Source organism: Stegastes partitus, unplaced genomic scaffold (genome assembly GCF_000690725.1).
Source record: "Stegastes partitus isolate 25-593 unplaced genomic scaffold, Stegastes_partitus-1.0.2 Scaffold36, whole genome shotgun sequence".
In the NCBI taxonomy this organism is placed as follows: Eukaryota; Metazoa; Chordata; class Actinopteri; family Pomacentridae; genus Stegastes; species Stegastes partitus.
This window is the reverse complement of record NW_007577767.1, coordinates 350039-481316: the sequence shown is the minus strand read 5'-3', so window position 1 is coordinate 481316 and position 131278 is coordinate 350039. Positions and strand designations below refer to the sequence as shown.

At 40.6% G+C, this 131278-nt stretch overlaps 10 protein-coding genes across 15 annotated transcripts in view; 4 read left to right on the top strand and 6 right to left on the bottom strand.

Moving 5' to 3' along the window:
• ralgapa1 (Ral GTPase activating protein catalytic subunit alpha 1) overlaps nt 1–7716 on the top strand; it is a 74625-nt gene extending 66909 nt beyond the window's left edge. For 4 of the 5 annotated variants that reach the window (XM_008302062.1, XM_008302039.1, XM_008302057.1 and 1 more), the window contains exon 45: nt 3873–7716. In XM_008302062.1, the coding sequence (XP_008300284.1) occupies nt 3873–4018 (146 nt within the window). In that variant the 3' untranslated portion in view covers nt 4019–7716. Of the gene's footprint in view, nt 1–394; nt 427–3872 lie in introns of all 5 variants that reach the window. The other variant, XM_008302048.1, reaches the window with a different exon arrangement.
• Nucleotides 7717–7782: 66 nt separating this feature from the next.
• On the bottom strand, nt 7783–10970 carry insm2 (insulinoma-associated 2). Its single transcript, XM_008302017.1, has one exon. The coding sequence runs from the start codon at nt 10968–10970 to the stop codon at nt 9045–9047; it is 1926 nt and encodes a 641-aa protein (XP_008300239.1). The 3' UTR covers nt 7783–9044.
• Nucleotides 10971–25255: 14285 nt separating this feature from the next.
• nfkbiab (nuclear factor of kappa light polypeptide gene enhancer in B-cells inhibitor, alpha b) lies at nt 25256–29076 on the top strand. The gene is made up of 6 exons (XM_008302005.1): nt 25256–25571; nt 26875–26980; nt 27107–27317; nt 27968–28056; nt 28181–28441; nt 28552–29076. Exons 1-6 carry the CDS (start codon nt 25318–25320, stop codon nt 28585–28587), a joined length of 957 nt encoding a protein of 318 aa, XP_008300227.1. The 5' UTR covers nt 25256–25317; the 3' UTR covers nt 28588–29076.
• A 1650-nt stretch (nt 29077–30726) lies between these two features.
• Nucleotides 30727–35842, bottom strand: psma6a (proteasome 20S subunit alpha 6a). The gene is made up of 7 exons (XM_008301995.1): nt 35685–35842; nt 34433–34527; nt 33909–33990; nt 33503–33658; nt 32972–33150; nt 32076–32170; nt 30727–31674 (listed from the first exon to the last, which is right to left on the bottom strand). Exons 1-7 carry the CDS (start codon nt 35758–35760, stop codon nt 31617–31619), a joined length of 741 nt encoding a protein of 246 aa, XP_008300217.1. The 5' UTR covers nt 35761–35842; the 3' UTR covers nt 30727–31616.
• A 2686-nt stretch (nt 35843–38528) lies between these two features.
• Nucleotides 38529–61160, bottom strand: prorp (protein only RNase P catalytic subunit). Its single transcript, XM_008301986.1, has 10 exons — nt 60350–61160; nt 58852–58990; nt 56983–57217; nt 56587–56882; nt 56293–56340; nt 56023–56155; nt 41217–41327; nt 39443–39591; nt 38830–39028; nt 38529–38743 (listed from the first exon to the last, which is right to left on the bottom strand). Exons 1-10 carry the CDS (start codon nt 60780–60782, stop codon nt 38615–38617), a joined length of 1872 nt encoding a protein of 623 aa, XP_008300208.1. The 5' UTR covers nt 60783–61160; the 3' UTR covers nt 38529–38614.
• Nucleotides 61161–62491: 1331 nt separating this feature from the next.
• Nucleotides 62492–70293, top strand: ppp2r3c (protein phosphatase 2, regulatory subunit B'', gamma). Its single transcript, XM_008301952.1, has 13 exons — nt 62492–62657; nt 62827–62951; nt 63987–64091; nt 64209–64321; nt 64882–64979; nt 65253–65323; nt 65456–65588; nt 65976–66031; nt 66381–66456; nt 67729–67865; nt 68276–68413; nt 68664–68723; nt 68886–70293. The coding sequence occupies exons 1-13, from the start codon at nt 62591–62593 to the stop codon at nt 69078–69080; spliced, it is 1374 nt and encodes a 457-aa protein (XP_008300174.1). The 5' UTR covers nt 62492–62590; the 3' UTR covers nt 69081–70293.
• On the top strand, nt 63585–104169 carry ttc7b (tetratricopeptide repeat domain 7B). 2 transcript variants are annotated; one of them, XM_008301977.1, is made up of 22 exons: nt 63585–63590; nt 75755–75893; nt 79787–79941; nt 80083–80158; nt 80316–80408; nt 80951–81114; nt 82406–82527; nt 83512–83590; nt 84737–84912; nt 85065–85128; nt 85246–85383; nt 85617–85805; nt 86045–86162; nt 87056–87113; nt 87661–87733; nt 87920–88080; nt 88234–88350; nt 89567–89664; nt 97047–97187; nt 99813–100015; nt 101774–101847; nt 102378–104169. In XM_008301977.1, the coding sequence occupies exons 2-22, from the start codon at nt 75773–75775 to the stop codon at nt 102523–102525; spliced, it is 2568 nt and encodes an 855-aa protein (XP_008300199.1). In that variant the 5' UTR covers nt 63585–63590; nt 75755–75772; the 3' UTR covers nt 102526–104169. The 2 variants fall into 2 exon arrangements, with proteins under 2 accessions (XP_008300199.1, XP_008300193.1); XM_008301971.1 differs by lacking the exon at nt 63585–63590 and having other exon boundaries at nt 75726–75893.
• On the bottom strand, nt 70401–75263 carry fam177a1 (family with sequence similarity 177 member A1). Its single transcript, XM_008301962.1, has 5 exons — nt 75168–75263; nt 74516–74701; nt 73846–73912; nt 72610–72707; nt 70401–72458 (listed from the first exon to the last, which is right to left on the bottom strand). Exons 1-5 carry the CDS (start codon nt 75234–75236, stop codon nt 72234–72236), a joined length of 645 nt encoding a protein of 214 aa, XP_008300184.1. The 5' UTR covers nt 75237–75263; the 3' UTR covers nt 70401–72233.
• Nucleotides 104170–108564: 4395 nt separating the features above from the next.
• calm1a (calmodulin 1a) lies at nt 108565–116766 on the bottom strand. The gene is made up of 6 exons (XM_008301939.1): nt 116657–116766; nt 110891–110921; nt 110594–110737; nt 110369–110475; nt 109973–110108; nt 108565–109790 (listed from the first exon to the last, which is right to left on the bottom strand). Exons 1-6 carry the CDS (start codon nt 116657–116659, stop codon nt 109762–109764), a joined length of 450 nt encoding a protein of 149 aa, XP_008300161.1. The 5' UTR covers nt 116660–116766; the 3' UTR covers nt 108565–109761.
• A 2231-nt stretch (nt 116767–118997) lies between these two features.
• nrde2 (NRDE-2, necessary for RNA interference, domain containing) lies at nt 118998–130205 on the bottom strand. Its single transcript, XM_008301929.1, has 19 exons — nt 130125–130205; nt 128690–128795; nt 128159–128368; nt 127910–128050; nt 127467–127732; nt 126786–127003; nt 125775–125999; nt 125382–125571; nt 125042–125175; nt 123946–124066; nt 123639–123811; nt 123347–123518; nt 122700–122920; nt 122128–122596; nt 121231–121652; nt 120510–120649; nt 120165–120306; nt 119806–119877; nt 118998–119654 (listed from the first exon to the last, which is right to left on the bottom strand). Exons 1-19 carry the CDS (start codon nt 130198–130200, stop codon nt 119529–119531), a joined length of 3624 nt encoding a protein of 1207 aa, XP_008300151.1. The 5' UTR covers nt 130201–130205; the 3' UTR covers nt 118998–119528.
• Between the last annotated feature and the right edge of the window lie 1073 nt (nt 130206–131278).

Sequence of the window (131278 nt, the reverse complement as noted above, 5' to 3'; positions counted from 1 at the left end):
TCTCTCTCTCTCTTTATCTCTCTCTCTTTATCTCTCTATCTCTCTCTTTATCTCTCTCTCTCTCTCTTTATCTCTCTCTCTTTATCTCTCTCTCTATCTCCATCTCCCCCTCTCTCTGTGTCCTCTCTCTCTCTCTCTCTCTCTCTCTCTCTCTCTCTCTCTCTCACTCCCCCAATCCCTGACTGTTATTAACTCACAGGTTCCCCATCCCTTAACAACACAATGATCAAACATTCTTCTCTGTTTCTGTTTTTGTCTAATTTTTACCAATTTTATTTCTTTGTGTTTTTTTTTTTACTCTTTTTTTCCCCTTTTTTATTTTTTCATTTTTTTGTGTGTGTGTTTTTTTTCTACTGTCGTCCTTTTCTTTTCGTTTTGTTCCCCCCTCCTTTAGATCGTATTGTCTCACTTGCCTATAGCTAAAAGGTAAGCCTGGTCACATGATTGACACGCCCCGTTCTGATTGGCTCTTCCTACTGACATTTCAGCCTAACCTGTACTCTTTTCCAATTCCTCCACCATTTTGTGTTTATCTCTGTTTCTTCCTCTGTGTTTTCTACAGTCTAAGCAGGTCTGCATGTGTTAATAGCAGCCTTCTGTTACTCTTTACGAGGAAGTGTCATTTTCAGCTCATCACTGAGTGTGGTTTGGTATACATTGTTATGATTTGCAAGTCAACAGAATTTTTAATGAAAAGACGAGATGGATTGTTTTTATTTTTAAGGCACAGAAATTCCCCTCTTCTTGAGTGTAGAAGTTTTCAACTTATATGTAAGTCTCACCTTCCTCCTACTGGTTTCAAAGTGTCTGTGCTGCCCAAAATTTGTGGCAGAGTGTACACACTAAATGCTGCTCAAAACAAATGTGTGTTTGGAAGGTAGGCCGTATGAGGACGCTGTTTGTCATCCACGCTTTTATAATTTATCATTAAAAGAGCTGAGATAGAAGTACTCGCTGTCGGACTTGGTCCGTGCTTTTATTTTGTACATGCTTTCCATTGAAGTTCTCCAGAAATCCTGTGCTATGTTTGCCCACTGTGCTCGACACACCTGAAGAATAATCGCTGACTTGGTGCTACAGCGCAATCTGTCACTAACTGCTATATCCTGTAAAAAATGTAAAACCACAGCCAACCTTACAGAAACATCCATGGGTCCCGTGTGTCTTTCTGTGTTTCATATGAGAGGCAATGCAACCGTCGGCATAGCAGACCGACGTGTACCTCTTGTAGTATGAGTAGAACCACATGCACGTCTCATGTTTGCTTTTAAAGTCTGTGCACAGGGATGCCAAAACCATGAATTGGCCTCGAAGCCTAAAGTAGTTTCTTGCAGATCAGCAGCATTACAATATTGTATTATTTTGAAATTTTGCCCAGTGATGCCAAAAATGACTGCCTACCTCAGCTTCAATTCTGTTTTGGTCTCCTCCAACACCTGAAGGAAATATTTGGGTCTGTACCTGCTAGATGAATGAGCGAGTTACTGACTGTTTGCTGGGCCCTTAAAGCAATGACGTTTGCTATAAAACCAAACAACGAGCTGAAAGAAGCTCATCACAATGAGGCAGTTCGTTCACATTACATAAGGACATTATTTGGTGTAGCTTTAGGCTCAGTAGCCAAAACATGCTGAATTCTGCTACTTTAAAAGATTAGTTTTTTTAAACTGACTGAGCCAGAGCAACAACAAAAGTTGGTACAAGTTATTTCTATTTTTTCTTGCATAGCTGATTTAGAATTCTCGTGTATTTTTCTGTTTTTGCACATTGTTGTATGTCAGGTCTCAACTCTGATGTTTGTATGACTGATAGAACTATAGTTTATTTAACTTCAACATCATACATCGTACCAAACCCCACCCAGTGGCATGATGAACGTGACACATCCTTTTCTAACAATGTGATATTTCTCTGCTCTTTTGTCTGTTCACTCACTCAGTAACCTTCGTGGTCGTTCTGTTAACCTGCGATGTCACACTGACCTGGTGAAACTTGACCTCTAACCTTTTTGTATGCTCCTCTCTTCCTGGTTCTGATGTGATGTAGCACTCTAGTTTGGCTCACACATACACACACTCTGACATACTTACTGTATACGTGGGTAAGCTTCTGAAGTATAGGTCTGCACATAAACACAAACTGTTTGGATGTGTAACTTTGAACTAACATTGTTTAGTTTCTTTTTTAGTGATTTAATTTGTCTGCTTGATCGATGTAAATACTATAGTGTGGGGTAAAATGAAGCATCAGTGTTTTCTGTCTCATCATGTACGTGTTGTGATGTGTTTTGTCGGTCTGTGTCTGTTATGTCTGTTGTCTATGACTGTTGTCTCTTTACTTGGTTGGCTGCTTCTCTTTCTGGGTTTTTTATTCATTTTTTTCTGTTTTCTTTTTCCCCTCTTCATGCTTCTGAACTGCCCTTTCCTTGTCCTCTCTTTGTACCTTCTTTTCACCCCTTTTTTTCTGTTATGCTTTTTTCCCTCTCCTCTCCTCTCCTCTCCTCTCCTCTCCTCTTTCCTTTCCTTTCCTTTCCTTTCCTTTCCTTTCCTTTCCTTTCCTTTCCTTTCCTTTCCTTTCCTTTCCTTTCCTTTCCTTTCCCCTCCTCTCACCAGAGGAGCATAGTGTTATGTATCTGATGGTCCCTAAACCACTAGACAGCTTTAACCTGCTCAGGGTGAAGGGGAAAGGTCTGAAGCAGATGGTCCTTCATGCTAGCTGTGAATGGTATGCATCATAGATAAATAGTTTAAATAGTTTAACAGTGTAATGTACATAAAACTTCTGAAAAACCAAACAGAGAATAGTAACAGCTGCTAGAGCTGAGACAACCAGCCGGCATTCAAAGTACAAGTACGTACAAACATACAGTGTCAGAGAACCTCACTGGGAAAGACATTCTTAAGGCAGAAAATGTGCTCAGCTTTTTCTCTTTATTCAGTCATATAGTGTTTCTGTTCTAGTATTTGAAGCTGAAGCGTCCAATAAGCCAAGTCTGAATGTGATTGAATGCCTTTAAACACATCTGTCTTTAATGATTAAAAAAAGGCCGTGTTATGAAAATAACTTGTCAAGATAAAACTACATCAAGCATGTTAAGTTCGTTAAGCTTATCTTAATTTAATTCACTTTTGGAGCTTAACTTGGCCTTATCATAGTCGATGACACTAACTTTGACATTTATGTTCTAAATACAAAATAATAAGTGTTACAAATCTAATGGCATGCAGTGTACTATGGTATTGTTTAATTTATTGTATCTTAATGTAACCATAGCGTTGGTTGGACTTGACTTTTGTTGTTGACTTAGTGGAGTTATCAAAATAACATATGAATATTTAATGCACTGTGTTTAAAGAGCTGAATATTAATGATACAATAAAAGCAAACGATTAATAACTCAAAGCATCGACAAGCAAAGTGAACTTAACCTTGTGTAGTTTGTTCAGCATTGTTTAGTTTATTGTAGTTTAGCTTAAACTTAGCTTAGCCGAACTTAAGTTAGTGACTAAGTGAAAAATAACAATATTTAACAGCAAAAAGTTAAGTTTAGGTACAAAACAATCATTTTCTCATTTAAGCTAGTTCTAGTGGTTTTTAGGGGGCTAGTATGAGGCCGATATAGAATAAAAATAGCGCTTCATGTTTCACGTTGCTTGTCTTTGTAGCTGTGTGTCTTTGTGTGTGTGTCCGTCGTCCTCTGTCCTGTCTGTGACACTGTAGGAATCTGTGCTGTGACTCAGTAGACCTTCATGGGGTGAGATGTAATGTTCTTGTTGGATCCTTCATCCTTTTCTGCATATTTACCTCTACCCTTCCCTCCCATCCGTCCACCTCCCTCTCCACATTCTCCCCCGATGCCTCCCCCTCCTCAGGCTCCTGCCTCGAGATTCTTCGGGGAGAAAGTCCGGCTCTTGGGGAGGCCGGGAGCGACTCGGCGTCCCCCATGTCTCCTCGGACTAGCAAGAGCCGCATGTCCATGAAGCTGCGACGCTCCTCCGGATCGGCCAATAAGACCTGAGCTTTCCACATTACATGGCTCGGACAGCATGGACGCTTCATATCATCAAAAATAAAACTTTGCTGTCCCTTATATCAGCCAGTTTGGACAAAATTAAATCAGGCATAAACAAATTCAAATGAACAGCTTTGGTAAAATTTACATATTAATATATCATTTGCAGCAGGAAAACGATGATAAGTGTTCACAGAAATTAACCATTAGGGATGTCAATAGACTTTGACTCGTCCCAGCTTCTTCAGCATGCTGCATTTCTGATTGGACACTGGCCTTTAATCCACAAAAACTCTATCACACACCCTTTGTTGTACTCTCAAAAATACATGTAATCGTATTTTGTGGAATATACTATACTCTGACTTTTTTTGAAAATTTTCACAGATGTTGTATATATCTGCAACTTTGCTTAAAAAAAAAAACAAAAAAAACATAGAAACCGGTAGAACCAGCGCTGCAGCATGCTGATATTTGCCACAGTAGGAAGTTCAGCCTTAGCAGTGCAGTATTAGTTCATAACAATCTGTGCCATGTTAGAAAGCGCACAAATGCCAGTGTAACCAGGACTGCAAAAAGCTTAAGTGTGCCACATTTTACTCTGCTCTGTAAACAGGTTATGGAGAGAACATTCAGCGAGATCAAACTGCAGAACAAAGAAAAGCAGAGTCTGTGCGTGTGTGTGTCGTTGGATGTTGCTGAGGGGAATCTGTATATTTGTACAATAGTCAGCCTGAGTGTGTACAGACAGAAACAGGAGTTTTGATATAAAAAGCAACAGGAGTGACGGCTGTAAAGTGCTGCATTGAGAAAGCAAGATAAAAGTCTATTTTTGTTGTCAGTGCATCACAGACCTATAAAGATGAAGGCAGGGTTGGTGTCTTTTCAGTCCTCCTTAAAATGTAAATACAAATCCACTCATTTGCTAACAATAACAAAAGTGCATCTTTGTGGACGTGGCAACGTTCTCAAGCCAAAACTGTTCTTTCTTAGTGTTTGAATCTAGAAGAAAATCCCCTGTCCTAACTCTGAAAGTGAGCTGACCCTCCCTCCCTCCCATGGAGCGATGTAAGGAACAGTGTTTTAAGGATGGATGACTTGTTTGTTTGTCACAAAGGAGAGAGAAAAACACTTTGTAGGACATTATTAACAAGACAAACGGATCAAAGAGGAAGCACTTGTTACACAAAGTTTGTTGTGGCTTTTCTTTTGTTCTCGCTCATGCTGTAAAATGTGGACAAGCACTGATGTTCATTGAATTCATTTTCTTTTCTTTTTTTTTTTGGTTTCTCATTTTTTAAAAATTGACTGTAAATTGTGTTTTGACCCGAACAAGAATGTTGCTGTATTTTTAGTCACTTTGTCATCTGAGGCGAAAAACAACAGCTTTTTGTTCTTTGTTCTTTGACTACGTATATATATATATATTCTGTATATCTATATATGTATGAGTATAAATATATATATATAGTAGACATATGAATATCTATAAGAATGTGTACAGTGTGAGGAAGCTTGTTGTGTATATACGGTTACGTGAGAATAGCTGCCAAAGCCAAGTGGTTGAACCTCAGACCACGTATTTGCTTAAAAAAAAAATAGGTCAACACTACAAGATTTCAAGCTTCAGCAGTTGGCACTTCATCTCTAGGAATTTAAAGGTGATCTTATTTTACTCATGTGTTTCAGTTTAGTTCTCATCCTTGGTGCCACAGCTAGATTCTGGAAAAATCAGAGGAAAACTTCTCCAAGATCTTGTGAATTTGTATGCTTGTTTTCATGTGTTGCTTTGTTTCCCCCTCCACACATGAATTCTTGTAAAGCCGGAGGAAAACCAGGCCTCGTGTAAAACCCATGAATACTGTATGCACTTAACAACACTGCAGCTACAAATTGAGGGCTCTTTTGGGTTTATAATGCGCCTAATCAATGCCAACAAGACAAGTTTTAGGCCTTCATTACTCTGTTTGAGACATGACTTAGTGAGCCCCTGTGTCTTTCTTTTGGAGGCAGTTTTAGGGTGACAAATCCAAGTGTGCAAAAGAGAGATCTACAGCCAAAGAGGGGTAACAGATTTATCATCTTTTTTTTTTATTATTATTATTTTAGCATTAAATCCGTATACATATATATATATTTAGACTCGTCCTCAGTTTCACTTGTGGGTGGAGGGGATCAGCTTGCAGTTACAATGTAGATAATTAAATAGCACCATAGATGGGTTTCCATGTGTTTCAACACTCCATCAGTTCAATATAAAACTGACTAATACATTTGTAGTATTAACAGTACTTGCCCCAAAAATTCACCTGGGAACTAGGAAGTTTTTCTCTCTAAAAGTCAAGGCTGTTGCTTTTCAGGGTTTATCACGACTCAGTGCTCTTTCTTTAATTGTACACGATGGCTTGTAACTTCATTTTTCCTTGGCCTGACTGATCCCAGATAGAGAAAGCATGTAAATGTAGGATCTGTATTTGACGATATAGATCTGTGTGTTAAAGGTTTTGCATAAAACTTCACTGCTTGAAGTCTATGTGTACACAGCTGTATTTTTTTGTTTTTTTATTTTTTGTTGCAGCCATAGATTCTCTGTAGAGAGGAAAGGGATTGTACAACTTTCTTTTTTTTTGACCCCTTATGTTGGGTTGAAATTGTTCATTTTTTAAAATGCCATTGTAAAATGAGGTCAAATTCATGTGCTGTTACTTTGTGTGTGAGTATTTGAAGTCAGCTGAGATTTGAGTTGTCCCTTTAAATTATTGCTGTTGCAGTTTTTTGTTTTTTGTTTTGTTTTGTTTTGTTTTGCTGAGGTCGAAGCACCATGGATTGGTTAAGACATGACCCTGATCTGTACATGCTGTAAATACACTACAGATCGCTGAATGAGTCCCAGTTTGCTTGGTTACATCCCGTAAACACTCTGACAGCCTGTTCAGTCTACATCCACACTCCGTCCCAGTACCCACGCCACACAGCAACGCCATGTTTACACTCCGTTACGCTCTTCGGATTAAAATCCCTGTGACTCTGTTTGATGACTGGAGTCCTGATGCTGCTTTAATCTTCCACAGTAAAGATAGTTTTATAGATTGTAAATAATCGTCACGATTGCATTTTGGCAATGAACTGTGTTTAGTTTGAAAACTCTCATTAGCAACAACCAAAATTTGACTTAAGTTACCTAAGGCCTTTGAGCATCGTTAAAAAAAAATCATATCAGCGACACTAAGACAGTCTGGCTGGAGGCTTTTGACTCAGATTGTATACATTTCAGCTTTTTTGTCCCAAATCTGACCTTTGTTTTGTTTTTGTTTTTTTTGCAAAGGAGGGAAAGTCAGACTCCCTCATGTTTGAGCTGCAGCAGCATCAGTTGCCCCTCATGAATAAATACATTCAACCTGTGTGCCTGTCAGTGGATCTCTGAACGTGAGGGCCGTGATGGATACGGGTTCAGCTGTTGTCCACATGTTAGTCTGGGACAAAGCTGATATATGTAACTACTGATTATACATACTGCATGACACCAGTCCAGTACTAACTGCATGTTTTGACCAGCTGTATCACCACACACACACACATACACACGCCACAAACTATGTTACTGTCAAATCTGTAGTATGTAAACATGTGTAATGTCTGTTGGAGACGCACACAGTGTGGATGTGCGATGATGGAATTTGACAATAAATAATTCGTACCAATGACTACTGGACTGATTCACTTATTGTGTGTGTATCAGCTTTGAAACAGCATGAATAACCTGACAGTGCATTACTGCTTATTGATTGTACTGTATTAACATTTATTGACAATAATTTAGTCAGTTTCACATTCAACCATATCAAAATATGACTGTACAGGCTTCATAGAATCACAAATACATTTTAGCATCATAAAGGCATTTAGCAAATATCTCAACGGTAATCTAGAATCAATAAAGACAAAATGACGTTTTTATTTAACAAGCAGTAACATTAAATGTTTCATTTCTGTATGAAAATATTTTATAGCTGAGAAGTTAACTGGCACATTGACTATAAAAGGCATATTATGGTCTGATTGTGTTCTATTTTTTTTTTCTTTTTAATTTTATTTTTCACTGTACATGAAATAGTTTTTGAAACAGAACAATGATTCCACTCCAGTTTTCAGGTTAAGCAAGGTCACTTTCTAAATGAGATTGCAGGTTATGATCTGGCTCTGCTTTAAACATTACACCAGCCAGTAATGCAACACACTAGACTCCTCCTGAGCTTTAGTGTAATCTGATTACTTTGCCACAGTAATGTAGAGAGATCTGTCAATCATGGTTTTGATATATGCAATGTTATTTCCTCTAATTGTTTAAGCAAAATGACCTTTGGTTGGGGGCATGTTTGGTCGTTTTATACAGACTCTAACTTGTGGAGTTATTGTATTTTAATGCCAAATCAGTAATGCTGGGGGTAGATGTGAGAAAAGCTGAAAAGAGAAAAGGCTCATTTTAACATGCCTCCAGTTTACATATTTTCTCGAGTACAATAACCCTGCAGTTAGTCTGTTGAATTAATAATGAGATCTGTCCAGGAATGAAAATTTCATTTATCCCCTCAAAAAACAGGTTAGTTCCACTAAGTGTGGAATTATTAGTTGTTTAAAATACAGTTAGAGAAGACTGTTTGCAGACACAGTTTCAGTACCACAGACAGAGGCTGTACCGGTCCGTAGTCAGTTTCAGCACCATGGACAGTTACATTTAATTGTTTAGTTTCATCAATACTTGGCAAAGTTTTGTTTACATTTGTTTTCCAGTTTTATGACCATCGACAGCATTTGCATTTTTTTGTCAGTATATTATCTGTGGATGTGTATGGACCTTTAAATTCAAGGCAGAGTGATAATGTGACACTTATTCTGAGGTTACAGCCGAACACAGCTGACATTAATGTGTACTTCAGAGTAGAATAACAGTCACGGGTGGTTTGTGCCGTCATGATGATCACGGATTATTTTTCACATAAACGCTTGTCTTTTCTTAACACATCTGCTCGTTTCATGGTCGCACGGTCATCTGCAGCAGCATCACCTGCCGGTTCTCGGTGGGATGAGACTTGTTGATGTGTCTCGTGAGCCCCGGGGAGCTGAAGAACGTGGAGGGACAGTGCTTGCACGTGAAGATCTGCTGCTGCTCGCGTTCCCCGCCAACGCTCTCTTCTCTGTGCGCGTGGAAACCGTCCGCCCCGCGTGCTCCTCCCGCCAGCAACTCGTCCCGCATCGCGTGCCACAGACGGTGTTTGTCCCTGATTTCAACAGATGGGAAGCGCGCGCCGCACAGGTGACACAGGAACACCTGGCTCTGTCCGCCGCTGGGCTCGCGCGTATGGCCGTAAGGTGACGGTGGCGGAGACGCCCGCGCTGTCATCTCGTGCGCGGCCAGGTGTTTCTTCAGGTAAGCCTGACGTCGGAATTTCTTCCCGCAGTAGCGGCACTCGTACACTTCATCCTCCGGTAACGACTGCACAAACGGTAAAGGCGGGTGCGGGAGAGACGGCGGCGGTAGGTCCGCGCGCTCGTCCGGGTTACCGTTGAGCATGAGCAGGCTGGACGGCGGACTGTCCGCCGCTCTCACCTGCTGCTGCAGGTCCAGGCAGCTGTCTACCGGGCTCCGGTAATGAGCGGAGGAGTCGTAATGAGGAGGCGCGAGACTGTCGGGACTGTCACGAGACCGGCTGTGGAGCAGCAGCAGGGAGGGCTCGCGCCTGATGGAGCTGTCCAGCGCTCCACGCTGCTGATTCACGCGCAGCAGCTCGTTCTCTTTGCCTTCCATCTCCACCGGCGACCTCTCGTGCTGAACGAGCCCTCGCGCCTCTTTTAACGGCTGGCTCTTGTTTGTGGGAGTCTCTCCGGTTTGGTTGTTGTTCACCGGACGGGGTTTGTGCCAGCGGCGGTGAGAGGCCAGATTGGCAGGACAGCTGAAGACTTTGTCGCACTCGGGACAGCGGTACTCCACGCGCACTATGCGGGAGCACTTGTGCTGCGCGAGAGAAAACGGGTCGGGGTACTCCTCCTTACACAGCTGACAGATGAACTCCCCCAGCGGCTGATTCCCGGTGGGAGCAGACGGTTTCTCCCGCTGCCTCCGCAGCTCCGGACTCTCCTTCTTGATCCGCAGACCCAGAACCGGAGAGGTGGTGACCTCATCCTCGAAGGTCAGCCTCCGGTTCACTTTGGGCTTCTTCGCCGGGTTCGACTGTTTGCTGTGTCTGCTGTTGTTCAAGCGCTGGTCGGGCTCGAGGAAGGAGCGCTTTCTTGCCGCGTGCTCCTGGTTCATCAGAGTCAGCGGCGGGAACAAGTGCACGTGAGCCATATTCGGGTCATATTTGTCGTAGGACGGCGCGTGGTGGCGGCTGCTGCTCGCCAGGAGCCTCTCGATAGAAGCGGACACTGAGGTCGGCGTGGAGCTCACCAGGAACGGCAGGTCCGGTAGCTCCGGTACCGGGGATGATGTTAGGCACCTGCTCGTGAACAGCGGCTGTTTTTCTCCTCCTTCGTGCTGCTCCAGGAGTCTCGTGCCGACCGGTTTAACGGGGCTGCAGGACTCAGTTAACGTCAGGTCGGGTGGAGGTGGAGGTGGGAAGAAGCAGGAAAAGTCACCGTCAGGACTCAGAACCACGCTCACCTGCTCCTCGGTCTCCGGTAACTGCGCGCGCCGGTCCGCCTCCGCCTCCAACGCGGACTCCACGTGCGGGCTCCACGCCTCCCTCACACCGACGGGGTCCTCGCGGGTCACCGGGAACTCTCCATCTGGCCGCTGAAGCGGGAGGACACTCAGCACATGGTTCTCCGGTGGTGCAGCTTCAGAGCCGTCAGGGATGCTCCGGTCACCGTCGTATGACTCAGGTTTGTTGTTGCTGGTACTTCGTGCCCGGTACGACGCCGAACCTCTCCGGTGTCTTTTCACCAGGAATCCTCGAGGCATTGTGACGGTGAGGACGGAGCTCGGCGCGTGGCCCCGGCAGGCGGAAAGAACAACAACTGTTGTCTCGAGCTCACTTTCAAGTAGAGCTTTGAAGAGAGAGAGAGGCGCGCGCAGGTGTGATGAGCGCACGCGAGAGAGAGAGCGAGAGAGAGAGAGAGAGAGAGAGAGAGAGAGAGAGAGAGAGAGACGGTGGGGTGTTTGTGGTCACCGTGACTCTCTCACAGATGACACATCACTGTTCAGGGCCCCTAAACCATCAGTCATTAGTAATTACTTAGTAATGACCGATGATTAGGAATTACTTACTAATGACTGGCATTAAATACAACTACATTTTTGGGATGAAGTGATAGGTTCCCATTTAATTCCAAAAATCTTCCACTTTTTCTTTCATTGAAACACTAACTTCAAGATGGAATGTTTAGTTATTTTTAAAGATTTAGTTTCTATTTATGAGGACATTTCAGTCTCAACTTTTAGCTCTCTTAGTTATAGATAAGTGTCATAGTGCCTTGTAAAGTACAACGGCCCATATGATGTGAGAAAACATGATGCCATGGCCCTTCCAGTGAGGATAAAGAGATACTGTGGCATAAAAGATGGCCAGGGTGGTAGAAATACATGTAGGCTGCACAAATAATCTAAATAAAAACACTGTTGTCGTTGTAGCTGACACTGTTTCATTCAGTTGGTTTTAGTTTGCTCTGCTGCATAACCTTTGGAATTGTTCTGTTGTTTCTGAGTCAGTGACCTTGATCCTCACAGTTTGTTGTGAGGTAAAGGCATATAAGCTTTGTTTGTTTGTTTGTTTTACAATTAAAACAGTTGTGTACATGCAATACTTCTATACATAGATAGGCTATTTCCTAAGTTGTTTTTATATGTAGGCCTGCCTAAAGCTGTATAACATGCTAAATAATATGCTGGATGGACAACTAGATACTAAACATTTATTGGAAGTATTTTTGATTATTTACTTTTATATTTATTGACCAATTTATATTACTTTTTTGTATTTATATAGTGTAGTAGTAGTGAAAAGAATGCTTCAAGGTTGTAACATTGTTTTCTCAGAATGCATTTACAACCATTAGGATTGAATTAACTTGCACTAGTGGAGACAGAGATTAGTGAATGGAAGAGACAGACAGCTGGAGACCATAGAAATGGATCTGCACAATGATTTTAAACAAGAGAGGAGAGGAAAGAGATGCATTACCAATTCGATGGAAACTCTTCAAACCTTAAACCTCAGCCAAGGCATGTCAAAAATGTTTTGTTTTGTTTTTTTGTTTTTTTTTAATAATTCTGTCGTAATATGTCATGACTAGAAACTGGAAAAGCTGGGAAGTAAATGCTTTCAAGAGATGTTTATAAAATGTTCAGCCTAATTAGGTATGCAGCTTTAGGTAAACATGTTTGGTTATTATACGTTCATGGGAGCCCACGGAAGCTGTCGGGTGAATCTGATATTGTTTTGATCTGCCTCTCAAACTCCAAGAATCTCATGTCAGATCTAGACCTCTAGAGCTTGTTGAACACTGACATTTCCCTTGAAATACGAGCTATGGCTGAACATTTTGTCACTCTTGACTGTAGTCATGCGACTTCTTTTTTATTATTTTACTTTATTTTGCCTTCTGTAAAATTAAATGAGCCAGAATCCATGTGTGTAGTGCAGCCAGCGAGTCTTTGAGAGGTGAACAAGAAGTAACTGATGTGTTTCATCAAAATGTCCCATTTTTTCTTTTAATGTCTCCCTGCTCATTTTAAGCCTTTATTTCAGAGAAAGTGGGGAAAGAAAAGTCAGCAACTGGAGTCAAACAGGGATAATGCCATGATAAGGACGAAACCCCTAAAACATGAAATTATTGGTGATATTATTGATTGTCATAATTACTATAACCTGACTGTTAGTGTCATATATTTAATCCCAATCGTTGTTTTCCTTTTTGTTTGCTGTGGTGTAAAAATCATACACGGCTGCTTCTGCTGTTCGTGTGAATCTTCACTGATTTGTAGAGGCTCGCTTTACCTGTCAGCGGTGAACATGTAAACACACATATTTTCGAGAGGGAAGGTGTGTGTGTGTGTGTGTGTGTGTGTGTGTGTGTGTGTGTGTGTGTTTTGGCGTCAGTGCAATTAGGAACAGCACCCATGGGGACTCAGATACAGATCATATCTTTTTTAAGACTACTAATGACCGTTTCTGTCCTGCTGAAGTGTCTGATTTTCAGTGTGTCGGTGATGGGAATACCTAGGGCATGGCTTTCCCTGTGTGTGTGTGTGTGTGTGTGTGTGTGTGTGTGCATGGTGTTATCTCCCCCGCAGAACAGAAGGGCAAAGCAGGGAAAGAGTGAAGGAGAAAGAGGGAGATTGTAATCTAGTGTGTTGTGTGTGAGTGTGTGTGAGTGTGTGTGTGTGTGTGTGTGTGTGTGCGTGTGTGTGTGTGTGTGTGTTTGAAGGACTATTCACACCGGTCCTCCCCCACCAGAAGCTGCTGTAGCTGATAAGAGATCGGAGGGAGATTCATCCATCCTTCCATCCATCCTCTCCCCCCCGGCTGGGGCCCCTCTGTGCGGGCCAGGCACTCTTTAGCTCGGCCAGTGGGCTTCAGCCAGCCGGCGTCTCTGCCTGGAAATCAATCAAGGCGGATGAGCGTGAGAACGAGCTCGAGGGTCGGGCTGCTGGCTTGACGAGGGCCCCCTGGGGAACACACATGAGAACAGAGATGAGATGGGTGGAGGAGAGTCCAACACTAAAATCTAATTAAGCCCAGAGCTTCCAGATTCTTTAGTCTGGTTATTTTTCACTGTGATTGTCAGCTGCTAGTGTGTCCCACAGCGAGGAAACATTGACTTAGGTTCAATCTCTGTTGACCCCATTGACTGAAACAGTAAACATGTGAGTGATTGAGAATTAACCTAACGAAGTAAAAAATCAGAGCTCTCAATCACCGCATCCACATTGCATAGCTTGGAAGCCCAAAAAATAGACACAAATGTAAAGAAAAAATACTTATGGTAAGTTAAATAATGACTAAAAATTCGTTTTTTTAATCTAATATTTTTATGTCATGTTGGGAATGTGCAGTTTCACTTTTACAATTTTCAATTTCTATGAGTATTTCTTTTTTGTCTTTAACATGCAGCCATACCACATTACTGTAGTAATAAAAGTGGCATGTTGATTTCCTCCCTTCTTGTGTGTGTCTAAAACATACTGAAACACATCAGTTTGCTTTTTACTTCAGTGTAGTTCCCTCTCTTTATCGCTGTAGTGATAAAAAGTAGGCCAGTGAGGCTTTTAAATGCAATAGATCAACTTTCCACAGTCTCAGTAGATAGGAAGTAAACAAGGTTTGTTGCATTTTATACTCCAATATTTTTTATGACTTTAAAGTGTAAATTGGTAATTTAAGTATAATTACATTTAGTGTGCATGAACAGAAATCAGTCTAAGGTCATAGTTTATCCTTCTTTTATTTTGACACTGCATTGCAGATTTAGTCTTTATTGAACACATCTTTTGTGCAGTACGAACTTCCAGTTTGACCCCCCGTATTGTATCTTTGATACCAAGATAATGATGTTTTGTTTTTTTTTTCTTGCAAGAAGCTTGATTTAAAAAAAAAAAAAAAAATGCTGATACACACATTAAATGATACTATTTGGAGGGGGGGAAAAATCAAATCATAAGACAAAAGAGTGGGCTGGGACACTGGAGCTCTGCCACAAGAATAAAATAAGGAAAATAAATGTCTGCAGGCTGATGTAAAGAAGGACGGGATGGAGCAGGCAGCTTTCAGTAGTTTAAAAACAGGGTAAATGCACTCAGTCAATCTCCTGTAAAAATATAGATCCACAGTCGGTTTGAAGAGGCTGCTGGCTGGAGGATATGAAGTGTGTGTGTGTGTGTGTGTGTGTGTGTGTGTGTGTGTGTGTGTGTGTGTGTGTGTGTGTGTCTTTAGTTTGCATCGCATCAGTGGGCAGTGAGGTGGATAATCCTCCAGACTGCTGAAAATGACTCTATTGATTTGTGCTTCTCAGTCACAAGCCTTTAAGTACTGCAGTATTATACAGCTGATCCGTCTGTCAGTCAGTCTGTGTTTACATGGAGTTTACATCTTAACTAGGACTGATGGGAGCTGTGTTTGTACATGATTGCATCTGTGTGTGTGCGTGCGTCTGTATGTGCAGCCAAATGTGTTTTTTTTTGTTGTTGTCTTTTTAACCTAATGACGAGTCTGGTAGATTCAGCACTTTATTTTATGGTTTAATGTAACATTAGAAATAGGTTTCACTTACTGTCAAATAAATGTTAAAAAATCACTGGTCTTCCCATGGTTACATAAAAAAATACCCTGGTATTCTTGTAACCTGCATGTAACTAAAAATAGCTCCACAACACATAAAAATGACTTTAAATTTCTTTCTCTCTCTCTCTCACACACACACACACACACACACACACACACACAGAGTCAATAGACTGTTAAAAGTCTGGGCTCCACTGGTTGCTGCAAGGATTATAGTAAGATAAAATAAAAACAGACATTATAACATTAAGCAGTGCTACGCTGGTTTAAACTCTAATCCTAAAATAAATCATCTCTTTTTGTTGATTTAAATTGACTTAGTCTTTCTTAGAATGGTAGAGAAACAAATTGAGATAATACACTTAGAGCAGAGCCTGGGAAATGAATAAGAAATCTTTTTGCCAGAAACTGATTTTAGTGAATTCTTTTCTTCAATGTGCAGCCTTTTCAAACAATCTCCCCTCTCAAATTCACACTCCTAAAATACCCAGCCGTCCGTTAGTTGACAGTCTCATGAAAAGGCCAGTTCAGAATGGTTCTTTAGGAGTGTGATGCACGGGGGCTAAAGTCTTATTTGTGAATCATATAGTCAGTATATAAAGCCTCTCACTGTTACGATATATCCCAGTAAACTCAACAGTGTATGAAAATCTACAAAAAAAATAGTACATGGAAGAACAGGGAACAGGCAGTTTTGGGCAAATCACTTCAATTCAATCAAATCAATTAAGTGGTAAGAAATAAATACCACAATCATACATGAGTCCCTGCTGATTGATCCCACTGTTCACCATGGAAACAGTTCATAGTCAGCAGGCTCCATTCTGACTCCTCACTGTGCACCTGTGACTGTAGATGCCGCTCAGTAAAGTGGTCGTGTGTCGCCATCTAGTGGTGCAGATTCCAAAAATCATGTTGTTGAGAGCTGTTGACTGTAAAGGCAAAAGGTACAACCAGATAGACTGGATTAGTCATCAAAATTAATCCTTGATCTTGGAAGTATTCTGAAAAACGTAATACAACTCATGATATGTTTATGTTGACTTTATATTACTGAAGCTATTGCAGGATTATGTAATAAATTATACAGATAAGCTGTATGTACAAGAACAGCCTGTTTGACTAACAGTAGCCCTCTTATGCCCTTTGCTGTTAGAGATGTTGTCTGCAAAGACAACAAGATGCCTCCATTGTAAACTTCTTCCCAGTGATCCACCCCTGTGCTGCTCAGAGGTGCAAGAATCATTCAGATTCTTTACTCCAGTAAAAGTATCAATGCAGCAATGTAAAAATACTCCATTTCAAGTGCAAGTCCTGTATGAAAAATCCTACTTAAGTGAGAGAGTACATGAGGTATAGCAGCAAAAAATAGTTCAAGTAAAAGTGCTGGTTTGGTCCTTGTGACTGATCTAGTATTATATAATCAGTAGATTATTCACAGTGAATCATCAGTGTGTCAGCAGCATGCGACTGTTGTAGCTGCTGCAGGTGGAGCTACTTTGAACTCTTTTAGATACAGTTTTATGCACACGGACAGCAGGTAATCTGAGGGCTATTCACGTGATTAATTGGACAGAAAAGAAGCAAAAACAAAGTTCTGATACACAAGTATGTTTTCAGTTTTTCGACATTTTCTTTTATCTTTCCTCAAAAATTGTATTGAAGTGAAGAATCTGAGTAAATACATTTAGTTACTTTCCACTACTATTGTTGCTCTTGTGCTCTGGAGTCTGGGTGGCCTGTGTAGCTATGTTCAACAGATCAGGTAAGATCAGATTTCTCCTGTTGACACACTATGATCAGAGCTGATCTCCATGACAGAAAAACTGGTTGCTTGTTGCCCACCAACAATAGATGGCAGGAAACGGGAACTGTAAGTCTCTGCAGGATCATCACAATTTACACAATCTGTTCGGCAACTTTGCCAACAAAGTGTGGAGAGATAGAAGGAACGAAAAACAATCAGCTTTAGAAAAAGGAAGTCTGGACTGCTGACTGTATAAACCCCCACAGCTCAGTAGAGCAGACTCAGCAAAATACAGGAGCATCAACACATGAGCTAACAACACTGATCACACATGCAAAGACAGAACTTTTAGAATTTCTGGAAAGGTGAACAATATATTAGATATTACAATGATTTGTTTATGGATGGCTGTAAATGTGACTACATGTATTTATATATATTTATAGATACAGTGAGAGAACCTGGAGTTTGAGGACTTACAGTCATCGTCAAATGTATTCATACCCTTCCATTAAAGAATAGCAAAATAAGACGTTGCTTCTGAATTGTGGTTAAAAAGAATAATAATAATTTTTAAAAAACTGTTGAAATTAGAGCACTTTGCTGATGATCAGTGGGCTAACATCCAAATACCTGTCAACAGGTGCAGAAGTCTGACTCAGAGTTACAGAAAACACTGGATTGCAGTGATTGAAGGTTTGTTCAACAAAATATTAGTTTGGGGTCCCATCAGGCTTGTTTTCTTGTTGTTTTTTTGTTTTTAATATTTCTGTTGAACCACAATTCAAAAGCAATGTCATGATTTTCATTACATTTTTATTTATTATTACTTTTGTCAGTTTCAACGTATTTCAGTGACGGCTGTTTTTCCTTCTTTAATGGGAGGGTATGAATACATTTGAGGATGACTGTAGGAGCAATTAAAACACAAGACGTTCTGACATGTCGAATTAGGAAGTATTGAAGATTCTGCACTGTTTCTATAACCTAACTACTGACATTGGCCACAGTCAGTCATGTGACAAAAGGTCAGAATTCCTTCAGTCGTATTCTTCCATTAGGGCAGCGTTCATGTGACACTTGGGGGGATTTGATCGACTCATCAGAAGCTTGTTCAGCTAAATCAACCTGCGGTCATTGTTTACCTCTTAGAGGCATGGCTGAGTCAAACGTTTCCAGCAGAACATTTCTTACTAAGCTGAATGGTGGGATTCAGTGCACAGAGCTCTGAAACACTTTGTGACTAGACAAGATCTGCTCTATCCAAAACAGGCTCAGGCAGATCAAATATAAGCACACTACCAGAAGAACAATACATCAAACATAGTTCACTAAGAGATAGAAAAGCAACTTCATCAATGACAGTGAGTTTACTCATAAAGAACTCAAGACTCCACTCAGCAAAAGTCCGGTCTGAAGAAGACTGTCTGTGTAGTAGTGTGTCAGAAGACGAGTGTCTAAAAGTGTCTCAGGAGGGGAAACGAGGACAGACACTTGCAGTTGTCTAAGCCATGGCAGTATTTCACAGTGGCTGATAGGAAAATGTCTTGTTAACTGATTAATCCTGTTTAAAGATTAGTGGCAGGAACAGAGGGGTGTATGTAAGGATTGTTTTCACCCGACTCTGCTTTTATTCCAGAATCTTCTTTTGTATAATGTAGTTTTATGGTGAGTGTACATGTCAGATCATAGTCAATGGTGGATGAATTTCTTTTACCTCCTCAGCAATACTACTATGTAAAAGTACAACTGAAGTTCTGCATTCAAATTCATACACTAGTGTTTCATTACTAAAAGCAGGCTGCAAGATGGCTCGGGTTTTTGCCTTGCAGCAAGAAGGTCACCAGTTCATGTCCCGGTGAGGACACCCAGGATCTTTCTGCGTGGAGTTTGCATGTCCTCCCAGTGCAGTGTCGGTTCTCTCTGGGTTCTCCAGCTTCCTCCCACAGGGTCACATGTTGAGGTTAACTGGTGATTCTAAATTGTCCATAGGTGTGAATGTGAGTGTGCTTGGTTGTCTGTCTCTAAGTGTGGCCCTGTGATAGACTGTTTTATTCTGTTTTAATCTCATATGATACATATTTCTAACTCGCACTGTCAAATGATGAAGAGGAGTGAAAAAAATCATATTTCCTCATCTTCCTACAGTGGTGCAGGAAGTGGGCACATTTTTTAGTTTGGTAAAAGTAGCAATACTACCCTGCAATAATTAGTTACAGGTAAAATTCACTAGCCATTTTACAGATAGTACTTGTAGGTAAGTATGTACTTAAATACAGTGATGGTACATTTATTTAAGTACTGTACTTAAGTACAGATTTTAAGTACTTATACTTTTCTTCAGTATTTTACTTCAAATGCGATACTTTTTATGTCACTACATTTATCCGACAGCTTTAGTTACTTTACAAATTAGAATTTTTGCCCAAATGACACATGAAGAACTGATGATGATGTTTTGATATTAATTAAACTACTCAATGGTTCATACAGGTACAGCTGGAACGATTAGTTGATTATTCATTTATTAATTTGCCAGAAAATATATTTTGATAATAGTTTCTCACTATTTTTAGAATTCTTACAACCCAAATAGTCTCTTACTTTTAATACTTAAACTACATTTTTTCCAGAATTCTTACATACATTAACTTAAGTGGCATATTCAAAGCATGACTTTTGCATGTAGAGTACTTTGAGTGATATCAATATTGTTACTTATGTAAATGATGTGAATACTTCCTCCATAGCTACTCAAACATATCATAAGTACTCATAATGCAGCATCATGACCCCGGGCAGTCATGTCATAGGTCATTATTAATGACAAACACATCAGGAGGTTGAGGTGACATTAATGTAAACTCTTTTACACTGTTGGGTAGTTGAATCTAAAGCTAAGCACCGTATTTTAAAAACTCATCTTATATTTAAGGTATAAAACCTTGATTTGGCAAAGTAAATGAAGCTGTCACATACAGTTGAAACCAGAAATTTACATACCTTGTATAAAAAGACATCAAACTTTTGTTCTCACTATCTGACATTAAATCACATAAGCTTTTCCTGTTTTAGGTCAGTTGGGATTACCAAAATTATTTCTATTTGCTAAATGCCAGAATAATGAGAGAGAGAATTTTTTATTACTTTCTTTAAATTCAGAAGTTAACGTACATTTCCTTAGTATTTGGTAGCATTGCCTTTAAACTGTATGACTTGGGTCAAACATTTTGGGTTTCCTTCCACAAGCTTCTCACAATAGTTTGATGAATTCTGGCCCATTCCTTCTGACAGAACTGGTGAAACTGAGTCAGGTTTGTTGGCCATCTTGCTCCACACGCCTTTTCAGCTCTGCCCACAAATTTTCTACAGGATTGAGATCAGGGCTTTGTGATGGCCACTCCAGAACACCGACTTTGTTGTCCTGAAGCCTCTTTGTAACTAATTTGGTGGTGTGTTTAGGGTCATTGTCCATTTGGAAGACCCACTTGGGCCTAAAGCATTAACTTCCTGTCTGATATCTTGAGATGTTGCTTCAACATTTTCACATAATGTTCTTTCCTCATGATGCCATCTATTTTATGAAGTGCACCAGTCCCTCCTGCAGCAAAACACTCCCACAACATGGCCAAACAGTTCAATTTTAGTTTCAGCAGACCACAGGACATGTCTCCAAAAATGAAGGTCTTTGTCCATGTGTGCATTTACAAAATGTAACCTGGCGTTTTTATGCTGCTTTTGGAGTAATGTCTTCTTCCTCTCTGAGTAATCTTTCAGCCCATGTCAGTACAGGACTGGTTTCACTGTGGATAATGACTCTCTCTTAGCAGCTTCAGCAGCATCTTCACAAGGTCTTTTGCTTTTGTTCTGGGGTTGATACGCACAATTTGCACCAAAACACTTCATCTCTGGGACACAGAACCCGTCTCCTTCCTGAGCGCTATGATGGCTGGACATCCCCATGGTGTTTATACTTGCTTATAATTGTTTGAACAGATGAACGTGGATCCTTCAGGCATCTGGAAATTGTACCCAAGGATGAACCAGACTTGTGGAGGTCCACAATTCTCTTCCTGATATCTTGGATGGTTTCTTTAGATTTTTTCATGTTGTCATAAAAGGAAGCAGTGTGTTTGAGGTGTGCCTTAAAATACATCTACAGGTGTGCCTCCAATTAACTCAAATGTTGTCAATTAACCTATTAAAAGCTTCCAAACCCATGACATTATCATCTGGGCTTTCCCAATAGTTTAAAGGCATAGTAATCTTAGTGTATGTAAACTTCTGATTTGAAGAAAGTGAAAAAAAAAAAAAAAATAAATAAATCTCTTAAAATTCTCTCTCTCATTATTCTGGCATTTAGCAAATAGAAATATTTTTGGGAATCCTAACTGACCTAAAACAGGAAAAGTTTAGTCTGATTTAATGTCAAAAAAGATTTTATATCTTTTTATATAAGGTGTGTAAACTTCTGGTTTTAACTGTACATGTGGTGAAGATGTCTTTGTAGTTACACTAAAACCAAACTGATCTCTCCACTCATCTTTAAAAATGTGCCAATTCAGAAAATAATCTCAAAGATAAAAGGCTGGCTTATACTTATAGCTTTTACATATACATATTGTAACTTTTTTATTTCTAATAATTTTTGTTTTGTTTTTTTACCAGTCTGATGGTGAGTTTTTGCAACAAAATTTCAAAATGTGGACCAGCTGGTGTATGTTCTGTTTGACAGTAAAGTGGATATTCTATTATTTTCTACTTTGTATTTTTCTCTTAAATAATAACCATCTCTGACTAGAAGGCATTCATTATGTACAACTTCAACAGCAGGTGTTATGTACAGATTGTTTGGAATAGTCATATTGAGAATGTTAATGGAGTGAATTTAAACAGCAACAAACATTTACAGCACATGTGTTTAAAGGTCCTGCAGTAATGACAGCACAAAGTCTACCAGAGAAGAAGGAAGACTGCTGTTCAGTACAGGAAGCAAAAAAATAGAGAAAAGGTGAACGCACTAAAACCTTGAGGTGTTTGAGAGTTCATGTCTCTGTCGCACTTTCAGTCTTAATCGGTTCAGAATGTGATTTAATGAGTCATCGTTGACTTTGACCCTTTACATTTCATTGTGAGGCTGACTCAGTGATTCATGATGAGTCATTCTGTGCTGTTCATGTCGTCTCATGTCCAAAATGCCCAGGGATTCCCACTGAGAAGTGTGCAGATGCTACAGGTGTGCACATAGTTACACAGTAATGTCACACCTTTTCTTCAGAACAGAAATAACTCACATAGTGAGGCTTTCCACACCCTCAGAACCAGCTATGTTTCATTTTAGAATGCTGCAAATTCATTTTGTATCCAAGCTTCACAATACATGCAACAAAAACTCCCACTTTACTCAGTGCTGCTTGATGCGGTCCAGCGGGCAGTGGACTGAGATCATCTTGGTGCATAGTTAGGTTTCGTTTAGAGAAAAACTGCTTATTAGGCTCAACCAGGAAAAACTGGATTCCAGTGAGCACCACCATCATCATCATTATTCTAGTGTTGTTTCAGCGCTTCCACACCTCTTTCATGTTTTCTCTTGTGTGATCAGCGTGTTTTCATTATCTTTACGGCAACCCAGAGAAACAACGAGGCGAGAGATTAAGATGCCAAGAATAATATCTGACATTAATTCATTTCAGTTACTTCCTTCCAGTATTATTCCACTCCATAGTACACAAGCACATATCACATACAATACAAATCCCTTATCATACTGTACATATCATCCATTGTGTGTTCTACTGTCAGTTAAACATTTTATACACGGCTGTGAAATATACTGCAGTTAGTTAAACAGAGGTGATGTGCTATGAAACATCCTTCTTCTCTAAAAGCACAATGAAAGAGTACAAACGGAGCTTATCAGAGATTTCACAGCACCGTCTTAGTTTCCTTTCCCCGGGTTTCCCATCCAGAACACACTCCAACCATAAGTAGGTAATCAGGGCAAACTGGGGTTACATTCAGAAAAAGCCTGAAAAAAACGTTAAAAAGTCCTGATAGCACACAGAAATGCAGAAATACTACTGTCGCAACACTATTTACCGAACTTACTTCCATGTTTACCGAAATGTTTGAAGCCTTTTCAGCATATCAGAAATTTGTTTCTGTTTTAGGTGTCATTGTTTCACATTTTGGTGTCAGATAATGCAGCAGTGCCATCGACTTCCAGTCAGCAGAGCCGCACTGGTTTCTTCTGACTAGTTTCCAGTCAAAATGAATTACTTCCACTCATCCCAATCATATCGGCAGCATTTACACATATCTGGATTGAAACAGAAAAAAACAAGACCAGAGTGGCCGTCACTGCTGACAGACTTAAACCATCGATCAGTACAATTCCTCCATAGGGGCTTAAATACTTGCTCTTAAACTGTGAACCCAGACATAACACAACAACTGTGTAAACAGAAATGACGATAACGATAATCAAGCTTTCCTAATGCACTTGAAATATTAGTTTTCCTTTGACTGCTTAGTACAGTTTGTTTTGTCCACTTTTTGTGCTGCAACTTTTCTTTCAGCCTGCTGAGTGCATTCCTTTCCTCCATTCATCTGCCTTATTATGGTTCAAACAGAGGTCTGGGTTTCACTGTGCCTCCAAAGCCGATTGTGATCAACGGTCGAGATACACAACATGTATTTGCAATGAACCGTGGGTGGGACTGTGGCTTACATGGTTTGTCGTCCTCACTACAGTTTTTCCATTCTAGCTTTAGAAACCGATAGCAGCAGCACAATGCATTGTTACATCTAAAATTGCTGCACAGTGAATCATCTCTGTAATATAAATGCCTCCATCTAGTTCATGAATGCACAGATACTTTGCTTATGTGAGCATTTTCCAAATATGTTACCCAACAGCTGATAACGTGACAGTAAAAAATGTGCTGAGAGTGAAGCCTAAGCTTCCCAGTCTAACTGGTCACACTAACTGAACAATGGGAGGTAAAACAAGCCTGGAGTTTCCCCCAGGCCTCCAGAACATCACGTTCAACTTGACATTTGTTTTTAAAGGGATAGGTCGCAGCCTTGTGAAGCCTCATGGCCTTTTCCAGAACTTGGAGTCCTTCCATTTTATCTGCAAAAAGACTAGAAGTAGTGATTTGATAGTGTGTTATGAGGTACTGTGGCAGAATCTGTAGGAGTTTAATCCACCTCTCAGTACAAAAAATCTGCAGCAGCGTCTTTTACTATGTTTAGAAATAGTTGGCAGCATGTTAAGTACAGTTAGTAAATGTTTGCAACCTTTGACCTCAATGTTTGCAAGAAACTGATCCTGTTCAAGACTTTATGCAATTAGATTTAGGATTTCACAGCACAGACACCAACTTAAGGCACATCATGTTCATTACAGGAGCTTTTCTGGTTTTAAAAACACGAATGTTACATCAAAGTGAAATATATCTTTAAGAACAGACGCACAGGCTTGACCATGTGGTCAGGATCTGCGTGTGCAAGGGAAACTCCACTGCAGGCCTGCTGGTTTGTTCTTGTGCTCATCATATCATTTTCACAGTATGATAAACAAACTGAGAGCACGTCGCAATCACACTTAAATGTTTGGAGGAAACTCCTGTGCTCCTGCAGATCAGCCCCCCCCCCCACCTACTTTAACACTGCTGAGCAACACTTCCTTCTGTTAAGTGATTCAGAGAGAGATACAGACAAAGGTGCAGTTGAAGGACTTTCCATGCATGCATCCTTCCCCCAGTCCTGTCAAAAAAGAAACTAATTGACCCATTTAGGAATAAACATTTAAGCATGTGCATCAGATTATTTTGATCTCTGGGACTTCAGTGTTTCCCTTCCGTGCATTAACTAAAGGCTATTGTTAGCTGATTATACCGTTTGACTTGAAAAGTGCAAAAAATTTGAAGGCACACTAAAAAAGTTTGCATGACAGATGACTGGTTTTAAAGCAACAGTAGCACTTATCCACATCCTTAAGTAAAGGCTTTAGAAACTGTGTATTATACATGCAGCACATGTAGCCTGCAATATTACTGAGCTCTGTTGGTGACAAACTGGGCAGCTTATTTATATGTGTCTCAACAGAAATCCCCTCCTGGAGCCAGCGATCTGTGTGCTGTGTTATTCTAAGTGACAGTTTTGTGGAAATCCCCCACCTAGCTGTTAGCTCCGCCCCGCTGCAAGCCACACATTTACAGACTGCTGCACAACTCCTACCACCCAAACGCACCTCGGCCCGAACAACAAGGACCATCATGGACCTCCACCGGACCAGTATATTAAATCAAATGGATTACAGCCGGGAGTCTAAAGAAGGGAAGGCGGCTCAGTCTACAGACGAGCGGCTCGACAGCGGCTTGGACTCGTTGAAAGAGGAGGACTACCAGGCTGTGGCCGCCGAGATCCTCCGGCTCCAGCTGGAATACGAGCCGCCGCAGCACAAACAAGCTCCGGCTGTAACCGGAGAGCTGTACGAATGGCAAACACAGATCACCGAGGAGGGAGACACGTAAGTCTGACCTGGAGTAACGTTTCACAGTTTGGATATTTACGAGTTTTCGGGGGGTACAGCTAGGCTCGCCTGCGTAGGCCCAGCTCGGGTCTTGGAGGTAATTTGATGCCTTTCCTGCTGGGAATGTCTTCCTCTAGCTTGTCATTAAAACGCACAGGCCCGGGCCTAACTCCGTCTGAACCCGGGGCTTCGCTTTTAAGCTCGAGGGCAGGAAAAGTCCGCTGCTGAAGTGCGAACAACTCACAGAACCGGTGTCCGGTTTGACAACGGGTCTAGCTGTGGTCGGACACGGCAGAATTGGACGTAAACAAAAGGCTATTATCAGGAGGGAATCTATTATGGCCGCGGGTCAGAGTGGGAAAGTCCCGGGCGCGCCGCCAAAGGAATCCGACCGACGCGCGCTCCCGTGAAGCGAGAAGAAGGGGAAAAAAAGTAGAAAAAAGTTCCTTAAATTACAGCAAAGTCAGTGAGACGAGGCTGGAGGCGAAGCGCACTCGGAAATAGACTCATACGGGTTATTACTGCCATAAAACCAAGGGGAATAACATTGAATACATATTATTGCTATTTTAACACAAATCCTCCGCCGAGAAATATAGTTCGCACACAGTACAGGATTATAAAATCTCCAAAAGCTCACATTTTACTTAACATGATGCTGGGTCAAAGTGTGATTTAATTATTCAGAGCTAAAGACTGGCAGTGCGCCATACAAAGCAATGAAGCATGAAGCCATTTTACACTGATTTAATCGAGGAATACAAATGTTTCAGTGCAGAGGAACACTTGGATCATCTGTTTCTGGAAACCTCCTTATATTTCTCAGCTGTGATCCAAAGCACTGATCCCTCACGGCTTCAAGTGTAAACCTGGCTGTTGTGCTGCACTTGAGTGTAGATAAAGTTACATAACTCGGTTCTAAACAAATAAACTGCATCTGCAGTTTTCTCTTTTGAGGCAAGCTTGGATGGCTTAAATGATTATGTAATCTGGATTGCAATGTTTTTCTTTGTAGTTTATACTTGATGCTAATTTATGATGGTAATTCCTCTGCTTTACAACCACTCAGTTAAGTGTTGTCTCCTTTGAGAGGGCATTGCTCGACAATTTCGCAATTCTCTCCAGTGCATTAAATCAAAAACTACTTAGAACCTTCACCTAAATCAGCACAAAGTCAAACGGTCCTGAAATCGTTTTTAATGGAGATAGAAAAATACAATCAGGAGTAAAACTGTTGTTGACTATGTGTTGTGAATATGTATTGTAACAGGTTTTCTTCCTTCTTCTTGTGTGTATGCAGGTTGCTCCACCTGGCCATCATCCACGAGGCCAAGGACTACATCAAAACAATGGTTGACCTGTCTAAGAACACAGACTTCCTCAACACACAAAATGACCTGCGACAGGTGCGCAAGAAACGCCTTTTTATCATCGTCTCTGCTAATATTTGCCTGCATCTGTTACCGTTTACTACCAACATAAAAATGTCTATTATCACATAAAGAATAACTCCTCTGTCTTTCCCACTTCAGACTCCTCTCCACCTAGCAGTAATAACGAACCAGCCAGACGTGTGTCACAGTCTCCTGGTGTCCGGCTGTGACCCCACACTGGTGGACAACAGCGGGGACACACCGCTTCACATCGCCTGTCGCCATGGCAACCTGCATTGCTTCAGCGTCATCACACAGAACTGTCAGCCAGAGCATCTACACACAGCGATGGCTGCCTGCAACTATAACGGTAAGACTGTAGTATAGGAACGGTGACTTTTCCCACTTTGGACACACTTTTACTTTTTACAACTCTGATAAATGCATAAAAATTACACCTATTTCAATGTTAGGCAACATAAATGTTTGAATTAGGATAAGTTATGGTGGTGAGGGTACTTTCCATTCTGTGGTGGCCCACCCCGCTGCTTGGAAACAGACTCCACACTGACCAGCCTGCCGCTGCTCTTAACTGCTATTTAAAAAGATGCATGGTGGGCACGGGGTAATTCCTGCTGCCCATTATCCCTGAGTACTATAGTTAGGAGGAAGGAAACATTTAAAGCAAGCAGGGGGAATGCCATAGCCTTTCATGGCATCACATTGTGACTAAGACCCATTTATTACACAGCACATAATGTTAGATGCTGGGACTTCAAATAGAAAGGTAGATGGTTTGAGTTGGAGACTTGTGCACATATATTTCTCAGCATTGTAAAGATGTTTAGTTTCTTTGACGCACTTTTCTGTAGTAATTGGAAATAACATGGGAGCATTATGTAAGCTAATTCAAATTACCTTGTGACCTTCGTTTGGAGGCTCCTGTTAAAGTGCTGTTGTGAGATTGTATGTACTGGTCTGGTGTCAGCTGTTAAACTCTTCCGCTTATGTTTTGTACAGGTCAAAACTGCCTCCACCTGGTCTCAGTTTATGGTTTCCTCTCACTGGTGGAGAAAATGGTGGATCTAGGAGCTGACATTAATGCAAAGGTAAACAACACAACACATCCTATACATACCAAGACTGTACCTGTACTCGCACACAAAAAAGTCAACATCGAGCTTTTTGGTTGATTTCACAGTTTATAACTCCTGTTCTTTCCCGGTCGTATAGGAGCAGCATAACGGTCGCAGTGCGCTGCATCTGGCTGTGGACCAGCAGAACCTCTCCCTGGTCAAACTGTTGCTGCAGAAAGGAGCAGACCCCAACCAGCTGACCTCTGGAGGCCACACCCCCTACCACCTCACGTACGGTTTGGACAATTGCGACATCAGGAAAGAACTGTACTCACTGACCAATCCTGACCTGAGGGAGCTGCCCGAAAGCGAATCAGACGACAGTGAGGAAGAAGAGGACGAGCAGTCAGACGAGGAGGTGTGTTGAAATCACAGATCTTCCAGAGTACACAGCCAGTCTGGCGTGAATAAAACATTAACAATTCCCGCTTGATGCGTAACCAGTTTCTGTCCCTCTTGTGTCCGCAGGTGGGTTATGACGACATCCAGTGGAATGGACATTAGCAGGAAATGAGAGAGCGAGGAAGTGACAGAGGCAGGAGGCTGTGATGACGATGAAGGACAAATGGTTCGGCACGATTATTGCTTCTGCGGTGACGTGCCAGGAGGACGACAGCGTGGGCGACTCGATCAGAGTGTGACTGCTACCAGTACAAGAGGGTCAGGCAGCTGCAAAGGAGAATTGAACAGAGACTGACGGCTGCAGGAGAGCAAACACACGATCACATGTGACACATTATCATGGGATGGCATTGCTGTGTAAAAGGATCGCTTGTATTCAATGGACACTGCAAATCATTGTCATAAACAACATCCATCCATAGAGATGTACCTGTAACAGCTCTGTTGTATGATATTGTAAATGCTGTGTATACAAAGATGTATTTTTTATGGAAGCTGTGAATGTGTACAGTTGAGCAGGTTGTATATGTCAGGCAGCAAACAGTTCCAGCACACTCCAGTTAAATTAAAACACTCATATTTAACAGTTAAGATCTCGTGTGTGTTATATTTGTGCGACATGAAGGGGAAACACGGCATGTGACTGGAAAACTGCAGCTCATCCTGGATGGCAACTAAAGCACTAAGTTTGGGCAAAAATGTTTCCGCACATGTACATTAGATGTCATACTCTTTCTAATATAACAATGTCAGAATGGTGCAGAGCTCAGTATATAATCGGCAGCGCCTGACAGTATTACAGAGCTGTAATTATATGGGAAATTACTTTAACCATGTGACCTCTTGCTGCCGGCAGTGGGTCTGCTTGCATGAATGCCTCCATCAAAGCCTGACAACTGAGTTTCAATTCTGACCGGCTGCCTTTATTTTCATATAATGCAGGAAAGAGCTGATAACAGGACACCTTGTTTCTACTGAATGAGGAACCAGCGAGTAATCGAGCCTTGAGTGCCGCAGTTCCTCCTGCTCGGTGTGTGTGTAGAGATAAAAGGCTTTGGGGAATTTTGTGTGTTGACTGCTCAGTCGTCTAAATCAGGAAGCCTTTTGAAGGGTGGGGCTAAGAGAGGAGAACAGGAAATTCCCAGGAACGGAACACTTCAGCTGTTCAAGACATTCCTGCTTCTCATCCCCCAAAGACGGGATTCTGCTTTACAACAGGATGCTCACGTCAAGCGCTAGGAGGTGGGGAGGAAGGAAATTCCAAGTAAAATTAATATACAACATCATTATTACGCAATGCTATGATTGGCATGGCATATTTGTTTAAAATTAAAATGGTCTTTAAGTTCCAACCTGAACACGAATGTTAAATTTAAGTGAGAATGACTTGTGTAACTCTACCATAAATTATTTTTCCCAATTAAAAAGAAAAAAATAAATGCAATATATGTTGTGACTATTTAAAGTAAGATGTATATTAAAAGAGCTACTGTTGCACTGTGACTATGCAGTGTTTGTAGGTAAATAACTACAGTTGCACACACAAAATCAATCGTACAGTGATCAGTCACAGACATTGAAGGAAAACAGTCCCAAGTGTTGACTTGGCCTCCAAACTCCCCAGATCCCAATCTGATCGGGCACAAACAATATTAAGCATGTGGTTTTATTGTTGTGGCTAATGGGTGTAAATTCTAATTTGACACCACCAACAACGATTTTTTGCATTTTTACACTCCTACTACTTCACCAGTGTAACCTCTAGATAGTGTTTTCATACTTTAACCAGGTTAGTTAATGACAAAAGGATTATCTCAGAAAGCTGTATTCAGTAAGAATAATGCCAAATTACCTTACAATACCTAAAATCTAACACCCATCACAGCACTGAGGTCGTAGTTCGTGGTGGTGTTCTGCCCCACTCATGTATGTAAATATAGACATGTGACTAGAATGCAGTCCAGCACCAGCTTTAACCATGACCTCAGTAGTAAACATATTTTGTATAGCAATGCTGTCTATTTCAACTGTCAAAACAGTTTGTACAGGTGCAGTTCATGAAGTGGTGGTTGAGCACTTGATTTTTTAGATGTGACGGCAATTCTGCCGAATGGATCTCTTCATCAACACTAGGACGGACCTATGAATATTTCTAATTAGTCAGAAATGAAAGCCATAGGATGATTGTAAACGCTACAGCAGCATGAGGTTAATTATGCACAGAGAAGTAACCACAGAAACTTAAGTGTTAAATAAAAACACTGTTTAATAGAAGTGCAGTCATGTACAGCAACAATTTCAGCAGAGGGGGAAAAGGATCGAAACACAAGGGAGAGAGTGAAATAATTGGTGACTTCCTATTGACGTTGACCTGAGCAGACTTCAAACAGGGATGCGACAATGACTGTCGCAATGAGAGAATTCCCACAGCTGTTCCCTGGGTTATCACAAAGTACAGAGCATTAACATCATCCTGAAACTTTAGACAGAGGAGAGAGAGGACTTTAAGCAGATGAAATAAATGAGAGAGATACACGTAGTGGCAGCCCTGAGTAAAGATGTTGAGAAAACACTGCGGGAATACAGTGACTCGAGAAGCTACAGGACCACTGAGTTCATATTTCCGAGGTATTGTGCTGTAGTTGTAGTGTTACCACACCTCCATCTTTCAATCTGCTCATGTCACACTCATCAAGTGAAGTCATTTAGGCCGAGCTGCACCGTGGAAGATGGCTGTCTGACACCAAGAAGAGCATTGTTCTTGTGTGTCATACTTTGGACTGATTTGAATGTCCTTTCCAAGATCTATGACATTGGGCAGCTGGCTGCAGTAAAAGTGTCCCATTTTAGAGAGAAGGAAAATACAGGAGGGGTAGGTATGTGGATAAGATTATGTCCCGTCAGGTCCTGTGTTGACCAGGTAGGATGAAGGTGGTCGAGTATCGGTGCAGATGGATAGCATTCTACCCACCTGGTATAAAATGTCTCTATTGTTTTATCTTCTACCGTCTCCTCTGCACATGATGATACCGGCTCCTCCTTTGTCTTCCTTCTAGTTGAGACTTTTGTGTGAGGGAAGTTTCTGGTTTTACCGTTTAGCATTCTTTTTATAAAACAGCTGGCACACTTCTTTACTCTCTGTCAGACAAAGCCATCAGGTGAGTATCAATCTCAGCCTCTGACAGAATCCTGGAATACAAACACACAATTTAAACAGTAAGTTCTTTCTGTTTTGCCAAACTCTGTGGAACAAACACACACACACACCTACACCCACACAGAAGTAAAGATTAAGCTTGATCATGTAAGCCAATGCTTTGATCTCATTCCTGGTTTTAGTTTTAGGGAATTTCCATTACAACACTAGCCTATTTTGCTCAATATCTTAAAACTAACTTGTGATTTCTTGACACAGCCAACACATTACCAGCATTTTAGTGCTTTAAAGTTTGTTCAGCAACACCCTGCTTTATTTTTGTTCTGCAAAAAAGCAACAGCTGGGCTGTAAAAAGAGCCTTTTACCTGAAGCCAAAATCATTTTTATTATGGCTTTGAAGATATGGTCTCTCTTAGTCTTGAAACATACTCACTTGAATTCGGGTTCCTGTGTCTTGATAACTCCCACTTCCAGCTCTGAGGGCTTGAAGTCGATGGACAGAACAGTAGACAGACATGAGATGGCTGTCTGTTTGAAGACACAAAGAAGAATTGTTCAGACACAAGCAAGGAAAGAGAGGAAAAGCAATTAAACGTTCTATCTTTGGGTAATGTAGAATAATATAGAAAAATGGAACACAATGTTGTTTTTGGAGTGATGAAATCTAAAATGAGCAAATGAAAGCCTTTACTTCTACCAGAGAGCACCATGTCAGTGTGTGTGTGCTCACAACTGCTTGTTGAAATGTCTATTCATATTTGAAGACAAAATGTACAGTGTTTACATGAAATACTTTGGTGTGATCTGACTTCTCTTTCTTTTACCAAGAGGATTACATTAAGATTTGAAAAACTCTGAGCTAATACATACAATTGTTGGCCAAAAATGTATATTTTTGATGGGAAAAAGTAAATTCACCCCTGCAACAAACCAAAAAGAGCAAAAAAGAGCATCATGTGATGACAATAAACAGAACGGAATTCATTTACTGTATCTATATCAGGCTGATGTAGCAATGCCATATAAGGAAACCCAGCACTTTACTATTGATTTCTCAAGACTACAACAGATTTCCTGAAAACCATTGGGCAACATTTCCCTACAGAGACACTACTGTAAAACTCCAATACATTTCCGATGACCCAAAAAATTACCAATCTCCCTGACTGAACTATCTAGAAATATCCAGGAAAACCCCTGATATGCTAGAAGCTTTATGACAAGTGGAAACCTTCTCTGACTGATAACCTACAGCCGTAAACATAAGGGTTGTTTTATGACAAAATTCCAATGCACAAGTGTGAGTGTGTGTATTTGTGTGTCTCCTACCTCTATAGTCTGCTCATAGGTCCAGTCCAGTTTCTTTTTGACTTTCTTCTCCAAGAAACTGGTGGCCTCAGTCTGTTTGACTCCAGCTGCTGTGGCCTTAAAGCCACAGTAGTAGCCAGCTGGATCGCACTTATACAGCTGTGGGCCCAACTCCTCATCCAGTCCGACCACTATCATACCTGAAGTAAGGAAGCAAGGCAGAGAGGAATGAAGACAGAGGGAGCAAAAGGAAACATCTGGTTTTTTGCTCTTTGAACAGCACTTTAAAGAATGTATTTCACCTCAAATTTGGAATCACTGTTAGACAGCATACAAAAACATAAGGACTTCATCAGAAACAGACATCATATATAAAGCTGCTGATAATAGATATTTTGCACTGGTGTTTAAAATCAAGCAAATCATTCAGATCCTTATACTACTCTGAAAGTAGATGACAAGAAATATTCCAAATGTTTTTCACATCTCGATCCTGTTTAAAGCCTCACATAACACAAACAATCCAAGGACACACTGATGCATATTACTCACAGCAGCCGAGCGGCCTCATCTCAGCATTCTGTGTGTAGACCTGAGAGATGTCAGCCATGCGTTTGCACAACATGTCCACAGGGATGTCATAGCCATACTTGTACTTCCAGTTAGCTGCTTCATATCGTGCTCTTTGCACCTGGGATCTGCCGTCAGCTGGAGGGAAAAAGGGAGAAAGAGAACGTTTTACACAAATGAATGCACAGTGGAATGCAGAATATAACATAACAGTTACAGTCACTGCCCAAATTATATCAGTCTAAATTACTGCTGAAAACATTTCACATTAGCATTACTCTGGGCTGCTGAAGGTTAATTTTAGAGCTTTATTTGGCCAACCAACAGTGTAACTAATTCTATGGATGGATGCACTTCCAGAGCATCAGTCAGACAAAACATTGCTCACCAGTCATGCCGGTCATTACACAGCCAATGCTCTCTGTGATTCTGAACAGATGTGTGACTGTCATGGCATCCAACAGCTTGTCCTGAGGAATACATAAGGAAAGTCTTTGTTCACACAGAGACATACACCACATAGCAGAACACAGCAGGGTTTTTCTTGGATCAGAATGGGCTTTTGGGGGTTGACTACACACTACAGTAAACACGATTGTCCCATGTACAGTAAAGACAAGGAGTCTGTGTTCCATTATTTAACAGAAACCTCTGCATTTCCCTGTTAATTCTGGCCATTCGATGAACAAAATGGTCTTACATGTTTGAGTAAATGAAGCCCACCCCAATTTTAATTTATATTGATATTCTCAGTTCTCTGACTAATATCTCTTTGAAGGGCAGCAGTAACTTCGCTATAAAGGTAAAACCATGCACAATCCATCACCGTTCCAACAACCACAATGTCAGCTTGGGACAAAAGTTTTTAATAAACAGAAACTTCTCTATGTTTAGAATGTGCTGCATACTGACCGGGACTTTCTTCTGCGTGACGATCACAACGCAGTCCTTCCCTCTGACGGCCACGGAAGTCAGTCCTCCCTGGTTGATGGCTTTAAAGGCATACTCTAAAAAAAAAAAAGACAGAAGGAAGAAAACAAAAAAGAAAAAAAAACACTGCTCATGAGGTACTGAAGAGCATTTAATTTTTCAAAATTGTTGACAAACATATAGGATTAGGGTTGAATGATAGCCCAAAAAATTATAATGCAATTATTTTGACACAACTGGGATATGCATCACAAGTTTAGTGGGGATGACTGTTTTTGCATTTCTTGTTCACTGAAACAAATGTAAAAATGTTGATGTGATTTCGCTGTGGTCTGTATCAAGCATCTTTGCGTACTCCTGGAGAAGATGATTTGCAGGCCAGGGCATCACAATGCTTCTTTTATAATGCTACGTTGTGACACATTTGGCCTTCATCTGAAAACTGCTGCTCCTGGATTTAAGTATTGTACTTGGTCATCATGTGATTTGGATAAAATTCCCTGTAATTGCAGAATGGACTCAGTTGTTTTGGTTTTAGACGTTTGCTTTTGACAAACTTGTCCCTTGTCCGGTTCCACGAACACAAATCAGTAAGAGTTTACACCAGAAAATGGGTACATATATATACGCACAGGTATTTCTTTAAAAAACAAAACACTCAAGCCTGAGAATATTAATAAGTGATGTGCTCACATTCAGCAAAGCACAGTCACATTTCCTCCATGACTGTTTACAGTGCTGGGCTTCACTTCTCTATTCACTCAATCCAAAAAACACATCATGAATCAAATCACTTTAAAGCCAGTTTGGTATAAAGACATATATTAACGAGCTGTTGCATCCACCCAGGTAAGATCTGCTAACTAGACGTACCACATGATACTTGGGTTAACTGCTAGCTACGTAAAGGAATTCAACATTTATGAAACAAAAACTGTAAACGCAACTTCATGGTGACACTTCACAGCTACATTAAACTAGCTAATGTAGCTAGCACAACTGCAAAAAAATTACGAACACGGTTAGTTTGCAATATATGCTTAACTGCATTGACTTAAATTTATTCATATATTAAGTATCGTTACGTTTATCCTGCCGCACTGTGCAGAAATATGTATTTATAAAACCCTGAGCTCTGAATGAGTAAGCTAGAAACTGCTAGCTAATGTTAGCCTGTTAGCAGGGCAGTGATGACAGAGCAGGTTGACTTCTGTTCATTTCTCGCTCTACTGACCGACTTGGTAGAGTCTTCCCTCGGGAGAAAAGATGGTAATATGCCGGTCAAACCCCGCACTGGACCCTCGAGACATGACGGCTGGAAAAAATTGAAGTAAACTGATGCAGACTGAAGCTGAAACTAAACTGAGAAGCAACAGAAACAAAACATGGAAAACACTTGCACCGGAAATGATTCCAATGACGTCAGTTCCGGGTCAAGTCTGCAGCTCTGTAGTTTTCTGTGTTTTTTTCTTAATAATAGTACCTTTATTTATAAAGCACGAGAGTGTATAGATAATGGATGGATGGAAAATAACAGACAGTAAGGTCACACAAGTTAAGGCGAAGTCATACTGGGATGTGGAAACATTGGAGGCTCAGTCCAGCAGTCTTTATAGCTCAACCTGTAATAAATGTACAACACTCTGCTCTCGTCAAAGAACAGTCTTTGTTTCTGTGCTTAACCCATGATCAATATTATTATCACCTGTAATAAATTAAACTTCAAAATGTTTAAAACTTATTAATTTATGATGTTTATCTGATTATTTACAAGCTGGATCACCTGAAAATAATTTTATTTCAGCTCACTTTCGAAATCTTCAAACAAACTCCTGAAAATCTCTGCGATGTGGGGGGCTGGAAGGAAAGAAAGGTGGGAATAGAAGGGGGTTTGGAGTAGTAGGGGGTAGGGATGAAGGAAAAGAGGGAAGAAAAAGGGTAATAGAGGGGATGGAGGTGAGAGAGGCTTGAGAGGTGAGGATGAAGGAGGGAGTAAAGGGGAGAATGTGGAGAAGGTGGGGAAGCAACAGGAGCAGCTGTTGTCCAGTCTACACTGAACCAGCAGCTCCTCCACCTTCCTGTCGCTGTCACACTTCTTCTGTGGCTCCACAAGCCCTTCTTCTACTGCTCCGTCTTTTTTTTCCTTCTGTTCTTTTTCTTCCTTTTCTCTGTCTTTTCATCTTTGCTCCTCTTGTTCTGGAAAAACTTTAAGTCTCCTCTTGTTTTTCTTTTGTATACAAAGTTCCTGCAGCTCCTCGTTCTTGTCTTCCTGGTCTTTGTTCTCCTTCTGCAGGACTTTGTTTCTCTCTTCCATCACTTTCTGGTTCTTGACCATTTCTTGTTTCTCCTCTTCTCTCAGAGCCTCATCCTTTCTGATCTCCTCCACAGTGCTGTGCTCAGCCCTCCACATGTTTTTACTATCCTGGAATTCACTTTCTTTTTTCATCAGCTGCTCCTAAATGCTAAAGAGTGTCGCTGAGAGACTCTTATTCAGACCACTGAGTCTCTGGAGTTCCTTCTCTCTCACATCAATCTGCTCCTTCAGGAACTCAACATTCTTGTCTCTCTGCTGTTTGAGCCTCTCGGCCTCCAGCAGGTCGTCCTCCAGCCTCCTGATGTGGATGTTGCTGTGAGCCTGGTCTATGAACCACCCTTTTTCAGTCAGGAGCTTTTTAATGTAGTGGTCCATGTAGTTGAAGTGCTCCTTCAGAGGGTTGTTCTGCTACATCATTTTCTTGTCCTCCAATTTATTATTTTCTTCCTGCAGTTTTTTAAAAATTTTTTATTGATGTCCTCCATCATCTTCATATGCTTCTCCAGTGCCTCCTTTATCTCTGACTCCTCTTCCTTTTCCTTTTTGCAGCATCACAGAGAGATTCTCATTTTTCATCTTGAGTTTTAAAATTCCATCATCTCTCTAGAATCCTCCATCTTCTCAACTAAACCAGGAAATCTTTGTGTGTTTCAGTGTACGTAAGACACCCATGTGTACGTCAGACACACGGTGTCCTTCCAAACTTCTGTTTCTTTCATTTGGCTGCAGATTCTGGGTCAGTACTTCAGTCTTGTACCATTTGTTTCCAGAGCTCTTCAAAGTAGGTTTCACCACTACACTCTTAAAGAGTCTGTACAAGAACTACAAATAAATCCATAGCTAAACGTGAATAATAAACACTTTAATACACTGCAAATACATATAAAAACAGATGCCTTTAATTCTGTCAATACACTTTTCTCTAAACAAATTTCTGGTCAGTCAGAACTACTTGGTTATAAATTGTAGGTGGTTGCAATGTTGAAATGCAGCTAAAGAGAAATGGTTGTGCTTAAAAGTTCTGCCACAAAAATAGTAGTTACTGGATGTAACTCCAGTTCTATGAGTGCATGTGCAGCCCTCTAACAGGCTTCAAAATTGGTTATGTGGGGCGAGTAGTGGTTTGGGAACACTAGCCTATGTAGGCAATGGCCATATCGAACCACTTCTTGTCTCTGGTCCTGCTGATGGCAAAAGCACTTATATATTTATTTTAGATTTCTCTGAACAACCAGAAGGTCCTCACATAAGGATCTAAGGCTGCGAGCTGGCTCATATGCAGTCAATATTTCTGCTGTGTAGTTAAAGTCATCTGTGTTACAGTCTTCATGGCAATCAGTTTTACGTTTTAAAGTTGGATCAAGGGCTGCAAGATGGCTCTGTGGTTAGCAATGTTGCCTCACAGCAAGAAGGAAGCCGGTTCGCGTCCTGATGAGGACACCCGGGATCTTTCAGCGTGGAGTTTGCATGTTCTCCTCGTGCAGCGTGGGTTCTGTCTGGGTTCTCCAGCTTCCTCTCACAAAATCCAGAAACATGTTGAGGTTAATTGGTGATTCTAAATTGTCCATAGATGTGAATGTGAGTGTGCATGATTGTCTGTCTCTAAGTGTAGCCCTGTGATAGACTGGTGACCTGTCCAGGGTGTCCCCTGCCTTCACCCTGAGTCAGCTAGGATAGACTCCAGCCTCGCGCAACCCCAGTGAGGATTAAGCGGTGTATAGATAATGAATAGATGGAAGTTGGATCAAAGAGCACAGACACCTCTTGAGTTGTAAATAATGTATTTACAGGTCCACAGTTATATTCAAAGCATTTGAATAAAAACATGATACTGTGAAATAAGTGTGTGTTCAGTGCTTTTTGGTGAGACACAGCCATCGCTGTGGCACTTCATAGGTGCTCCTGTCCTCTGTGTCGTCGTAGGGAATGTGCCACGAGTCTCCTGCAGTCTGAACAATGGTGTCATAGCTGGGAATTCTCTGTTAACACACATACACACAGTTAATTTGTATGATTTCCTCGTGCCTAATTATCCACCCTATCTTCTCATGCCTTCGTTCCTCACCTGAAATCGGACCCTCGTGCCTGCTGTGACGTAGCCGTACACTACCAGCTGATGGCCTCTCTGCCACTTGAAAAAGAGCCGTCTGGTGGCTTCGTCTGGGAAGCAGGCCTTGTGGTCCCTCATCAGATCCCTGCTCACAAATCGACAATGATTCCCAGAATTCAAAGTGGCATAGAGCAGGAAGGGGTCATCCTCTGACCTGAGAGACAAATAGGCAGTTGTGAGGTATAGGTATTGTCATCACAAATAAATACTGTTATTAACAAAAAAGCTGTAAATAAACAATGAACTATAAAATAAAAGTGCAATGAGCTCCATGTGTGATTTCATTTTCACTGTTCTGGTTTGCTATATTAGTCATCCACCTACATGTTGCAGCATTTTCCTGTAATGTCAGCAAATACTTTTTGATTTTCGAGCACCTTTTCATTATTACATAAGTTGAAAGAGTTGCACTTTCATGACCAAATCAATAATTTGTGACAATATGAGATTCTTTTTGGGGGGGCATTTTTTGATGTTGCTCCTTTAACTCCACATTTTCTGGAGGTACCCATGTGAATTCTATGGAGCACATTGCATACTGTTCTTTTTTAAATTCTCAGATGCTCACATGTCGTCAGTAAAGAAGCAATGGGCTTTCTGCTGGATCAGGTTCATGTCTTTTCTGTCCCAGGATCTGGTGGAATTTAGCATGTGTTTCCTCCCCAGCACCAGAATAGTCAGGCCCTGAAGCTCAAGCTCTGTCACCACCGCCAGCAACTGAAACACACACATACGTCCTGGAATAGTTTCATTCGAAGTCACTTCAAAAAATAGAACATGACTATTTAATTACCCAAATGGAGCTGCAGACTCCATTCAGATACACAACCACACCTCATGATGCAAATAACAGCTCCTTTCTGAGTAATACCAGTTTCAAGACACAGCATACATCTCCTAACACTGATTGCTAGAACAGGTGATTGAGTGTAGATCATAAAACATACTGATGAGTATTAGAAAGTACAGTAACAAGAAGTACACTGTACATTTGGACTAAGCTTTGCAAATTGTTACACACAATATGTAAATTACATGCATTTGTATGTGTGCAGTATGGCTGAGACACACTCAGGACATTAGTTGCTGATTTCTCACTAATATGGTAAACAATACTAGGGAGTACTAATATCTGCCAGTTTATTGTTATAGCATAAATGATGTAACATGAAAGTGCAATTGAAAAATCCCTAATTTTGTAGCATCTCCCCAACACATATTCTAAATTTTTGACATTTTGAGTGTGGCTATATTGAGTTTGTGGGTCATGTAGAACCATTTAAATGCCATTATTGTCATATTATCTGACCTTAAAATAACATTTACGGCCATGCTAGTAGCCTTGCCCAATGGATTGCAAAGTCACTACTTTACTCAGCAGCATGAATTTGAATTTTACAAAGATACTCATTTTGCTTGGATGATGTATCCTTCTGACTATTTCCTAACTTTTCCCAAAGTGCCACAATAAGAACATTTGTGGTTTTAAGTCAAATATCTGAGCAGCTATTAAATGGATTCTGATTCCATTTTGTACACACATTAATGTTCCATTAAGGACAATCCCTGACCTTTCATCTGCCATCATAATCAATTGTCCAAATGCCAGCAAAATTAAAAGCATTCCCATTGGCCTCTGCTGTATTTTGTATTTAGATTTACATTGTGACATTCATATTTAGCTGAAGTCGCCACTCTAGGTCCAATGTCAAGGAGTTACTAGCATAGCAAGAGGATTTCAGTCTTGTTAACTCTAAATTCAGCAGGTATTTTTAGATTTTACCTGTACAGCTGAATGTATTGATGCATTAAATTAAAGGTCCTATTGGTGGGCCTGGGGTAAATTTTTGTGCCTTGTGCATTCATTTTCATCTTCTTAAGCTTTTACACTTACTACATTCTTAGATGATATGGAAACAAGTTTATCAGAGTGTACTTTCCTCTGTCTTTCAGCCACATAATATATGAGACAGCTGGGACATATTTTGGACAGAGACACAGCGCCGACGTTGTCACAACCACACGTAGTAACAGACAGATGTGGGCAGGCAGACAAGTAGGCTAGGTGTTGTTAAAATCAAGCATTGGCCACTTTTAAAGACATCTCCTACACACATCTGCCATTCACACAGAAACACACAGTGCAGGGTTACTCATTGTGGAACCGACAGAAAAGCCCCGGGGTAGGACAGACGTATATGTAGAAAGAAACCACTAAAATCTAGACGGCAAAACTGAGCATATGTGTTTGCAGAATGAGCACACAAGGCAGACCCTTAAAATATATTTAGCTCAACTCTTTTACAATGACATTTTGCAAGTGGAACTGTTCATAAACTCACCGTCTGCGCCATCCTGCTTCTGTCCAAGGTCATGTTTGCGACATTCAGCCCATCTACGACCACATCAAAAGCTGGCTTCTTCTTCACAAACATCTCAAACCGCTTCAACTCCTGAACACACATAAATATAGAGTTGTCATATATAGAGAAATAAAGATTAGCAGAGAACAGTTATAAAGAAAGAGATAGATAGGTAAGATATGCCTGGATAAGTATTTCAGTTTACATATCATGAGCTGACTTCTTTCTGCTATTTAACTAGAGTCAGTAGAAAATGTAGATGTTAACAGAAGCTTCTTAAAGATGTATGAAAATGCAATAAAACTAAGAATAGATCAATACCCAAATGAAAAGTTGCACAGTAGTTGCAGCATATTGGAGGCTTTTCAGTATACTATACTCATAAAGCAATTGTGAGGGACTGTGTGAGTCTGAACAGCAGTCCTTTAAAATAAATGCTAACTTTAGTACACTGAAATGCTGACAGTGTCAGTGCTGACATTTAGCAGGTAATACTTACCAACTAGTACTGAATACAAAGTACAGATAAGGCTGTTGGGCATTGTCATTAGTGTTGCTTTTTTCTTTTTTTGTTATAACACTTTAAAGTACAGTTAAAGCCAGGGTTTCACCAGCACCATTAGGACATCTCCTCTAGGGCCCATGAATTTCTGCACAGAATCTTGCTATTCTTCACTGAATATGTAATAAATGTGACCTGCTGGTGGGCCCACAGGACAATCTATATAAGTGCTGAGATATTTTAGTTTGGACCAAAGTAAAGGCCTGACCAACATGCAAATACAAAATTAAATATAAGTGCAGAACACGGATTAAGACTTTTAGGTAAAAAGAAAAAGAAATGGACTCTGGTTGTTGCCTTTATGCTTTAGGTTTGGAGTCATTTATCGTGCTACCAGCCGTGGTCCATTAAATAAGTAATGTGAGCGCTCACACATTTTCTTCTTATATATTTCTTTTTATGGAACGAATAACAGCAGCCTGCTTACACACATGGACATTTGTAGCTACGTGCCTGAACATGTGAGTTCTCTAATTGGCCATCTGACACTTATCAAATTCACTCAGCTGCGTTTGTCATTAATGACCAAACCAAATGCTGAAATCAGGAAAGTGTAGATGTTCAAATAGAAACATTCACTCCTTTTTAGTAAATTACCCACCTTGGAATGTTTCTGACTGACTGACCACAACAGAATCTGACAATCTGACTAAGAAAGTACTGAAAATGTGCAGAAAATGTCTGCAAAGCTCTCTAATAACAACATCAGGGGTTTGTTCCTTCTTGGAATCGAGGAGCGTATCTGAACTCCACCTGTGAGCTCACTTGCCTGATGGTTGGCTGGTTTTCTCGCTGACTGATCAAAGACTTGCCAGTAAATAAATCAACCTGGCCTTTCCTTCTCAGTAGTGAGATGGCACCGTGCCAGCTGGCGCTGCAACTAACAGTAGAGTACTCTGTGTTATCATAAAGTTTACATAACGTACACAATTCATGCTCTGTCAAACTGGGTAATAATGTGTTTTTTTTCCCTTTATGAGACGAATATGACACTCTTACATTTGGACCTTTTTTTTGTAGTTCAATACTCACACTAACCTCATTTGAAAGGGCTACTATACAGTATATAGCAAAACAATCTAATGTGGTTAGACATCTGTAACTTTTCAATGCCTTAAGCTTAGTTTACCATTACTGCAGCACCTAAAAATGCAGCAAATAGCCAAGTTAGAATTTGCTGAACCTTTTTGTGCAATCTCATATGTCAAATATGAACACCGCAGGTTTTCTTTTGCACTGCAGGGAATGCTGGCTTTGTCTACATGACACAAGGAGAAATGTTCAATTTGAATTTCTCGTAAATTGAAGACCGCATTTATGCTTCTAACCCACCTGGGACGGCCCTTCTAGTCAGTATGTTAAATACAGTACTGCAGCTTTGCACCATAACAGGAAAGTTGTGCTGAGGCTTAGAATAGGCCTCCAGCATGGGCAGATTGTTAGAGCTTTCACTTTTAGATAGCAGCAATATGGAAATAGGCTGCTGTGAATTCCCCTGGACTTGAAACTCGACTGCGTGCGCAGTATCATGAACGTACAATCAAAATGTGAATGAAAAAATGTACGAAAGACCTTTAATATTCCTCCTCTGATGGAACTGCGGTCTACATAGAACACTTGCTACACCCTGTTGATGCTCTCTAATCTCTTTAGATTCCGTAAATACACGGTGATGAATTTTAAAACAAAATGCAGCTACACATCGGAGGCTAGATTTGGCTGAGATGTGTGTTTTGGGTAGAAGGCAAAAAGAATTAGAGAAAAAGATGAATGCAGAGAGCTAATTATGAGTGATAGAGTAAACAGTTTTGAAAATGTAAAAAGAATAAGAAAAAGAAAGACAAGTAATGACATTTTATGTAGAGAAGGAAGAAGAGAATGAGAGGAGGAGAAGAAGGAAGAGAGAGAGGGAGAGAAAGTCCAGTGTAATTATCCAGGGACTTTCCAGAGCTGATATGTGACACCAGCTCATTGTGCTGCTGGAGATAATATGACTGCTTAAAACACACACACTCATGCATTTGGACATGCATACATGAGCTTACAGTACCACTAATGCACCATTATCACACAAAGCACAACAGTATTCTGTAAGCATATCTGACTATATTACCACTGACCTAAATAATGGACAAAATATAACTAAGTAGTAGTTACATCTATCAACTTTAGCTTAAACACTATTTAAAAGAACTTCCTGTTGAGTCCAGTTCATGTCAGAACATTTATCATCAGTTTAATATTGTCTTATTCTAACATTAGATTTTGATTTGGTTATGAATGTTACATTTTCATAACATATACCAAACCATCACATAAATATTTCGCATTTAAAATTCCACGTTTAAGTTAAGTTACATCACAAGAAACAAATGTGACTATACCTCGATTAGCCACAACATTAAAGCCACTGGCAGGTTAAAGTGAATGACACTGATCATGTTTTTACAATTTAATGTTGTGTAGGGAAACCTTGTGTCCTGGCATTTATGTGTTACTACTTTGACATGTACCATCCACCTAAACATGCACACACTCCTATGGTAACAGCACTCCCCAATACCAGCGGCCTCCACCATTGCAAAACCTGCTCCGGCGTTGTGCAAGCAACATGACAAAGAGCCCAAGGCGTTGACTCGGCCACCAAACTCTCCTGATTTCAATCAAATCCAGCATCTGTGTGAATTTGGTGCCAAACACTACAGGACACCCTCAGAGATGTCAATACTCCAACAGGTTAGAAACATTTTAGCAACATAAGGGGGAACTATACAATAATAGGTAGACAGTTTTAATGTGGTGGCTGATGAGTGTACATCAGTAGTGTACATTAGTATCCACACGACTTAGTCAGCAGCATATTTGTCTAAATTATACAATGAATCAAAGAATAGTATGTGACTAGAACTGAATTGAATGTGCCTTAATCATGAAAAAATTGGTTGCACAAAATACTGTAGACTATGTGATCTCACATTATGTTAGTACATATCAATGTCATTCATAAATTTAATTGGTTATAGATTTTGTGGCAATTTTTTTTAAAAATCTAAATTGCTATAAAAGGAAGTCAGAAATTGAAGTGTTTGGGATAGTGTCTGCTCAAAATTATACTGAAGCCAGGGCTGTCAAGATATCAGATTTTCACTACACAACTATTGTGGCCAAAAGGCTTCTTATATTAGTGCAGCATCTACAGAATTTTTTATTTTATTTTTATTTATTTTTTTGGGGGGGGGGCTCTCAGTCAAATCATCTTTAACCTTGTTCATTGTGTGTTTTGTCTCTTGTTAAGAAAATGAATTACACTAAGAAAAAGTGCAGGAGGAGGACAGAGAGTCTGTAACCACAAATGTACAATATATTATGCAACCATATTTTTAATAATTAATTTTTTTTAAATCACAGTAAAATACAGGTACACTGCGACACCCTTAATTTGGGTATTTTATTTAATTTATTTTTTTTTTTGTGATTGTTCTTTTTATATTGAGGGGACACAATTGGATTGGAGTGAAGTGACATTAGTTGAATTAGAAAAGCAGATGATGCTACTGTGAGAAAATCAATTATGCAGCAGAATTTGTAAACATTTGCTCCTGTTTTGCCATCTGAAGATTGTGCAGTTAATATGTTGAAATGTGGTCTATAGGCCCACAACATATATAAAGCTTCTCTTGGCAGAAAAAAAGACTAAGGTGGAAGATTATTTAGCTCCAACAGTGTGAACACTAAACCCCAGAGGCAACTGTACAGGAGGCGCTCAACCAGCACTGAAAACTGTTGTTCTTTTTCTGTCCAGAAACAGGGGTGAACAAAAATAGTTCAAATGATTTTGAAATTTAATATAATCTAATTCAATATAATGCAATCTAGTACAATGCCACTTTTAACAACAGTCTTCAAAAACATTTTTGTTGCAGCTGTGCTTCAGAGGAGTTAAATAAAACTCCTAATATCAGGTTTCACAACAGTGTCAGTTTCAGTTAGTGACATATAAAACCCAACATACAGCAAATAATGCCTGTTCTGTTAGTTTGCATTACATTGCACAGGGGTTTTGATTTTTGTGGTAAGAGGGTGCAACAGGTTTACTCTGCTGAAACTGTGTTTGAAAGTGTTCTGCACCTATCTATACATCTGTCTGTGCTTAAAAATAACACCATGCTTTCCTGCTAGCTGTGACTACTGCAGTAATCACACATACAGACAAAAAGACACCACTCCTCTTCCCCTTTGCATTCATGTCCTTCCTCTCGTCCTCCATCTGTCTCTGTCCCGCCCTACATCTGTTGCCTTACTGTAGTCTGAAGCCCTCTGTTTGCCCTTAAAATGAAATGCCTTAATAGGAAATTAATAAGCTCCACTTAAACTTCATGGCGGTCTGCCTTCGTCTGTCTGTCTGTGTGTGTATATGTGTGTGTGTGTGTGTGTGTGTGTTCGACAGGAGGTAGTTGTGGTCCACATTCACATGGTGCACCACATGCTGGAAATCCCCTTAATTTAACTAACTATTCCACCAACAAATTCCCCTGCCTACCGAAAAACACATAGCAACACATGTAAAACTTGCTTTCTGATCATAAATTAAATGTGACATATTATTAGGTGCATTTTGTTGATTTGCCAAGGTTTTCTTTTTGGATCTATTTCAGATGAATAATCTTGTTTGTTTTGTTTTGTTTTTTTGTTTTCTAAATCTACTGTGATTGCATTTTAAAAAATACAGCCAGTACATTCCAATCCAATGAAAAGCTTGTGCCTTGGCTCTTCATGCAGACAGTGCACATATGCATGCAAGATAAAGTACTGGCTCCCTTTGCTTGGATATAAAAGGGGCATAAAAATACAGTGCTGCTTTTGTGTTCAGGTTTGTGTGCAAGTGTGTGGTGTCCTGTTTGCTGGTATCAAGATCCTAACTATCTGTAGATGCAGCTGTCTATCAAACAGGTGGTGTGAGACCTACATATTTGCAAGCACTTAAAACTGAATGACACTCTCATTGATATATTGAGCTTCCACACACCACATTTGCTTCCTCTGACAGGAGGAGCACTGGACCTCTCCCACGTCAAAGCATGCAAATATGTCATTTTCATTTCATATATCATGGAAAACGTACGACTTGCTGCACAAAGCAACAAAAATGTTTCACCTAAAAATATACTTATTTACTTTTTTGCTCAGAGCTACACAAAAGATTATCAATGTAACACTAATAGCCTATCTGTTCATTACTAAGCACTTGTGACAGAGAAACAGCTAACATGGCTCTGTCCAAAGGCAACAAAATCCACCAACCAGCTCATAAGGCAACATGTTATATCTGATTTGTTTAGTCCATATGAAAACTGAAGTGTAAAAATGAGAAATAGTTTGTTTGTTTTTTTTAATGTAAGACATACACATTTAAAGATGCAGGGGGCAAAAATCTGGAAAATCCCCCAAAAAAAGATTTTGGAGGGGGGGGGGGACTGCCCTCCTCCTGCAGTTCTCCCCTTCCCTTTGTGTTCTAACCCCCTCCAACCACACAAGCACAACCTCGTCAAAACTTGAACTAATCAAGTAATAGTAATATACCATATTACTTCTGTAGTTTCTCCAAGTGGAGATTTGGGTTGCCTCACTGTGGAGGTTGATCTGTGTTCAGCCCCTGTCAGGGGCTGTGGGGGCCTGAGGTGGGGGCTGCCCTGTGGCGGTGGGGTGGGGCTGCCAGTGGGACTGTTGGCTTGGGCCAGGTGGCCGGGCTGTCCTGGAGTGGGCTGGACGGGGCGTTCTGGGCCCTGATGCCTAGGGGTGCCCCCCCACCCCAACCAACCCTCTGCCCTCAAAAAGAGGGAGGGGGGTCTGAGCTGGCCCGAGCATGTTGCTGCGGGAATGGGCTGGTGTACGCCCTGGTGTCCGGTTGCTGTCCCAGAACCCAGGGTATGCCCCGGTGGGGTTGGTAGAGAGATACAGGGGGGGATGTGGGGGTTGTTGGCTAGGGTGGTCTTGGAGGGAGGGGCAAGGGAGATGTAGGGGATTGACAGGGTGCCCTGGGGTCCAGGGTGAGTGTCTGGGCATTGTGGTGGCCCATGCCAGGTGCCTGTTACCCATTTTCCACCAAACTGGTTCAAGTGCTAGTTTGGAGCCAGGGCCTGACTTAGCACCAGTTCTTTGTGTTTCCACCGCCTAAGCACCGGCTCCAGGTTCTCAAAACTGGTGCTTAGCAAGGACCAACTCTTTGCTGGGCCAGAGCTGAGAACAAAGTACGTCAGGGGCTGGGGCGGGGTTATCATGATCACCGAGACCGATGAATGGGACACACAAGCGGTGATTTGTGTCGTTTTTCACCAGGACGTCCTTGGTCCAATCACAGATGTAATGATGACAGATGGAATGACTCCAGGGTCACACGGAAGTTTTGCACAAACTGTGCGCTACAATTGCGTTCCACCAGTAGCACCACAGTGGTGGAAAACAGTACTTTCATAACTTCGATGTATTGCGATATTTACACTTAGAAATGCGTTCTTCTTGGGCTGCCGCTTTAGCGCACCTGGTTGAGCTGGTGACCCATATACAGGGGTCTGCCCGTGGTCATGGGGGGCTCTGGCTGGGGCCTTTCTCTGCCACCGTCTGGGGGTTCCTTGTTCCCCTCAGTGGTGTGGTGGCTTGGATTCGTGCTCCAGGATTGCTGCTGATGGTCCAGCTCTTGGGGCTCTCCTGGTCTGCATCTGGCCTTTGCAGGGGCTCGGTTGCATTTGCACGGCTGCACTCTTGTTTGAACAATCTTCACTCCTCATGGTTTGCAAGATGACACTGCACTGTCTGCACTAATAGCTACGTTTGTTTATTGTTTATTTCATTTATTTATCCTGTCATATGCAGTTTGTTTTTTTTCTTCTCTCCTTTTTGTGTGCATATGTAAATCTTGTGCTTTGGTAGTTGTTGTGATTAAGATTTTCACAGCCTGTTGACCTCCTATAGGTGCTCTTGATGATCATCAGTTATGTTTTCGTGTGAAGGCCGTGGGATGGGTTTGTACAGGTGTAGCAGTTGGTAGATTGGTGTATCTTTGTCTCTCCCCTCTTCTTTTCACTCTCCTTCTCACTTCTGTACACTACATACTTTTCTTCTTCTTTACTCTTTCCCTCTATCAGGTCCAGCAGTATTATGTAAAATTCAGTAATAAGCAAGAATTCAAAATAAATGAATGAAATAAAACAGAATGAATGAATATGTATTTAGTGTATTGTTTATTTGATGTGGACATCACAATTACATTGGACAAACCAGATTCTTTGTTTGAGTGTTTCAGCACATGGCCTAATTTGCAACACTTGTACACAGGAGGCTTTGGAAATGATAAAAGTAATGAAAGCAAAATAAAAAAATAAATAAAACAAAGTAAAAAATACAGTGTGCAATAACATTACAAGAGTAAAAAAAGAGAGGTAGTTTATCAGATTAAATACATATGTAAGCTACAAAGCAAAGGCAACATGGCCAAGCAATCAACCAGTTAAAACTATTAATGCGAGCACTGTTGTTTTGATTTTAGCCACTGTTTGAGTCTTTTGTTTAAAGGAGAATGAGAGAATGAATGAATGAATGAATGAATGAATAAATAAATATTCAGAAAGCTCCCCTTAGACATTTCAGTTCGACAAAAGAGTTCTTGCTACAGATCTCACATTGTGTTATTTAGTGAAGAAAACCAGCAACTATCAAGATGTTCAGCTGTTTTGGAAAACGCCCAAAGGAAAATGTCAATTTTCAGAAGGATGTCTCCGATAGCATGGCTACCACAGTCTCAACACCTGAGAAAAAACACATAAAAGACTTCATCGTGGTGCAGGTGGCTCCGTTGTATTGAGCACAAAAACAGGTGCCAAGTGGCTCCAATAGAAGAAGAAATTGTTGACACCAACTGTGAGGATGGTGAAGCTCTTGAGCAGGTCCAGTCTTCATCTTCTCTTAGAATACCAGTTTTTGAGACATCAGCGTCTACAGATAAAAGTGTCAACAACAATGAGGACCAGGAGGCTTCCCACACCACAGATGCCCCAAAGACAAAGGAGATGAAGGGGAAGAAGCAGAAGAAGGCACATTGGTGGCGTCGGTGGTTGCGGGGTTTCCGTAAGAAACAGGTGGAGTTTCTTGCTGATACCGACGGAGCCAACAAAAGTCCTAAATGTGAGGTTGCCAAAGTCGACTTGGTGGATGAGCTGACCGACGGCAAATCAGATATATTCGAAATCAGCAGCCTTGTCTGCAACAGTGACGACAGCAATGATGTGGAGTCAAACGCTGACGTCATTGCAGAAAGCGATACACCAATTTCCAGCCGGTCGGATTCAGCAATGCATGGTGGGCGCCTGCAGGTTGAAGCAAACATCAGCGGACAGTTAAATCCCACCATCGCCAAAACTCTGTGCAGTGAAGAGCTTGTCTGCTTCGGGTTACCCAACCTGGCGCAGACGTGCTACATGAATTCCACCCTGCAAAGCCTCCAGTGAAGAACACACGATAGCGGAAGAAGGCGCGAACTTCACAAAGCAGTTCCGATGTGTGGAGGCTGAACTAGAAGCCATCAGACAGGAGATGCATCAGGACCTCCAGCAGCGACATCACGAGGCCATCACACATCAGGAGATGCTTCAGAACCTCAAGCAGCGACGTCGGGAGCACATGGCACTGATGAAGCAGGCTTTCTCTGAGAGGGAGCAGTGCTCCTGCAAGGAGTTGGAGGAGCTAAAAATTAACCTGGACAGACCTCAGAGAGCAACAAAGACCAGCTAAGTGTGGCACGCACCACATCCCCACAATCCCAGCCGGTGTCAACCGCAACTCCAGCCGACGTCACCAAAAACACACAAAATTCTCTGTGGAAACAAATCAGCCAAAGGTTTGGCTGGAAGACAGCAGGTCTGGCAGTCAGCCTGATGGCTGTGTCTATCTGGGCTTTGTCAACTGGAAACACACAACAAGCTTTTTTCTGTAACGTTTCGGGTTTTTACAGTGACTAGCGCTTGGGCTGCAAAGGTTTGTCTGGAAGACTGCAGGTCTGGCAGTCGGCCTGACGGCTGCGTCTATCTGGGCCCGTTACTGTCGGTGACTGAGACACTTTAGTGATGGTGGGCCATCTTTTTTTATCAGATAGATTTTTAGATTAGATTTAGATATAACTTTATTGTTCCCTTTGGTGGGACACCTCAGGGAAATTGTTGTACAAGCAACAACACAGCACCGACAAAGATAGCATCCTGAGACTGAGTGGTTTCATTCAGGAGGTCTACAACCAGCAGCAGGTGTGGTTTGGCATCCCAGGTTATCAGAGAGTAAGATAACGTTGGAGTCAGTCTCTTCTCCAACAAGGTGGAGAAGAGGCTTGTATTGACTGCCTTTAAAGAAACTGTTGCTGAGTTTAACTCAGAGTTCCAGGATGACTGTCAAAAGGATGCCCATGAGTTCCTCAGCTGTTTGCTGAACATGATAAAATCTCTGTCCTTGGACCTGCAGATGGCAGCAGCTTTCATGGGCGAAGCATATACCTGCCCTGTTGGTGCGCACATTTCCTTTGAAATGTTGAACACCAGGACCTGCAAGGGATGTGGTTGTCAGTCCATGAGAGAGGAGCAGTATCTGAACCTCTCTCTGGTACCTGCAGGTTCAGTGAGCCAGAGCCTGCAGGAGTATCTGAAAGAGGGCCAGCTGGACTTTCAGTGTTCACGTGGCGCTGGAGAATCAATAGAGCAGCTGTCGTTTTTGATTCTGCCAAATGTTCTGATCCTCCAGCTTAAAAGATTCAGGTTCACTTTAACCTTCTGCCTCGAGAAGGTCAGCATCCCTGTTGTACTGACAAGGGAGCTGGTGGTGAATCCTGAAAACACCATCACGCAGACAGGGACTCGCTACTCTCTGGTGAGCATTGTCAGCCATTTGGGTTCCACAACTCACAGTGGACATTCCATCTGCGAGTCTAATATTGCTCACCGAGCCCAGGAAACAGGTGGCACATCAGACTGTTGGCTCACCTACAATGATGAGCATGTCACCAAGACAACAGGTGAATCTTTGTGTCACCTGCGGCAGAGGGCAGCATACTTGCTGTTTTATGAGAAACAGTAAGAAGAATTAATGGGACGAAATGGATGGCTCAAATATCAAGCAGAAAATGGAAATGTGGAGATAAACCCACAAACAAAAAAGAGCCCTGTCGTTGGAGGAGATACAGAAGCGGTAGCGTCAGTGAACAGGCAACATTTCTTCGACATGGATAAGGAACACAGCCTGCCTATTTATTACTACATATGTTTAGGCTTAGCTACAAATTTATCAAAATCCAATTATGGTGAATCAACAAAACATATTAAGTTAGGGAAAATAGGTATTGAAATCCTGAGCTCAATAGAATAGAATAGAAATACTTAATTTATCCCCAAAGGGAAATTCTGTTGTTAGAGTGGCAAATAAAAAAGATTTTTTTTTTGTTTGTTTTATGCCACATTTTTGTTTTGTTTATATTGAACAGTGCTCCAACCAGACCAACACTTAGTTGAATGGCAACATACAGTGTAATTCGATTAAGCTTTGTAACATCACACCTCTGATGTGCCTTCGATGTTCTACTCAGAATTATCACACACACACAGACACAGTATTTTAACCCTATTCAGCATTTCTGGGGTCTTTTGGGAAATGCGACCTCTGTAGCAATCACCAATGCATGTATTGACAGCAAAATCTAATCACTCTGAGAAGGGACCATACCGAGGTCAGTAGACAGTATCACCGAACTGCCTGTGAAACATCAAGCCAAATATAGTAATTGGCTGGAAACACACTGTGTGTAGAACAACATTTTTGTCTGATGGATTCTATGGTTTCCTTTGATTCCAAAGATGATATCAAAATGAACATTCTATTAGAGGTGAAAAGGAGCTACGAAAAAAAAAAAAAGACACACGATGGTGTGACGATGGTGAAGCCGCAGATGCTGCCCAGAGCTAGCTGCCTGTCTGTTCGCCCGGAATAACGCTGTCCTTGCTGTATGGCCGTCTGGGATGTTGTCATGGAGCCATGTTTCTGTTAAAGCAAACACACAGCAGTCTCTTCACTCTCTGCAGGTTTCTCTCAGCAAATGTAACTCATCCAGCTTGTTGCTGAGGAAGCGGACATTGGAGAGCAGGAGCGACGGTCCTGCTGGTCTGGAGGGGTTAGCCTTTAGCTTAGCATGGATCCTGCTGGTCTGGAGGGGTTAGCCTTTAGCCTAGCATGGATCCCAGCTCTCTTCCTCCTCTTTTGTGTACGTTCGCACCGTTTGCACTTCCTTCTCTCTCGGGTAACTGCCGGCGTAGTCTCACAATCTTACCGAATTTGGTCTGGGAGGAGGACGTCGAAGCCGATAAGCTGCAGGATGGGGCCAGTGGTCCTGGCAACTGGGCCTCGACGTCAAGGGTCAACAACGCTATAAAAAATGAACAAGAAACGTTGTTGACAGCATCTGTATTACAAGGCATTTTCTCAAATATTTGATTATTTATTGCTTTATCCAAACAATGTTAAAAAATGTGTTACAAAAAAACATCTTTTATTAGACGTATTGCTGGTTTTATTTACCAACTAAAAAACACCAAAAAATCTGTGTATAAGAAATCAATGCACTGAATTACTCATCTGCAAAGCTGAAAAACCACAGAACTAACAGCATTTTACCTTGAAATTATGAAAATAGCTGTACAGTACACATACTCCTCACTTCACTGTGTTAATTTGATCATTTGAATCAGTTTTTTTAAACTTGTATTACTGATACAAAACATAACAAACAAATTAGGATATAGCTGCGCAATATGATGAGGGAGGTTTTGAATATAGGTCTTGTAATGAAATATTGCTGCTACTTTTCTAAAGTTTCATAAGGTGTTGTTTCATTGTTTGTTAGCTTTTCAGCGGCTAGCTGGCTAGCAAACAATCGTCAACGCCATCCTCTGACCACTGCTCCTGTGCCCGTATCACGCTAGCTGGTGTAACGTTCATAATATTGATGTGGCACTATTATAGCTAGCATATTCATAGTAGGCTAACAGCAAGTGTTTGAGAAATAAAACTTACCAGGATCAACATCGGGTGTCTGCACAGCGGACTCATCGACCAGCGACGAGCTGAGAGACCCCGTTGCTCGGTTCGCTGGTTGGTCACCAAGCACTGCATGCAGCAGGTCGAAATTGGGAGTCCTTCTTGGCCGACCACTGCCGCTGAATCCTAGTTTCCTTTTTGGTTCCTGTAGTCCTTTATTTTTTTCAATTTATTGAGCAGTTGCTCGAGACTCCGGTCGCAAATGACAGCAGCCATCTCCCGCTGGATGTACTTGAAAACCGGCTTGGTCCGGTTTTTTTTGGTAAATGGCGGTTCTGCGATTTCGTCGCTGTTCGTTGGTTACTATGACCCCGCCCCCAGCCCTTTACGTCGTCGGTGCTTTTCTCTGGCAGAGCAAAGAGTTGGTGCCTGAAAAGAACCAGTTTTGACAGCCTGGAGCCGTTGCTTTTGCGGTGGAAACACAAAGAACAGGTGCTAAGTCAGGCCTCGGCTCCGAACCAGCACTGAAACCAGTTTGATGGAAAATGGGTACGAATAGGACTCCGCGCTGGCGCTGCATGTCCAAATCACAACCGATCGCCGCAATTCCAGCGCCGTTCACCGTCCTGACGCCCAACAAAGTCTCCCGGCCGCAAAAATGAACGTCTGGGATAGGCAAAACAGTCAAAACGTTCACTTCTGTTGTCTCCTGAAGAGGCTGCTGCGTCTATGCGCGCCGCCATCACCATGGCAACAACAATATAATATAATATAAGATAAGATAATATCACTCTAGGTGAAAACAATGTTTGCGACTTCAAATGTTGCCCTTTACCAACAGTTTCTTCTCTCTTATTTCCTTAGTGATGATGACAGTTTTGTGTTGTTTTCACATTGTAGTTGCAGGACTCTGAAGACAATGGAAAGTGGTGCGGGTGTTGTGACAGCAGCGCCAACAGTAAAACCACATATCGGAGAGGTTTGAAAATTTGTATGTTGCCACGTTAACATGATTTAAAAACGCGGACACCATTTGTGTTCTTTTCAGGAGTCTCACCGCTGCAGCACAAACCTGGAGCAAGCTTCAGTATCACCTGCCTATTGATTTTTGTAATAAATCTTTAGAGGTGCTGGCAGGCTGCTTCTGTTACTGTTTTTAGCTTAAGATAAGATAAATGGCTGCTGGTTCAAGCTTCATACTTATTAAGAGTAATAAAAGCAGTTAAAATATATTTTCCAAAATCCACAAACCAATTTTTAAAATCTGTTTTATGTGTATAAGACCATTGCATAGCAAACTTTCTAATATATATATGGTAATCTAATTATTAAAATTGCAATAAGTATCATTAGCAAGCATAAAGAGAGGAAGCTACACTGAGTTAGCTGTGACATTTCTAGATAGCTAACAGTCTTATTCCAGTCAAAAAAAATCTGGTTATGAAGGCCAGAAACCTTAAAGTTGGAAAATGGTGGAGCTGACTGCAATATCATCTTTTGTAACTTTAGAACTAAATTACTAATTAATAAATATTTCAGTCATACTATGACAGAGAAAATGAATCAATAAAGCCTTTGAAGCAGAAGGGCTGGCAGCTACTTCACTGTACCTGATGAAGAAACTACTTCAAGTTTATCAAAAGCGTGTCTGTTTAGAAGTTGTTTTTCTTTTCCTTCATCTAGAGAATGAAAGCAGCTATCTGAACAACTCCAAGCTGAGCAGCTTTAGCTGAGCTCAGCAGCCTGGTGCTGAATGTGAGCCAATGACGCCATCTAGCAGAAGTTAGCGAGAACAAGCTAGTGTGCTAATGTGCTATGTTGCTGACAGATATGTCTTAAAAGAGAAAGCTTGGTCAAGAAAGATTGTTTTTAAACATTTACAAGATGAACTTGTTACTTTTAATTGTTAAATTTAATGATATCCTTTTTTTTTTTCACATCTGTCAAAAATATACTGTTTTCAACTGCACATAGCTTTAGCATAAATGTTTGCAAAGTTTGCATAATGTAATATTAATCATGAGCTGCATTGATTTCATGTTTTACAATAATGTGGTTCATATTTAATGGACCTCCAGCACAAATAAATTATTATATATCAACATAATCAAACGTATTGGTACTAATCCATTGATATCAGTGCATTTTAGAACTGCATACCTGTGGAGTGGTCTTGTTGAAAACATCTCGTCCCTGAATGACGTCACTCATCACTCTGTGTTTCAGTTGTTGGTACTCCTCATCAGTCAGCTGAATGGACTCCAACGCTGAACCACAGCACTTACACACTCCCCTAAAAACACACATACAAGTACATAAATGACACATAAGATGATTAGGTGGGTTCCTGCATACATAACAAGAATGTGGCAAAAAAAAAAGTCAAATACTGCAAAGATTTCCTGCTGAGCTAGTAAGTGGTATTTTTACTCTTGTGTGATGCTGGTCCAACTTCCTGTCCAGTTCTGTCCTGCGAGACTGAAGACAGGAAAAGATGGAGAGTAGAAACATGACAGCGAGAGAGTCATGTTAAGTTCATACAGACGAGACATTTTGTGTCTGAATGTCAGTTTACAAAGGGCAAAATCATCTAAAATGTATTAGATATACCATATGCAACTAGTCAGGGCAGAGTTATTGATCAAATTATAGCTTTTATAAGCAGCATTTTATACAGCCTCGGTTTCCCATCTAAATATCAGTATCTTTATCACTAAGTAGTACCTCTCAAACCAGGTCTTGATGGTGCTGGCGAGGCTGTGCTTGGGGTAGATCTGGTTGTTCCTCATGGACAGAAGAATCCCCAAAAGCTTCTCCTGCTGTTCAGCATGAGACATGGCCTCCCCTTCCTCCTTATTAGTCTTCTTCCTTCCCTTAAACAGAGCATCCCAGGTCTCCCATTGTGGGCTCAGTCCCTTTTCGATTAATTCATTGTAAAGAGCCCAGGCAGTTGTCATATCACCGTGTTGCACTGCCGCCGAGATGATATCGCCATAGTTGCGTGTTGTCGGGAGAAAAATCTATCGGGGTAACGGTAAAATCAGATGACAATAGACAAAGTACATGCTTTAGCTCGATTATGAGTTTATTTGCTTTTTAAACAAAGAAATATCTGCTCACCTTCTTCACCTCCTGCAGGATGTCGATAGCCTCCCTCCACCTCTCTGTCCTGCTGAAGGACTTGATAAAAAGAGTGCAGGCTCCTGTGTCCACAGAGGGAAAACTTTTCCGCATGATTTCATAGACATCAAACACCTCAGTGTCATGGCCGCCATGCACACAGATTAATAGGTACCGCAGTAACACCCCGTAAGGCAGCGTGCCTGTTTCCAGAGCTACAAAAGTAAGCAGGGACCTGAAAGGTAAATATATTAAATAACATGTTATATTCCAGTCTTAATAGTGCATCTCCTGATATTAGCTAGCTTATATTTCCATCTGTCTAGTTGTTGTCAATCAGTTTATGATTGCAGTTCATGAGATTTAATGCACAATGTTAACATACAGGGCTTTGATTTCTACAGTAAAACCAACTTTGACAAAACAAGAGGCATATACTAAGACTTTCTACGAAACTTAAAGATTTATTGCATAGAAAGAAAAAGGCTTTCAAGGAAGGAAATAGACTAAATCTGTATAACCTACAGAAGGAAGTAAAACACGAGATTAGGACTTGCAAAAGGCAATACAAAGACAAAATTGAGTCTCAGCTCAAAATGAATACTCTTGGTTCAGTCTGGGACAGCATGAAGCTGATCACTGGGACGGATAAATGTATAAAGAGGAAAGTTGAGCTTAATGGTTATAATTCTGATTTAGAGCTAGCTCAAAGTCTTAACAGCTTTTATGTCAGGTTTGACTCCCACGATTTTAGGGCTACTAATGCTAAGATAAAAACTGTCTTATGTCAGCCTCTCCACAGAACCCCTTTTTCGATGAGGGCGATGTATTAAGGTGCTTCAAACAGTGCATGCCAAAGGAAAGTCCTGGCCCTGATTACATCGGTGGCCATTTACTGAAACATGTGCTGACCCCATTTTTTATTATATCTTTGTCTCTTAGCGAAGCTCTCAATTTACTGGCCAATCTACGTCCCAACCCTCACCTATGGTCATGAGATCTGGGTAATGACCAAAAGAACGAGAACTGAAGTCTGACTTAAATTGTGAAATGCTGGTTAAAAAAGGTCAGCAACGATTATTCTGTCTGAGAAAGCTCACCAAGTTTCAGGTTGATAGGACCCTGATGGGGCTCTTCTACTGTTCCTTCATTTATTTCATCCTTCAGTTATATGCTGGTATGGTAACCTTGGCAACAAGGACAAGAACTCCCTCGGGAGGATAGTAAAAGTAGCCTCTAAAGTAGCTGGGGTGTGTTTTAATAGTCTTGAAGATATTTTTTCATATAAAAAATCAAAAAGAAAGCTCAGTTGTTTCTTGTGGATGCAACTCATCCTCTCAGTCAGGAGTATAAGTTGCTCCCCTCTGGCCTTCGTCTGGCAGCACCCCAGGCCACAAAAAACAGGTACAAGTTCTCTTTTGAGCCTACCTCCATCCGAGCTATAAACGCTGAGAAGAGGAGGAGGTAATGCACTGTGTTTTCGCTGCTATACTCGGTCATGTACTGTGCTGCACTTTAACCTGTTCACTTGACTTCTTCTGCCTGCTGCTGCTGACTGTTTTGCACTGGAATACACCTGACTGAATTAATGACCAAGATTGCAGCTAATGTCCCTGTCTGTCTGATGTTTTTTAACTGATTTTATTGTGTCTTTTACTTTTTTTTTAAAATTTCCTTTAATCTGTGTTTTTTAATGCTTTTAATTGTTGTTAATTGTGAACGCTTGTGTAAGCTGCTGCATAACAAATCGTCCCGAGGGGACAAATAATAAATTTGAAGTTTGAAGACATCATTTAAATGTTTCTGTGTACTATAAAGAAAGCCAGATCACCACACCAAGTTAACAAAACACCCTCATCTTCCTCTTACTTTGCGACATCCAGATCCCCCTCTAAGTGCAAAATCGCTTCCAACATGTGGATGTCAAAACGTTCCGGATTTCCCAGAGACTCCCTCAGCTTCTTCCACTCAGCAGCGGGGAGTGGCCGGGCAGGAGGTTGCACCTTTACTGTAAAACATGCATGTTGTAGTGCAGGAAACTCCAACAATTATGGAAAAACATTTCTACTTAGACTGTTAACATGTTGTCTTAAAGGGCACACTCATACCATTGTCTGACAACAGAAATGTATGGAACATGTTGAAATGTAAATGAGAACAACTTTAGAGGGAATTCAGCTGTATTGAAATGCAGTATATGTGAGCACAGAAAACAGGAGGGAAGTAAACAGACGTAATCATCAGCTGAGTTTAGGCTGGACTGAAGCTCAACAGGTTTAACAAATATACAGTAAGCCACCCAGTTTATTGGTTTCAGACCACTCCAAAAGTTTGCAACATGACTGAACACCCCTCAGTGTTACACTTTCTACAGAACTCTGAAGTGTAAGCATACCATCAAAGCCAATGGCAACAATAGCCATGTTAGTGGCACAACGTACTAACACAAAGGATTTTCCTGTTGTGGTGACACTGCCATCAAAAATAAACTAATCCATTGGCTCTTCAGTTCCTAAGATGCTGGGAGTGCATTAACATGGGTTCTTGTGTCTACTCCTGAAGCCAGCAAAAGAACATTTAGTGAGCTTTGCTAATAGCTGATACATTTCAGAGTTAGCAGAAAGTAAACAAAATCGGGCAGACATCAAGGCAGCTGCTCACTCTGAATGGCTTACCTAGATGCAGTAAGCAGTGAGGGGGGAGGATTTTACAAATTTTTAGCTCAATGACTATTGGTAACCTTGTTTCAACCGAGAAACTTAATGAAATTCTTACTGGCTAGTAAAGCTGGAAGGCCCTCTAGTTGAGGGGGGTTAGAGGAATGGCACAAATAAACATTCATATTCTCACATATTCTCTTATTTTACACCTCTAGGACACAAAACAAAACTAGATTGATTTTTACCATATGAGACCTTTAAGTTATCCAAAAATCCACTGAACAAATATAACTAGAGGGCCCTCAGTAGAGGAAGATAGTTGCTACTGTTGGCCATGATACAGCATTTTTTTTTTTATAAAAGTGAGATCTGACCTCTAGCGGAGCTGTTTTTGCTCTGAAAATCTAATAATTCCAAGGAGAGGTCACTCCTACCTCACCTGCAAAATACCAACTTGCTAGAACTTAACACTCGAGCTAGAGACTATTCACAGACACACAGATGGGGCAGATTACTCTATAGTTGCGCCCGGTCAGGGGCAACTATAATGAGCCAAACTGTAGAAATGTATGTGCAGTCACTTTAGTTACCTTTTTATTATGCACACAGTTTGTTTTTTGTTTTTTTAGATATGCTGCACTTTAAAAATAACACAAAGCTTTTCTTAAAAGATGGCTGTTCGATTAGACCATTTCGATATGTCTGACCTGTATTTCTGGTTCGCTCAAGCTCCTTTTTCTTCTCCTGCTGCTCCTTTTCCTTAGAGGCCATAGCTGCTTTCCTCTTCAGCCAATCTGTCGTCCTCTTTGCGTTCCCAGCAGCAAACACAGATGTGGGGAGGAAAGGCTTCTGCCGTAAACTAGCACTCTTACCTTTTCCACCTACAGCATCACCCCATGATCTCCCTTGCCCCTGTCTGATGGGACTGCTTTTTATTCCACCTTGTCGGTCGGTCTGTCCTCTCTTTTCTCTGTCTGTCTGTCTGCCACCCTGGTTGAGGTCTCTAGTGCACAGAAAGCGTCCTGAGGTAGGTAGCTGTGGTGACTTCGACAGTGTAAGGAAAGCTGGATGTCCCCGGTGGAGGAAAGGCTCTAAGGACTTCCCACATATTCTGACTTTAAGTATCAAGGTGAAACTCATGTTGAGATGTTTAACCTCTGGACTTGTGATAAACTAATATAAAACACTTCTTGCTAAGCTTCTCATTAGTAAATCAATCCAAAACCCTTTATTTAGATTATATATACAAAACTAGAAATACTATTTTCCCAACCTCATTAACCACAAAACTGACACTGCAGTTAGTTACATGAATCCATAACCTGGAAATGAAACTAGCCAACTAACCTTTCTGTTTTTAAATGACAGCAGTTATTTAAAGGCCACTGTCACTCTCTTGTTGGCTCGACAGCGCATTACAATTAAACTATGAAGAAATGAGACTCACAACACCCCTGAATATCCAATATGAATAGCCAATTCAGGTTCTTTGCAGCTACAACACTCCCTGGCTAAACACAACTGCCGGAACACATGGGTTGAGTCGCACAGCTTAACGTCATCAATGCGAGACGACTTCTTCTGCCAGCAGTGTCCAGTTTTTCAAAATAAAGGCACGAAAGACTTGAGTAGAATAGATATACAGGGAAATACTTTAAATGCACTATAATTTACCCTTTTCAACCAGTGAATATACGCCTTAGATGTCCCCAGAATGTATATTTTTTCAAGTTTTACCTCAAACATACTGCACAGATCGTTAATTCTGCCATGCTTGGTAGCACCCCTATATGTGAGACTGTTCCAAATAGACTGCTTTAGTGTTTTGCTGCAAACTGTGCATCAGTCAGTACCAGATTTCAGTAGTTTGTTGTTGTTGTTTCTTTGACTTTTTATTTTTATTATACAAAACATTAAACCTTCATAAGTCTCAGTACAGAAATTCCAAAGGCAGCAGAGAAATACTTCCATTTTCTATCCCAGCTGAGACAGAGCCAACATACAGAGACAGAAAACCAAGCACATTTACACTTCACATGTATTGTAAAAATGTTATGTACAGATTATGACAGCCGGTGATCAGTTCAATTCAATTCAATTTATTTGTATCGCGCAGTTTACAACATATTCCATCTTACAGCACATGGTAAGATATAGAACTTACAAATTTAAACAGAGAACCCAACAATCCAAAGTTGCCTTTGGACTTCCTCTGAGCAAGCGGTTGGGAAGGAACCAAAAAGCCCCTCCAAGGGAGGGGGAACAAAACCCTCTGACGGAATCAGGCTCAGGGAAGGTGGCCATCTGCTTTGACTGGTTGGGTGAGAGTGGGGATGAGGGGGTGGGGATAACAGGATAGCAGATGGAGAGCCAGCAATAGAACGGAACAATAAATATGAATATAAATATTTTGGGGGTCGGTGAGGCCAGCGGTGTGATTCCAGAGACGTCCGCAGAGAGAACAAGCACAGGCCTTTGGGGGAATAACAGAAACACAATAGAAATAGGAATAGAATGTCTTTATTGTCATTATTCAAGTACAATGAAATTTAAAGAGCCGTTCCCAAGGTGCACCAGCAATATACATTATAAGACATTCAAGACATATATTATAATACTCTGTATTTTGGAGTTAATGATGTGTAATGTAGAGGAGAGGAGAGAAGAGGAGAGGAGCTGAGTACACCATTGGAATCCCCCGGCAGTCTAAAGCTATAGCAGCATAACTCAGGGACAGTTCAGGTGATCCTGGGTTTTCCTTGATGTAGAGACGTTGCTCCTTTACTTTGAAATAGAGGAAATGTTACCGGAAGCTACAATCGTGTTGAGCCGCTAACTTGATGTTGTTTCGGTGTGTTGGATACTGTTGTACATTAGTCGACTTCACACAGTTTTTCTTTCGGGATAGGATGATTGAATATTAACTTTTTACTGTTTTGGGAGCAAATATGGCTACAGAACAACCACCGCACTGGTCGGATATTCTGAAAAAGAGAACAGCAAACTCCACAAAAGGTAAGTAATCATGTAAATGACGTTACGTGTTGGCTAACGCTAGCTAGCTAACTTAAATGTAACATCGATGTAAAGTCAGTTAACCAAGTCAACATTAACATTGAGCCGGATGCTGAATATTTTAGTGATTTTGGTTGTTTTTGCTCTATTTTTTCTCGTTGCAACGAAGATGAGAGAAGCGAAGAGGAAAAGAAAGCAGAAGAAACGGAGCTTTTCACCAAATACTACACAGAGTGGAAGGGAGGAAGTCACAGGGAGCAGTCCTACAAGACCATCCCACGATTCTACTACAGGGTAACTCGTCACATTCACAAACACCTCGACAATAGGCGTCATTCATGGTATTTTGATTGCCTTATGAAGTAACAAGCGACTACACACTGACATTACCTTCATGAGCATCATCTCCCTGACAGCATTTCTAAGTCTATGTTCTCTGATTGCAGCTTCCTAAATATTTGACTTCCACATGAGTGAACTGCAGATTTAGCAGCAGCAATTATAGACTTAGCTGAAGTTTTCCAGGTTTGGTAGTCAGTTTTATTCTACAGTGACTTGCTTCACAACTCACCACATTACAGCAGATTACAGAATAGTTAAGGGGCAATTGTAATGATGATGAGGATTATGATGCTGATCATGTCAAAACTAGGGCTGAACAGTTGTTTGATTTCAAATCAAAATTGCAATATGAAACAATGCAATTAGCAAATTGTGAAGACTGCAATTTAGGATATACGTCTGACTCGGGGTATAAACTGTTGCGTCAGCAGTTTTACAAATTCATGCCGTCTTCTTTGTGCTGTAGGGTTTGTGATAGTCATGGTTCAAATGGTGGGCAGCAAGGTGGAGCAGTGGTTAGCACCGTTGCCTCGCAGCAAGAAGGTCAGCAGTTTGCGTCCCGATGAGGATCTTTTTGCGTGGAGTTTGCATGTTACCGTGCAGCGTGGGTTCTCTCTGGGTTCTCCAGCTTCCTCCCACACAGTCCAAAAGCATGTTGATGTCTGTCTCTAAGTGTTGCCCTGCGATAGACTGGCGACCTGTCCAGGGTTTCCCCTGCCGTCGCCCCCTGTCAGCTGGGTTACACTCTAGCCCCCCCGCGACCCTAGTGAGGATTAAGCGGTGTATAGATGATGGATGGATATTTCAAAGGGTGACTCATGTAGTAATGATCCATCACATTTGTTTACATCTATTGCACTGTGAATATTCAACTCATGAATAACTTTAAAAAATCTTAAACACAATATATGTCAGAAAATATGTCTGACTGTATAGACATGCAGTAATGAAAGTAACCTTGACGATGGCGATAATATTGTTCTACAGCTACCAGCAGAGGATGAAGTATTACTACAGAAACTGAGAGAGGAATCCAGAGCTGTCTTCCTCCAGAGGAAGAGCCGAGAATTGCTGGACAATGAAGAATTGCAGGTAAAACATACTCAAACATGATGGTCTACTTTTTCATAAACATAAGGCTGTACATTTCTAACTAGGTGTCCATCTGCTTTGTTGTGTTTTACTTTTTTTTTTTCCATCTTTCTGTAGAATCTGTGGTTTCTGCTCGATAAACACCAGGTGCCTCCAGTGAGTGGAGAGGAGGCCATGATCAACTATGAAGCCTTCCTGCAGGTGGGAGAGAAGGCCGGACCCAAGTGCAAGTAAGTAGCAACGAGTAGATCTTTACTGGCAACAATGCAGGTGTGTACTTGTTTGTACCAAAGTTTTATGCTTGTTCAAAGGTACACTATAGGAAATCCCTCTGTTATCATGACTTTATACCCAGCTGGCACTGATGTGTTTTGGCTGGTGGTATACCTGTGTATTCCAAGCAGGTAAAACCCATAAAATCTTAATTGCACTGAAAGTGTGTTCGCGCAGCCCTCCTGTGGGGGTTGTCAGAGCTGCATTTGGCCACATGTACGCAGACATAGATAGGAAAATGAACTTATGAACCAGGATGTTGACAAATAGTAAGGAGGTGGTTATTTTGTCAATGTGTGTCCACTGTCAGTTCAAATTTTAAAAAACAGTAACTAGTCATTTCACTCTGTCAGAGGGAAGAGAAATCTGACTTGATGGGAATACAGGAGGAGACAAATAGTTATTGGTTGAATGTACTTAATGCACTTAATGTGTTGTCAAATAAGGGGATCTGGCTTTCAAATAGAATAGTTTGATATTTTAAATTTGTCTGTCCTTCTGTCCTTTCTTTCCCCAGAAAATTCTTTACAGCCAGAGTGTACGCCAAGCTGCTCCACAGCGACCCTTATGGCAGAATCTCCATCATGCAGTTCTTTAACTACGTCATGAGGAAAGGTGTGGACCCTAACTTGGCTTTCTTCTTCTGCCTTGTCTTTTGTTGTTGTTGTTGTTGTTGCATGTTTAGCAGTGTGAAAAACCCTGCAAGGATTATTTGTACTATATATCTTGAGTAGAGGAAATGAAGTAAATAGGTTATTGGTTAAATCAGAATCTTGAATGTTTAATTTTGTCAGTATGCTTCTCTTTCTAAAATGTATGTGTAGTTGTAAACATCTGGTGATTCACTGTTGTCCCTTTCTGTTCTTTCACATCTACATGGACATCTAGTGTGGCTGCATCAGACCAGAATAGGCCTGAGTCTGTACGATGTGGCAGGACAGGGCTACCTCAGAGAGTCGGTAAGAGTTCACCTTGGATTTCACTTCAGTGATATAAAAGAAGTTTTTCCTCCTTAGCTGCTCATGCAGTGCAGCTGAAGTGCAATGGGATTTCAAATGCTGGGGAACAGTGACACTTATCATTTTGTGTAGGATTTGGAGAACTACATCCTGGAGCTGATCCCCACTCTGCCTCAGCTGGACGGACTAGAAAAGTCCTTCTACTCTTTCTACGTTTGCACTGCTGTTCGCAAGTTCTTTTTCTTCCTCGACCCGCTCCGAACAGGTGAGACTGAACCCTGCTGTCGGTTATTAAACTTTATTGATGGCATGTATGAACCAAGACAAGCTCTGGCTTGAGTGGACTGTTTAATTAGATCAGAAAAGTGAACGATCTCTCTATAAGGACTTTATCTCCCTGCAGTGTTGCATCATAGCAAATTCACAAGAGTTATAAAACACTGAGATGACAAGTAACATATAACAACAACATATATTGAAAATGATTCTGCAGTTAAAGACAGAAATCATCCTTGTACAGATATGTAACTTGATCTTAACATTTCCTGATGTACAAATGACAAAAGAAGCTTAGAGGGGGCAGGTTTTCATGTTTATACGTCATGTTTGACTTAATGTGTCAGTTTGGTCAAATTGCTTTTACTTTTTACAGGAAAGATTAAAATTCAAGATATCTTGGCCTGCAGTTTTCTGGATGACTTGTTGGAGGTAATTTTTTCATTTTCACTTGAAAGTTTGTAAAGGTTTCAAGGCCACATCTGTTGTTTTTTCACACCTCTACATGTGTTGCTTTCTGACTAGGAATAGATTGTGTGTGTGAAATTGGTAAATGGTTGAAAATCATGAAAAGACAGAAACAAAGAAAGGACAAATTTAGAAATACATTGTAACTGTGTTCGCCTTCCTGAAAAGTGCCATTTTGTAGTTATATGAATCAGTGCATGGTTTTTTTTTAAATTTCTAATGAAGTTGTCTAGTATTGTGTAGCAAGCTTAAACAATGCGTCCTTTTATGTCTTGCCTTATGTTTCTCTCTTTCCCTCTGTGTGTGTTTCCAGCTGAGAGATGAGGAGCTGTCTAAAGAGAGTCAAGAGTCTAACTGGTTCTCAGCCCCATCGGCTCTCCGAGTCTATGGTATGTAGGATTTTTGACTCAGAATGGGCCTTCTAGGGTGCAACTATGCATGACAGTATCTTTGTGACTTTTTGTTTCTGACTATTTAATAAGCAAAAACTTCTAGCATGCTAAGCAAATGGAATCCCAATGAACAAAACTAGTTACATTTTTTATTTTATTTTTTAAATTTAATTAAATTTTTTGTTGATTTTCATGGCAATGGTCACTGGCTCATCATTGCAATCTCTGTTGGTGTGATGAGTCCTGTTTCCCAAAAGCATTGCAAGGCTGAAATAATCAAATTATCTATCATACAAACCTTCCTGAATTTAGACAGCCCATAAACAACATTTTTTATTAAGGATATTTTTTTGAAAATATTTATTTAAGTTTATGAGACTACAACAAATTAATTGACCACCTGACACACACACACACACACACACACACACACACACACACACACACACACACACACACCACACCACACACCACACACCACACACACATTTACCATTCGGTCTACTAGCCTGTAAACATATGGTATTACCCATATTTCTATGTTTAGATTCACTAGGCTCACCAGTTACATGTTTTTGTGGCTACAGAATGTGATTCAGAGTTTTTCTATAATGTCAAACAACCAACTAGAGTTGTGTTTGTTGCTACCAGCTGTTTATTTGAAGGGTTTAATAAATCCCTGCAGCCATTTTACTGCAGTAATATGTGCATGTGCGTCTCCAAATAGAGGGGAAAGTAGTGTGCATTCATAAGTGTGACACAGTAGCTATTAATTCATAAGTTATTATAATTAATACTCATTTGGAAATGTTAACATGATGGGAAAAAATATTGCAGTAAGATAGAGGTGAGTTCTGAGCCATGTTAAAGGACATTTTGATATTACTCTGATCCACGAGAGCAGCGTCTGCCTCTAGTTGAAACTAAAACTAAAGCAATCAAAGTTTGCTTTCTTAGGAGAAAGCTATAGACTTTTAACTTTAGATGAAGCATTATTTTCATGAATGATCCATCTATGTTGTTAAAACACTTTGTGATTTATGTATAAGCATCACAGACAAAAACATACCCTAAAATGCTTACAGGGAACTCAAAGAGATCTGTATAGCTACAGAAAGGCTGGAAAAAAGTTTTTATCAGTTTGTCAGTTTTATCTATATTTGAGGAATTGATTTATTGTGAAATGACATTTGTTAGCCATCACCTCAGGTACTTCAACCTGCCCCTGTGTTTTTCTCTTATATCTGGATTGTGCCTGCGTCTCTACAGGTCAGTACCTCAACCTGGATAAGGACCACAACGGCATGTTGAGCAAAGAGGAGCTTTCACGCTACGGCACAGCCACTCTCACCTCAGTGTTCCTGGACAGAGTGTTTCAGGAGTGTCTCACTTACGATGGAGAAATGGTACAACCAGTAACAGTGACTGAGCAATAACTGACAGTTGTAGCAGAGTTGTTCCTTAGCATCAACTCAGTGTCTATAACTCCACTGTAGGGAATATCATTATTCTGCTAAAAAAGATTTCCTCATTTAGTGGTTTGGATGATGGAGGATCTGCCATACACACTAATCCTGGTGTTGGAAAGTGGTGACTGAAGGGTTTTCTTTTAATTGTTCACCCGTCTGTAACACAAGGTTAATCTTTAGCTGAGTGAGCACAGTGTGACCTCTTCAGACAGCTGACAGGCACATTTGATGACACTTGATGCAACATCTTTGATGATTAACTTACAGATCTCAGTGTTTGTCGTCCCAGTTGGATATTTGTCTCAATTTCCTGTTCATAGTTGTGTTTCTCTCTCTCTCCTTTCCAGGACTATAAGACCTATCTGGACTTTGTATTGGCCCTGGAAAACAGGAAAGAGCCAGCAGCGTTACAATATATTTTTAAGCTTTTGGACATGGAGAATCAAGGATACCTGAACATCTTCTCTCTCAACTACTTCTTCAGGGTATCAGCTGCACAACCCTCACACAAAAACAGTAACAAAGTCAAGGCAGTGATTCAAACATGTTTTTGTTATTACAGATATCAATCATCTGTGCATCCATTTCTTCTTGTTACATTAATTCAGTATTCAGCACGTCCTCATCCTTAACTCCTGACTCTAAATGAACCCTCTTGTGTTAAGAAAAATACACTTTCACACTCACTGTGTTGTGTCAGTAATTCATGATGCTGTTGTGTGTTTTGTTCTTCAGGCCATTCAAGAGCAGATGAAAATGCACGGTCAGGAACCTGTGTCTTTTCAGGATGTCAAGGTATATCACACACACACACACACACACGCGCGCGCGCGCACTTCTTTAGCACACTAACGCTGTCCTCAAACTTGTATAGCAGCAATGGTTGTGGCTAATGATTATTTTAAGGTAAAAGTTACTTTGTTTTGGTTCAACGTGTTGATCATTGTGTCTCCTCAGGATGAGATCTTTGACATGGTGAAACCTAAAGACCCCTACAAGATCACACTCCAGGATTTGGTGAACAGTTGCCAGGGTGACACAGTCGCCAGCATCCTGATTGACCTCAACGGCTTCTGGACCTACGAGAACAGAGAAGTTCTGGTCGCCAACGACAACGATGGCAGCAGCACAGCTGACCTCGACGACACTTGAGGATTTGTGGTTGAGATGTGAAAAAGACTTTCTTGATATCAGAAGGTGACAGCTTCACTCCCAACAGCAACACTGTTCCTCAGACGGACAGCGACCCTCTTTACCTGCTGACCTGTGACTGAGTGGAGATAAATGATCGGAGAAGAAAGAAGAAGAAAACTCAGGCATTGTGCTCTGTGTAAATGTTGTTCTGTGTTCTTGCTTGTTGTTTTCCTGCAAAGAAAACCCAACCTACATGTCACTGTCATTTTACTATTTTGATATATTTTTTTCTCTGTCTTTTCTGATAATGCCCGTTCTACACAAGCATATTGCTACCACACCAGAAAAAAAGGGTCCGTGGAAATCTGTCACACTACAGCTGTGTAATAACTTATATTTTTATGTGAAACTCAGATTGAATGAAGACATGGGGATTCTGCTGTTACAAACAGGGTGGATGATATTGAGTAAAGTATGCATACCCAAAGAAAGATTTTAAGAAATGCACAGAGCATTTTGAAAGTATTTATTTCTCCTTTATCAGCTGAAGGGGCACTGAACGCTCCGTGGATACAGGACTTATAGTATCATCCATTGTGCTCTGTTCTCTGTGTTATTATAATAAAAGCTGTCACGTTAGGATGTGAAATGTTTTATAGACGTTATCAAGGTATAGCGTGTAATGTTTTATGTTCCAATGATAAGTTAACATGTTATAATGTGAAAGGTTTCACATTGTAAGAAGATAAATGGTAAACTACATTTATACAGATATTTTTTTAAAAGTCTCGTTACAACAAGAAACTTTTCACTTTATATCTTTATACTGATGTGTTTCTCTTTTTCTGGTGTGGCTGCTACATGCTCCTGTACTCTTCAGAAAATACTGTCCAGAAGTTATTTTCACCATTAGCAATTAAGAATATCATGAAATGAAATGAAAAATACTTTATTTATCCCAGAAGGGAAATTCAATTCAAATTCAAATTCAAATTCAATCATATGTATGTCATAAAAAATATTTGGGTGCAAGTTTTTTTTAATTAAAATGTGAGCTGTAGCTATGCAGAATGTTCCCAGCTTGTTTTGCTTGTTTTTTTCACTTGACTCTGACGGTAAACAGAAGCCATGTTTTGGTGTTTTTATAGGATGCAGACTGTGACTGCAAAATGGGAAGATTCAAGCCAACTGAAGAAAAAAAACATTGAAATAAATTTTATATGATAAGATGGATGAGGGTGGTTTTCTTTGTCCACTATAACACATGAGCTGCCATTCAATAAAATGTTCTATGAAGTAAAAAGGTAAAGTGAAAAAAAAGTCAAAAATAATAAAAGCAAATATTTATCAATTTTATTAACACAAAGAAAATATAAATATGTTTATAAAGATTCATTAAACGTTTCAGTTACAATAGCCAAATGTTTTGCATATGTTTACCTTCTTCACACATAAAAACCTTCAATGACGACTGCAGTGTAAGACATTTACCTACCAACTCCTATTAACACACTCAACATTTAACAGTCTGACAAATTGCCATTTTAATTCCAGTCTGCAGTTGGTCCAGTTCTGACTGAACATGTACTCTGTAAGGAGGCCTATAGCACACAGCCACATCAGCAGCTAAAAATAATTAATAAGAAGCTTAGGATGGCTCAACCAAGGACACTTGAAGAATGAAACCTTTACAATGTGGGCAACTTATCTAGCCAATGTACATCAACAATCACATACTAGCACATTTTAACTATTACTGTTTAATCTATACTGCCAAAAAAAACTTCAATCACTACAGAAATACATGTGAACAGAAGGTAGATTATATTATCCTTGTGCTTAGTGTCAAAGTCAGATTTAACAACACACTACTGCTTCTTGTTGGAGGCAAATGGCTCACACTAAACACAGTACCTGAGTCCTGCAAGGTCTAAAGAAAGGAAGGTAGCATTTCAGCTTCAAAAGACACATCAACAAATTACAGGTCCATCAATATGGCATGTAGCTAAATGGACACGTGGCACTACAACTGATATCAGAATCAAGTAAAGTACCAGTGAGGACGACAAGATGGTCTCATTTTATATCTCCAGTCACTTCACCAAATGTTTGCCACAAGGGCTACAAAAATGAATTGTGTTGGGTGAAAATGTAGTTACAATAAACACCACAGCTCAGACGGCATATCTTCTACACAGAGCCGAATATATTGAAGTGCTGTGCATACACAGTAAAGCTCTTCAATTAGCCTCCTGCATGTGTTGGACCATTCATTGAAATGAGCAAAAGTCTGCATGTGTTCACCCAAGTAGCACACAGAGGAACAGGGGTCATCATATGCATTAGGACACCGTGTTGAACTTATAAATGACTAAAAAAAACTGTTTGATGAAACTCTAACTTTATGGTTTCTGTGAAAATGTGTCAGAGTCATCTAGTTTAATACTTCTCTTTTAAAATTAAAACAAAACTAAACTTAATATATAATATTATTGATACACTGCTTCTAACGTGAGTAAAAGTGGATCCAGGTCCACGAGTTAGTCCTCAACAATTTTAGAAACGTTTTTAAGGCTTTATATAATTCTAAATTCCAGATATGGTAGTATAGCAGTGACAGGTTGAACTGGAGAGTGCAACATTTTCCTAGTGCAAACTATCAAGCAAAACTTGCTGAATGTCGTATTAATATGCATAGTAGCAGGATCAACAGCTGTAGATGTAATATGTGTTCGTACAGGATTCTGTTTAGCAACTCAATTCTGTTCTATTCAGTTTGGGTTGGATTTCTATCCATTTATAATCAATGAAAAAAACACTGAGATGGGTGTCTCCAGCATTAATCTCAGCATCACTCCAGCATTTATTTCACTGTCTTAACTGATATCAATTTGAGGGAGTTCAGCCCAGGTCCAGACTGACAGAATTCAACCACCAGTCTTGCACACGACTACACACTATACACCAACGTACATTCACAGGTACGGCTCGTGCAGCCACTTGCACAGCCCTTTTCATTTTTCCCTGCACTGTGTACTAAGATCTTCTTCTAATAAAATAACAAAGATACAAAAATAACAATATTATTAGTTTATACAGCTCAGTAAATTAAGGTTTTGCCAACTGATAGAAATGTGTGAATGTTAGAGGCTTGTCTGTGAGTGACAGTTTTCAGGAAGGCAGCGGAGACGGGACTCTGTTGGTGTCTGGACTCCTGAGAGGAGGCTCAGGCTCGAGCTCAAAGCTAATGTTTACAAAAGAGGCTGCAGATCCCTCTGGTTGCTCCACAGTAGCAGAGTGAGGAGATGTGTGATCATCCTGCTCGCCTCTCCGCTGCTCTGCAAAGCGGCGCTCCGCCTCCTCAGCCAGTTGGTTCTCCTCCTCTTCCTCCTCCTCCTGCAGGAAGACACCAGAGTGTGTAGCGTTTAATACTGTACAAATGAGAGTCAGTGTTTGTGCGCTTGCTACTGCCTCTGCGCAAAGAGGTGTGACTTTTTTCATATTTGCATTTGGGGCTTAAGGATGTCTGTGCACACACGTGTCATACCTCCTTCTTTATGCGGTAGTACTCATCGATGGCATACTGGTACTTCGGAGTGGTGATGCCAAATAGTGAGGCCAGCCTTTCTCCCATGTAGTCACACACTGCAGGATGGACAAACACATGCATTAAATATCTTTCAACACTTGTTGTGATTAACACAGAGATCAAACATGTGCCAACACAAGTGTGAAACAAGCTTTAGGATACAGCGTGATACACTCCTAAAGCTGTTTTGACATTTAAGAGCTCAACTGGATATGTACTGCAAAGATCCGTAATTCACTTCTTCCTAATCATAAAGAACATTTCAGGTATCAACATCGTCATTCTTCCCAGGACTAGTACCACTCATGTGTATGGGGTTTGTCAATACAGATATCTACAATTCAGCTGCACATGTCTGCATTTTTTGGGGTTATTTTGTTTTTTTGCTTTTTTTCCTAGTTATTTTTTTGGCCTTTTTGCCTTTATTTGAGAGTGCAGTCGAGAGAGAGACAGGAAAGCAGGGGAGAAGTATGGGGGAAGGACCTGCGGAAAAGGGCAATGAGCAGGATTCGAACTCCTGACCTCTGCATCGGGGACTATAGCCCCCTTACATGGAACGCCAGCTCAACCAGGTGAGCTATAGCAGCGCCCCCATATCTGCATTTAATAATGATAGGTTGTAATTAGAGCTTCAGATATTTGTGGTTTTATTCTGACTAGTTAGAATTTCTTGCTTTTTAGGCATAATCTGGCACTGTAACCATAACCAAGTACGGCAAGCCATTCCACTGCTAAGACATTAGTTTTCTGATCCCATCAGGACATCGCTGTGAGTCTTCTGGTGTGTCTGGATACCAAATATTTAGAATTAACATTATACTGTGAAGGGCTCTATCTGAACAATGCTCTTGTTCTCCACAAATTCCTGTCAATAAGAATTTTTCTGGTAAGTTCTTTTTATTTCATGCCATTTTCTAACAATAATATACATCACAGCAACCACAATCGCTTCTTTAAATACTTTGCTAGGCCAATATCCAATGGAAAGCTCCACATTAGGAGCCTCATGTACAACAATTTTTATTAGTCAGAATGATGTTTGATTTATCTCCAATTATTATTTTGACCAGTCAAAACTGAATTACAGATAACTGTCATTGCCACACTCAGAATGATGTTACAGATCTATAAACACATGTGGCTTACCGTAAGCACACCTCTCAAAACTCATGTTGTTTTAGGTATTCTAAGTACCTGAGACAGTGGAGGTCGCCATTCTCCACATGTGGAACCAGAAGTAAGGACCCCAGGTCAGTTTGGACTGGAATACACATGAAAGAGACAAGACAAAAAAATGACATCTCAAGTAGCATGTTATAAGAGTTTAAAGGCATATTTTATACTGTATATGTCTTCTCAGCTGCTAAATGTGCCACGATGTTCACCAATAAGTAACATTTTCTGTCTGATATTTAGTGCAGATAAGGTATAGCTGTGTTTTTAAAGCTATTTCAAAATTACAAGCATCATCTGGAAATGATGCTAATGAGAGCAGTGAGACGAAAACAAACAGTGGCGTTATGGGCTGTAAAAACCACCAGCTGTGAGCTGAAAATGCAAAAAAGCTCCATGAAACTGAGAGGAGCAGCAGAGTGAGGTGATCCTTCACACAGGGCTTCTCCTTATGGGCAACCCCTGTCACTTACAAGATGTAATGTGATTCATTGGTATTCTAAACCACGTATAGCTGGTTTTATACATTCTGAGATGCGCTTCCCAAATGGAATAGGGATTTGCAAATGAGAGTCGTGTATGCAAAGTAAAGAAACAGAAACTGTGTCTTCTGGTGAGGTGCCCTCAGTCTCTGGAAAACCCCAACTGTTTCAATGAAGTCAGAGTTCTGAAACTTCTGATCCCAGCCTACCGGATCTACCGTAGTTACATCTTTCTTCACAGGCGCCTGCTCTTCTTCCTCCTCCTCATCAGTGCTGTACTCCTCCATGGTCTCTCCACTGGCAAAGTAGATGGTTCTGCGGGGAACCTTCACCTTCCCCTGCTTCACTGCACTGTCCCCCATCTCCACACTCTCAAATTCCGCCCCTCCTGTACACTGATGATGATTCACATATTAAAACAGTTAGCATCATCACAGAACAGGTGTGTTAGGTGTGCTCTGGGTTTGTATTACTGCTAAAGTGTTGGTAGCAGGGCAGAAGTACAACAGGTTTGACGTGCTGTACTGCGCTATGGTGGCATTTAGCAGAATTAAATCACACAAATAAAACATAGGTAACTTTCCAAAGTTATTTAACTAACTTTATGTGTAAAGTATTATTCCTCACGACATGTTCTGCTGCTGCACATGGGGGAAAGTAAAGTAAAACAGATTAGACTTCATGACAGCACACGGTTACCACAGCAAAGCACTGTAACGTTAGTTAGCTTACTTTAGCTACTTAGTGTTTATTGAACGTTAGCCTCTTAGCTAGGGAAGTACTTAGTTTATAACCTAATTAGTCTTTATTTTACCTTTCACGTACACGATGGCGGAGAAAGTTGTATAAGTATCAACCAACCTTATCAGCTTCCATAGTTTGTCCCAATGAAACGTTGACATTAGTTAAATACAACGACAAATCTGCCATCTCAGTAATCGCTGCACCTCACTGCAAACGTGTCTGTGACTTGCTAATAGCAGCTACACTTCCGGTCTTATTTCTTCATAGTAAAACGTGAAAAGCAAAGCCAGCCCCTGTCATCGCTTGTACGTGTTGATAGCTGTTTTGCATGATAGAACCGCACAGATGCATTGAATAATTAATTAGTTGTCAACTAATAAAGTAATTGGTTATTACGTTTGATATTTCAATAATCAGTTTGTGTCATTTGTCTTCGCCCTATGTCGGCTGGAATAGGCTCCAGTGAGGATTAAGCGGTGTATAGATAATATATGGATGGATGTAACAACTAACAGAGCATGTTTCACCGAAAGTGCATGTTATACAAAGGGCATGTTTAACCGAAAGTGAGATTTTTGTTCAGTCGTGACCGTTGGTAATCAGACTTTTATTTTGACAGCAGCAACCTGCAGCAGTGGTTGTGCTGCCGGCAGCTTGACGCTCGCTCAGTGAGGGAGGGAGCCTCTGCTGGTGTTTTGGTCCAGTCGACCCCACTCACCAAAATGACAGCGAGGAAGTCTGGCTCACGACTGGAGACCGAGATAGAGCGGTGCCGCTCAGAGTGCCAGTGGGACAAGATACCAGAGCTGGTACGACAGCTCTCGGCCAAACTAATATCCAACGGTAAGAAACGTGCGGGTTTCCCGGTTTAGTCGTTCATTCAGCCTACAAGGCCTTCTCTCTGGCCTGAGTCCTCGGTGCTTCCTGACAGCAGCAGCCGATGCTGGGAGTTTTCAGCTCTGCTCTGCTCAGAGCCAGTTAGCCAGTAAAGGTCAAGAGAGAGAATTTTTCTTTAACGAGGGATGGTTCTACCTTCGGGTGGATTGATGTAGACACACTGTAATAGACTGAGTTTTAAGACATGACCAGTTTTGTGCGGTGTGACAGTGGTGCTCCTGGGTCGCTCTGCTCTCCACTCAAGCGGAACTTCATTCAGAAATCTGTCATTAGGTTAATGTTGTCGTTGCTTGACGTGTGTGTCAAGCTTTAGGAATTACTGACCTGCATCCCACCAAACAGAGGTGTAATAGTAAAATTACAGAACTGTTTCATTTCTCTTGCTCGTTGCCCTCTTGTTACCAAACTGACAGATTTTTGATGCTAGCCAATCCTAACCCGTCCCTCAGTTGTGCTTTTACTGAAGTAAAACAACCTCTGTTGGATTTTTATTGAAGCCGAATGCTCCATAACATTGCTGGTATTTGTTGTATGCCTTAATATTTGCCCCAGAAAGGTCACACATTTGCCTAATCCGCTGAAGACTCAAACTTGGTACTTTTTTAAATTGTAGTTTCGCATCCGAGCTAGCTCTACTGAGAGGCGTGATTGCTACATGCTCACTGTTAAACTCGCTGCTGATGGAGCTCAACAGTGAAACTGTCAGCAGCACATTTTTAGGAAAATAGTCGTTAATGACACTGTGATATTTAAATTTACAGATGAACAAATAGTAAATCACGCAGTGCAAATTTCATGCCTTGTTTCTGATTTTATGTATAAATTCCCATTTGTATACATGTGGCGTCATTAGCATCGTGTTGCGTTCACGCTGTCTGGGATTTTTTCTTCGTGACATTTGATTTAAAAGGAAGATGGAATATATGCAAACTTGTTTACTAGAATTGCGTGTAAAAATCATTATCTGCCATCTTCCTGTGCAATTCACATTCACGTATTCCCAATACTTTTATGTTTAGATACCATTCATAGTTGGTGCCTGTAATCAACAGATTTTCCAAACAGACTTATCTTGATTCTGTGATGCTGGAGGTATACTGCACTGCAGATACTGAAAAATGCTTCTCTGTCCTGCAAACATTTGAAATAGCAGAGGCATGCTCATGTTGCTCATTGCATTTAACTACCATAGAAACATTAAATGTGATGAATATGTCCTACTCTGTCCCTGGCATCTTCCTATCAAGAAATCTGTATGACAGTTTAATGCGGTTATTACCTATCAGCCTTAAGAGCATAATGTCCATAGCTGAGAGGTTATTCTAGAAATTGAACGCCAAACATTAAGCGCTCTTGAAAGAAAAAAAATAGAAGGCAAGATGAGGCCAAGAAAAGTAATTAAAGAGAGTGCTCTCTGAGTTTTGTATTTGTTTTAGGACGACTTTTGGTCTGTGGCATACTATAAAAGGTATTGTTAGACTTCTGTAAACTGTAAGCCACAAATACAATAGTCTTAAGTCTTCTGTGAAGAAAATTTACAAATCATCTGACCTCAAATGTGAGTGTTAGACATTTTTTGTTCTTCAGCACATTCGATTTGAAAGAAAAGAATGGATACCACACTGAAGTACCAGCTCTTAGCTTCAATGTTGTGATATAGAAATAACTATGTGAGAAATACAGCCCTATTAACACAGAGTCAGAATTTAACACACACTTAGCTACTATATATTTCTTCATGTCATTTCTATTTTAGTTCATGTACAAAAGGGCCTCAAATGCTTGGCTGAGGGTTGATTGAGAGTTGCCACTTATTTTTAGGTAGAGTTGTGCGTCAGTATAATGAGTAAAGGTGATGATAGCCATGCTCAAAAAGTGGAAAAATATAGATATTAAAAATTTTTGGTTTGCCCAAAAAACAGATAGGTACATTCTCAAATACCAGTTATTAAGCTTTGTTGTTAGTAGAATCTGTAGTAGTTTGGTGGAACTGAATTCTATTGACTGGTAGGAGAAAAAAAACAACTTCTATCAAAGGGATGGTAGTGATGGTAGTGTGGAGAAAAACAGCACACTGCTCAAAGTATTCTTCCTCCTCAGTCAAACATAGTGATTTTTTCTGACCTTATACATGTAATGCTGCCAATCAAACCTGGCATTTACTGATGATTTTACTGTATTACATTTAAATCCTGAACTTTGCGCACTGCTTAAAGGGTTACATCCCCCACATTGTTCCTTCTGTATTGATGTAAACTTACTTGAATTAAAGCTGAGAGTTGGCATTTCAAAGTAATAGCCATCATTTTATTTCAAATCAGATGTTCTGAAACTGAAAATGTCAAACTGTCCAAACACTGACTGCGTGGACTGCAGATATGACAAACAGTATGTGACATTACTTGGCTTTGAGTGAAATAGTTTCAGAAAGCTTTACCATTGCTTCTGGTTTTATTGGCCCGTCTTTGCTTTGGTGAGAAGTGTTTGGGGGCATGCTACCACAGAGAGGGAATGTGATTGTGTCATAGACGAAAAAGAATCATGTAGAATCAGTGTTTCTATATATGTAACCTGAAACAGAAATGCCTGCTATGGTACAATTGTGAAATAATCAAATGTGGCAGCTGGTGTCCTAACAGCATGAGAATTGCTGCTGTTATTGAATGGAATTTGACACATAAGAACTGTGAGCTGTGGTCACTGACTGGGATCAGTAACAGGATTACTGGCCATTTTAGCCTTTGAATATCTAAACACACACACACACACATGCTCACACACTAAATACATGATTTACAAACTGTTCATAATTCTGGCTGGTATGTGTGCAAGCAAAGCAGTGCTCCTATGTACTTAAATTTACTGGCTGCAGTTTCACCAGTGGGACTTACTATTAAATACCCAGTATCTAAGACATGGTCGAAGGTTCGGCACCTGTCTGTCTGTCTCAGGCCAGTTTCTCACTGGTGCTCCAACTATGGTTGAAAGTTTTTATCTCTGCCTCCACAGTGTGTGTTTTTGGGTCGTCTTCTTTTGCATTTCCCCTCTGGTGTACACTGTAGAGCTGTGTTGTGATAGAACCACTCTCAGTTCTGATGACATGTCCAAGCCACCTCCAACATCTTACCATTAGAATGGTTTTCATGCTGTCTTACCCTGGATTTTCCTCAAGCTAGTTAATAGTTCAATAAGGTCACTGTACATCTTTTTCTAACATTCTGAACCATACAGTAGAAGGGACCGAACACAGCTCTGGTATAGCCTGTGCTCAGTGTCTGTGCTGTACTGCTATGACCTCCACACACAGTTCATGCTGCAGGCCTTGCTTTGATGAACCTGCTCTGGATGCTTGCTGCCAGCACATCCTTCTTGTCTGAACATGCTCACCAGATGTGTGAAACTGTCCGTCACTGGTCATTCCTCTCCCTGCACTGTGATTGGTGCTGGGTTGTTGATATTAAGGGTCATGACTTGAGTTTTGATCCTGTTGTGTCCCAGTCCCAGTTCTAACAGGGCAACCATGACACTGGACACATTGTCATTCGATTGGCCCCACAATGTTCCATTGTTAATAATTATTAATATTTCTTTCACCTTTTATTTGAATATCAGTTAATTGTATATTGACCTTGGATTGGTTTTCGGTTGATCTCTGGTTGACTTTACAGCTATGTATAGTGAAGCAACACTGACCATTGTTTGCCCTTAGAGTCAGTATTTTTTCGTAGGCCCTGTGACAAGCATATTAAAGTGGTAACATTAGTGCATTAGAGAGACATGAGGGATGAGGACCAATAGGTGCAGTGTCATCATTACACTTAATGTTTGTTTGTGTGTAGATGACTTGGGTGAGCTGTTGTTGGGGGAATGCAAGCTCCAGACATACTTGAAGGAGAATCCCATCAAACAAGGTGCCAGTCCCAGGGGCCCACGACCTAAACTGGTGGAGGTCAGGAAGCACCTTACTGCTGCTCTGGACAGAGGAAACCTCAAGGTAACCACACGATGACAGATAATTAACTAAGTGATTCAGTGGCTGTCATGCTCATGCAGACTTTCAAAAAATCCATGTATAACACTAAAGATGCCAAACAAGAAATTTTCACTTTTTAAATTCACATTTTGTCTCCTCCAGCCTGATTACCTCCAGGAAGCCAGCCTGTTGATGGCTAAACTCTGCTATGTGGAAGGAGAATACAGAGATGCTTTAGGTAGCCCACACACTCTTCTTTTTTTTTTTTTTCTTTTGCTTTTTAACTGACTTTCCAATTTTAGTATTGGGATAAGTCTTGCTGATTTTTTTGTATCAAAAAAAAAACTAAGGAGTCAGACAGTTTGTTCATTGATCCTGAATTGATGTTTTGACAGGTCACTACAGCCGGGTGAGCCTGGATGATATGCAGCTGGCGGGAGCTCCTGTGTACAGGCTGTCCATGATAGCAGAGGCTTATGCTACTAAAGGTACACACAGACCCACAGTCATCATTTTATGTCTCATGACCTTCTTAAACTTGCCTCACCTGTCTTCAATCTAATGTGCCTTAATCTCTGCAGTACTCATTGTCTCCACATGGTGGCAGTACAGCATCACTGCTGATCAACAGCAGTGGTGCAGCCAGTAATATGAATACATGCACAGTCGACAGGCATCACTGTTTGTCCTTGAATAATGTATATTTAGTTGGTGTATTCCTTTTTTTATTGTCATTCTGTTCTTTCATCAGCCTGTAGAACAGACTGCAATTGGTTGAACGACTGAACTCAAGTAACTGTAATCTGTCATTTATGACTGAAAGGATATGAATGTGCCGACTAAAATTATCTTTTATTTTTTGAGTCACAAAGCACTTCGTGTTGAAAAACATTCATCAGTAACAGAAGTTGATCATCCTGGTGTGAAAAAGTGAAAAAGACAAACACAGACAGTGATAACCAACTTATGACCTTTATCACGTCTTATTTGTTTTCCTATCACCCTGATGATTCTCTCTCTCTCTGCCCAGGGTTGTGTCTAGAAAAGGTCCCAGCTGCCTCTCCATCTCTTACCAATAAGAACACTGGGTCTCCGTTGTCCAATAGGAGCACAACGGAGCGGGAGCAGGAAATCATCACCTGCTATGAAAAGTCTGGAGACATTGCTTTGCTCTACCTGCAGGAGGCTGAGAAGGTGTGTGTGTGTGAGGATGTGAAATTGGCCTACTAGTTGATAACTACCCTGTGCAGTGTTTTCTTCAAGTGTCACACAAGTGCTCATCAAATATCTTGCCATCTCTGAGGATGTGTGATGAGTACTCTGCTGCCTAAGTGTGCAAGTTTGAGTAATGTGCTGCTGCCCATGATAGCCAGCTGGCAAACAAATCTCTTCCTCTTTATTTGGAAAGCATCTGAGCAGACGCACAGACTGAGTGAACTGCAGTAAACCACAGGAGGAATCTAATCAAACAGTCCCAGCAAGAATGCATTTAGAATGTTGTGAGAAATATTCCCTAAATTAAACAAAAACTGTGAGACACCATAGGCATGATTTAGGGAATACAATGGTTAAAGTGTGCCCACAGTATGGAGAGAAAGAAACATCACTTACAGGAATATTTTAAAATATCACAGTGATATTATACATTACATAAAGAAGGTAGTTGCATCCATGAATGCAACTAGCAGTTATTTCCACAATCTGCTGGTTGTTTTATGAATTATATGACTGATAAAATGTACATCAGAGTCTTTGAATGTCTTGTTTGTCCTTCTTACTGTCCAAATTCTATATATTTTTTAAAAATGTATTGCACAGTAAAACAGTAAATACTTATAATTGAGGAGCTGGAACCAGAGAATTTAGAGCATTTGTTGTCAAAATAATCTAAAAAGGAGAATCATTTCCTGCTATAATATCTAATATAATATGACTGGCCTTTTTTTGGACAAGAATTTACAAAAACAACTCTTTCGTTTGAAAGTGACAACTGATTTCTACAAAGTACTGTCAGTTAATATAAATTCACCCCATTCAAGTGAGTGTTTAGCAGATGCACCTTTGGCCTCAGTTACAGCATGGAGCCTGTGTGGACAGGACTCAATGTTTATGATGTTTGAACCTACCCAAAATAATAAATGAGTCATTTTCAATTGTGAAATCTTACTGGCGAGTTTTTTTCCCCCTGAAAATATGTTGTCTAAGATTCCACATTATTATTATAAATACATAGCTGGTACAAAGATGACTCACCGCAGCTCATTATTTTTAGTTAACCCACTTTTTCATTCAGCCAGCAGCAGCCATTTATCAAACGTTGGAAAGCCAGCCTTTGCATTGTTCAGTGACGAGCTTTGGCTGCTTTGAGGCCTTTTTTGTAGAGACAGAACATTTTGACTTAGGTTAGGAGGTTTTCAATCAAAACTTTGTATGATTTGGATTTGCTGATTCCTTTATTTCTTTATCTGTTTGTGTGTTTCTGTAGGCGTTGTCAGCTGGGATTCAGAACCGCAGCCCAAAGCCTGGCCCAACAGCCCAGGACCAGGAACTGGGCTACTTCCTGGAGACAGGCCTGCAGAGAGCCCACGTCATCCACTTCAAGAACGGGTAAGAAAAGCAAGCAGTTGGTGGTGGATAGATGGACAGATGCAAGAGTTGACTTCAGAACCCAAAGAACATAGAGATTATGTTTAAAAACCTATGATTGATTCCCAGGAAACATTTTAACAGTATTTACACTGGTTTTGCTATAACTGAACTTTTTACAAGTTTGGAAAGGGCGTAATTCCCAAACAGAAATCACGAACAACCCTTTGTGGGCACTTTCCACCCACTTTGCAGTTGTTGTGTTACAAAGCTGCTGACCAGTGGATAAAAGCTGAAAAGTGTGAACACAGTTAAGTAACATACACAGTGCAGCTCGAAGTAGTTCTCGCAGTGTTGCTGTTTGAAGTACAGCAAAGATAGCTTCAGTGTTGCAGCAGCTGCTCAGGCCTTATGCTGGAGGTTAGGAGCTTTGTAGTGGACTGCATGAAATCTGTCTGTCTTTGCAGCTTGTTTTGGCCCATTGCTACATCTTTTTTTTTGTTGTTGCTATGGATCTACTTTAGTGTCAGGAACAGGGAATAGAGCAAAGTTAAAATATGTCGACATTGTAGATGTGCTCTTTTTATCCATCTTAAATTCTGGTGTCAGGTATAAACACTACATCACACAGCAAGTAATGAATTCAAACTAGCATTATCTGACATAATTTCTTCTCTCATTTGAAGCTTCCACCATGCAGATTGCCTAGCACAGCATGAACAAACATCAAAGATCGTTGTGAGACTTGTGAATGTTAATGTTTGGGATGTAGTTTGCTCGACTTTGGGATATCACCTTAAGACTTTTGCAGTGCCTTCTTGAACTGTCAAATTTCAGGTTTACAGAAACACCGTCTGCATTTGCACTGATTTACACATATATAGATAAGGGGGGATGTTTTGGACATGCTTTAGAGTATGAAGATTTGTCTGTGTTGAGATATCATGTATTCACAATGCACATTACAGTGTCTGACTAGTGTTTTTCTTCCTGTTTTTGCCATAGCAACCTCACACAAGGTGTGGGCAGGTTTCGGGAGATTCTTCGGGCTGTTGAGACAAGAACCACCCAGAACCTACGCATGGTGAGGAATGAGTTGTGATGTTGTCTGTTTATTTTGATTAGAGATTAAGTACGTTTGAATTTCACTTCCCTCAGGCTCCTCATTTGGCTTACTTAAAGGACTAGTTTGACATTTTGGAAACATACTTATCCGCTTGATTTGTGATGTGGTATTTACTGAGCATTGAAGGCCCTAGAAGGCAGGTTTTCTTAACTTCAGACAAAGCCAGACTTTACTGCTTACTACTGCTCCAGTTTTGTATTTACTGCCATGAGAGTGATGTCAGTGTTGTCATCTAAGGCCTTGTTCAGACTGCCAAACCAAGTCCAGTTTTTTGGAAAATTGTCACGGGTGCAGCTTATGTCTAACCTTCTTTGTAATGTTTTGATGTATATTGAGTAGGATGTGTGGCCCCCTGTACCAGATTGGTCCCAGCCTCTGAGGTGTGGCCCACCCCCCTTCCTATCTGACATGCTCAGTGTCCTTTTTAGAACAGTACCCAATCGAGCTCCAGCGAATCCAATTTGGCACACATACAGATTGATTTTAGAAAGTCTTAACGGCAAAAAAACGCATGGAAGGTTGTTGTTATTTGTTTTGTTTTGTTTTGTTAAATCATCTCCAAACCACTTTTGGAGATAAATTGAAATGTGACTCCAGATGCATCTCAAATCGGTCACATGCAGCACAACATGCAATAACAACGTCAATTCCAGAGTGACAAATATGCTGAGCAAAATCCATTTTGCTCCTTGCTGAACACTGGGAAGGACAACACGGAGAACAAGAGTCCAAGGACACTTTTGTGACTGAAATAAATTGAAAGTGCAAGGCAAGATGATGGACCTCCATTTGTCATGCTTCTGCATTGGCAAGCATGTCTACAGCATAGCTATGTAGTTCTTGCCAACTACATCAGTAACCCATGCAGATAGTTACACCCAAATCTGATCTGATCACTTGCAAATAACAATGCTGACCATCTATCTTAAAGATCTGTTTTGAAATACAAATCTAATTTGCCTGCAGTCTGAACGAAGCCTCAGTCTGAGCAAGATAGTGAAGAAGTGTATTTCCCTAAATGCAACCCTTAAGTAAACAGACTGCTGCTGTGTTAGTGGCTGAATGTCTTTACCTAATGTTTGTGTATGTGTTGTGTGCATTTAGACCATAGCCAGACAGCTTGCAGAGATCTTGCTCAGAGGAATGTGTGAACAGAGCTACTGGTCTCCTCTGGAAGACCCACCCACAGTGTCACCCCTGGACGATCCTACACGGCAGGGACACACTCACAGCAAGAACTACAGCCTAAGCCGACGCCCACGAGTGTACTCAGGAGAGAAGTAAGTGACAGCGTGTGTTTGTTTTTGCTAAACTGGGAATATAGTGGAAGATGGCCAAAATGGCTGCAAAATGAAATCTGTCGCCAGTGTACTTTTTCCACCAACAGCTCTCTCCATCTTGTCCTTATCACTTTTATCTCCTTTTCTACCAGCCTGTTTTGCCCTCAGGAAAACACAGAAGAAGCTTTGCTGCTTCTGCTCATCAGTGAATCAATGGTAAGACACAAACACTCTTCATCTCCTGCTTGTTTTGTGGTAGATGCTAAACTCTCCTTTTTAAACCTTGCCATAGTGCAGTTTTTACATCTATATTTGTGCTTTTGTGTGTTTCAGGCTAACCGTGACGCTGTCCTGAGCAGAATTCCTGAACACAACAATGATCGGATCATCAGCCTACAGTCTGCCTCTGTGGTGTACGACCTGCTGACTATAGCTCTGGGCAGGAGGGGGCAGTATGAGATGTTGTCAGAGGTGAATAATCCCTCTGTGGGCTGCACAGTCACAATCATAGTGATTGTGAAGTCTTAAATCAGCTATCCTTCCCATAGTACACCCACATGGAATTACAGCAGTTTTAGCTCAATATTTTTTCTGAACAAATGATTGTCTCGTAACAATATAGTGTAACTGACTGAAATAAATTAATAACGGTTACAGATACCCTGATTAAACTGAAAAATTTGTCTTATTTTTGATGTCTGCAGTGTTTAGAGAGAGCCATGAAGTTTGCCTTCGAGGAGTTCCATTTGTGGTACCAGCTCGCCTTGTCACTAATGGCAGCTGGCAAGTCAGCTCGTGCTGTTAAGGTCCTTAAAGAGTGTATTCGTCTGAAGCCTGATGATCCCACCATCCCACTGCTGGCTGTCAAACTGTGTATTGGACCTCTGCACTGGGTGAGAACCATTCAGCAGTCATAAAGTCTAACACAGCTAACAGATGACTCAGAATTTCAGCTTCTCGAGTTGCTCCTTAAGAAGACTAATACATGTGGGGAGGTTGCCTTTAATATATGTCAATAGCCCAACCTAGCAACTTTGTTATGCAACATGAAACCCGTTGAACCTCACATTTTTTTCCCTCGTTTTTCCTTCCTCTGCCTATCATTTTATATCTCTCTACTGCCATAATTCAGCTGGATGAAGGGGAGTGCTTTGCAAAAATGGTGATTGACATGGGAGAGAAAGCAGCTGAATTCAGAGCCAAAGGCTACTTGGCCATCGGCCTGGTTTACAGCCTCAAAGCCACTGATGGTAAGTCTGTGCAGCATACGTGCTTGTGCAAGATAAGAATCTTGCTCTGTTGTTGTTTCTTTCTATGAAAGAATTTTACAAAGCGTTTGTGTTAGTTTTCCTGTTAAGTAAGAAGTTGGGCAGATTGGTCAAAATGCTGTTAGTTATGACAAAACATGCATCCATTTCTGTTTGTGGCCTGAATGTTTTAAAGAGTGGAAACATGTGTCAGAGGCCTTGCTCTGTTTAATGACCTCCTCAAGTGAAAATCAAGTTGTTGTTTTTTTATCTCATCAACTGTTCACATGAAGTTTTTTTTAATGTACTGAAAGATGCATCATGAGTAAAACAAGCAGTCAACACCATGGCTTAGCATGTCCACCATGAAACTTCAATGTACTGATAACGGTCTGAAAAACACAGATTCAGACTTTTGGGGTTTCATACAAAACTAATCTGATTCACCAATCTGTCAAGGACTTTCTGTATCATTATTCTTATTCAAAATCAATCTCCAGTTCTAACATATGTAGCTAAATTACTCCAATGTTACAACTTGGTAATGTGTAGCTTAGAATAGTTTTGCAGTGTTTGAGTAGAATCGTAGGTGAGCTGGTGTTCTCGAGCTGCATTGAGTGAGGAGGAAACAGTGGAAAGACAGACACAGACTTTGTATATTCACACGTTATAGAGAAAGCAATGTTGTAGAGTTACATCTAAACCAGTTTGAAGCAGGAAGACATTATGTTCATGGAAAAACTTCTAAATATGTCATTTGGAAACCGAGATGAGTTGTTAGGGGTTTAGTCAATGACCAGAGAGGGACCACTGTTGTGTCTCTCAAGCAACTGCTGTTCATGTACATCATTATTGTATTAAGTATCTCACTGTTTCACTCTCTCCTGTATCTCTAGCATCATTGCGAAGCACACAGGAGGACTACCAGAGGAAAGCTTTAGGAGCCTTTCAGAGGTTTGGACTGAGCCATGGTGCTCTGTTTTCTTTTAAACACCCACTACTACCTGTGAATTGTTTTGTCACAGTTCGCTGCTTTTTTTTTTCCTTTCAATCTCACACATTGAAGAACAGTTTAAAGTTACCACCCTACGTGGGTATTGTATTTCACATTGATTCATTTGACCCTACGTCATAGTCAGCACACAGTGTATGATTTGGCATTCATTTGTGTCCTTAGACAACCTTTATCCATAAATATACTCTGAGAGTGACAGTTATTACCATTTATTACATCAATATAATACTACAGCATGCCCTCTCGTGCTTTTTGTTTATATCATTTTAGTTTATTAATGTGATGTTGTAGATGATTATTGTGTCCAAATATTTAAATATCCTCTGGCTAGATTTTTGTTGTGTTACTGTGGTGTCTGTGCTCCCCTTTTTCCATTTTGCTGCTGCACCAGCTTAACTTCCCCACAGGGATCTTTAAAGTTTCATCTAATCTTATTTAATTTTTTATTCGGCTTGAACACAAAATCTATTTTCTCTCTCTCCGTAGAGCTCAGAGTCTGTCTCCTACTGACCATCTAGCTGCCTTCTACTTAGCCCTACAGCTCGCTGTGTCCAGACAGGTAACACAATACAGAGTAATAAGATAAGATCAGTACGTACATATCAAAACCATGGACATTTGAGACATGAAAGGCAAACAACCATAGTCATAACATTGATAAGTTATACATCTTTCATTTTACATGGTGCTTTTCATCCCAATTCTAGTGAAAACCTGTAGTTTGTATACGTGTGTGTGCATGTAGATCCCCGAGGCACTAGGCTATGTCCGACAGGCGTTGCAGCTTCAAGGAGATGACGTCCACTCCCTTCATCTGCTGGCCCTGCTTCTCTCTGCCCAGAAACACTACCACGACGGTCTCAATATTATAGAAATGGCTCTGTCCGAGTACCCCGAGAACTTCAAGTAAACCCTCCCCCACCACACACACACACACACACACACACACACACACACAAAACCACAGCATTTCATTTAAGCCACACACAGAAGAAGGTTGTTACTTCTGTTTATTTGAACTGTTGACTGACCAAGATTCTAAATGTTTGTCTATTGCAGTCTGCTGTACACTAAGGTGAAGCTGGAGGCGATGTGTAGAGGGCCAGAAGAGGCTCTGCTAACCTGTAAACACATGCTGCAGATCTGGAAGAGCTTTTACAACTTGACCAATCCCAGGTACACATACACATACCCCAAATGTAAATATCAGTCCACCATGTTTGTAAAAATTAAATTAGATTCCACCACTAATATCAGTCACTGTAGCATCAAAAGCTCCAGCAAAACTTCCTAGGTTTTTGGGGTCACACACGTCAAACTTGATTGGCTTTTTTAAGTGCTTGTATATGTAAGTATAATATAAGTATACATTCAGGTGATAAAGAGGTGTTTTCCAACCTTACTGATAAAAACAGAGTAGATGAATTAATAGAAACATCTGCTGAATCGATGCCAGTTTCAACAAAAACTGAACGTTTTAACATTCTTGAAGGTAGGATTTATTGCATTAGTGTTGGATTAGAGTGCATTAGTTGTAGGTAGGTGGAGCTGAGTGTGTATGCTTAATGGAGCATGAGGAAACACACTTTTAGGTTAGTAGTATTTATGGAATTTTAAATTAGAGATGATTTCCCAACATTTCTGTCATTTGGTCAACTAGTGTTAGCATTAACAATTTAATATGTATGTTATGCTCTGAATGAAAAGGCTCCATTGTGCATTTTTATTAAAGTGCATTTTCCTCAGGAGACACATCAGTTAGTGAGTTTTTTTTTTTTTTAAGGCTCATTATTAGTGAAGAATGAGAGCGATAACAAGTGTTTGTAACCGATATACAGTTGGAGTAAAAATGAAAATCTTGGTGTCTGCATATTTTAAATAATGCAAACTCCAGCATAGAAGTTTGTTGAAATGACTTTATGTTTTATATCAATCTAATTAAAAGACAACTTTTCAACTTTCATCCATCATTGCTGATAGGCTATTACTTGTAGCGTGTCACCAATCAGATAGTACTGTGGAGGTCTAGAGGGGCATCAGAGCCAAAGTAGCACACTTTTAATTTAGTTGGTTTTATTAGGAGTCAGTTAAAAAAAAAATAATGATACCCCTGTTTAGAAAAATGTAGAATATTAGATTTGATAATTGCCCAAGCTGTTAATCAATAGTCCCTCATAGAAAACTCTTCCTTTAGGCTCACTTTATGCTTATGCAGAACTGCTGCACCCAGTTCCCCTTGACCTCATTCACTTGAAGCTAACAAACAACATGGTTGTATTATCTCTCTGCTTTATGTTTGATTAGCCACCCAGGCCAATACAAAAACATTGTTTTGCCTGTGTGTGTGTGTGTACCTGTGTCTCATGTGTACATACCTGTGTGTTTGTGGCAGTGATTCGGGGCGTGGCAGCAGTCTGTTGGATAGAGCCATAGCAGACAGACGACAGCTCAACGCCATGACTCTGCCTGACTTCAGTGATCCTGAGACTGGTAAATACATGTACACAAACACACACGCACATACACACAGGGCCCCCGTGCTCAATGTGTTTCAGCTCAGTGTTTTTCTTTCTCATCTAAGAAGTGATTTTAAGATCATTAAGGCCACATGGCTTCCTCCTTCTTCTCTTTTTATTGAGCCATTATCAGATATTGGAAGAAAATGTCTGTAAACCAATCTAACTAACTCTTTTCACTGATTTCTGGTCAGATATTGTTTTGGCAACAGTATTTCCTGTTGGATAAGATGCTTTACAGTTATTATGATGATTAAATGTAAAATATGACAGAATTCTAGAAATGTAGTTGTAGTTTTATAAAAAGTACGTGCTGATTAGAGACCAGTGGCCTTTGTGTCTTTCCTTTCTTTATTCCTTGATTAATTTCACTCATTTCTATTTTATTTTCTTTGTTTTAGTCTCAGGTTCTTCCTCCTCTCACTCTGGTTCTGAACCAGTCTCCCCCATCTCTCCATCCACCATATCCACCCTCTCCTCCCCGCTGTCCTCCCCTTCCTCCCCTGTCTTCATCCTCCAGCCTGTTCCTCCACCCAAAAACCCTTCTTCCCCTCCCTCTTCTTTTCCTCCTCCTCCTCCTCCTCATCCTCCTCCTACCACCAAGACCAGGACTCACTCCTTTTGCAACCACGTCGCTCTCCGCCAGTTCTCCTCCAACTGTAATCCTCCTCCACATCCACTCTGCCTGTGGCATGGTGTGGAGAGTGACATAAAAGTGTTGACAAGTTTCTCAACAAGTTTTGGGATATTTGCTCATTTGTTAATGTGCATGCTTAGTAATGCTTGGGGATTTTAGCTTAACAGAACTACATATCAATTCATATCATAGTCACATTCAGCTATATCAAAACTAGGGCTAAGAACCTTCTCACTTTTCTTAATTATCGATTCTAAGATTAGCTGCCCAGTTTACTGTTACAACACTCACTCAGAAATGTATTTGCTGTGCAGTCGTGTTTTTAGAGGTACACTTGGCAGACTCCACTAAGCAGCCATCTTCTTTTCCTGCACAAATTGTTTGCAGTTGCTATTCTGAAGTCCAAATACAAAGTCAGAATTCACCCTCAGTGTCCACTTTATTAGGAGCACCATACTGATCATGGGTAGAGCCTCCATGTGCTCTCAGGCAGCCTCAATTCTTCATGTCATGGTTTCCACAAGATGTTTGGAAACATTCCTTCCAAATTTTGTTCTGTGTTGACAAGGTTTAAACATATCATGTCTGCGGATTTGTCTGCTGCACTTTCATGCTGCTAATCGTGCACACTACCACATCGCGCAGGTGTTTTATTGAATTCAGATCTGTTGACAGGAGAGGCCACTCAATTCACTGTCATGCTTTCTTCACATTTCCTGTAATGCAGAAAACTGTCAGACCTAGCAATGGTAACATTATAATACAAACACAGTATGGGCAATAGATTCACTGGTGTTTAAAACTTAAAAGAGTAAGGTTACTCAAAAAAGGACAGAGGCATTGTCACACTTTTAAACTTTCAGTTTTACTTTAAAAGCATGTGTTGACACCTTTGGTTTAACCAAAAGCTGTAAAGCCATAAAAATCATGTTCTTTGTCTTGCTAGCTAACGTGTCCATGTGGTGTTTTCTTTTTTATATATGTTGGAAGATATATCATGAGCGACATATGCAGTCAGCCTCATGCCTGAGCATTTCTGTGTGAAGCTGCAGCGTCCCGAAAACACAGATTCAGACTTGTAGGATTTCATATGTATAAACCTACAGAACCTGTCCCTTCAACTTGCAGAGTCGGGTTTTCTGTATCACAAGTCTTCTTTAGAATCTGTTTACAGTTCAAACTTGAATGGCTGAATTTCTCCTGTATTGCAGTTTGCTATTATATATTGTAGAATAGTTTTACAGCCACTCACCAAGTCATAGGTGAGCTGTTGTGTTAAACTGCAGGCTTGGGGGACATGAAGGTAGAGGCAGGGACTCCATAGATATGTACATTCTAAAGGGTACAACTATGTAGAGTTGCATCTACACTGTTTTAAGGTAGGATAATAATATTTAATGGAAGAAACTTCTTTTGATACACAGAGATAAACTTTTTGCAGTTTAATTAATGACCACAGATTGGCCTGAAAGTGAAACAGTGCCTGTGTCCTTTTTTGGGGGAGTATTAAAGTTGCCTGTTTAATTTCTGAATTCCTATTTCCTTACTTCAAAACAACACTAGACACTTTCTATCTCTAAATATCAGGCACTGCAGTGTTAGCATAAAGCCCCAGAGTAAACAGTCTGCCAGGGTTTGTCTTCTCATCACTAAACTAATAGAGTGACTACAAAGCTGATGGCCAAAAAATTCAGATTGCTCTTTTCCTGAGCCGTCACAGCCTTGTTGTAACCTAACTGAGATCGCAGGGAATTTTGACTTTGAGTGACTCATTCAAACCTCACAAGCATGAACAAGGAGTTTTAAGCTAAAATCACTAACCTTGTTGGAGTATTGGATGTGCCTCATAATCACACAGACTTTCCCAGACCGGCTGTAGATTGCAGCATGTTTGCAGATACTTTGGGTGTGGATTTGAGTGCAGTTGGGCCTTGATGAACCTGCTGCAGCTGCTTTGCATTTTTGTGATTTACACACACTTGAAGTTGATGCAGCGAAGATTTAGAGATCAGCTGGGTTCTTTTCTGATATTACAGAAAATTACAGCTTTACTGTCTCTTCACATCTGTGTGCTTTTCCCTGGTTGTTTTTTGTTATTACTTTGTCCGTTTCTGTGAGGAATTTTCATCTCAGCCAACATCAATTTGTCTTGCTTCCCAATTTCAACCTCATCCTGTCTTTCCTTGTTGCCATCTCTTCTGCTAATGATGTTTGTACTGGGGAAATAATGGTTGTAATTTAGTTAAATCATTTCTCCAGAACATGATGTTTTTCTCAGCCTGCCAGCGAACAGTGACATTTAAAACTGTAACAGTAAGTCTGTCATCATGATTACAACTGCTAAAAATCTGACTGCATTGTTTGTCACCGTGTTTGAATACTACTTTGGCGAATGAGAACTTTATTGTTTATGGTGAGTCACTTAAAAAGCTCTGTGAGATATGTGTCTCTAATTTCACTCTCACTGTGCTGAAATGCAAAATACTAGGAATGTTTCTCTTCGCTGTGCCTCATTTTGAGAGTAATTTTGAACTGAAGAGACAAAAAGCTGTCATGAGTTATAAAGCAGAGGAAAAGTAGCCTCTTTTATCCTTACAGTTCATTTAGTTTAATGGCTGTTACTCTGAGTAAATATGCTTCTCGATAAGCATTTCTTCGAACACATTAGAATGTTAACAGGCACCAATGGAAGCAGCTTGTCCGTTGTCAAAGGACGCTGTGAAGAATGAAGGGAACCTCGTCGTGCTCTGAAGTCTACCTTCTGGAATCACCACTCTTTTTCTATGATAATGATCTGGATATTCTTTTCCTCTCTTCCAATCATTAACAATCGTCTTTCTGTTTTTTCCCATCCCTCCGTTTTTTTCAAGGCGGCCTTCAGGACGCTAACACTCTTGGTTTTTCCTCCATGTTTTCTGTTTGTAAGTAGCCATCTAACCTCCATCTGACGTTCCTTTTTCCATCCATTCTTCATTCAGCTCTTTGTTCCCTTTTGACCTTCCTTTTCCCGATGCGGTTCACATACATGTGCGATATGTGTACGGAGAAAACACGTACATCTCTCCTGCTTTAACATAACGTCCGCAACCAGTTTTCAGGAGAGTATTTTTATCATGTCGGTGGTGCATGATTTAAAGGAATACAGTGACTTAGAGGGAGATCTGTGTTGTGCCTACACAGTCTTTGCATGTTGCAGGGTTTTTTGTAGTTCAAAGTGGGCCTTTGGGGTAGCCACACAAGAACACAAGCACGATCAGTTCAAATATAGTAAAAGCTTTAAATCTGTTTTACCTTATATGACAGAATTCTGTGCATTTTCTGTTTATTTCAGACCACTGGATAAACAAAATTGTCCTTTACGCTTCAGTAAATTAAACAGCAGTTAATCAAACTCTCTACTCTTCTCATTAAAGGGTGCAGTGTTTTTTCTAGCACACTGTGGGGTAAAATCACACTGAGATAATATTTCTGACATGTTTTTTAAATATAGCAAAAAAGAGCAAATACTCAGAGTGACATGAGGATGAAGTAACAAGAAGCAGCTTCTTGCTTACAAACTTAATTATGTGTGACATTTGGCTGTAATTATGACAAATAGAACTGCACTGCAGGCGTGAGGAAGACACTAGCAATAAAGCAATTGCTGTAATTCTGCTAAAGATTCATAATTAATTTGCCATAATAGCTTGATCTCTACCAGACTACTGTGAAAAGAAATGAAAAGAAAAGGACTAAATAGCGCAGAGGACAAACTTCTGATGAGATTGATAATCTTATTTGAGAGAAACATTATCAGTTCTGTGCGTCTGTTATCAAGATGTAGTTGGTTGCCGCCATTTATACTGACACTTCGTGAAATTATGTATTTAAAATAAACTGTTCACAGCATCCAGAAGAATGCTTGATACACGATACACAGAGGGGAAGAAGACTTTAATATAAATAACTTGTACTATGGTGATTAGTTGCATTTTTCCCTGCAAGTCAATGTATTCCTTTAATTCACTGAGCAGCTTCAGTGCATGTTACTGTGTGAATTTTAGGCACAAGTCACTGCAGGAGCTTCCTTAGTGATCTTTTAGAAATTGTGTAAATGTCATTTAGTAAGAAAAAAGTTTTAATTTATTTAAAGCAAAATGTTCTCCCTCGGGGAATTTGTCATTCTACAACTACACAGTTGATGGTTGGAAATTTGCATTACAGGCACAAAATGGCACAAGTGAAAGCAATTCATATGAAAACACAATGTACCAACTCTGTTCCTCTTCCTCCAACTGTTTGTAAAAATCACTGACTGAATAGAACTGTTTTCTTTCACTGTCAAGGCCATGTGACTTACCGCCTAGATAAGATTTAGGCATGACAGCGCATGATAAAAAATTCTATTCAGGAAAGCGGAAAGGTCAGATGTAGGGGAGGAAAAACAAGTAAGATGGAAATAAATGAAGAGACTGATGGGAAGCCTCAAATTACCAGTGAATTTCCATAAGCTGTTGAGTAAGCTGAGACAGTTTCACTCTGCAGAAGAAAGGTATTTAAAGTTTCATCAATATGAGGTTAATTTAGGGAACAGTACACATTGTCCTGTTTTGACACGATGTCTTTCACTGTGCTGTGCTAGGCTGGGCGGCTGCATGCTAGCATCTAATAACTTACTCCCCACAAAACAGCCCCTCAAAACCGGATTCTCAACTTCAAATGCATTTGTGTTGTACGAGAGAAAGAGACATCCTTTTGTCATTTCCCCAAATCCACTTATCAGTAACACACTCCTCCTCTCTTGCTCTCTCACACACTGAGCTTTAATATTCAAATCTCCTCCTTTTATCCTTATCTCAGTCGTCTTTTACACATGGGTGGTTTCTCTCCCTTAACGCAAAAACACACAGTTCATGTCAGTGTAGTGGAGGGAGAAATGGGACACACCAGGGGAGACCAGAATAATAAGAGAAGGGGACAGGAAATCTTTCTTTTATCAGATTAAAGCTTTTATTCCAGCTAGCTGAGATCACCAGTCATTTTAAATTAGTTTCAGGCTGTAAAAGGTTTATTTTTTTATGTAATTTAATCCTTTATGCTGTAAATGACATGAATGTTTCAAAAAAACTAAACAAGCCCAAAGATGAAAAGTTGTGATGGGTAAGTCTAGCTGCTTTTAATACAGTTATTTAGTTTTTAAAGGGACATAATGGCATGACCAGTGTCTGCAGAATGGTAGAATGGAAACAAGAAGAGCAGTTGAGCAATAGAACATGTGTCTTATAATGTTTAACTGACTGATCTGTTACACACACAGAATAGATAATTGTGGAGTGTGTTTTTATCTGCTGAACCTTAAGAACCAGTTCTAGACTTTGATTGTTCTGTATATGAGTCAGTTCATACAGCTTTGGAAATAAGCATTAGACCAATGTTACTCTGTGGTTCTTCTTTTGTAGTTCTCAGTGGAACCATACTTTTTTTTTTTTTCTTCTAACAGATAGTTGCTGATTTCAAATTAGTTAGCAATGACTCTCACAGTTGTTTCCTGCTTCATTAAGAACTAAGATGTCATAGTTGAGTGATAACATAGTTTGGAATATCTGCTGACTTTACATATACAGCTTATGCACAAAACAGTTGTGACTCAAAAAGTATTTTGGCCATCTAATGTGAATTTTGTTTCATTACACCATATTGTTAAACATAATTTATCACATGTATTGAATTATTATAATACTTTTTTTCATGTCTTTAAGAAGATGCTGTAATAATTTAACTACTATGATAAAATTCTAACAATGCTGAAGGCCTGCTGTGACTTTGTCAAATAAACAGTAGGTGATCTAATAATTATTTCCAAAGCTGTATAATGAGCATCTCAATATTCATGCAGAAAAACATTCTCCTTTTAAAAGTAACCCTGCAAATCTACAACCACAGTATGTTAGATATGGCTAAATATTTTCTGTATCACAGTGCTGCCTTCATTTTGGCAGATGACCAGACTGAGCATGTTGTTAAATGATAAAGAAGTAATTAGCTCTGTAGACATCTTTAAGGTTCTAAAAGGGGAGTCACTTCTTGTGTCTTCACTGCAATCACTTATAACAAACACTCAAAAAGTAACCAAAACAATACATATATCAGTGTATGATAAGTGGTAAATCAAAAACACTCACAACACAATATATGTGGAGTCTACCATCCTATTATCATATTATGTTTTGCTTTCACAGATCTGCAGTGTGTCTGCATTGTCCCATGTGGTGGCCATTTTGCATCCTTGCAATAATCTGATGTGATTTAAATGAGGAGGCAAAATATCCAAAATATCACAGTGGCGCTTCTTTTTGTTACTAATGAGCAGAATGATGCAGTTTTTGCATGGTGGTGCAGAAATGGATTCATTTTGGACTGGTCAATCCAGGGCCATAACACTGTGTGATGCAGAGTGTGGAATGGTGTGGACTCATTAAAGGCTTCAATGCTGGAACAGGAAACTGTGCACCAATGTGGGCTCAGAGCGTCGAGCTTTTTACCGCAACCAAACAGCACAGGTTTCACTGATAACGTCCTCCTTTCTGTCTGAAATTTTTGGAATCAGTGAGCTCTGCTGTTGTTTTTGGTTGAATTTAAAGCCTGCATTGTGGCACATGGCTGCCTAACACTGCTGTAGTGCTAAGTCAGCAAATCTGGCGACAGTGTGTGTGTGTGACAGTTTGATTCTGTCCCTCCAGGCTCAGTTCATGCTACGTCCATAGCAGCCAGTCGTGTAGAGCAGGCTCTGTCTGAGGTGGCCTCCTCCCTGCAGAGCAGCGCCCCTAAACATGGACCCCTGCACCCTTGGATGACGCTGGCTCAGATCTGGCTGCATGCAGGTGAGTTCACACTGTTCATACTGTACACAAGGGTTATTTTACTTCAGCATGTCATGAAACATGTTTAACAGAGATAGAAAGAGCAGATGAGATAAAAAGGACTTCCTGTCTGACAGCAGTTTCATGATGCTATTTTGATATTTAGCAGGTGGCTGGTTAACATCCCCTTAAAGAACTTCTGTGACTTTCAGTTATGGCATCTCATTGTTAACATCTCCTTGTTCAACACATACAAAAAACCTATTGCATCCCATAGGCTTGCATAACATCAGAGACGTGTCTTGCTATACGCAGGCGAGACATGTGCATAGGGCCACATGACCGCCAAGAAGCCCTGTGTGCCGACGCATTTTTTCCCCCTCTCGAATATAAATTGACATTCTTGGTAATTACAGGCTTCAGGACTGTCACAGTGTGTTACAATCGTCCTTTTGCCCTCCAAACATAAGCCTGTTCTGAGTGCAGATTCACAGCAATGGCCATTTGGCTCAGCTGGTTAGAGTGCCATGCAATGTCTCCTCAACATCAATCAGAGTGCTTTTTTGCCCTCTATTCCTGCCTCACTCGTCCTCCGTTTCACAGCATCAGTCATGTTGTTGTGTTCGGGGGTTGATATTCAGACAGGACTCATTTTCATTGTTTCATTGTGCCATTTATAATTGTGCACCAGATATGGTATTGTACAGGTTCATGTTTTATCATTTGCATCTTTGTTTTGATTTTGATGTTAACAATGCTCTAAATTCCAAAACATTAAAATGTGTGAGACATAACATGTAGTCATATTTAGACATATATTCAATATGATGAAGATCTGGAGATTAACGAGTGCTTTTATTTTGCATAAGGCCTCCGAAAAGCTAGAAGCAGCCTTGTGTTGCCCTTGACCCATCTGAATTTAAAAATGCTCCTCTGGTGAGATGTTGAAGCACAGGTGCTGTTCTGGCCTTGTTGACTCTGTCCATTAGTAGGAAGTACCTGGGGGTAAATCTGAGGGCTTACTAAATAACTAAAGTGACAAAACAAATCTGCTGCAGAAAAATTACTTTCTTGGGTTATTTAAATTCTTGCATTTTTGTGTGTGACCTACCAAACATTTTTCTTTCTCCCAACCTTTAAAATCTTCCAATTAGATAAAAATGCCAAACGCTTCCATTTCTCCTGACCTTCAAAATTCTTGAAATAAGTGAAATGCCAGATACCATTGTCTCTGCAGACCTTTAAAGTCCTTCAAATGCTTGAAACACTGTATGCTCACACCTATTCAGACATGAAAATTCCCTTAAATAAGACAAACTGAAGAAGGAAAAATCACTGCTGACAAGAGATGTTGACACTAAAAGGCCATAACTTTGGCTGTAATGGTCCCAACAGACATTGTTTCTAGAGCAGATGATGTATGAGGAGAATAAATACCTGCAGTCTGGATTAAGTCAAGGTGAATTTTGAGACCTAGTTCTACCCAAAGAGGTGAAGTTATTTATATTTCCAGTAAAAGTAATCAGCATTAGATGCTGTTTTGCGCTTTAAATATGAAGCATTTGAGCAGTAGCACTCTAAACTAAATAAGATATGGTGAAGGAACAATGGAAAGTTTACAGCCAAAATGCTGTAAATGTAAGTACTCATTTCACTGAATTATCAGTTTTTAACCACCATCAAATAAAGCAATCTACCGTCTTCTTCCGCTGCTCAGCTGTGACTTGTCGTTGACGGTGCTTCTGTCTGACATATGTGATCATCATCCCAGCACAGATTTCATAGTAAGCGTGCTGGCATTTAAGACCACTTTGATCAGATATGTATTAGATATTAGATTTCCTTCACAGTACACTGGAGCCCAGATCCTCATTTTGGCATCCAGCAGCAAAGACTCACAGACCTAAACAGACTGAAGGATGTGCATAAACAGATGCAGGCAGCACACACACACACACACACACACACACACACAGAGACAGAGGTAGTTTGTGCTCCTGTTTATCTCTGCAGCTGCTTCCTGTCAGAGGTGGTCATTTCCAGCTTGGCGACACAGCTAATGTAATCAGCCAATCAGAGGACAGACAGACGGACAGTTCAGACTCATTTCCTCTGTCTGTCTCATGCTCCGCTTGTGTCGCTCTGTCTTCATCACAGTAGCACAATGAAAGTATTAGATGACCTTGATGCAGAAAATGTTCTTCTTATTGATGCCATTTATGGGTGAAAAATGTAGATCTGCTCTCTAGCTGCTTTTTCTGCTTCTTTCTCTTGCAGATTTAAATGTGCGCTCTGTTAATCATTTCTGCTTGCTGTGTGGGGCTCTTAAATAATTATACTTTCCTTTAATGACTTTAATATTTCAGTTTGAGAAGTTTATCAGTGTTATTTGTATTAAAGCCGCATCCTCTTTGTACAACACAGCAACAGCTGAATGGCAAATGCCTTCTTAATGTTATGAGGCAGCCAGTTATACTGACCATTATCGTATTGCTTTCACAGTAATTACATCAAAGTATCGGATGATTCATGGAAGATACTTCTCTCACTGCACATTTTACTACAACAAATGTACATTTGCTGCACAATTTTAGTTTATTTATCCTGCCTGATAGTTTGCCTGTCTCTGTGCTTGTTCTTGGACAGCTGAGGTGTACATCGGCATGTCAAAGCCAGCTGAGGCCACTGCGTGCACACAGGAAGCCGCCAACCTCTTCCCCACATCCCATAACGTGCTGTACATGAGGGGGCAGATAGCCGAGCTGAGGGGCAACATAGATGAAGCCAAACGCTGGTACGAAGAGGCCCTGTCCATCAACCCGACCCACGTCAAGACCATGCAGAGACTGGTAATACACATGAACACATTGACTGCTCTGTCCTTCTGTTTGGTCTCTTGAGAACACAACAAATCTTGTCCTATCCGTCTGCAGTGTCTGCACAGCCTGAGGGTTTATGTGTTTGATGTAATTACTCCTGTGGGACAGTCCGGTCAGACCTTCACTGAATAGAGGAAACAGTGTTGCCCTCTTTCTTTCTTAATCTCATTCCGAGCACTGTACTCTTTGCCCTTGTTTGCGTTTTCCATTGGAGGCTGCACCACACATCATGGACCCTCCCAAACCAGTTAGCACGTAGAAGTGAAGTATGACCCTTAAAAGAGTCTGTCTGCATCAATGCTGAATTGCAGTGCTCCACTATCCCTAAACCGGGTGAATAAATGATTACTTTGTCATGCATGCAAAGACGCCCAGCCTGAATGGTGCGTACAACACCCCGCATATTCATCTTAGCCAGACCCAGAATGCTGTCATGCATTTTTAAACACTACTTTAAAAAGCCAAAAAAAATCACTAACAGAATATTTATGAATATTTATATTTAAGAAGACATCAGAATACATTTTTGTCTTTGGGTTTCTGATTTATTTCATTGAAGAGGAACAAAGGATGTGTGATTTACAGAGTTGATGTGTTTGATGTAGCAGACTAAAAACTGCAGTCTAATATAAATTGGAGTTAAAGTCCCTTTCTGCTGGAAAATAACTTAAATGCAACTACACAGTTACCTTCTATACAATGACGTCTCTGTCTCTCCTTTCACTCACCCCTCCACATTCACAACAGCTCGAGCACACCAGCTCACCTATGACTCTGCTCACTCTGCTCTGCTCAGTATACACTACTCTGAGTTACACAATGGCAAGTTGTAATATTGGAGTAATTCAACTATACATAGAAACTGATTCTGAAGAAGAACAGTGATACAGGAAGTCCCACCCTACAGGCTGACAGGATTGGCTCCTGAGCTTTGTTACATATGAAAACCTGGAAGTCTGAATCTGTGTTTGTGAGACTGTCATCAGTACACTGCAGCGGCAAGGTAAAAAATGCTGAGTCACGGCGTTGACTGCTTATTTTGCTCATGATGTGTCTTCAAGCATATGGAAAACACCATATGGACATGTTGACAACGTAAAACCAGAGGAGATCTTTAAACACATGAAAATGGCTCAGAATATTTGAGCCACTCCATGAAAAAATACTATTGACCACTGAGCCATTGAAAAACATAGATGCCTTCATTTTAGTTTCAGCAAGAAACCTATAAACACGGTTTCTCATGTATTTAAGTCACAACTGGTAACCTTGTCAAATATTCATGCACATAAAGCTTCACTAAATGCCCCTTACACCTTTCAGTTTCTTTGGTAATTGTAGTTTTAAAAAACACTTCACTAAAACGAATACATCCGTAAATCACAATAGTACATACCAGGGAACAAATATAGTTCCTGATGAATGCAGTGTTGAAGGGTAGCTACAACACCTGCATTAGATAGAGTGACCTCATCATAGGAAATGGTGCAATAATAATAGTAATGCAACCAGTGACTGATATCTGAAAGTGTCTCTGATTTCAATTCTGCAGTGTAGAAATGCAGTAAAAAAATAAAACTGTAGTGATGTTAGCTGTTGTAACTTGACATATTAAATGCATCTTTAGAGTCACTTTGTGATTTCACAGATTCATTTAATGGTTCACACATCATGTTATAAAACTGGGATCTTTCCGTCTTCATTAGTTGACTGTTTTCCTCTCCACAGGGTCTGATTCTGCACCAGCTGCAGCGCTACAGTCTGTCCGAAAAAGTCCTGAGGGATGCTGTGCAGGTCAACAGGTAGGAGTGTGTTTGTGTGTGCCTGCTGTATGATTTGTTGTTTTTTTTGTGCCACTTACAACAATAATTCTCTGTTCTCCTCTCTTCTCCTCACTTCACTTCTTTCTTTCCTGTTTTTTTTTCTCCTCTCCCCTTTTCTCCCCTTCCTTCCTCCTTGTCTTCTCTTTCCTCCTCTCCTCCTTCCATTTCTCCTCCTCCTCTCCCTCTATATCTTCCTCTTCTCCTTCCTGTCTCTCTTGCTTCCTCCTCCTCTTTATTCTCCTTCTCTTCTATTTCCTCCCTTTTTCTCCTGCTTCCTCCATTCTCTGAACTTTCCATTTCCTCTTCTTCATCTACCTCTCCTGTTCTTTATATTCCTCTTCTTCCTCATATTTTGTCTCCTTCCTTTCCCTCCTGCTTCCTTATCTCCTTTGCTGCTCCTCCTCTTCTCTTCTCTACCATTTCCTTATCTTCTCTCTTTTCGTTTCCTTCTGTCCCATTTAATCTTATCGTCACGCCGCCCATTTTCTCTTGTTTTCTCCTCTCCTCAGCACGGCTCATGATGTGTGGAACAGTCTTGGTGAGGTGTTGCAGGCTCAGGGAAACGCTGCCGCTGCCACCGAGTGTTTCCTCACCGCCTTGGAGCTGGAGGCCAGCAGCCCCATCCTGCCCTTCACCATCATACCCAGAGCACTATGAGACACACACAGACACACAGACACACACATACACACACACGCCTTCACAGTTAGAGCCTCAGTACTGTAGCACAGTGGCACAAACGATGGACCTGCAAGCTGCACACTCCCCGTACACACAAAGCATGCCTGCATGCCACTAACACCCACCTGCACAAAGTTGTACTGCCATACCTTCAGACACACACACACACACACACACACACACACACACACACACACACACACTGTATATAAATGCAAATAATACAAATAAAAGCATACACAAACGCTTCCTTCTTTCCACCCACAATGCCTTGCTGTGGCTGTGACCCCCTGACTATGTGTGTGTGTCTGTGTGTGTGTGTATGTGCGAGCGAGCGAGGGTGTGAGGGCATGAGCCAGTGTGCCGATATATTTGTCGTGTGTGTCAGTCTGCGCTGTTTGTGTGCCTCTTTGTGTCTGTGCACCCACATCCGTGTATGTGTGCCAACATGTTCCCTGTGTGCGCACACTTGTGTCTGGTTGTGTGTGGTTTCTAGTATGCTGTGTGCGGCGCTTGTTGTCTCGTCCTGTTCAGAGATGTAAATAAGATTCAGTTTGAGTCACTACTCTGGCGTTGCATTCAGAAGCCTAAGATTTTGTTTACACGTTATTTAGTCCAAAAATTCACACATCTAGAAAATTTGACAAGAATGGATTATTGATGTTTCCATTATAAGCCAAAAAATCGAATTTACTCAAATGCAACACACACACACACACACACACATACACACACACACATTCACTTGTTGCTGTTCATGTGGAGAGGATCATTGTTACTGTGCGGCTGCCTCAGGACAGCCACGTCTTAGAGATCCCACTGGAGCATCGACAGACAAGATTAACAGATCACTGAAAAATCAATCAGTCAGTAAAGTCGATATGCCAAAACACAGGGTGCATTCACACACACACAGAAAATCATATTTGCAGTAGCTCTAGTTGAAGGGCTGACTGTCTTTTTATGGAGTTTTAAACTGAAGCGCTCTTAATGTTGTGTGTGCATCCTTTGCACAGCCCTTGTTTTGTTTAATGTCATGTTGTCAGATTTTATAGGTTCTCCTAATGGGTGCAGACTTGACTGATTTTGACCCATGACAGTCATTGAAATGAAAGATTGGAAAAGCTTTTTATTATTATTATTATTATTTAGCGCAAACAGGTTACAGCAGCTGCTCATCTCCCAAAACTCAAACAGCAGCTCCTGTACACTCTTTCTGTTTTTCTCATGAATGTGAGGAATCTGTTATACACAATTTCTCAAAAGTCTGATTTTCTGTTGTGTGTAAATGCATCCACAGTGATTGTGATTGCGTCCTGTCAACACCAGATGAATATAGTTTCTTTCTTTTGTTTTTTCCAATTGATTTTTGATTATAAATACAAAGAATTATTGTTGTATATTTGATTGTTCCAAGTGTATTATTATTGTTATTATTTTAGAGAGTAAATTATAATTCTATTTTCTGGAGAGTGATGTTACTGAGATGCTGTCGGAGGGAATGAAAGGATGAACTGATTCAGTTTGTTGTCAGTCAGTGAGTCCTTTGTGCTGTAAATGAATGACTGAAATTAGAATGATAATAATGACAAGATAATAAAAGTGGCTAAAAAAAAAAAAGAAGTTTGACCTCTTGCTTATTTGTTTTATTTGATATATTGAACATTGAAAAAACACCCTCTTGGTTTCCTCTGTACTTGGATGAGAAAACATGAAGCAGGTGCCTGGGTGTTCTCCACGAGGGAGTTTTAAGCATCAAAAACATTTAATTCCTACATTCTGGTGAATATTTATGCATCTGTTTATGCTGAGAATGTCTATGTAAAAGAAAACACAAAATTCAGGCACCATGAGTAAATGTTCTTGGGTCATTTTATCTCAAATCATCAAATGTTTGGAACAATATCTGCTCCACTGTCTCTGATTTGCCTGAAATTTGTGTTGCATAAATTTTGGACAATCATGCAGATATTTGTGAGGTTTTCGTGTGACATATATATACACATACACATATTTTCTGAGATAGTTCTTAGCATAGGTGTAGATATAGATAGCTTTTTTCAAATTGACCATCACACCTTGGAATTTGAGACCCTGTTTTAACAACAATATCTTAGGAACATTAAAGATAAAAGCCTAAAATCTTCACTGTTATTTCTCATCATGACTTGGATTCAGAATCTGCAATGTTGTATAAGCAGCTCAAACAGTCAGATTTCTAGTGAAGCTGAAATATGAAAAACAAACCTCAAACAGAACTCTTAAGTAGTTTTATTTGGAATGTTCAATCTAATATTCTTGTTTTTGTGGGACAACTTGACAGACCTGCTCATTCAGTTATGAGAGTTCATTTCTATTTTTGTGGCCAAGTATTTCACATTAGTGTTCTGTTTTTTTGTTTGTTTGTTTTGTATTATTGTGACATACAACTACAACTTCACATTTGTTTTTGTTAGTATGTGCTCAAAGCTGGGACTCGGTTTTCTTTTCATGTTTCAGCTCGCCTTTAAGGAGAGATTATTAGATCTACTTTTCCAATATTGCAGATTCTGAATCAATGACATGATGAGAAATAATAGTGAAACTTTACAGCTTTTGTCTTCAATAGTTCCTGAGATATTGTCATTCACACGGCCTCAAATTTTCAATTTCATGTACTGAAAGTGGGTTGCAATTTTATTTTACAATATCTTGGAAAGTATTTAATATATCAATATATTGTTTCACAGATACCATTTTAAATAGCAATAGTTTATGATAATAAAAAAAAAGTTAAATGTAAATCAGAGTTGTTCAAGCAGAAGGTACCTGCTAGCTTGAGACAGAGTTTTTTCTTTCATGTTTTATAGGGGGGACGTATCCCCTGCCTCCTCTCCTGTGAACCTGTGTGTGGTTTTCCCTCCGGCTGTGACCTCGGGGCCAGCGGTGTGTGTTACTTTCTCAGGTGTGTGTCTGTCAATGAATAGGTGTGTCCTTCTTTGTGTGGCTTTTTCATCAGAGGATTACAGCGCTGACAGGTTTTGTCCTGGAGTGTCAGGAAGCCACAGTTGAGTCTCACACACCCCTCAGCTCCCTCCAGCACCGAGGCCCCTGCTGGATTCTCAGGTGTCCAACAGTCCGTCTCTCATAAAGGTCGCTGTCGGGGCCCAGAGGAATACATCAGGGCCTATACTGGCCCATTGATGACATACAGATCAGTATTACACAGACTTTAATAGCATATCTATCCCCCCTATTCCACGTGTAATTACATTTTAGAGGAAAATATTGCATTTATCAACCTGTAGAAGAGCATAATTGCTGTTTTATGAAAAACATTTATCTCCAAAGGTTTTCATGACAAGTACTGAAAACAGCTTTGTGTTTAGACACTGACTTCCCACTATTGGATTTATAATCCAATACTTTTAAAACCCTGCTCAACCTATTAACCAGTGACACCAGGCTTTTATATGTTTGCCTCATGTCTGTGTCTGTGTTGACTCTGATGAAGACAGAATAATGTTGAAACATAACTCTGTTTGCACAAGGTAAGGCTGAATTAATCAGTGCGCTTCAGCCCCCTTTTGTCTGAATGTTTGTCTGAGCTGAGAAACACCTCATTTAGTCTGTTTAGGTGCTGAAATTTAACGAATGTGATCGATAACACTTGTGTTTACCTACTCATGCTGTGATAAAGGTCTATGCATTTAAAGAATAATCAAATCTTTGTTGCAGAAGTCAAATCAATTTCACTTTTTTAGACTCAGACACACTTGACCTTACATAATCATTTTGGAGATACAGTACACGGTTTTCAGGGGAGAGCAACTTTCAGAAAGCTGAAAAAATCTAAATCGCCACAACTGGATATACAAGACGTACAGGCAGTAGCCAGACAATACCTACACATTCTTACAGTATAATAAGTACTCTTCCATTGTAATATTGATCCTTTCTTAAGGTGTGCTTACTTCTGCTTGATCCTGTGTTCCATGCTGATAGATGACTGAGAAACAGTTTGAGCTTTTTCCACCAAGCATTTCCCCATATTAAAATTCAGAGTGTTTTGTCCTGAAGGCTAATTAGCAGATTTATCCTGGGACATGCTATCAAGGCTGTCACAATACACACAATCACTACACAATTACCAAAAAAGAAATCATGATTAATAATGATTAATAAAGTTTTTTTTTGTTTTTTTTTTAATGAGAAAAATGTGTCTTTAATTTTGTTTATTGTGTGCTATGTCTCTTTTTTGGCAAATGATTTACACTCAGAATAAGAGAGACGGTAACTATAACTACTGTCTGTTGTTCAACCACAGTTGCAGTGCTGGAATTTTATTTTTTTTTTATTTTACTATATAATGTTCATTATGAACATGATAACAACATTTCATTTTTTAAAAAATAGTTAATCATGATTAACACTTGCTGTCCTCTTGGATGCCCCTGGCCCCTGTGGTTACTGACTGCAGTTTGTGAGCAATATTTAGAAATGATAAATGTCTCAACAACAACAACAAAACACTCATGACTGTGAAGGCAGATGTGTTTTTATCAGTTACTTTATTGCTTTTCAAATAACTTTATTGATCGACAAGCTGCCAGAAAATGATGAAAAATGTCAATCAGTGATAGTTGACAACTACTTGAACAATCAGTGCTGTTCTATCGACTCGGGCTCCTAACATAATAACAACATTCACATATTAGTAGTTTGTCCAGCTTGGGATCAGAGAAAAACTATACATTGAATATCTACCACAGATAATCGTATGTCCAACCCCGACTCACACACACAGACACAATTTGCTCCTCACTCCATTCTTCAGGCTGTCAGGTAAAAACCTGAAATATTTATGAGTGAAATCTGGAGCCAGCCGCGTCGGATTGTGTGTCTGTGTGCAAGATAAATCTGAGGACGGTGAAAAGAGCTTCTCCTGCGTTGGAAACCCTGTTATTAATGTTAGAGGCATCTCACTAATAGCAAGCAGAGAGCAACAAGATATATTAATACACTTCAGACAGTTACATAACTCCAGCTACTGTGTGTGATACATGGACACATCTAACACCTCCTACACTCCTCCATCCCTCTGTCTTTCCTCTCTGTGTTCTCCATCTCTGTCTGCCTCTCATCAATGCCACAATCACAATCAGCACTTCAATCTCACAGAAATGAGTTTGCTTTAAGTGCCAGTAGTGCAAACATGAAGCCATACTGCTTATTGACACGTGACTTAAGCTGCACACTCACTCGCTTTCTCTCTTGCAGTTTTCATTTTCATCCTTCACTCAAGTCCTGTGATTCTATTATTGTCTTTCAGCCTCTTCATCACCCCCCATCCGTCCCCCCCACCCCCGTCTCTTCTCTTGCTCTCTCCTCAAACTCCCACGGTTTTCTGCTCCCTCTCTTTCACTTCCACCCATCCCGTGCCTGGCTCTGTTGCCTAGCAACACCTCCTCATCTGCAGACGTACTTGACGATCTGGAGAAGTCCTTGTGACACCCCTCCATAAACACACACTAATTGCACAATTACATTAGTGAAGACATGCTGGTGTTTAGAAGTCACTGGAGTTTTGAATAGTTCCATGTTTTCAAAGTCATCCTTTAACACATCAGAGGAATACAGAGATGTTGAATTCGTTCATCTGTTGAAGTGCTTTTGGTTCGGGATGTGAACAAGGAAGAAAATGTACCAGTTTAAATAGATGGATGCGGTTGTCCAAACAACCCCTTCGCTGCTACATCAGTATTTTAACTATCAAAAAAAAAACCCTCTCTATTAGTTCTTGTGTTTTTTGATAGCCAAATGTCTGATCCTCATACTCCTGACCAATTCCCCTCCTAAAAGATGTTGAGAGGGCTTCAGTGTCTGTGCTCACACTTTGCTCTCCGTAAGACATCACATGCAGCAAGTGGCACTGATGAGTCATTTTAAAGCTGCACTTCCCCCACAGAACCAGCCTTCACTGAGAGAAAACACAAGTCGGCTCATTTTTAAGAAATAAACACATAACCAAACGTCTTAGTTCATGACATTTTATTGGAAAAACAAAATGTAAAGACTAGCATGTACAACTTGGAATGCAGATCAACTGAACTGAACAGAACAGTTGGACTGGGCCGGGCCTCGCCGCACCCACACACACGCACACACAAACTCACACACAAACACAAGATAGAAATGCTGCAAAGCACCGACCCTGTCCCCACTAAACTGAAGTGAACGCCCCTGTAGAATCATAAACATGCAGTCTTTGAGGCAATATACTGTAGCAGAGGAGGTTTCACTGAGAACCAACCGTGATTTTATTCTGTTAAGTTCATTACTGATTTTTGAATTTCTGTAAATCTCCTACTCTCCAAACCAATACTCATATTGGTATGAGTACTGGTTTACTGATACTGATATTGCCCCAAAAACTGTATTTGTGTATGATGACCTTTAAAGCCCACCCAACCCCTCCAATATTCCAGGACACAACCACTGCCCCAGGGGCTCAAATCTACGCCCCACCCAGGCTTCACCCTCGAAAAAGGTAAACACACAAAGGATAAAGTGAGTATCCCGACATGCCAGAAACACAAAATCTAAAATGAGTTCTTGTTTATTCCATTTTAATATTTTTCTTAAAAATATCAGTCGTCACTGACTTCATTTAGGTAAGCAAACTGCGAATGTTCCGCTGGTTCACTCACTTCCATCCTTCAGTCAACTACCCCTCCCTCCTTTCTGTGGGTCCCAGGCCAACCTGAGGCCCAACAACAGCCTTCTGCCACTGGGCTCTCGACAGTAACCCACGTAAAGCTGCATGCATGAAGAACAGAACAAAAAGAAAACAGGAAGTCATAGAAGAAAGGCGATTGGCCAGCCCAAATAATCATCATGACATCAGGCAGATGGAACCAGGAAGCAGAGGAGCAGTGGCCAAACCAGCCAGCTGCACGGAGGCTGCTTGGCTAACGAGTTGAGACCTGATTGGGCAGCTCAGCGCTGGGGGTGGGGGGGAGGGGGGGGAAACAAGCCAGTACATGCAGATTCATTTAGGTTTTTTTCTTTTTGTCTTTTACCTTTTTTGAGCTTGTTTATATGGACAGATTTTCAGTTTTCCAACATTCAGTTTAAGTTGTCTATACAGAACAGTATGATTAAATGTAGATTTTTGCAATAAGAGGTAAGTGAAACATTTGACTGATTCTTTGTCTTTAATGCGAGCCCAGTTCATTTGGCGGTCATCATCTGAACAAACTCTGTGGGGGGAAAGAAAAAAATCCATCAGGAGCAGCATTTAGTCTGTGTACCATAAAACAGTAAAATTCATGACTGATTAGACAAAAGGATGATAAGTGTGTGTGCATAGCCACATAATTCTTTCTGCATGCGAACTGTATTAGTGTGGTTAAGTCTCTAGACAGACTTTGATCTCATGTACCTTCATAGTTGACCTGTCCATCTCCGTCGATGTCGGCTTCTCTGATCATCTCATCTACTTCCTCATCTGTCAGCTTCTCTCCCAGGTTAGTCATCACGTGACGCAGCTCTGCTGCGCTGATGTAACCGTTGCCATCCTGACCAACAGACAGACAAGTCAGTTAGACACACATACAGAGTATTACAGTCATTCACACAAACTCTACCCATAAAATCAAATGTAAGCATCAGTCAGGCCCAACAGTGGCTTGTAGTCCTGGATTTAAATAACAGCTACAGCTTTGGGAACACTAAATTCAGACTGTGTTTAAGGCACTAGAGCTACATTGCTGATAGAAAATTTGCATAACATCTACGAATTGACTCTTTTTAACCACAAACACACACCAAGACCTACCTTATCAAAGACTCTGAATGCCTCCCTGATCTCCTCCTCACTGTCAGTGTCCTTCATCTTCCTCGCCATCATCGTCAGGAACTCAGGGAAGTCAATGGTCCCGTTGCCTAGAAGGGACGAGTTCATAATAAGTGGTAAACATGACTATTCACTATTGTTGAAAGGGTCTAAAACGACAAGTTTAACAAATGAATCATTTCATGTGTCACAATGGGGCCGGCATACCATCAGCATCCACCTCATTGATCATATCCTGCAGTTCTGCTTCAGTTGGGTTTTGACCCAGTGACCTCATGACGGTGCCAAGTTCCTTAGTGGTGATGGTCCCATCTCCGTCTTTATCAAACAGGGAGAAGGCCTCCTTGAACTCTGGACAAGGATTGGATGAAGGAGAGAAATAAACAACAGAAGATGTCAGTGTAAAAAGACTAATACTGCTGCTGACCACATACAATATCAAGCATGAAATTGGTGTTTATTGTTTAAGATGGTATAACAGTGTTTTTAATGGTGCCTTCTTACCAGCAATCTGCTCTTCTGTTAGTTGGTCAGCCTAAAAGACAAATGAAAGGAGGTGTAAAGAAAATGAAAACATTTTTCAAATGCTATGAAAGCTTAATCATTTAGGTAAAGGCTGGGTTGTAATTAGTAATCGGTTTTAATCCATGTCCTAAATGGAGTAATTTACTTCAGAAATATTGGAAATCCTACTTCCTTGCCAACAGCTATCACGCTACAACTACAGACCAGAAGATAGCCAGTGATCATACAATAAATGGAGGCTTTGAGGACACTTTATTAAATTACCGTGACATGTCAGGAGTTGTGACCATAACAAACAGAAATCAAGTGGCACAACCACACATCATCTAAAAGCCACTAACAGCAGGAGCTTTTGGATATGTAATAAATGGATGCCTATGTACCATGTTGTGATTCTAGAAGCTATTACTGATTCATTCATTTCACTTTCTGTATGTGTACAACCTTTATGTCATCAAAGTGGATATCTGTGAGGTCTGCCACCAGCTTCGCTGCCTTCGGTTCTGTTTTTTTTGCATCTCTGCCTCCACCTCGTCTTCCTCCTCCATCCAGCCTTAACCCTCCACCTCCTCTGCGATGCTTCAGATCCACACTTCTTCCTCCTGCACCTCCCCCAATAGCTTCTGTTTTGATGGTGAGCCCATCCAGCGCCCCACGGACCATTACCAAGCCTTCAGCCAGGCACTCCGCCTGCTTGCTGTTCTGGGCGCCCTGTTTTTTGACCTCAGCCAGCTCACTCTTAGTTCTTTGCAGTAAGTTCCTCAGATCCTGCATCTCTCTGACCAAGCTGTCCATGCGGCTGGAAGATGAGTCCATCAGCATCTGTAAAAAGGCTCTGTAGTTTCTCTCCTGCTGCTGGATGAGCTCCTTGTAGTAGTGCTGTTGTTCATCTAACAGGTCATAGACTGTGGACAAGCTCACCAACTCATCCTCTGCTGGGTACACAGCAACTTTTTTAGGCAGCATGATAAGTGAATGATGGCAAGAAGGGCAAGAATTTTGTGCTATGGTGGGAGGAATGGGTGGATGAAAAAAATAATGGCTAGACATCTATCAATCGCTTCTGATTGGCAAAAAGGCTGGAAGGAGAAACAGGTGAACAACAGATTTTGCCATCTCTCTGAATTGTTACATAATTGAAAGGATGAGGGAAAAACTGAGTCCTTGAGGTTGAGTCTTGATTTCAGTAAATTACTTAATAGATGTTTCAGTCCTCCCGGATAAGTAGACAGTTGGATGGATACATGAATGGTGATGAGATAACTGGATAACTTCAGGACTTGTCTTTCAATCCTTCCAGAGTAGATGGCTGGATAGATGACAGAAGTTTTCACAATCCCTCTGGAGTAGCAAGGGTCAGCAGACTGGCACTGACCTGACAGGCGACGTTTCTGTCTTCCATGAGCTGGATGACAAGCTGATGGAATATCTGGTCCTTCTGTTGACGTTTTCCTGCTTACTTGTCCATCTGTCTGTCTCTCAATAAATCTGTCTGCCTAACTGCCGATCTTTCTTTACGTCTATGTGTCTTGCAGCACTGCGAGTGTACGTGACCAGACACTGTCCTTCCCTGGCTGCATCTGACTCCAAGTGGGTGACACTCTGGAGAACCCCGCTCCCTGTGCCTCCATGTCAGTGTGAGTGTAAGCCTAGGCATGACAGTGACGCCTTAGCTGCCTTTCAATCTCTCCAACAGACATACAGTAAAGATACATGCACTGATGAAGTGTCCACCTCCTGCAGTAGTTCAACAGATGAAGCGCCTTCAACAGTTTGACAAAGAACAAGAATGCGTGTGTGTGTGCAGGTACCAGGAGGCCACGCCAGAGGAGGTCACTCAAACGTGTCAGGAAAATTGATTTAAGGTGTGTGAGAGTAACAGTGTCCCGACCAGGGGAGGTCTCAGGAGTTTTGTGTGTGTCTACATGTATGTGCTAATCTGTGGCCTGTCATCTCACTGCTACAGTTGCAACTCCTAGGGAGGATCAGTTGGCTGGTCATCTGACCTCCTAGACAGCATCATGGGTCACACCAAACGGACCCCTCGGGCAGGGCCCCTGTCCACACAGTCACTACAATTTCTGTGAGTGACACAATCATTTCCCAAGGACTTCACCCTAACCCCAATGGTTTGAAGTAAATGAGCCAAGCTGGAAAACTGTCCTTACAAAAATTAATTCATACCGTCACAACAACTTGTTTAGACAAGGACATGCAGGAATACATCTTAACTAGCTGTTAACACTGCTGCCATGCTACATAACACTTAACTAAACCCCACCAGTGCTTGTGAATCCTTTCACTGCTTTACTTAACTTCATGACAGTAAACATCTGACAGCACAAAAAATATAGAGGATGAACCTCAATACTTGAATTTAAGTTCATCATGAACTTGTAATTTTCAACTTGAACCATCTCTTAAGATTAATGAAAATCACAGCCATTTATTTTCTTTGGCACATTACCAGGTTGTTATTTTATTTTAATGCAGATTTTGTTCTATTGGCAACATGGCTTACGACTATTTTTCCCCCCAAATGAAACACGGAAAGAAAGGTTTCGCTAGTTTAAGATTTTTTAGCCTGTACCGTGCTGGTATAATAAATAAGAAGGAAATGTCTGTATGTTAGTAAAAATCAAATAGTACACTACTCGTAATTACTACTTCAAATATCGATATGTTGTGCACTTGTCTGACCTGAAGAACTAGTGAGAATATTAATCAAAACAAACATTTCAACTACAAAGTATTTGTTCTGCCAAGCAATGAAAATAACAACAAGACAGCTTTCAGGGCTGATAATGACAACAAAGATCTGTGTGTATCCTTGAACATGTCTGAGACCTTGTGTTGTTAACAAGCTGCTAACCCCTCTAATATCCAGGCCAAATTCCTCTCAAGGTGCTGCAATGCCTGGTAATAGAGTCCACGTTCCTGTTACAGTGTGAGCTGAGCATGAAGGAAGTAAGATTTACTTTTACATAACCCATGGACAGTCTTCAGAAATTTATTGGAAAATTGAACTCAGTCTGTGCACACAGCTGTGATCAAAGCTGACTGTGAGAACACAACAATGTCTGCTTTGTTTCCAGTACACTGTCACTTCAGGCGGGCTTATGATGAAGACATTTGATTCACACTTCAACAGCACTAAGCTGACTCACAAGACCAGTCTTTCTGCTTTTAACAAATCTCCCAAATGTGAAAGAACTATGACAGAGGTGTCTCAATGCCGACATACTACTTCCTCAATTATGTTGCTATAGCAATCACAAACTAATCATGTATCTATGACAACTAATCCTAACGCTATCTGTAAAAATTTAAACTACACAAGCCTGTGTGGAACCCAAACACCCACTTTCAATTCATTTTAAAATCAACACACTTGCCACTATGAAAATTTACTTAAATGAGGATTCAGACGTAATTAAACTCAAACAACATCAGCTGCCATTATAAAAATCTCAATATCCAGTGTGTGTGTGACATGTGGTGTTGTCAGGCTTTAATTAGATATATGAGGGTAGTTACCAAACAACTCAGATGCAAAGCTCATATCACTGGCTTTGGTTGAGGTAACCCAACGTCATGAGCTAGAACTACTATACCACTAGGATAGCACAATACGTTATTTCAGCATCGACATTGCAGTGTGTACATGTGCAATACTAATTGCAGGAAGTGCAATGTGGAGTAAGGCAAATTAAGTCACACACAAACTGGCACAGTTCTCATTTTCCATGACTAATCTACCAGAGAAGTCCGCCTGATATAATTCCCTCTGGTTCAAGTTTTCTTGGACACACAGTTTTCAAAATTTGAGCTTGTTGACATTGCAGACTGGCCACTTCAACCAGACCCACAAAGTTTTTATATATATATTTTGGTATACCGTTGCCAGTGTTACACCATATAAGAAATGGTCAAAATGTCTATTTTTGGCTTTTTCCTCCAATAAATGTTTTATTTCAGATGCCAGATGTACTCCCCTACAAAGATTCTCCCAGTTATTCTAGAGCAATCAATTCTTTACAAGTAGTTATTCAAGTCATCTGGGCTAAATTCATGTATTCAGTTTTCGCAATATATAATACAGAAATTAAAAACATAGCGATGTCAGTTTTTCCCCCAATATGATGCCATCCTACATACAACACAAACACAGTGCAAACGTAAAACAAATAAAAACCAAAATGAAATATTGACATGTCCTGTGGAAATAGGGCTGTCGGTGTTTCTGCTATTGCAATATAATTAGAAAAGGTTTTGACCCTTGGATGCAGATTACGACACTTTATTGTAGTTGGTGAGCTGCTGGGACAGAAAACTAGAAGCTCTTTAGGCCAAAAACCTCTGTCGGTCGAATGACGCATGTAAGTAGGATATCTCAGAGAACAAGAACAAAAGAATGTAAATTACAGAATTTGCTAAAATTCTGTTAACATGAGACCCATGAAATAATCCACTACAATCAGTTTGAGTGACATTTATTTACAGAATTTGCAGATGTGGAATTTGCTTGAATAATCAAGCCAGAAGCTTACCACATCTGTAAAAACAATCTTTGTGTCCATTTAAGACTTAGATGTAGCCTGAAGAACAGGTTCACTCTATACTATATGATCCACCTTTCCACCTGCTGACAAGATACTGTATGTGTGTGAATGAAAGCAATTCCCTTCACAAGCTATTCACTACAAACCACTACTGATGCCACCAATACCTTGGGACTGGCGGGGGATAATAATTAGCTGATGGTGTGCATTTATGGACAGACCAGATTTCACAATTGTGCAGCCAGCTCTATACAAGAACTGGGAGGGAGGAAAACACTGTAAGATTAAAAATGCATTGTTCTCTAGCCTGTACAGTTAAACAGGCAACTGAAACAAGTCAAACATGTTGACATAATGGGCTCAACAATAACCAACATATATCTGATGTATTTTATGGCAAACTGTCCATAAAATGTATCCCATCCCACTCTGTGACCTAATTAGGACAGTCAGCTGTTAGCTCTGCAGTTTAGTACTTTGACAGCAGTTATCAACAATTGTTGCGACAACACCTATGAAAACAGGTGATATAAAAATGGGCAGAGTAAGAGCTTGATGGTTGCAGTCGTTAAACCCGGTAGCCAGAGGTGTACAAATAAAATAAAACAAAATAAGTGTCTGTACCTCACCAACACCTCAACCATCAGCATTTTTTCCTGCTTATTGTCCGTCTCTGAATCTCACTGGTCACATCAAAAAATTCTGCGTACAGATAGAGCCTTAACAACTGCGTTTGCAGCACTCTGATGCTACAGCTGTCCAATACCGGAAAATCAGTCATTGGGGGTGTAACGTTAGCTGTGATGCTAACACTGGCAGCCAGCAGAACCGCCACAACTAACTAATGTGGCCACCTGTGACAAGCAGCACACTTCACTTTGAGGTAAAGTCAACTACCGCTTTCACTGGCCGGTGCTAAGCCACGGTGATAAGCTCCCCGCTCACTGGGACGGGCTCTTCGTCCTGCAGCCACAGCGTTAACAGCTAACTAGTCTGCTAGCTAACTCGACGCTACGAATGAGCCCATTCTACTCGCGCTCTCCGCAATGGAGGCTTCAGGATGTTTCAATAAAAAACGACTCGCCGGGAGAGAATTAGACACTCCCTGCTGTCATTCGGTCAACTCAACACAATCTCCTTTCAAGTCATACGTATCACAAACATGGTCGATTAAAATACTCACCATATCTGGACGAGTTGGTGCGGTCGGTCTGCTAACGCTACGGGGAGAGAGGAAATGGACGGTCGCCACTGAAACAAGGCTGGCTGGAGGCGGGCGGGCGGGCAGGACGAAGCACCGCAGCACGGCTCACCGTATTCCTCCGCACTGTGGGGAAGTGCGCTCTGTCAGATAGGTTCTGAGTTGAAAAAGTGTCGCCATTAGAAGCGGAGAATACTTGATCAGAAAGGGTTGTCCTGCTTTAATTCATTTGTGCACCACCAGCTACGTGTAAATACTCTGTTGCCTTCAAGTCCTCATTAGGGTCAGAGCTACCAACATGCCGTTACTGGTTTGTTTTTTAGGCATTCCATTAGATACTGTTTTATTGGGAATGTGCACAAAATTATTGTTAAAAAAAATCTCAAAAAGAAAGATTTTGTCTCAAGAACTTACTGCAGGACCTGCTATAAGTGGATGTAATGGCTCAGGACCTTTTGCCTGTTGATAGTCCAGCCTTGATGCTGTGTGATCAGAGGACTGATGTGCAACATCTGTAGCACCAGGCAAAATGAAATAAAGTTACTGAACTGTGCTATCATAATAAAGAACTGAATGCTGTCAAGTGAATGAAATCGGGCAACGATTAGGATCTCTTTATGACTCAAAAGTAATTATTACTGCTTTAGATTCAGAGAATAATCATGCATATCCACCTTTAAGTACCATAGTACCATGCTACAGTGGAATGACTTCAACCTCAATGTCTCCCATGATGATCTTAAGCTCATCACGTGGGACTTTAAGCATCAGATAGGCAGTTGGTATAAGGGGCTACAAACCAACATGGATACTACAGCACATTGCAGGAAACGCACATACAGTTTATTGCATGCCTTTTAATACCTGACACCTGAGAAAGTCATATTTGTGGTGACATGAAGCAATAAATCAGTAGAATTGTTAAGACAATTAAAATTTAATCTGCCAGCCATCATGATGAGGTTTGATCTGCAATTCAGCTGCAAAAAGCATTAAAAAAAAAATTCAGTGTGCAGATTTGCTCTCTTATTCTTTCTGTCTTCTATTTGTACTCACAAATACAAGATGAATCTTATGTGCACTTTTCAAATGTGCTTAAAATAGAGTCTTACACCATTACATTACGGTTTTATTGATTAGATTAATACATGTTTGTGTATGTCTTAGTGATTTAGTATAGTTAGAATACGTCATAACAAAAAAAGCCAGATATAACAGAATTACATTGTTGTCAAATAATTTTGCTTGAGTTATAAGTCACATTTTGGGTTTTGGAACATTGGAATATCTTGGATAATACATTAAATTTCTGTATCGGTGAGAATACACTTAAATTTCATGTTGTAGGCTTCCTGTTGGTCTACTCTGCAGCTAATTGAATGATCCTGTGTGTGGCAACTTGTCAGAAATTCTTCTGATGTCTTTTGAGAAATGAAAATCATAGTCAGACAATGTTAAAATAATCTGAACCTGGTTACCTGCAACAGACATCTAACTTTACCACTGATGCTGTAGTCAAATACAACCTAAATCATTTATGAAAGTAACAATATTGTGCTGTGGGCAATTATTCTGATGACAGTTTTGTTTACTGAGAAAAGATTACTATAACATTTATCCATTAAAACTGTTGGAATTAATAATTACATTTATTGTTTGCCTCTAAAAAACATGCACCGCCGACTTGGCAGCACAGTCACACAGAAAGTGACGGACTACTTTGTGTTACACTGAGTTTTATGCGGGCGGAAGGATACGCTCTAAACATCGCGGCTGACGGCACTAGGGAAGTTGCGGGTTTGCGTTTGAGAGGCGGGTTGTGATTGGACAGCGCAGAGCCGCAATATTCTGTAGATTGTACGGAGGCCGCTGATTGGCTCCCACAGATCTGCAATGCGTCAAACCACGGCGCGGCAACGCTAGCAGGGGGAGCGTCTCCACCGCTCCAGTGTACAACATGTACTGTGTTGGCAGCGATACAGAGAGAAGGCAGGTACGAACTTCCAGGTGGTTTACAGGTGTGTTGTGAAAAACAGCAGACGGAGGCAACAAGATATGGCGCATATATAAACAAACGTAGGATGGAATTTCACGAGTACAAAAATAAAGTTTTCAAATGTGTCAATTCTGTGACAATTTTTAAAGTAATGTTCACACAATACAATATAATAATAGAAAATCACTAAAACTACAATTTATACAAAAATTAAAACTTTCTGCAAGGATGTTGTTTTGTTTTCAAACTTATCCAAGGTGAGACTGCAAGTATAAATTAATCATCATCATCACAATCAAAACAGGAAGGACCAAAGCCACCAGCAACCAAACTGAAGTATTTTAATTTGGAATATTCAAGATTGAAATTTGATAAATGCTGAGGTAGAGTAATGTTTTAAATTTCGGTTGTCTTTTTTATGTTTACTTACTTGTTAAGAATTTCTGTCACTAGACTCTAATGCTGAGGTTATCTTTGCAGTGGCATACAATACATTAAAGTGTTTTTTAATACATTTAACTGCAAACAGGCCTTCAAACTCCATCTGGATGTATGCTCATCACACAGACAAACCTACAGCACAAAACACTGAAATTAATCTTAAATTTATTGACAATATCAGGTAGTAAATCACAGTTCTAGTGGTTTGCTCTGGTAATTAAAACACTTTGAGATGATATATACAAAGGGTAGCTCTTTGCCTTTATTTCCATCACTGCAATGGTTGAATAGTGCAGCTACATATGTGTGTATGTGCTGCCTGTGTGTGTCCTGTTCTTGCCATCAAGTGTTCCAGTATGCAGGTTGGCATGTTGCCAGTATAAAGCAAACTAAAGTTTTTGAATGATGTGTGTGTGTTCAGTCTTCTAGGAGTATATCCAGTTCCTCTAAAGGCAGCCTCAGTCGTAGTTCTTTCTCCGTCATCAGATCTACGAACTCCTGCAGATGCTCAGGGAACAGCTGCACGGCATCCATGTACAAACCCTGATCACATGCGTGTCATGTATACACACATTTGCATAAATGCAAATTTGCATTCAAACACAAACACACACCCAAAGGGAGAGAGAGTTTAGAACTGAGGTAGACAGACACCAGCTGCTCTTAAGATACATCACTTTTCTGTTTGTCTCACCTTAGCCCAGGGAATGTTCTGTAAGGCCTTGTAGAAGATCCCTCTGGCTCTATCCACCTTTCCTTCTGACACCTACAAACGCACACACATGCATGCACATTAACTACACACATTTGTTAAGTGAAAAAATATAAAGCTGAAGAAAAAAAAGGAATTTTAAAGACACAGCAGGCTTTTGCAATCATTACTCAAATGCACATACTTGTGTATTCGATTTCTTTTAATACACTCCATTCATGTCATCCCCCTTTTAAATGACACCTTAAAACTTTACGATGCAAAATCTACTTGTTCTCTGCTAGTATCACTATTCCAGCAGTAACTGTGTGCCAGTTTGTGGGAGCTATTTGCTGTCTCACCAGGAAGTGGATGTACATCCTCCAGACCAAAGGACAGTGAGCACCCATCTCTGTTGCTATGGCGCTTTCAAACAGACCACGAATACGGTTGCTGAGGCCATTCTCTGGCAGAATGGGCAAGGCATCATCATGGCAACAAGACCTACAATGTGACAATATGAATGAAAATTTTGTCAACAACGTGATTTAAAACTGCTGATGCTTTTCAAAAAATAATGTGGATAGGGGGAATTTTGATAGAGAATATTTGTGAAGTTTTCATTGCTTATCATGCACAAAAATAGACTACAGATTGTGTTTTTGTTGTTGGAAGCACATACTCATCATCATAATTTGTGATCTTACCTCTGAGCAGCATCCACCAGCTGCTTCCTTTGTTGTTCAGCAACAATGGCAAAGAGGCGTGGTACCATGCTGCTGGTGTCCCTGGTTACAGAGTTAAAAAAACGTCGGGCTCGGCCAGCACTATGGTAACGGTTCTCCACCTGAAACCAGGTTGCATCAAGGTTAGTCTGACTCAACAGATGTAGACAGCCATTGGCAGCACATTTCACACAGCTTTCTGCTTCCCGTTCTGTTATCTACGTGTTCCTGTTTCTAAAAGCCTCCTTCACAATGATAAAACAACCTCCAGGACAGCAGCCTACCACATTGAAATTTTTAAGTTTTGCAGAAGTTTGAATTGTACTGTAAACTTGGTAGTTTTTTTTTTTTGTGTGATCCATTTTGATGACAATGTTCATCTCTCTACACACAAATGTTACACCAAAACAATTCCCCCATCACCATTTTGAGGGGACATTTTTGCTGGATCATGGGTTTACCTCAGCCCAAAACGATTGTGATTCATTTAAAGAAATACCGACAAGCCAGAGCATTATCCCCCTTATAGCAGAATGACAATGAGGTGCAGGTCATTCTGCAGAACAGACTTGAGTGAGTACATGAAGGTCATAATGCCAAACTAAATAAGTTCTGACTCAGTTCAGTAGAAGAGTTACTCATTCAAAATGATTGATTGGATTTCAAACCATGTTGACTAAAAATGTACTTCGTTGTGGCTTACCTGTACATATATACTCCAGAGAGGAGCGCTGCTAGGCCAGACTGAGAGGGCAGAAGTCAGAGTTTGTCTCAGTGTCACCAGTGGAAACACACCGATGCTGTTGTGGTACTTCAGCAGTGCTGCCTGCTGCACTGCTAACACCTCACACTCAGCAGCAATCCTGTTGACACAGTGTCTGTTGGTGGGAGTGGAATCAGCTGCAGAGTGGCTTCCATCAGTGCTAGCAAGGTTGGCTTCGTCATTACTGTTTAGCTGCTTTTCAGGTGTCAGAGTGCGGTACAGTTCCTCCATCCTCTCTCTGGCTTGGCTGTAAACAGTGTTAGCTGCTTGGATGCTCACTGTGAGGTACTGGAACAGAGCATAGCAGCCGACCAGACCTCTCAACCTCAGCTTCTCTCCTAGTAGGTCCTCTTGGTCTGGTGCTGAAAGAATAAGACATAAGATCACATGAGTAACGTATTAAACTGGCTCACATTCAGAGAAGGAGGATGTGAATTTATACACTTTGTAATATCTCTTCATGATGTCTCAGATATAAAAAATTAGTCTAGAATGAGTTTTTCCATTGGCTTGTACTCCATTTTACAAAGCCTACAACAATGTTTGACAAAAAAAGTCAACTCAATACTGTTTAATGGATTATTAAAATAAATAAATAAATAAAAATAATCCATTTCAAGGTACTATATTTAGTTTCATTACCAACATAGATAATGCGTGGGAGGATTTAAATATGCATGAATCAAAAATAGCTGTTGTATGTTTTTAAAATATGGTCAGCACTGAATGTCCAAGACTTGTAGTAAACGGGCTTAAATATACAAAAGGCTTGTTTATGAAACACATGTACTACCTCCTACATGGATAAAACACACAGAAATTGTTCCAAAAATTAACCTTTGGGCCGGACGTGTTGGTCCAGGGCTGACAGGCTGGCAGTCAGAGCCTGCTCATAGGATCTCCTGGCTTTCAGGATGGAAACTGGGGAGACGGATTGTGAGGACGAAGAGGTTCCTTCTGCTAGCCTGGTCAGTATACACACAGCAGGGGATGCTGTTATATCAGTTTGTGTCCCTCCTTGCTCTTTGGCTTTGTCCTCTGCCTCCAGCTGGGACCACAGGAGGCACAGCTCACAGAGAGTGGGGCTACTCAGCCCTTTGGTTCCCCCTATTGCTGTTGCAGTGGAGAACACTTTCCGAGCCTCGTCCAGGTTGTCCAGCATCCACTCCAGGTGGGCGTACTCCCGCCACAACACCAGTGATGAACGGTTGTCTGGTTCTTTGAGCAGCCGCTTTGCAACTCGTTTGCTGCTCTTGCCTTGAGTGCGAAGACGCTTTTTATTCCCACTGTGCAAACAACGCATGACCTGGTGCACACACACACAAACACAAGAAGTAAGCACAAAGGCTAGTTTTGACATAAATAGGATTTTTCTCCAATTTACATATATCTTATAAACCAACCCGTACCTTGACTTTCTCGTACTGGATCCAGCTGAGTGACAAAAATGCTCGGTGGTCGGGAGGAAGGACAGGCTGGACCATACTGAATACGCTGGTGACAAACTTCTCGCCCTGCTTCCCGAGACCCACCCACTTCCTTGTTCCCTGAAGAGTGGTCATGTGACCTACAGAGTTGACCCCAGGGTCAGGTAGGTCAAAGCAGGTCAGCGGGTGCCGGAGCTTGTTACCTAGAAGACAGCATGAAACCAGATCTGTCATCACCTTCATCTCAGTTATTTACTTCAAGTTAATTGCAGTATTTTCGCATCCCGGTGAGGACACCCGAGATCTTTCTGCGTGGAGTTTGCATGTTCTCCCCGTGCAGCGTGGGTTCTCTCCGGGTTCTCCGGCTTCCTCCCACAAGTCCAAAAACATGTTGAGGTTAATTGGTGATTCTAAATTGTCCATAGGTGTGAATGTGAGTGTGCTTGGTTGTCTGTCTCTAAGTGTAGCCCTGTGATAAACTGGTGACTTGTCCAGGGTGTCCCCTGCCTTTGCCCTAAGTCAGCTGGGATAGACTCCAGCCCCCCACGACCCTGGTGAGGATTCAGCGGTGTATAGATAATGGATGGATAGCTAATTTGCATTATTCTGACTGACAGTGTCATTTTTACCCTGAGTGAGTAGAGAAAGGCTCTCTAGAATCAGGCCAGGCTGACAGGGGGTAGCAGAGAGCACAGAGTCCACAGGCAGACCCAGGAATGACAAGAAGTGGAGAAGAAGACGAAGCTGGAGCTCTGGCGAAGACAGGCAAATTAGGGATGAACCAATGTCATCAAACAAGACCTAGAATTGTAGAGAGAGGGAGACAAGGACGTCAAAAAACATTGTAACATCTATCTGATAGCTTATTTTTTAGCATACTGCAATGGAGTTCCAAACATCAGATACATGTGAAGCCAGTACCTGTCTGTCAGGATCCTCACAGTCCTCTTCTGACTGGCCCTTGGCTTTGTCAGGCCTCCAGGGCAACCAGTGAGCTGCCTCACGAGACGACTCCACATCCAGCCAGACAGTCCACCTGGGCTGGCTCCTATCCTTCACCTCCTCCTCATCCTCTTCCTCCTCTTCCTCTTCCTCTGTGGAAACACAAAAACATAAAGCTCATATTCCTGTTTTTATCCCACAAACTAGCTCCTCAGATTATTTCATCAGCATCACATAAAACCAGCTTCACTTTACGCTGCCATAAAACTATCTGAGTGTGTTCTACCTGCACTGGGCTGAAGCCACCCTCCTCGCTCTTGTTGGAGCATCCAGGCTTTCCAGCCTCTGGCCCCCAGCTCTCCAACTCTCGCCTCCCCGCTGTCCCAGAAAGGCTCAAAGAACTCAGCCTGTCGAAACAAAGAGACATGAAGTAAACTGGAGGCCACAAGTTCCACTACATCTACCTCGCTAAAGCACTGATAAATATTAAGTAGCTAATTAGATTTTTATCAACAGAAATTATACAAAATCCAAGTAATTTACAATTTCTTCTTGTTGCTGTACTTCAAAACCTAATTATTTGTTTGTAAGATTATTTATTAAAGAAACAGTATGACATTTAGAGAAATGAAGTCATTTCTTTTCTTGCCAGACACTTTGCTCATTGTAATATACAGCCAGTAACTTTTCTTCTCCTTTGAAAAATATATGGAAACAGCTAGTTTGGCTTTGTCCTGAGCAGAATATGGTCCCACGCATAACCTCCTGTAAAACAATAAATTGTCTTTTTACACTTTAATGGATCAGATGAGCAGCATAATATGAGTGAGCTTTAGAGTTGCCAGTTGGAGGATTTTCTTATCTTTGGGTAGCATCACTTTATTGCTGGTTCCAGTCTTTATGCTAAGCTAAGCTATGCTAAGTCAGGTCAGGTTCAGATTAACTTCAGCTCAACATGTAGAAATGCATCTTCTTCATTGATTTGTGTCGGTAGTGGCTCTGTGTACATCCAGGACAGTTTTATTGATCCTCTCATTCAACTCTCAGTAACAGAGACTCATAATCATTACAGGTAATTACATTATCATGTGTACTATTACCTATTACCTCAGTAGAATTGACAGCATTTCTTTTTACTTTTCTATTCTAATCTTATTTTAGTGACTTATTTTATTTCAGTAATGTATCATACTTATATCTTATTGCTTTCTACTTTCAGGCACTGCATTTTTTTATGTCATTTGTTTTTTTTCTGAGCAATATCTGGCACAAGGATTTCCTTTGGGATTAATGAAGTTTTATCTCATCTATAACTAAAATATCACAACTCTGGTTAGATTGTGTGTGTGTGTGTGTGTGTGTGTGTGTGTGTGTGTACGTACCTGCTGCTTAGTGGAGAGTTTTCGTACACTGTCAGGTTTGTAAAAAGTAAAGTCCATCATGGCCTGAAACAGAGAAATCGCCTTCTCTGAGTGACCAGACTGACGCAGGAAGTGACACTGCTGGGTGAAGATATCTGGACAGAAGAAAAGACAAAGTCATTCTGTGGGAAACCACCATTATAATGCGTTCCACTCATCGAAATGAAAGCAACATCTCATGTTGAAATGTCGAGTATGTCTGTACAGTATAAATAGGTTGAGGGTTTTCTTGCTGGAACAGAAGCAGGTGATTGACCAGGGAAACAGATTGGAAAAAGGGGATAAGTAAAACCTCATTTACCCAACATATCCTCCTCTATTCCTGGCAGAGCTGGATGAGAGACCATGCTGCCGTCCCGCACAGCACTGAGCATGCTCAGACACTTCCCATAAGCAGAGTTGACTTTTGACACAGTGAAGTTACTGAAGTAGCTCTGAGTGAAGAGCAGATACTCCCTCCACAAGGTGGCACTGTTTGGGTGGAGGAACACCTAAAATAAGACAGAAAACATGAGTTGGTCTCTTAGAATAACTGCAAAATATGGTACACAGACATGCTTGTATAAACCCATTTATCATTTCTCTCCACTCTGGTCTGGACCAAAGAAAACTAAGAGCGTTCAGCTCTAGACGGAGTCAACACATGAAAGCACTGATGAAGTGATATAAAAACACATGAAGACTGCAGCCTTACCAGTTTCTTCCATTCTTTAGCCAAAACTGAGGGCTCCCAGAGCTCTTGGCAGATCCTGAGCCTCTCGAGCTGCAGAGCTATGCAGAGGGGGTTGGTGGCCACAGCACGCTCCGCGATGCTCAGCTTTTTCTCCAGGACTGCTTTGTAGGAAGACTTCCGATGCTCAGCTGAATCATTGCTCTGTTGCTCCTCCTCGCCTCCAAACGCTGCTGCACTCAGCTCATCCTATGGAGGGATAGGAGAGGGAGAGGTTACGAAGCAATGCTGCAAAGGAAGAGTTCAGACACAGAACTTGTTTGCGGATATTGTTATGTATCTTACATGCGGTGTCACACATACTGAGCACATAGATCTTGTCATAATTTTATTTGGCAAGGTTCTTATTCTCTGCCTGACAATGAAGTCAGCAAGTAAAGTGTATTCACTCATCTTACACTGCATAGAATACCTGAAAATTCCCATATTTCAAGTTAGAATATTGAGAGCTGAAAAATCCATGTGATTCACATGCACCAAGCTTCTGATGAGTTGATCAGATCCTCCAATGTGTCATCTGAACGCTGCTTCAACGAAAGGCTACCACTGAAGGTAATTTGAATTTGTACAAAGGAATTAACACGGTCACTGCCACTAATTTGCTTATATTTGGTTAATGAGCCAGAAATAGTGCAGAATCTTGAAAACTACTTAATTCTAGATGTCAGAACTTTTGCCGTTGTTGTTGTTTTTTTTTTTTATCCCAAAAATGTATTTTTTAATGCACTTTGAGAAGCATTTAAAAAAAAATGTTTTAAGTAAAACTGTATTCCTGCCCTGACAGTAATGACACACTAGTCGATAACCTGCAATCTGAGGTGTCTAATGTCAAATACAAAGCATGATTATTATTGTCACTGTGTAAAAGCAGGTAGAGGACAAGTGTACATACCACGCATTGAAGCACTAACAGTCATATAAACACATACTGTTCTGTTCTGTACATCATCTGAAACAAAAGCAGAGCCTCCATACCTGGTATCGTATGAATTCTATCCATAGCTGGGCGTCTGCTGGCTGCTCTCTGAGCCGCCGGTTAAACTCTTCGGTCCTCCCTGCCAAAAGCACAGTGCTCTCTCCTGTCTGGTTGTCTTGCTTCTGCTGGTCCTGCTGTCCTTTCCCCTGCAGCCAGAGGGCCGTGGAGGAGTCATACACACCGAGGGGATTTACTGATGATGGCTGCGCTCGGTCACCTGAATTCAAAAATGACAGCACGTGATGAAGATATGACTCAGGCTTTCTGTGAACATAAATCCTGAAACTGCCTCAATATTGTGACATTAAATTCTGGTAAGCTTGGGGACACTTTTCACACATGTTAATCAGTTGAAATTATTATTTTATCTCTCAAAATAAGTTTAATCATAATTGGTATATTTGTACAAATGAGCTGTTTAGAATGGGAAAGTCGAACTCTGTTACCATTTTTGACTGAGATCTGTTTCAGCATGGATACTTATGCAATGTTTATTTCTTAAAATGTAAGTGCTTTCCTTAAAATCAGTAAATTCCAGTTTCTGGTTAGACCGGTTAGGGTTAAACTATAACATTTCCCATTAATACTGAAATAATGACACGTTTATGGTTTTTTTCTGTCTTTCTATTTTTAAAGCTGCGATGTTTACTGTCAGCACTCCTGCAGCCTAAATCTTGTACCTGTCTCTCGTCCTTTGTTTTCCCCGTCATTGTCACCCAGTGGGACGAAGGGGGTGGTGGAGGAATCACTGCAACCAGGAATCGTGGGAAATACAGGAACAGGGAGCTCACGCCTCAGCAGCTGCCGACTCACTGTAGAGAAGTATCTGTCTGCTCCTTTCTTGCTGCTCCCACCTTTCTGTTTCTTGTTAGTCTCTGTATCCTCCCAGCTGACTTCCTGTCTGCGACAGTCCAGACCCAAAGACGAGTGGCCTTTCCTCTTGTACCTGGGACACACAAAGCTTCAAAACTGTAGTTACAGGTCATAGCAGATTTGAAGTTTTCTTAAGACTCAGGGATCCAAGAGAACCCTTCCCAAGTTACGTTCGTAATAAACTGAAGAAGTGAGTCATTGGATCGTCACTATGACTTCTGGCTACTTATTCGTGCATAGGGTGTGTTACCTGGCTACGTCTCCTCTGTACAGGGATTTGTAAGTCCAGTTGGCTGGATCTGGTTTACGGTCCACACAGAATGGCCGCTCTGTGGGCGACTGCAGGTCATCCAACCAGGAGAAACAACTTGCTAACGGAGCAACCTTGTGCCTGCATCGATACACACACAAGTTCACATACACAACTCTAAATACACTACAGAAGGAAGCCAGTGCTGTTGTGTGTAAGCGTCTGTGATGTAAAAGTGTTTCTCTATACCTCTCTGCCTCCTGCTCCCTTTTGAGATCACTGGGGTAGATGGTGTCAGAGTCAGATCCACTGCTGCCCGAATATCTCCCACTCTTCTTTTTGTGCTTTTTCTTCTTTTTCCTCTTCTTTTCACTCTTTTTTTTCTTCTTTCTGGGTGGGACATTACTCTCTCCCTTCTCTTCATTCTCCTCTTCTGCAGAACTCACCTCTCTGTCAACACTAAAGATTATGAGGTAAATTCAACAGTACTAGAAACCACAAAGAACACATTAAAACTCAACCTGCCTCAAGTAAAAACAATTATTTTGCCAATTTAACAATTTTCAACATAATTTTAATTACTCTACTCTTCCACTACTTTTGTTATACAGCAACAATAAAGAATGATAGAACCTTTATTTTTAGCAATTTCAAAAAACAGTGCTTAATAGTGAAATTTAAGAGGGAACTTAAAAGACACAACAGATTTGCATGCTTAAGCATTTAAAGTACAGTAGTATCTGCAGTGTTGTGTTGGCCTTAAAAACAAAAAATGTGTACCTTGCTTCCCTCTTGTTCAGCTTCTCGCTGGTCTTATCTAAAAAACGGCTGTGAAGAGACAGGGCATCCACAGTCTGAAAACTTTTGTTGTTCAGCCATTCCAAATCTAAAAGGAAAGCAGACAAAGAAAAGTGTTAGCAACAAGAAGTGACTCACTGTGTGTTTACATGCAGTGTATATTGGGGCTGAAAACTTAAGTGATTTAAAATTTAAATGGCAACTTGAAATCCTTTAATTCGGGATATATGTTACACAGTATGTCTGGCCAAGGGTTTAAACTGTTGGTTTAAAATGATGGTTTTGCAAATTCATCCTTTCCTCCTTGTGCGGCAATTACCCATTTGACAAGTGATAATAATATGTGTGCTGTATTAAATAACAATCACCAATCATGTGATAATGCTCCATCACGTTCTAAGTCTATTACACATTGAAACAGAGCTGAAGCTTGACTTTAAAAATTACTTTCCAAATCAAATTGAAATCTGTGTAAAAAAATAAATAAATAAATAGATAAAATAATTAAATTAGACAATTTTTCCTAAATCATTTTGGCCTAATGCATGTCACAGCTGTGAACAGGTTTTAGTGATTCTACGTAAAAACATCCAATCCTGGTGATGTAGGGGACATGTGTCTCATGTATTCCATGGCTGATGACAGATGAAAGAGGAGCTAAATCTAGACTGATTAGTAAAGCAGTCTAAGTAACCACAAAGCCTGTCCAGACATGACAGGCATGTGGTGATGTCAGGGACATGTCTGCATCAGTCACCTGAATAGAGTCGCTCAATATGATCTACATGGAGCTGAACCACATTGGTTGATCTGTGTTTAATGTAAAGGTCGTGTCTTATATATTATCAGGATCAGCATAAGACTTTGTACAGAAAAAGTTTTCTAACGTGTGTGTAGAACTTCAACATACCGCAACTATAATGGCTCCGTAATGAGCAGAAACACACCACCTGTTGAACATCGCTAAGGACTTTAATGCTATATTTTTCCTTCGTTTTCGTACAGATACATCAGAGAGTTGCTAATATGCATCTGTGCTGATACGTGAAAAAAACAATAAATCACCAGTGTTGGCGTGACGCTCTTTTGACACAGAGAGATTAGTAAAACAACACACAGGCGACTCAAGCGCCTTACTTGCTGTCATACAGATACTGACATCACATATAAGGCAAACAAACAGATGATATACTGGCTTTCTGATTTTAAAAAAAACGTAGAGAAATGATAAAGTTGTTCATAAGTAAACAAGCTGGCTTCAGTCATTCAGCTTCAACGACATGCAGACGTTGGAGCAGCTCGTATATGCTAGTTAGCTCGTATTTCAGCCAGTTGATTTCTTCAACTTACTGACTACAGAGCGGTAAAACGAATAGAAATTGATATTAAAATGTTTGCTACATGAAGGAGAGATCACCTTTGGACGAATCCTCATCTTTGTTATCCGCTACTTCTGCAAATGCTGGAAACAGAGCCATGTTGGAGTGTCGCATAAACAGTCGCCGGGATATGACGTCACATAACTTCTTATTGTCGGTCACATACATTTCTGATCATTTTCAGCTGAAAGGTTCTATCCGTTGATATCACAATACATTGCAAATTTTGTAATGCATGGTCCAGATTCATATTTTTTTGTTAATTGGTATAATAATTACAACAAGGCTTCACAGTACAGTACACACAGTAACTTCAGTCAATGTAATAGTGCCACAATACAGTCTCAGCAAAAAAGTTTATACAGAGAATGGCACGAGTTTTCGTTGACACCAGCTGTTGTGGACTGCATTATACATAGGTCTTCAGTTTAAACACATTACGTCATACTAAGTATTGTTTAATGATAATTCAGCTTTTATAATCCATCATCCAATTATGAACAATCAGCGTTTGCATATTTTGTCCACAAAGAAACAATGTGTTATCCATTCATTCATTTTGTGGGGAATGCACAGATGCAGTCAGTTTATAATTCTACGAAAAAATAGCATGCACAGCATGCATTCGTGGTTCTGGTTTTAAAGGTTTACATTTAGCCAAAAGTTTTTTGAGCTGTTTTAATTGGTGCCAGATTCTCAACCACTAAGTTAATCCACAGCCTGGTCAGATGTGGCCTTTAAAGGACAATGATGCTCCTTTGACTAGCGACTATTAAAGTCCACCTTAAAATGCAATTTTATTCAAATGACACACTGCCTCAGATGACAACAGAAGGGTGAGACTGTTTGACTTTCACTGGCAAATTCTCCTTTAATAGAATATTATATACAAGCATGACTTTACACGTCATAATGCACCCTTGTGGACCAACAGGGGCATCATGATTAAAAATTATTGTTCTTTGATGACTAATGGAAACTGGAATATGGTTGTGTTTGTGCAATTTGTAAACTTATTATAATGTGGAACCTTTTTTAATAACAGTTTTATTAGAGAATATGTTATGATAAAGCCCATTCTAATTCCCTTGAGAGAAAACAACAACAGCATTTGGTTCACTGTTGTAAGCTGTTTGTAAGTTGAGTTTGCTTTATATACTGTATGTAAAACAGCACTGTGAGAAAAAAAAAA

Excerpts from the sequence above, each read along its gene's own strand:
- insm2 (XM_008302017.1), bottom strand. The coding sequence starts at position 10,970 with ATGCCTCGAGGATTCCTGGTGAAAAGACACCGGAGAGGTTCGGCGTCG.
- nfkbiab (XM_008302005.1), top strand. The coding sequence starts at position 25,318 with ATGGACCTCCACCGGACCAGTATATTAAATCAAATGGATTACAGCCGG. Across the intron at positions 25,572-26,874 it reads ATCACCGAGGAGGGAGACAC|GTTGCTCCACCTGGCCATCA; the intron begins GTAAGTCTGACC and ends GTGTGTATGCAG. Across the intron at positions 26,981-27,106 it reads CACAAAATGACCTGCGACAG|ACTCCTCTCCACCTAGCAGT; the intron begins GTGCGCAAGAAA and ends TTCCCACTTCAG.
- psma6a (XM_008301995.1), bottom strand. The coding sequence starts at position 35,760 with ATGTCTCGAGGGTCCAGTGCGGGGTTTGACCGGCATATTACCATCTTT. Across the intron at positions 34,528-35,684 it reads GGGAAGACTCTACCAAGTCG|AGTATGCCTTTAAAGCCATC; the intron begins GTCAGTAGAGCG and ends TTTTTTTTTTAG. Across the intron at positions 33,659-33,908 it reads TGTAATGACCGGCATGACTG|CTGACGGCAGATCCCAGGTG; the intron begins GTGAGCAATGTT and ends TTTTCCCTCCAG.
- prorp (XM_008301986.1), bottom strand. The coding sequence starts at position 60,782 with ATGAGTTTCACCTTGATACTTAAAGTCAGAATATGTGGGAAGTCCTTA. Across the intron at positions 58,991-60,349 it reads TGAGCGAACCAGAAATACAG|TAAAGGTGCAACCTCCTGCC; the intron begins GTCAGACATATC and ends CATGTTTTACAG. Across the intron at positions 56,883-56,982 it reads TCCTGCAGGAGGTGAAGAAG|ATTTTTCTCCCGACAACACG; the intron begins GTGAGCAGATAT and ends TTACCCCGATAG.
- ppp2r3c (XM_008301952.1), top strand. The coding sequence starts at position 62,591 with ATGGCTACAGAACAACCACCGCACTGGTCGGATATTCTGAAAAAGAGA. Across the intron at positions 64,092-64,208 it reads TGGACAATGAAGAATTGCAG|AATCTGTGGTTTCTGCTCGA; the intron begins GTAAAACATACT and ends ATCTTTCTGTAG. Across the intron at positions 64,980-65,252 it reads TAACTACGTCATGAGGAAAG|TGTGGCTGCATCAGACCAGA; the intron begins GTGTGGACCCTA and ends ATGGACATCTAG.
- fam177a1 (XM_008301962.1), bottom strand. The coding sequence starts at position 75,236 with ATGGCAGATTTGTCGTTGTATTTAACTAATGTCAACGTTTCATTGGGA. Across the intron at positions 74,702-75,167 it reads AAACTATGGAAGCTGATAAG|TGTACAGGAGGGGCGGAATT; the intron begins GTTGGTTGATAC and ends AATCATCATCAG. Across the intron at positions 73,913-74,515 it reads ATGTAACTACGGTAGATCCG|TCCAAACTGACCTGGGGTCC; the intron begins GTAGGCTGGGAT and ends TGTGTATTCCAG.
- ttc7b (XM_008301977.1), top strand. The coding sequence starts at position 75,773 with ATGACAGCGAGGAAGTCTGGCTCACGACTGGAGACCGAGATAGAGCGG. Across the intron at positions 80,159-80,315 it reads AGAATACAGAGATGCTTTAG|GTCACTACAGCCGGGTGAGC; the intron begins GTAGCCCACACA and ends ATGTTTTGACAG. Across the intron at positions 82,528-83,511 it reads GTCATCCACTTCAAGAACGG|CAACCTCACACAAGGTGTGG; the intron begins GTAAGAAAAGCA and ends TTTTTGCCATAG.
- calm1a (XM_008301939.1), bottom strand. Across the intron at positions 110,738-110,890 it reads AACAGAAGAGCAGATTGCTG|AGTTCAAGGAGGCCTTCTCC; the intron begins GTAAGAAGGCAC and ends ATCCTTGTCCAG. Across the intron at positions 109,791-109,972 it reads TGGACAGGTCAACTATGAAG|AGTTTGTTCAGATGATGACC; the intron begins GTACATGAGATC and ends TTCCCCCCACAG.
- nrde2 (XM_008301929.1), bottom strand. The coding sequence starts at position 130,200 with ATGCGACACTCCAACATGGCTCTGTTTCCAGCATTTGCAGAAGTAGCG. Across the intron at positions 124,067-125,041 it reads AACTCTCCACTAAGCAGCAG|GCTGAGTTCTTTGAGCCTTT; the intron begins GTACGTACACAC and ends TTGTTTCGACAG. Across the intron at positions 120,307-120,509 it reads CTGGTGGATGCTGCTCAGAG|GTCTTGTTGCCATGATGATG; the intron begins GTAAGATCACAA and ends GTCACATTGTAG.